Below are 144,179 nucleotides of genomic sequence, written 5' to 3'. Positions count from 1 at the left end.
ATGTTCTGTTTCTAAGCCTCTTGTAGTTAGAGTGGGTTCATCTACACTATGGGATTGGTCCTCTCCTGCTGTATCTGGGGATGGAGTCAAGCCCTCCGAAGAGATCGTTTTCTTCAAGGATTCCCACCTCATTGCCTCCATGCAGTGTTTAATCCCAGCCTCTGTGCGATGAATCAAGCCTTTGCAGAGAGTGGATCCACTGTCATCTGCCCATAACATTGAGGCCAATGTTGTGGCTTCCTCTGGAATTTGTGTGCCTTCTATTTCACTAGTCTCTAGGCATCCATCATTGATATCTTTTGTTTCTAATATTTCTGTAGTTGGGGAAGGTTCCTTTATATATTCTGTTGGTGGACTTTGGGTTTCATCTGTATATTGCATTGCCAAGCTCCCTGTAAGTGTAGATTGGTCTAAATATGTTATAGGTTCTTTAGTTATTTCTGGTTCATCTTTCTCCACATTCTCCATCTGTGGAATAGCAGTCATTGTTTCTAACCATTCTGCAGTGGCTGGAGGCTCTTTGTCTTCAATGCTTTCATCTATTATGTTGGGGATTCTTGAATATATCGCAGAGGCTAACGTCATCTCTTGGTCAAGGTCATTCATTGTTGTATCAGCATTCACTGTTTGTGGCTTCATGTTTTGTACTCCATCATCCTCTGATTCTCCATTTACACCTTGTCTCATCAGAAGAGGCTTCATCTCATGTTGTGGCTTACTAAGGAAATGTCTCTTCTCTCTCAATACGCCTATGAATTTATTGGCCTTAAACCCTTTGTTACCCTGAGTGGACACAGCTTTAAAACCATACATCTTCTGAACAATGCTACCGGGGAAAGAGGTTTCTGTTTGTGTGTCATCTGTGTAGGGACTCACATCCCTCTGCCTCTCTGGTATTGGAACCTTCTGTGTCATGTCAATTATCTCTCCAATTACCGCTAGCTCAACAGCTGGTGTTTTCGTTGATGAGTCCTCAGTATGGAGACTTTCTATTTGGAAAATGTCTTGTTCTTTGAATAAGCCATTGTCTAATGACTGGGTCCCAGCAAACTCCATCTGGACTGAAATATCCATCTCTTCATATATCTTCTTCTTAGAAAACATTGGTGAAGCCAGACTCAATATTTTCTCTCCTCCGTGAATCTGTTTGTGCGATCCAGGCTCTCCTTCCTTTAAGTGACTTGTCTTTTGTTCTTGTGGTTCACAACAACTTGAGAAAATGGTCACAGGCTCAGCAGTTGTGTATCTCTCAGCCAGCATCTCCTGCAGCTTAACCATGGTGTCCTGCACCCAGCCCTCGGCCCCTTGAGTCTCCTGCACTATCGCCCCCTGGAAGGTTTGTCCCGTGGAGGCAATATGGTGGTATGCGATCCAAGCTACGCCATGCTTGTGGGGATGGTGCTCCATGAAATCCATGGTATCCCAGGCCACTACCCCATCCTCGGCTGGGGCTACTCCACTCACAATATGTGTCACAGGATGGGAAAGGCCTGAGTTCTTCCCCCGAGGCAGGATGCTATTCTTCTTTCTGTGAAGCAGGGAAACTATAACCTGTATTGGGGAGAGACAGAGTTATAATATTTACAAAATAAAGGCACCCAGAGAAAACGGAGCAGTGCAGTAGTTAAGTTATGAAAACTAACAATCACATCCTTTCCTGTCTCAACCTAGCTAACATTCAAAGTTTCTCCTAAAAAGTATTGGATTTTATCATTCATATTAGGTCCTGTCATTGCAGAAATTGCCACATCCTATATGTGAGTACAGCATGTGCCCTAGCCTAGTGTAACTGTTTATTCCTGAAGAATAATTATCCCTGAAGAAGAATAATTGATCAGATTGTATGATTCATAATAGGTAATTCCTGTGTAGAAATTAAGAATGAAGAACTGATTAAGTATGTGCTTAGATTAGATTTGTGCAGAGACAGATGCTTTTGAAATCTGTTGATATATGTCTGTTGCATATGTTAATAACCAGAGACCGGTGGCGTAAACTCGTTGGAGGCCCTACTCTTCACACCCGAAGAAAAAGGACCTAAGTCATATGTTAATAACAACTGTGAACACATAAGCATTAATTAAACATTGGCACGTCATGAAACAGGATGAGGTCCTTCCATTTCAAGTGCTTATTGCCTCACGGGGCTCCAGCCACTTGTCTCTGCATTATCATTACCAGCTGTCTCCCAAGATTCTGGTCAGTTTCTACCGCTGCACCATCAAGAGCATCCTGACTAACTGCATAACAGTGTGGTATGGCAGCTGCTCTCTCTCTGACCAGAAGGCCCTGCAACGGGTGGTGAAAACCGCCCACTACATCATCGGTGCCCAACTCCCTGCCATCAAGGGCCTTCAGGAAAAGTGGTGTATGCGGAGGGCGCGAAGCATCATTGAAGACACCTCCGGACTGTTTGCCCTCCTCCCACACAGGAGGCTGTAGAGGAGTCTACGCTCCCACAAGAACAGCTTCTTTCCTGCAGCTGTCAAGCTACTGAACTCAACATCCCAGCAGTAGTCTTGCCCCCTATACCCTCCCCCCTCCCATAACTCTACCCCCTCCCCCAACAGGAGGATCATTGCACACGCAAAACAGCAAGGTTGAATTCCTGAGTGTTAAAGGGGTGTGTACCTCTTTAACACTCAGGACTTCAACCTTGCTGTTCTGCACACCGTACTTATTGTATTGATATCCAATGCCCTTGTTCTGTACATATCATAGTGCATATATCTTAACTGTACATATATCTGTCCATACTTTTATGGTTTTTGCACTATGCACTGGTCAGATGCCAAACTGTGTTTCGTTGTCTTTGTACTTGTCAGTGACAATTAAATTGTATCTCAATCTCAATCTGAATCATGGAGCTTTTAACAACGTTGCCATTACAACGCTTGAAAAAACACTCATTCACAGAGGGCAGCCAATGACAAGTTGTTTGTTCAAACCAATCGTATACATCGGTTAATCCGAGTGAAATCTACTTCTCACTCATACCAAGGGAAAACATTAGAAAAGTCAGAAACATGGAAGCATACCGATGATGGGATGTACCAGCGACTGATCTCATCCATTAAATCCTGGTACGAGAAATTGCGGCCATGGTCATCCTGGATTCTGTAAGCCCAATAGAGAGGAGAGAGTCTCTGTCTGTGCAGGACAGCCACATACACACACATGGTCCTGAAGCACCTGCAGACGTAGTCTGTTCGTCTCTGCGACGTCTCCAAACCATGTGGGGTATGACCATAGAGGAGAAGACCCCTACAACGACCCAGGTTGGTGTGCTGTGTTAGCCTGGCCCCCTCACCAGAGGGGTATGAGGCAAAGGCAACCAGACACACTGGTAGCCACCACGACCTCATTGCACCGTGGGTTAGTGCTCCAAGGCAGCTAAATGCTCAACCGAAGGGTGTACTATCTTCGTTTAATGTTCAACCTTTCAATTTGAATATTCAAACAATTTACAATATAAGGCTACCATTCTCCTGCCATAAAGGACGGCACGCATTTGTATCTCACAGTATTTTCAGAAACGCTTCTCCATTATACACAACAGACCTGCCTCCCAGAATGCATTTCGCACCGGCCGGTAGCAGGGATTTTTAAACCTCCATTGGCTAAAACCTGTAATTTGGGCTCTCAAGACATGTCATTTTATGACGTTTTCAGGCGAGAAAATAACCATATATATTCCCAAAATGTGTCCAGTTAATCAAAATAAACTTTATATATCTGATCTGGGGCCTCATTTATAAAAAAGTACTTGAACGTCATCTTTGACTTTCACGTAAGCACATTTTTCTAAACGGACGTAAGCATTATTTATAAAACGGGCTGCAATGGTTTAAAGTTGCGTACGTGCTTCCTTCTATAAATACCAACGCAGGTAAAAATGGACGCAGGTGAATAAGGTTTGTATTAACGCCCTGTGATAGCGGCTCAATTATAGCGTCTGAATTAAGACAAGTGCTATAATATGGGTAGGCGTTCATCTGGAAGCGGGAGAGGGCAGAGAAGGGTGGCTTCCCGGTAAGTTGCATTTGTAACGTTTGATCATGACAACTAACCAGGCACATGCTTAAATACTCAGTACTCAAGTTGTAAAAGAAAATCAGGGGAGGTGGTGGATTTGATCATATGAGGACAATTTTAGCATCCCCTCAGCGTCAGTGACTTCAGTGTCAGTAACTTGGTAAAAATGTCATTGCATGTGTGCGTGCTCCCAGGCACCTTGAAATAGCAGTAATAGAACGTTCATTGATAAAATGACATAACGTATGGAAAGAAGGGGACGAAAGAGGGGGACGATTTTGACTGTTTTTATTTCTGGGGGGATGCCATCCCTCAACTCGAGTGCTGCTTATACTGTAATAATATAATGGTCTTATTCTTATCAGGTGGTCTTATTCTTATATGGCTGCTCACTCCCTTTGCGAACTCCCAGACACCGGAGAAAATCCAGTATAATTTAGCGCGTGGCCGGGCAAGGTCCGTTGTGGAACGCACTAGGCATGTTGAAGGGGAGATAGACAGCTCCGGAGGGATATAAAGGAAGACTGAAATACAATCATAAACATCAGTTCCTTTTAAATCTTGAATTAAACTAATTTTCTCGGCTGATAACAACAATTACAGGCTCACATGCCTGTAATAACTCCGCTTAACCAGTAGGTAATGTGCGTACGCAAGGTCAATACTCGACGTAGAGCTACGATCGTTTCCACGGTCAAATTGACTCACGTTGAAATTGTATAAATCACTACGTTGACGTGGTTATCTACGTACGACACGGGTAAGATCAACATTTTATCTGAGTACTTTCTATAAATGAGGCCCCTGACGTTTTTTCCCCACGTCTGTTCGCTAGCTACATTACGTTGCTTCACTGCGGGGTTCGACAGAAACATCGTAACATAATAGCTAAACAAGTTGTAAAATGATTTGGGGGGCCAATATCTTTAGCTAGCTAAAATAACTATAAAATATTGTGGGCTTGCTACAGCAAGCACAATAACAACCAAATTGTTCTGTCTGAAGCTACAATACTGGGACCATTCGTGACTGGTCTACAGGCAGTCAAATACTAGGCGTGTGTAAGACACAAATAAACTTGGGTTTCATGCATTTCAAGTGGCATCTTTGTAATCATGACGACGTAGTCATGTCTAAGAATGCATTTCACCATGTAAATTCCCATTATAGTGAAAATAGCACCACTCATCTGTGATCAGACTTAGCTGGGGTGCTGCAACTAAAGAGTATCAAATAGAGTGCAAAAAAGCAGCATTTGCACACTCAAATCTGTGCAAAAAACTATGTTTATGTTTATGTTTAGCTTTCGGTCTCAAGGCTCTCGGACCGTTGTAAACATCAGCTGTATGACGCGTCACTTATCAATCAAACCAATCAACGGTCAGGAAGGGTAGCTAAAATCAATACGGGTACTACGGCCTGTTACGGGCCAGTTGGCAGTGGAGAAAGCAAAACAAAGCGGGCACACAGGTTCGGTACGGCCCTCTCAGTGGGAGCAATTTGGGGTTCAGTGTCTTGCCCAAGGACGAAATGTAGTCAGCGGGGGTTTGAACCACCGATGTGCCGACCTTGCGACCAACTCTACCTCCTGCGCCACAGCCACACTTTCCATGACGATGTTTACAATAGGATGTTGTCTTTTTTCTTTGTTTTACTCATGTCTTTGAAAAACCCTTAGCTGCTCTTTCTGCTGGTTTACAGCTTTCACTTTTCATGAATGCCACTCTTCTCCATCACACTATTTTCTAAAGGCCATTTTTGTTGGCATGACGATGGATACATACATTCATCATAATAATTTGTGAATCAAGACTAGTAGAGGCCCACATTATGTTTGATGCTATTGTGGTGCTTTATACCACTTTTTTCCTGTAATGTTAAATGGCATGGCTTGGTGTTCCTAGATCAACCAGGGACTGGTCATTTGGGCCCAGTAGTTCAAAACTAGGGATGCACCGAACATTCGGCCACCGAATGTATTCGGCCGAATATCGCAAAATAAAGCACATTCGGTATTCGGCCGAATGTGTGAAAACACCGAATGTTTACCACCGAATAGTGGCCGTGTTTTGATGACGCAATACAATTAAATATAACTCTCAACAGGCGCGCGGCGCGAGGCGACGCGCTTTCAAAACTGGCTGCGTTCGTAAATTCACTCAGGAAGTCCGATCAGCACTCGTGGAATGCCTCTCGTCCAATCAAATGACTCGGTTTCTCTATGACGTCGGGCCCAGTGTGCGCTCCAGCGCTCTCAGAGCGACTTTACGAACGCAACCTTACACTCATCTAGCTAGTTAGCTTAGCAGTCGTAGCGGAAGAAGCAGAGTTGTTGCCTTGTTGAAAACATATTCAGACTCCCAGCTGTTCTACACGAGTTTATGACATGCAGCTGTATCATGCGGTGGTTTCTATGCAAACCAGAGACTATAAAAACAAAAGATATTCATTCTGAAATAACATGAACTATTATCCTTACACTCAGGTGGACTCAATTCAACTTGTTGAATGACTTGTTGAAGACATTTAGCATTTGACCTAATTTTAAGAGTGACAAAGGGTCTGAATACTTATGTACATGAGGTATTTCTGTATTTACATTTTAATACATTTGCAAACATTAAAAAACGTTTTTACTTAGATTATATTACTGTGTGTGGATTGATGGCAAATCTATTCAAAAAAGTGAAAAAAGTGAAGGGGTCTAAATACTTTCTGAAGCCTATGTAGAGACAAATCATGAATATCATTAACTTGAACCCTGGAAAGCAGTAGAGATTAAATCCCACGATAATTAGTTATAATAAGTTATATATAAAAGTTCTTTTTTTTCAATCTCAATTTCTTTCTTTGAGAAGCATGAATAAAAAGCAAAATGTATTTAGTTTATGCAATGATAAAATTAAAAACTGCCGATACACATTCGGTATTCGGTATTCGGTATTCGGCCAAGTGTTTCCTTAAATTCGGCTTCGGCCTCGGCCAAGAATTTTCATTTCGGTGCATCCCTATTCAAAACCTTTAATCCCTATCTGATCGGGGGCCTCGTTTATAAAAAAGTACTTGAACGTCATCTTTGACTTTCACGTAAGCACATTTTTCTAAACGGACGTAAGCATTATTTATAAAACGGGCTGAGATGGTTTAAAGTTGCGTACGTGCTTCCTTCTATAAATACCAACGCAGGTAAAATGAACGCAGGTGAATGAGGCTTGTATTAACGCCCTGTGATAGCGGCTCAATTATAGCGGCTGAATTAAGACAAGTGCTATAATATAGGGTAGGCGTTCGTCTGGAAGTGGGAGAGGGCAGTGTAGGGTGGCTTCTCTGTAAGTTGCATTTGTAACGTTTGATCGTGACAACTAACCAGGCACATGCTTAAATACTCTACTCAAGTTGTAAAAGAAAATCAGGGGAGGTGGTGGATTTTATCATAAGAGGACAATTTTAGCATCCCCTCAGCGTCAGTGACTTCAGTGTCAGTAACTTGGTAAAAATGTAATTGCATGTGTGCGTGCCCCCTCGCACCTTGAAATACCAGTAATACCACGTTCATTGACAAAATGACATAAAGTATGGAAAGAGGGGGGCGATTTTGACTGTTTTTATTTCAGGGGGGATGCCATCCACCCTCAAGAGTGCTGCTTATACTGTAATAATATAATGGTCTTATTCTTATCAGGTGGTCTTATTCTTATATGGCTGCTCACTCCCTGACACCGGAGAAAATCCAGTATAATTTAGCGCATGGCCGGGCAAGGTCCGTTGTGGAACGCACTAGGCATGTTGAAGGGGAGATAGACAGCTACGGAGGGATATAAAGGAAGACTGAAATACAATCATAAACATCAGTTCCTTTTAAATCTTGAATTAAACTCATTTTCTCGGCTGATAACAACATCGTTAATTTTATTACGAGCCACTTGCATGAATTACACTAGGCAGTGCGGCTCACATGCCTGTAATAACTCAGCATAACCAGTAGGTAATGTGCGTAAGCAAGTTGAATACTCGACGTAGAGCTACGATCGTTTCCACGGTCAAATTGACTCACGTTGAAATTGTATAAATCACTACGTTGACGTGGTTTTCTACGTACGACACGGGTAAGATCAACATTTGTGACTGCTCCTGGTGTTTCTGGACACCTCTCGGAAATGAGAAAGACGTCAAATTCGTCTTTAAAGTTTTTTTTTTTTTTTTTTTTGATTTTCGTTTTTTTAGCTAACATTCAACTCGAAGATGTGAAGTACCCACTCGTTATTTTTCCGAACAGTTTTACGTTCATTAAATAAGTGTAATCTATAACACAATGACTTCGTTTCTTGTTGTTTGATGGGGATTCATTATCTTTGATGGGGATTTTCTGTGCTTAGTGATTTCCGGTGTAGCAACTTTCAAATACTCATGTCGTCTTCAATTTGTTTCCGATTTCAATGTATGATGCATCATTTGAAAGCTTACAATCTGTAGTTTAAGCACATGTAAAAGACTGAAAAATGATTTCGCCTACAGGTAGCCCTTTTCATTGGGCTGTGTCACATTTGATCTAAGTACGTTCTATAAATGAGGCCCCGGATCAGATTTGGATTTTGGGTAGTTCAAAACCCAAAAACAGGATTAGGATCACTTTGATATCCGATCAGATCAGGGGCCTCATTCATAACCAAATACTTGAACGTCATCTTTGACTTTCACGTAAGCACATTTTTCTAAACGGACGTGAGCATTATTTATAAAACGGGCTGAGATGGTTTAAAGTTGCGTACGTGCTTCCTTCTATAAATACCAAACACTTGGAATTGAACGCAGGTGAATGAGGTTTGTATTAACGCCCTGTGTGATAGCGGCTCAATTATAGCGGCTCAATTAAGTCAAGTGCTATAAATAGGCTTGATTGAGGTGTTGAGCAGAACCTTTGACGAGCAAGATGGCAGAAAGAACCAAAAAGAAAAATTATAGTGAGGAAGAGATTGATTGTCTATTATCAGAGATCGATGCCCTATATCAGACGCTGTTCGGCAGCCTCAATAGTGGCATCACTACAAAATCGAAAGCTGTTGCCTGGCAGTGTGTCACTGCCAGTGTGAATGAAGTTGGAGAAGGGGGGAGAACACTGGCGGAGTTGCGGAAAAAGTGGGCTGACATGAAGCTTAAGGCCAAGAATCGCATCGCGGACCACAAAGCGAGCGTGCTGGCAACAGGAGGAGGACCAGGCGCACCGGAGCTGTCTACAAGGGACCAGCTCATCGCCTCCATCCTGGGGCCATGTGCAACTGGTGGCATTTCATCACAAGGCGACACAGCAGAGCTTTTGGTGGATGATTACACCATACAATAGCCTAATGATGGCATATAAAGGAAGACTGAAATACAATTATAAACATCAGTTGCCTTTAAATATTGAATTTAACTCATTTTCTCGGCTGGTAACAACATCGTTAATTTTATGACGAGCCACTTAAACTTCGCATGAATTACAGTAGGCAACGTTTTTCCAGTGCGGCTCACATGCCTGTAATAACGCCGCATAACCAGTAGGTAATGTACGTAAGTGTGACGGGGTGTATCTTTTCATGAATCACTCTCAGCTGGATGGCTCACGTTCATTTATTCTGTAGAAAACAGTGCATCAATTTCTGGACACGGGACTTGCAGGGTCATCGAGCTACATTCGCATCAGTGGTTAAGAATGAACTGAGCGTACCGTAGTCACTCATACTACACAAATTATAACAATAATATGAAACAAAAATACAAAATGTGTAGACTACATAAATCTTCACTTGTGTGATCATATAGTGGTATTCTTTTAACAACAACAACAAGAAATCATAACATCCAAATGCATGGAAAAACCACGCACTTGGAATACGCATGCGCACCACGTGCAACAATGGCTACAACCTGACTGCTAGGTAAGCCGCGAGCGTGTTGCAAACTAGCGAGGTGGAAGACCCAACCTCATACAATACGGTCTACTAACAGAACAACAGACATATAATAACACAACAATAATAATATTACCTGTACAAAAACAGTGCGTCAATTTCTGGACACGGGACTTGCAGGGTCATCGAGCTACATTCTAAAATGATGTTACACACGGACATTCACGTTAGCGCCATCATTGTTAACAACAGAAAACTCACATTAACAAACTTGTGATATGTTCCAAACTAACATACTATGAATGGGAAACTCAAAACAGCTATCTTACTTATCAAACATTCAAATAAAACATAGGTACATTAATAATCTCTTAAATTATATGCGATCTCAGACCCTGCAGAAAACGTGACCTTACCGCATCAGTGGTTAAGAATGAACTGAGGGAGATCACGTTACGTCCCGTGCAATTGCACTGTCCAGCTATATTTACACAGCATCCGGGTCACGGACACAGCATCCGGGTCACGGACACAGCATCCGGGTCACGGACACACCCCGGGTATACCACGTCATTAAACCCCTAGAGGGCGCAGTTTATACCTATTTTAGCTATAATTGAACTTGACCTTTCTACTCCGTTACATACACCCCCCTTAAATTATACTAAAATGGGGCAACAGCATGAAAACCGGAGGACAGTAAAAAAAAACAGGAGCGAAAAAACAAACAAATGACAAAACAAAAAAACAACGTGGATCTCGAGCACTGATGTACCAAAACTCAACATTATAAATTCTTCCATAAGAAGTGTGTAAGGACAGATTGGTACCAAAACCCATACTTATCACAGAGGAGAAAGAGATGCCATCTACATCCCACAGTTGTACATAACTTTGCCCTTACAAGAGGATCTCATGACTCTAGGTCACGACTCAGACCGGAAGCAAAATAAATAAAGAAAAAAACTGGATGCACTACGCCCCTACATAGACACCGCAATGAAACTAAATGCAGAACTTATGAAAGGCTCAGTACTCCCTTTAAGCATCTGCCCTGACATCTCACAAATAAGCCTATTTGGGTTCCTAAAAAATAAGCCTATTTGGGTTCCTAACACTCCTCCCACATCTCGTGACAACTGATGGAACTTGAGCACTCTGTGAACGTGTGCAAACTACCTGCTCTGGCTCAACCTCAACTAGAATTGGAAGGTCACCATGGGCATCACATCTAGCTTCAGGTGAGTGTACTGTGTCACATACTGTGTCAGGGGGATAATCAGTGTGGCAGTCAGGTACAGAGTCATCAGGAACACTATCCAGCAACTCATCTGGTCGGTCTTCCTTCGAGGCACTCGGCACGGGCATAGTCCCTCCGTTGACTTCTTCCTCATGGATGCTCTCTGCCCCCGCGTGCTCAGGCGACTCCAAGACCCAGTCCCTGGTGCGCAACCGAGAGGCCTCTTCAACATCAGAGGTGACAGAGCCCTGAACACTGGCACAGGAAGCTATAGACTGCGACTCCTCTAGGGATGCCGGGTTCCCATCTTGTTCCGGAACTGTCAAGAAGTCAACCGGAAGCAGCATGTTCCTGTGTACAACCTTCTCTCTATTCGTGACAACATCTCTGATCCTGTACACGTTGATGTCCGATCTCACAGACACCACATCGAAAGGAGTTGATTCCCACCGGTCTGCGATCTTCCTCTTCCCTCTCTCACCTCGATTGGCAAGTAGCACTTTGTCACCAACACCCAACGGCAGTCCTCTGACCTTCCGGTTGTACAGTTTGGCGTGACGATCTTGTTCCCTGATGGCATTCCTTTGAGCGATCTGTGCTGCTTCAGAAAGATCTCTCCTCAGATGTTGCACAAACTCATGACGACTGACAACGGCATCATCCTCCAGCACATGATGAAACATGACATCCACGGGCAGCCGTGGGACCCGTCCGAACATCAGGTAGAATGGCGCGAAGCCCGTGGTCTCATGCACAGTGGAGTTGTAGCAGAAGGTCAGTGTCTGGAGCATCTGTGGCCACCTGGACTTGCTCAGTGGAGGGAGAGCCCTTATCATGCCCCCGAGGGTCCTGTTGAACCTCTCTGTGACGCCGTTGCCCATGGGGTGGTATGGAGTCGTATGGGACTTATGCACACCTGCCATCTCTAGTAGATCTTTTAGAAGCCGACTCTCAAAGTTAGCTCCCTGATCCGAATGGATTCTTTTGGGGAACCCATATATGCAAAAAAACTTGTCCCATAGACAGCGGGCAACTTGTTTCGCGGTCTGGTTCCGACAGGGGAAGGCAAGAGCTACTTTCGAAAAATGGTCCGTAACAACAAGAACATCAATGGTCTTCTTGTCGCTCTGCTCTGCGGTCCAAAAATCGATGCACACTAAGTCCATAGGAGCTGAAGTGCGGATGCTCTCAAGAGGTGCTCGGGCGTGTGGTTCAGGAGTCTTCCCCAAAATACATCTCTGACAGTGCTTCACGTGATTCTCAACATCCCTCTGCATGCCTGTCCAGAAGAATCGTTCACTGGCCAGAGAGGATGATCTTGAGCGACCCTGGTGGCCAGCAGCATCGTGGACTCCATGCAAGACTTGTCGCTTCAGAGCTTCTGGAGTGACGAACTGAAAGATCCTCTTGTCCCTGATGCGGTCTCTCTTCACACGGTAGAGGAGTCCACTACGCACTCTTAACTTCTTCCAGTGTTTCAACAGCCTGAGCACACAGCTAGACTCAGCTGTTCTCTCGTGTGCATTTGGTTTCCTATGTCGCTGCATATAAAAGAGAACCCTGCTCACTACAGCATCTTGTTGCTGGAGATTGTGTAATTGACTCTGTGGGATGGCGATGGAAGGGTCTTCCTCGGGCAATTGCAAATACTCCGGATTAATGTAGGGCAGCTGAGAAACACCCCCAGTACGATGGACGTCCATGACAGCAGACACCTCCTCAGCACTAATGGCACCTCCAGAAGACTCAGGACTCAGGACCTCATCTGTGTCGACATCAGTGTGCTGAACACCTTGACAGTTGGTAGTCAGCCGGAAAGCGTCCTGCACCGTACCAGCCACTACTCCATTCACCTGATCCAGCAAGGACAGGTAAGGCTCCCTCACCAGGCGATGGCTCACACAGGACTTAACAAATGGCTCACGGCTCAGCGCATCAGCGACTATGTTCCTAGGCCCTGGGATATAATTCAGATCAAAATCATATGCAGCAAGTTTGGCCACCCACCTCTGTTCGCATGCATCTAACTTGGGCTTCGTTAGGATGTAGGTCAAGGGGTTGTTATCCGACCACGCTGTGAAATGCACTCCCTTCAGCCAGTGGGAAAACTTCTCGCATACAGCCCACTTCAATGCCAGGAACTCAAGTCGGTGAGCTGGATAGTTCAACTGAGCATGTGACAGCGTCCTACTAGCGAAGGCAACTGGTCTTGCAACTTTATCACCAGGCTGGAGCTGAGAGATGACGGCGCCAATCCCATCGAATGAAGCATCCACTGCTAGGATAAATGGCTTTGCGAAATCAGGATGGGCCAGGGTTACAGAATGCAGGAGATCGCGCTTCAATGTCTCGAAAGCATCCCTACACTCGGGCGTCCAGTCAGCTGGTTTGAGCTTTACAAGATTGTGACATTTCTTCACTGGTTTTCTCCCTCTGCGTGCCTTTTCTCCAGCGTTCTGTCCAGAGAGAAGCTTGAATAGGGGTCTGGCCTTAGAGGAACAATCTTCAATGAAGTGCTGATAGTAAAGCATCATGCCCAAGAAGGACCTAATCTTCTTCTGTGAAGGAGACACCCCATCACTGTCCATCAGATCGGATACCTGTACTTGGCTAATGGCTTCAACCTTTCCAGGGTCCGTCTGCACTCCTGACTCATTGATGATATGGCCGAGAAACCGTACTGATTTCCGCAGAAGATAGCACTTCTTTGGAGCCAATTTGAGATTGTTGTACTTCAAACGAGAGAAAACCATCTCTAGACGCTCGAGTGCCAGCTGTTCTGTAGGAGCGAAGACCATAACATCGTCTAGGTAGCACAATAGACTGGTGAAATTCTGATCCCCAAAGATCGAGAGCATCATCCGCATGAACGTAGCCGGGCTGTTGGACAACCCTTGAGGCATCCGGTTATATTCATGCAGGCCAAAGGGAGAGGAGAACGCAGTGTATTTCTTGTGGTCCTCATGTAAAGGCACGTTGTAGAAACCAGAGGTAAGGTCCATTGTGGAGAAGTAGGCATTACCACCTAGTGCAGCCAGCGCGTCAGCCTGATGAGGCAGCGGATGTGCGTCTTTCGTTGTCCTCGCATTAAGTCATCTGAAGTCCGTACAGATGCGCAATCCTCCATCCTTCTTCCACACAAGAACCAAGGGCGAGGCATATTCGCTGTTGGACTTACGAATTATGCCCTTCTCCTCCATGTCGTTGATGGCAGACCTCAGCTTCTCGTAGTGGTTCGGTGGCACTCTGCGGTAGGGCAGGCGAAATGGCCTCTCGTCCACCAGATGTATCTTGTGCACGAAGTCAGACGCCTCACCACAGTCCAACTTGTGGCGTGAAAAGATTGACTCGTATTTCACAACAAGCTGACAAAGCTTCTCTCTCCACAGGTCAGAGACTTCACACGCGTCCAAGTCTAGGTCGCGTAGACCAAGTTCCTCCAGTGCCTTTCTGATGTCTTCTTTGGGCCTTGCTACAGACTCACCAGTCACGGATTGTGGGGAAGACTGAATGTGGTCGGGCGGGGACAGATCTTCAGCGGCAATGCAGGGGAACACGTCCGCCAATTTGGTGTTTCGCTTCAGCACTACCGGCTCACCGGTGGGATTCACAACCTTCATAGGCAGCCATCGGTCGCCCCACATCGGCGTAACAACTCTGCCAACCAGAACTTTATTCGGTCTGCATCTGGACTGAGTTGGTTCCACAACCACCGTACTGCCCTCTGATATAGGTGCCGACACAGGGAGTCTGCCCCATACAAGATGCTCACTGTTTGGCTGTAGCACCACACACTGTTGTAGCTTCAGTGTGCCAACCTTCTCAGGCACTGTCTCACCCCTCCATCTCTCTGTATTGGAAAGGAGAGAGAAGAAGTGATGACAGTCCCCATCACTGCCACCACCATGTTCAGATATCAGCCGCCAATAGCTGTCAGTCTTCCTCATCAACTCTAGGATTTTCTTGATGGCATTACTGCCTAGTATCATGTCATCGGTCTGTCCAGGCACCACAAGCATTGGGATGACCATCTTGCAGTCATACACCACCACATCGACATTGTATATTGCCTTAGGTACAACTCGGTGACCACCACATCCTATGATAATGACATCATCAGCGGGGCATCCTCTCAGATCAGGGTTACGCTGCAAGAGACGCGCCTCCGCAGCCTCGCTAAGCGTGCATGCCATAGAACCACTGTCTATCATCGCTCTAAGAGAGACATCTGCAGCGGAGACAGTGGTGTAGAATAAACTATCAGACCTTTGGACTCGGTGTAGACCTTGAAATACTACTGTTTTGTTCGAAGGCGCTCTGGAGATGAATGACTTGTATGTTGACTCACAATCAGCCATTTCATCATTGCGAGAGATATCAACAGGATCTGCACAGTCCTCCCTTGAATGCAGATCTATAAGTTTCCCTGCTGCGCCGACTGGGCACGCCCCTGCATCGGACACTTGGATCTGGGGTGTCCAGGCAAATGGCACTGGAAGCAGAGCCTCTGGTCACGGCAGTGAGTCCAAGCAGAGTGTCTAGCGTCGCCACACACAGCACACGGCAGGTTATTCAGACCCTCAATCCTGGGGGGGCTGGGTCTATACTGCTTGTTTGACATGTCCTTAGCAGGAGCAGACTTCTCCACTAGGACTTTCTCTAGCATTGAGATGATACGTTCAAAGGCCTCTGCCCCCTTGTCTGGGCGAGTATCCTGCTTTTCAGGTGAACACATATCAGTGCCTGACATCTCAACTCTGTTCACTAGCACACCCTCACTGGGCCTTTTACTCACGGCTGCGGCAACACCGTTCGAGCACACCTGAGTGTGGAACTCGTCAAGTACATCTTGGACCTCTACAGCAGTCCACTTATCGATCGTCTTTGATCTGAAAGTCATGGCAAGCTCTTTGGATGGACAGTTCCTGATGAACATACGTGTCACCTCCAGGAGAGGGCACTCAAGTGTTTTACCTTGTTCTTTGAGGCGATCAGTGGCAACATCTGCAGCTTGATTGAGGCGTAGCCAGTAGTCATACGCATCCTCAACACTCTTCGGCAGCGTGGTGTAGAAGTCGGCTAGGGGGATAGGTGAACAGGGAACAGCAGCAAAATGCTTACGTAGAAGACCATAGATGGCCTCTGGGTTTTCAGCGACATTAATGCCACTGCTCCTCGTCCCATACTTCACTACATCCTTAGCCCTGCCCCTGAGATGGGTGAATATTTCTTCCGCCTGCTCATCTGCTCTGATGTTCGCCTTTTTCACATAACTCCTCATTATGTCTTCCCACTCACGCACATTCACTGCGTCCTTATCATCCCCTCTGAACGTTGGAGGCTCCTTCACCCTCCTGTGAGGTACCAACTGGACTTGGGACAGGTCTAGACTCTGGGTGGATGTATCAGTGGGCGTGGTCTGTGCATGCGCAGTGCTAAGAGGAGGTAGCGTTGAGTCAAGGCGTGCAAGTATGCTATCTGCCAGCTGTAGACCAACATCTCTAATTATGTCACTCATCTGGCTCACTACATTAGGTAACTGGAAAGCAGAGATTGGGGATGGGGCATCACTGACCCGTGTGCTCGGTGCATGATCAATGTCGTGGCTCTGAGAAGGAACTGTGTCCCCACTAACTGAAAGGGCCCCAGCAGCATCCTGACTACCCACAACATGAACATCACCCCCCTGAACAGGACTATCATAACTCAACACTGGAATCCCCCTACCTCCACTGAGGAGGATCGCTCTACCCCTCCCAATGCTACTGCTTAGTGGCGTACTGAAACATCCTGGTCTGTGGCTCATGTTGAATTACAATTCAAGAAAACAGTACTATACAGACTAATCAGATAAAAGACCAGTAAAGAAAAATGTCACCAAAACAGCAATAAAACTAAAATAAATCACAGATCACATTCATTAATTCAACAATCCATTTGTGCATAACATCACCGAATGAACTGTGTGAAACCATACGCCGCCCACCAGACAGCACGCAGGAGCGGTCCAGCAGAGTGATCCAGCAGAGTGGTCCCGGGTCAAGGTGAAGAGTTGACTTCAGGTCCACAGGTCACGGCACCAATGTGACGGGGTGTATCTTTTCATGAATCACTCTCAGCTGGATGGCTCACGTTCATTTATTCTGTAGAAAACAGTGCATCAATTTCTGGACACGGGACTTGCAGGGTCATCGAGCTACATTCGCATCAGTGGTTAAGAATGAACTGAGCGTACAGAAGTCACTCATACTACACAAATTATAACAATAATATGAAACAAAAATACAAAATGTGTAGACTACATAAATCTTCACTTGTGTGATCATATAGTGGTATTCTTTTAACAACAACAACAAGAAATCATAACATCCAAATGCATGGAAAAACCACGCACTTGGAATACGCATGCGCACCACGTGCAACAATGGCTACAACCTGACTGCTAGGTAAGCCGCGAGCGTGTTGCAAACTAGCGAGGTGGAAGACCCAACCTCATACAATACGGTCTACTAACAGAACAACAGACATATAATAACACAACAATAATAATATTACCTGTACAAAAACAGTGCGTCAATTTCTGGACACGGGACTTGCAGGGTCATCGAGCTACATTCTAAAATGATGTTACACACGGACATTCACGTTAGCGCCATCATTGTTAACAACAGAAAACTCACATTAACAAACTTGTGATATGTTCCAAACTAACATACTATGAATGGGAAACTCAAAACAGCTATCTTACTTATCAAACATTCAAATAAAACATAGGTACATTAATAATCTCTTAAATTATATGCGATCTCAGACCCTGCAGAAAACGTGACCTTACCGCATCAGTGGTTAAGAATGAACTGAGGGAGATCACGTTACGTCCCGTGCAATTGCACTGTCCAGCTATATTTACACAGCATCCGGGTCACGGACACAGCATCCAGGTCACGGACACAGCATCCGGGTCACGGACACAGCATCCGGGTCACGGACACACCCCGGGTATACCACGTCATTAAACCCCTAGAGGGCGCAGTTTATACCTATTTTAGCTATAATTGAACTTGACCTTTCTACTCCGTTACATAAGCAAGTTGAATACTCGACGTCGAGCTACGATTGTTTCCACGTTAAAATCGACTCACGTTGAAATGTTATAAATCACTACGTTGACGTGGTTTTCTACGTACGACACGGGTAAGATCAAAATTTGATCTAAGCACGTGTTATGAATGAGGCCCCAGGAAATCGAATCCAAGCTTTAATCTAGATCAAATCTTCAAAGCGGGTAGTTCAAACCGACAACACAGGTGTTATGATCAGACAGAGAACCCAAGCGCAGACACAGAACATAGACAGTTATAAAGTAAAGAGCCCCAATGGGGTGTATTTATTTGAGGGAGTAGCAGAGGAAGGTCGTTAGGCAAGTGGGGGGGTCAGGCAGGAGAAGTAGTCGGCAGGCAGGCAGGAGTCTAGGCAGGGGGAGTAGTCGGCAGGCAGGCAGGGGTCTAGGCAGGGGAGTAGTCGGCAGGCAGACAGCAGTCAGGCTGGTAGGGCAGTCAGGCAGGGGAGCAGGTAGGAGGACTGGTGGGGCAGGCAGGCAGGGGGGCATGTAGGGCAGGCAGGCAGGAGGGCAGGCAACAGGAGTCAGGCTGAAAGGAAGTGGAACTGAAGCTACGATCTGGCAGAGTAGTGAAGGCTGGACCGGGTCTTTATGGAGGACTAAAGAGTTGAGATGTAGAGCAGCTGAGCCTGACTCCCGCACACCTGACAACACTCCTGCTGATTAGGGGGAAAGAGGGAGAAGGAGAGAGAGAGAGAGATCCACTGCCCGCTACCTCAGGTAGAGGGCGTGCAACAGGAATGGGATTAGTTTGATCCCAAAAAACTGGATTATCTTGATCCCACCAGAGGGGTGGATTTCCAGTGGATTACCAGAGCAAAATGTACTATACAATTTATTTACAAATATGTTTCAATAAAAATAAGATGACAAAGTGTGTTAACCCTTGTGTGGTGTTCGGGTCAACCTGACCCGTTTTCAATTTTTACTTAAAGAGAAATGGTACAAGAATACATTTTATCAATCTGAAACTCCATGGCCTTGGCTCATTTTATATGAAAAACAAAAAACAAAATTTTTTTTTTTTTACACACATCCTACAATACCCCAACACATTTATGTCCTTCATAAGGTGTTCGGGTCATTTTGACCCGGATACACAGAGACACAGAAACATACACACACTCACACTGACACTCACTCACTCACTCACACACCTCTGCTCTGTCTTTCCCGTGCCGAGAAGCCGTCTGCTCTCGCACTCTTTACCCTTTGAAATGCAACATTGTATAATAATAATAAAGAATAATTTTGTACTGGACTCCTCACACCTGCACAAGAAGCCGTCTGCTCTGGCTTTCCCGCGCCGAGAAGCTGTCTGCTCTCGCACTTTTTACCCTTTGAAGTGCAATGTTGTAAAAAAAATGTATAATAATATTGTACTGCACCTGCACATCATGGGAGGGATAAAAGAGAGAAATAGCTCTCCATCCCAGTGTATAGGTCATTTCAACTACAATCCTCCACCAGCAACATGAAGAAAAGATACAGTGTTCAGAGGGCCGTGGAGATAATATTAGAAGAGAGTGAGCAACATAGTGAAGTTGAAGGGGGGGAGGATGTTTCAGATGAGGATAATGTAGAAATTAATTCAGAGTATTCTGATTCTGAAAGTGAATTTGGAGATGAGTTTCACTCTGAGCATGCAGCAGAAGGATCCCCACAGCCAGCCACTGGAAGAGCCCCACAGCCAGCCACTGGAAGAGCCCCACAGCCAGCCACTGCAGGAGCCCCACAGCCAGCCACTGCAGGAGCCCCACAGCCAGCCACTGGAAGATCCCCGCAGCCAGCCACTGGAAGAGCCCCGCAGCCAGCCACTGGAAGAGCCCCACAGCCAGCCACTGGAAGAGCCCCACAGCCAGCCACTGGAAGAGCCCCACTGCCAGCCACTGGAAGAGCCCCACAGCCAGCCACTGGAAGAGCCCCACAGCCAGCCACTGGAAGAGCCCCACTGCCAGCCACTGGAAGAGCCCCACAGCCAGCCACTGGAAGAGCCCCGCAGCCAGCCACTGGAAGAGCCCCGCAGCCAGCCACTGCAGGAGCCCCACAGCCAGCCACTGCAGGAGCCCACACATATTTGTCCAAGAATGGCCAAATTGAATGGTCTTCATCCCCAATGAGAGAGCCCCCCCGCTCAGCTGCTAACATTATAAGGATGGTACCAGGGCCCACACGATTGGCAGTGACTCATGTTGATGATATCAAGTCATCCTTTGAGCTGCTGATTACTGATTCAATTCAGAAAATAATTCTTGATATGACCAACCTTGAGGGGAGACGTGTTTTCGGGGAGGAGTGGAAAGAAATGGACAACACACACTTACAGGCCTATTTTGGGATCCTCATCCTAGCAGGTGTCTATAGGTCAAGAGGGGAGTCGACTGAAAGTCTGTGGGATGTGGAGACAGGGAGAGCAATTTTTAGAGCCACAATGTCTCTGAAGAGCTTCAATATCTACTCGAGGGTCATCAGGTTTGATGACCGGGAATCAAGACCTGTTAGACGGCGTAGGGACAAGTTGGCTGCAATCCGCACGGTGTGGGACAAGTGGGTGGACCGGCTTCCACTTCTTTACAACCCTGGGCCCAATCTAACTGTGGATGAACGGCTTGTGGGGTTTAGAGGTCGTTGCCCCTTCAGGCAGTATATGCCCTCCAAACCAGCAAGGTACGGAATAAAAATCTGGGTTGCCTGTGATGCCGTTTCATCGTATGCATGGAACATGCAAATTTATACAGGGAAGCCAGAGGGAGGAGCCCCTGAAAGAAACCAGGGGACACGGGTGGTGTTGGATATGTCACAGGGCCTCAGTGGCCATAACATCACCTGTGATAATTTCTTTACATCCTACAGCCTGGGACAGGAACTTCTCAAACGAAAGGTGACAATGGTTGGAACAGTCCGAAAAAACAAGACGGAGCTCCCACCCCAGTTTCTAAATGTGAAGAACAGGCCAGTCCATTCCTTCAACTTTGTGTTTACAGCCAACACTACCCTGGTGTCTTACATACCAAAAAAGGGCAAGAATGTGATGCTCATGAGCACTCTACATAGGGATGGAAGAATCAGTGGCCGGGAGGACCGTAAGCCAGTGGTCATACTTGACTACAACGCCACCAAAGGTGGAATAGACAACCTGGACAAGCTGCTGGCCTGCTACAGCTGCCAAAGAAGAACTCTACGGTGGCCTCTCGTGATCTTCTTCAACATCCTGGATGTTTCAGCCTACAATGCATTTTCAATCTGGATGGCAGTCAACCCAGACTGGAACCAAAGGAAGCTCCAAAGACGACGTATTTTCCTTGAGGAGCTAGGTATGGCACTGGTGACACCGCATATCCAAAGGAGACAACATATGCCCAGGACGCGCTGCGAGGTGTGTGGACCCTCAAAGGACACAAAGACAGGGACCACATGCAGCAACTGCAAAAAGTACATTTGTGGTACACATACTGTCAAATGCTGTACTTCATGTGTTGTGTAGACAGACATGCCCATGCACACACAATTGTAACCAGTGTTATTTCAGTGACTAAAACAGTGTACATTCCACATGTTTTGTGTTTCAGCATTTGTAGCATTATTCTTGTTCATCGCCTGTATTTTTTACAGCTTTGATTATAATGCTTTGAAAATCAATTGAGAATATAAGTTCAAAATAATAAACATCAATAAAAACATTGTTTCATTTACATTTTTCCTAGATAAGTATGATTTATGACAACCAAGTCTTTATTATAGTGGATTTTGTTTAGTGGAAGTTAGGAGCATCATGTGCGTAAAAACGCCTCTACTCATCATGCTGCCGTTCGGCCCCACCTATTCCCAGGGGTCTGACACTTTGAGGGTTATAATTAGGCACCCTCTGCTCCAGCCCCTCCAAAGGGCAGCCCCCTAGGTCCACCAGAACAAAATATACACTTTTGAATGTGAACACAGTACCTATTGTGCATTAATGGGTACAGTACCTGTTTGTGCCCACAGGAGGCGCTCTTTAATATTATGGGCTATTTTGGGGCTATCTTGCACCCTGAGCATACTCCCTTGTACGGGTCACCATTGGGACTAGGAGCACCGTGTCAGGAAAAGTGCTTTCAAAACCCCATTGATGTCCCGGGTCAACTTGACCCGAAGAGTACGAAAGGGTCCAAAAAGTGAACACCACACAAGGGTTAACTGAAATAATACAAAATGTTTAGCCTTCATGGCAAATCAATTTTATTTGTAATTTTTTGGTCACGTTTGTGGTGGCCTATTTTGTTTTCAACCAAATGTTGATGACATAAATGTTTATGCTCATAAAAGTATCACAACAAAGATTGTCAATCACAAATGTAATTTAGATTAAAGAAAAAATATCTTTAAAAAAAAAAGTCCATCATCTGTCATCAGCTTTCAAAAGTAATTGCGGACAATAGCATCTCGCATTGCACCACCACTCAGTCTCTCATTTAGAGGGAAATCCATAGGTGGGCCTAAATCATCAGCAGGTGCAAGGAGCTCTGGGGGATCATCAATGTCAGAGAGGGGGACTCTGGGATGGACAGCAATATTGTGTAGCACAATACAAGCCAGTATTATGCGGCATGCTCGTTGGGGTTCCACTCTCAGAGAGTTGAGGCATGCAAAACGCCTCTTCAGTACTCTATTATGATTTTAAAATATAATTAGACATTATAGATGTCTGCAATGTGGTCTCTTGTCTTTCTTGTATTCTTTTTCATATCCACTAGATAGAGATCGGTAGGATCAAAGCACTGATATTCAAGATCTAGTAATCTTGAAAAGTCTGAATCTGGATCAGGGTGACCCTATCCTGAATTGCTTTGAAATACTGGGACAAAATCTGTCCGAGTTGTCTGATCCTGGATCACAAAAAATCTGATCGGATCTGATTGAGATTAAACGTTTTGAACTACTGGGCCTTGGTGTCTATCAGTGGTGATGTAACACTGAACATTCTGTATGTATGTAGCATTGTCTTAGACGAGTTTACACTGCCTACGACCATATGCCAAAGACTGATGCAGAGCAGACCTGTGCTCTTTACAGGGGAGTAAAATAATAGCTTAACCCTACTGCATGCATATGTTAAAGCATTTTGAGCTGCAACGTTTGAAGGAAAACTGCTATACTACAAATAAAGGTTATTATTATTATTATTATTATTATTATTGTTATTATATGCAAACATATTCATTAATGAATGCAGAACAGTTACGACCTTATCTTGGATTTACAGTCTACTGAGAGCTTGGGAATTAATTCTCAAGGACAGCACCTTTTGTCAAGTAGTACGACAGGGACAGTATATCATTGTGCATATTTAATGTGGATTTAGTTTATAGAAATAAATAAATAACCTAAGAATAAGAACATGTAAGCTGAAAAAATAGATAATGGCAAACAGCCCATTTAAAGGGATGGTTCAGGCTAGCAAAGTAGACCTGTTGTCTGACGTACCAGCCCTCTCCAATAGACTAGATTCCAACAGCACTTAAATTAGCATTATTGAAATGACATGTTTTTGTACAGGATTAACAAATACATTGCAACACAGTAAATACATAAATAGTGCAACAATATAAAACAATTAAAATAAAATAAAATAAAACGATGGATCAATCGAGGCAGGTGCAAATAGATACCGTATGCAATGGTCCATAGTCATTGCCTTGAATTGACCCATAAATGGGAGAAAGTCTATTTTAAAATTGCTTTGTAGGAGGTTTGTAGGAGGTCCTTTGTAGGAGCAGCAAATAAAAAGGCAGTCTTTTCATGTTCTGTACGCATACAGGGGACCTTTAGTGTAAGCCAGTTATTTGATCGGGTGAGGTAAGGGCCAATATTCTGACTTAAAAAGTGTTTGTAGGAGTAAGTAATGGTCTACTGTATCGAAAGCTTTAGATAGATCGACAAAAAGTACAGCACACTGCTTCTTTTCCGGTCTAAAGCAGATATAATGTCATTTGTAACCAGAGTGAGCAGCAGTGATTGTACTATGCTTAGCTCTAAAACCAGACTGAAGAGGACAACAAATTTAATAGTTTGAAGTTGAGTGTTCGCTAAGGTTTCTAAAACCTTTGCCAGATATGAAAGCTTGGAGATTGGACGATAATAACAGTGATGCCTCCTTTATGTAAGGGAGTCACATGGGCAGTCTTCGAGTCCCTAGGAAAACTACCAGGAGGTGACGGAAACAGCATGGAATTCGAAGGAGGATATGAACAGGTGTGACAGGGGACGGATATTATGTGACCACTTATGGCGCTTTTCCACTACAGGGCCAGCCCAGTTCTTTAGCTACCCTTCACGAGCAGGAACTACAGGGCCGAAAGGTACCTTTTTGCCAGGCTGCGTGTGACGTGTGACGCTGCACACCGTTGATTGGTCAATGGAAATCGTCATCCCATGTTCATAGATTTCTTCGCTAACCGCCATCTTTAAATACCACAACAGATTTCGCTCTCGGAAAATGTCACTTACTGTTTCTGTAATAAAGTATTAATAAAGATTAGGAAAATTATGATAACCATCGTATTATCTTAGTTTATTGTAATTTCAATGCATCATAGAACTTTTATTTACAACAAGCATAACAAAAAAAATCGCTATTATGGCGATGTCCTGTGCCTATGTTGTTCCTCAGTCCAGCAGCAGTCAAATGCCGGTAGATTCGCGTCTTGCTCCCTTTAACACATGTTGGCGTTTCCCTGGTTGCGAGATCGAAACTATTAGAACTGAAAGCGGCAGGTAACAGGCACGTAACATCCATATGCTGTATATATAAATAAATATATTTGACTACCAGCAAGACACCGGAGCACTCGTATCTATAACAAACGTCGGCTTGATTGTATGAGCCCCGCGTCAGTCAGCCTTTCCGTAGAAATACATCGCTCCATTATATATCTAACGTTTTATGGCTGATCTGTGCACGATAGTGCTGCATTTTGACATAATTCTTATCGCATTTCCCCTCGCTGATCTGTATAGCGGGGGGAATCTTATGACACGTAACTCCTCCTACAGTCCCGGGTCGTTCCTGTATAGTGGAAAACGTCTCGTACCCAGAACTGTTCAAAAGCGTGCTGAGGCGAGCCGAGCCGAGCCGAGCCGAGCCGGTCAATGGAAAAGCGCCATATGTGTCCTCCTGAGGGTCGAAATAACAGGAATGGGGAGAAAGCACATTGTAACATTAGTCCAGGCCTGGGGTGGCTAATCGGGAGGATCTGGAGTTTTCAGAGTATACACTTGACTTACATTTACACTTGACTTGTTAATGCGATTGTGTGAGCAAAATGGACAGAAAGAGAAAAGGCGGCGCCGAAAAGGCAAGAATTAAAAAAAGAAAAGCTCTTGAAGCTAATGCGGCCAAATGTGTAAAACTGAGCTCGCTCTTTGGTAAAAAAAAAAAGCTCCCAAAATAATGATGACGACGAGGCTAGTAAGCTAGCTGCTCTATGAAAAATGCCCTGAGATAATGATGCCAGATGATTCGGCTCTGTAAAAAGGGGAGATTTGTGCTGAAAATTATGGTAGTTTTCTCAGAAGCAGAGCCAGGACCAAGTGGTGTCCAGCAACAGCAAGGGCCTGCTATCACAGAAGGCACAGGTGAGCTGTTGTACCAGTGTAGGCACAATGAAGCAAACACAATCTGATTAGTTTCAATGCAACCACTTTTTATGACTAAATGTTACTTGTTGTGACCCATTATGCTTGTTATCATTAATTTAATAGTAGGATCATAATAAATATACAAAGCCCACAATTGAAAGGGAATATGATGGAAATAATATGAAATAAGCCAAATTTTGTTTTTTTCAGTCAAAACATGTTTTCCATGTCAAATTTGCTTGTCAAAAAGCTTTATACATTTTTATTGTCATTAATAACAGAGGCAACAGCTCAGCAGCATCCTGAACCACAGGCTAGCAACAAGCCAGATGAAGAGGAGTCTGTTGAAATTCATTTTGATTACTTTGCTCACCCTCAGTCACAGGACATAGATTTATTATTTTATTTTCATCTTCAACAAACCCCACATGTTCCTATTCCAAAGGTTTTCAGTAGTAAAGATGGAATCAACTGCAAGTGGCTTACTTACTGTGAAAAATACCTATCTCTGTACTGTTCTGTTTGTCTGGCCTTTGCACCTTTGGTTAGTGAGGGCCCTTTCATTAAGGGAGGCATGACAGACTGGAAACACGTTCACCAAGGAATAGAGGAACACGGAAAAAGTAAGACGCATAGAGATAGTGCAGATTTTCTTAATGTAAAAAAGGCAGATGTAAAAAGCCTGTTGACAGGCAACCAACTATCATTACTTGCCGAGCAAGTGAAAAAGAAACGTCAGGTGATGGAGCGCATCGTGGATGTGATTAAGGTCATAGGCAAATGTGGCCTTAGCTACAGGGGAGATGAAGAGGCAGGTTACAGCCTAGAAAACGTTGCTGTTAAATCATGGCAACGTCCTAGAGTTGATTCTACTCTTGAGTAAATATGACTTGTGCCTCCAACAGCATGTTAACACTTGCATAGAAAGCAGCAAGAAGCATCATGAAACTGGTGCAGTTTGGTGGTGCTCTAGTAACATTGCAGTTTGGAGGTGCTCTAGCAACCCTGCTATCAAAAGACACGATCAATAAAAGTATGGATGTCATCAGCCAGCTGATAAAGGTTACTATAGCCGAAGAAGTTAGACAAGCTGGCATGTTTTCAGTTCAGATTGACACAACACAGGACATCAGCTCCAAAGACCAGTGTTCCATCATATTAAGATAGGTGACAGATGTAGTTAATGAAAGACTGATTGCTGTGGTCGACTGTGAGTCATCTACAGGGCGGTACTTTACAGAGCTCCTGAAAGAAGTGCTACTGAAACTTAATATTGACATTGGCACATGTGTGGGCAACTCAACAGATAATATGCAGGGACAATATCGGGGGTTTTCTACACTCCTCTCTGAGCAGTCCCCCAATCAGATTCATATATGGTGTTATGCACATATTTTGAATCTTGTACTGGCAGACACAACAGGCAGTGTTGTGGAAAGTGAGTCCCTCTTTTCCCTGCTTAATGACATAGCAGTTTTCTTAAGAGAGTCATGGTGAAAAATAAATGTACTTAAGTATATTAAATCTTAGTATACTTTTGTGTACTTGCAGTCAGACTAATCATCAGTATACTTGAAGTATGTTCATGATTAGTTAACTTAAAGCGTGACTTTTTGGGACTACTATTTTTGTAATACGGTAAGTATATTTTAGTTGTAATTAAATTGTAATAAAGCACAATTAGAAATATATTTAGTGACTTGAAAATAAGTATACTTTTTATAAGTACATTACATTACCACTTAAAGTACTTGAAATTTAGTATACTTTTTAAAAGTACACTTACATACAACTTAAAATACACTGAAACTAAAGTACACTTTTTATAAGTATACTGAAATAGCACTTTAAGGATTGCACAATTAGTATATTTATTTTTAGTACACTTAAGTTGAACTTAATTAAACTATTTTGAAGCACACTTTTTAAAAGTACATGTTAAGTATACTTTAAATTAAGCACAAAAAGCAAAAGTATTTTAATAACTTTGGTCAATATAACGTATACTTTTAACACACTTAAGTATACTACTTTTTCACCTGCAGAAGTGGGAACAGACCAGTCAGGACAAGCATCACAGACGACTGTGTCCAATAGGGCAAACTAGGTGGTGGGCTAAGGATCAGGCACAAGGATCAGGCAAGTAAAGTGTTTGGCTGCTTCGGAAATCCTCAGGGAGCCTTGTTTTTTGAAGTGCTTATAACTTTACACACCATTTTAGATGATGATACACAAAAGCCAACTGTAAGGGCCAAGGCAAAGGGATTTATAGAAGGTCTTTTGAAGTATGAGACAGTGCTCACTGCTCAAATCTTCCTTCGTATCTTTGAGCATACGGCCCTCCTTTCAAAATACTTACAGACAAGGGGAATGGATATCATCACAGCTCAACGTCTGGAGGGAGATAGAGAGAGAGAGAGGGAGGGAGAGAGAGAGAGAGAGGGGGGGGGAGGGAGAGGGAGATAGAGAGAGAGAGGGAGGGAGAGAGAGGGGGAGGGAGAGAGAGAGGGGGGAGGGAGGGTCTCAGGAAGTGTACTAGGGACTTTGAAGGAGTTAAGCATGCAGTGGATGAGTTTGTGAAGTGGGCTAATTGAAAGTTGCAAGAGGATGAAGAGTGTGGGCTGGTAGTGCAGACTGCCCTTTCTGAAAGAAGGGTCAGAAAAAAGAAAAGAATGCCAGGAAAGCTTGCAGAAGATGAGCAGCTAGCTTCAGCTGATACTGACTTCAGGGTTAAAGTACACAATGTCATTGTAGACACAGTGACAGACAGTATCCATAGGAGGTTTTCTGCTAATGGAAAACTTGTATTGCTGGGATTTTTGCCTATCTAGATCCTAGGACCTTTGCGCATGTGAGGGAAAATGGACTACCCAGCGAGGCTATGAAAGAAATAAGCAAATGTCTACTTAGGTTTGATGATAGAGCTACAGTTGGCACCTTATGTGGTGAACTGGGCAGCCTTGCATCTCAGTGGGATAGACTGAAGTTGTCCCCTCTGGAGAGTTACACTGTCATGACAGCTAGTGAAATGCCACAAGGAAGTGAGGAGGATCCTTCCATTGAACTGCAGGATGTCGAACTAGAAAGCACAACTTGTTCCTCCTGTAAGAACTGTGCTATTTGTGTTCATCTCATCCTCTCTCAGTACAATCTTTTAACTGATGCCTACCATGTGATTGGACTAGCCTACAAGTTGCTAAATCAGTGGCGGCTGGCCGATAGAGGGCGCTGGGGCGCCGCCCCCACCTTCACTTCCTAGTTGCGATTTGTAAAAGTTTTTTTTTTAAATAAACATTGTTTATTCACAAAATGCGGCTGATATTCTGTCGGCGCCTATCAGCATTCATTAAAAATCCTCCAATACAATAAACATTTGATCTGTGTGTGTGTAGAATTCACTGTTAAAATACATAGGGGGAGGTGTCAGGGCGCCGGTCGAATGCAAGTCTATCGCAGGCCAAATACTTTTCGCTTACACGTGAGCTGTAGCAGCGCTCCAATTGGCTGTCTCCTATTTCTCGGCCGGGGCGCAAAAAATTGCGCCTTGAATATCCGGTTGTATAGCATGAAAATGCATAAGCTGAGGACTTCCGACTTCCGGGGCTTCCGGGACTGCTTCCTGGACTGCTCTCCTAACAAATTAAGTTTTTTACCATGTAAGGAGGATTTATTTCTGTAAACAAATTGAACAAATGGATTAGAAGGAGGCATCTTTTGTTCCCAACTTGAGGATATTGCAACTGGACCTATTACCGAAGTCAAACTTATCTCGTTTGGGGTCGCAATCTCCGCACCAGATGTTAGGCTGCTACTGTTGGTGTTTTGCGAAGCCAGAATACACAAACTCGACCTGAAGGTAAGAGAGTCAGCTAAGATAAAAGCTACTTCAAACATTTAGTAATATCGTCAGCATGGTACGTTTTCTAATGTCGTCTTTTCGCTTGTTTGTTTATGTATTCACCCAGCACACGCACACACACACACACACACACACACACACACACGCACACACACACGCACACACGCACACACACACACACACACACACACACACACACACACACACACTCACTCACACACACACACACACACACACTCACTCACACACACACACACACACACTCACACACACACAATAACATTGTGCAACAACAGCGTGTGAGATGGGAAATGTGTCACTTGTTGTTAGTCAAGTCCCAAGTCAAGCTCAGCTGATCACCTTAGCCGACATTTACATGATTTATTTGTTTACATGTTTGGCATTTTAGCAGACGCCTTTATCCAAAGAGACTTACAGTAGTGTAAGTAAGTGAATCGTCTGTCCTTCAGTCATGATAGGAAAACCAAATCGATGCTGGGAGAAGGAATGGCAGACTGTATTCTGATTGTATCTTCTATGCTCTTTGTATGTTTCTATGCTCTTTGTATGTGTCTTGGTGTAGGAGAAACGTAGGACCACGTTGGAAACAAGTGTTTCGGTACACGTCGACGTGTAGAAACTGTAGAGAGAAAATTGTAGAAATTGTAGAGAAAACTGGGGGGGTAGAGGTGATGAAGAGGTCTGTACAGGGGGGGTAGAGGGGATGAAGAGGTCTGTACAGGGGGGTAGAGGGGATGAAGAGGTCTGTACAGGGGATGAAGAGGTCTGTACAGGGGGTAGAGGGGATGAAGAGGTCTGTACAGGGGATGAAGAGGTCTGTACAGGGGGTAGAGGGGATGAAGAGGTCTGTACAGGGGATGAAGAGGTCTGTTCAGGGGGTAGAGGGGATGACGGGGTCTGTAGAGGTGGGTAGAGGGGATGACGGGGTCTGTACAGGGGGGTAGAGGGGATGAAGAGGTCTGTACAGGGGGTTAGAGGGGATGAAGAGGTCTGTACAGGGGGGTAGAGGGGATGAAGAGGTCTGTAGAGGAGGGTAGAGGGGATGGAGAGGTCTGTACAGGGGGGTAGAGGGGATGAAGCGGTCTGTACATGGGGTAGAGGGGATGAAGAGGTCTGTAGAGGAGGGTAGAGGGGATGGAGAGGTCTGTACAGGGGGGTAGAGGGGATGAAGAGGTCTGTACAGGGGGTAGAGGGGATGGAGAGGTCTGTAGAGGTGGGTAGAGGGGATGAAGAGGTCTGTAGAGGTGGGTAGAGGGGATGAAGAGGTCTGTACAGGGGGGTAGAGGGGATGAAGAGGTCTGTACAGGGGGGTAGAGGGGATGAAGAGGTCTGTAGAGGTGGGTAGAGGGGATGAAGAGGTCTGTACAGGGGACTAGAGGGGATGAAGAGGTCTGTACAGGGGGGTAGAGGGGATGGCGAGGTCTGTACAGGGGGGTAGAGCTATTCTCATGCTAAAATCGACTGTAAATCCAGATTTTAAAGTTGATATTCTTCCCCGTGGAGCATGCCCCCATAACCTGTGCCCCACCCAAAATGTTTAGCACCAGCCGCCACTGGTTGCTATTAACACTGTCCATCACACAAGTGGTCTCTGTGAGAGAAGCTTCTCAATGGTTAAATTAATAAAAAACAGACTCAGGAGCACTTTAATCCAGAAGAAACTAGAGGCATTCATGCTCATGTGCACTGAGAAAGAGATTCTCATGTCTTTGGACAATGATACTGTAATAAACAAAGTTGCGAGACCAGTGCATTGCTGAGACGCTTATTGATGTTTTAGGGTTCAAAATATAGATACTGATATTGCTGAAAAGGACTTTGTGTTGTTGAGAGAACAATGTTGGAGATGTGCACTTTAAGTTATTGTTATTATTATTGTTATTAAGTGTGCTTGCAGTAGTATTAGTATTGTACATATATATTTATTGTTATTGTTATTGTTATTAAGTGTGCTTTCAGTAGTATTAGTATTGTACATATATATTTATATTTATTGTTATTGTTCTAATAAATCTACATTGTGAAGCAGCAACATGTATTTGCACAGACATTTTGGTGTGTATGGATATTTTAGAACAAGCGCCAAGCGCATTAGAGACCATTGTGCTTTGGGGTCCTCTATAGGCCACTCACATGACATAGCATCCTGTGTATGTAGAGAAGACTGTAGAGAACAGTGAGTCCGCTATTACAGACTAAAATACCAAGGTTGTAATTACATGATTGTAATATAGGCTACTGTAATCGGTTGTGAACTAAAGTGGGCCGGTCTGACCATGAAACTCCAGAGCTGAAAATGAGTCCCACTCCGACCCTGCATTAGTCGGTAGAGAGATAGAGGGTTAATGGGCAAAAGTAGGTAGTGCTTAATGCAATCAAAGAAAAGCAAAAGCAAACAAACAATCAATCAAAATAGAATAAAAATGCTTTGTATTCTGGCCTTCCTCTCAGGCCTTCCTCGATGGACTCTCACAGAGAGACGCCCTCGTCTTATTGTCAGTAGTCTTCGTGTCAAGAGGCCTTTGCAGAGGCTGTCGCTCTTCAGGCTAGGGAAAAGATAGCTCCTCTCACATAGTCCAAAATGTATTAGGCTTCATTACACTTGTTCTCTGAAGTGTGAAAGAAGGTTTTAATTACAGAGACTCTGCAGGGTTAGATAGAACTAGAAGGTGTTGAAAATGTCATTCTTAATAGCTGATCTGAGTTTTCACAAATGCAGTGGAAGGAGAGAGGAGTGAGAGGTGTGGGAGCAGTGTGATGAGAACGTTGGCTACCCCTCCATGAATCAGTAGGGGCTGGTGGAGGTAGAAATCTGATGATTGCTAATTCAGTCATTGTGTAACTTTATGTGTTTGATACCATTCTTCATTCCATTTCACACATTACAATGAGCCCATCCTCCCATTTCTGCCTCCACAGCCTCCCCTAAAATGTATAGTCACAATATCATGAAGTGACATGTAGATCCCTGTCCCCTGGCTGGTGGTGACATCACTGTGGGAACAGTAGGGTCTGAGTACTGTACCTGGATCAGCATAGAAGCACACACACAGTACCTGTACAGCGTGACCCCATGTATTTGACCTCCATGGGTTGAGAGCAAATTTGCCAAAAAGGAATAATAATAGAACATAATATAGAGCCACAGAGGAGCACTTTGCTAATCTTTGTCAGAATGCATGTTATTGGGTGGCAGATTCGCCCAACGGTCGCTCAGTATTAGCATAATACATGATGGCCCAGTCAGTACATGATGGCCCAGTCAGTACATTGGTCCAGTCAGTCCTGCCGCCTCAGGAGGGTTATGATAATCCCAATCCCAGAGAAGTTACTTAGTTTACACAGGTTTGTCGAAAAACACAATCTTTGTTTGGTTCCTCCTGTTTGGCTGTGACTCTACAGGGCAGACAAGGCTAAGCTGCACAGTGCCATAGGTGTGTCCATATTTGCATGCCATCATGGATGTTGGACAGAGTAACCAGGCCAACATGATAGCCAAAGTATCTGACCAGTGCAATCACTCCTTTAATGTTCTTTGGCTTTTCAACACGTCTGCACGTACAACGAGCAACACAACACCCTGGTAAGTGTGACATCCCAGACTCTGAACTCAGACAGAATAAGACATGTAACCTACTGTATTTTATGTGCATGGTACGACAGTAAAGAGAAAGAAAGGATACAAAAGTTATATTTATTCTGCATAGTAAAGATCATCTGATCCTTACACAACATGGACATATGGAATGAAGGACTATATATGAAGAAACGTGAAAATAATAGTAAAATTGCAATTATCTGAGTTACCTCCTCAACACCTAGTCATTGTTTAGGTGTATTGTATGAGACATAACCTAGGAGCAGGATATTTATGCCATTTCAAAAGCTAAGATAATTCTGACATTTGTCTGAAGAGTGTACTTTATCTAAGCACAAGTGTTTCCGTACATTTATGGAAATAGACCCCCAAAAAAGCCTCCACCCTCGCTTCACGTAACAGTCACTATGCTGCTGTAACCACTGACAAAGGGTATTGACGTAGCCTTGAGAGTCCACTTATGTCCTGTATTTAGACATTTTCTGTCATCCTCAAATGCCCTGAGCAAACCTTTTCAGCGGTGCAGAGACACTGATACAATTGACGGGTCAATAATGGTAATGACAATAAGTACAATTGAGCCCCAAGAGCCCACTTAGTTCTCAGATGAGGGTCCGGTCCCTTTGTCTGGGCCATGGTGCGGTTTCCAGTCCATCTCCACCCCTCACACTGTGTACATTTGACAGAACTCTGCCATCTCATTTGTGGTTTATTGGAAATGTTTACCTTCTCACTCTTCATTTCACCAGACACAGATGCTTTGGTAAATGGACTGCACTTATATAGCGCCTTTATCCAAAGCACTTTACAACAGCCTCTCATTCACCCATTCACACACACATTCACACACCAATGGCGGCAAGCTACCATGCACGGCGCCGGCCTGCTCACTGGGAGCAATTTGGGGTTCAGGGTCTTGCCCAAGGACACTTCGACCAGGCCAGCCGGGGCTCGAACCACCGATCTGCCAACCTTATGATCATTAGACGACAGCTCTACCTCCTGCGCCACAGCCTCTCTAGATTCTAGATGGCAATCTCTCATAGGCTGTGACTCACTGACATTGTTTCAAGTTAGTGACACTGGGTTTTCACTGGGTTCCACCAAAGTTAAACGGAGAGGCCATTAGTATGGCTTTTGTGTTACCAGGATGTTCAATATTTAGAGAAGAGTCATTGTCTTTGTATTTCTTTGTAGAGTCATTGTTTTTGTATTTCTGAGGAGAAAAGACAGGTGTTTAAGGTATCAGTTTAACCTAATGTAAACTCCTCAAAAAAAGTTCGGAAATGTTATTTCGGTCGATTATTCCTCCCCTTTAATAATACCAATTGGTATTGTATTTTATATCGTTGGAAAGCCTGATTAGTCACCTTTACAACGAGGTACAACTTGTAAGGATCATGCATTCGTGGAATGAACAACACAGCTAAACGTGTAGTAGCGGCCCAAAAATATTTGCCAAAATCCCCTATATTCTTCTGCTGGTATTCACTCTCGTTTTGAGTTGCTTGGTGGATTGGATGATTGCACTCTCCCACAGTAATAAGGAAAAAACAACACATATTGGCCATTTTTATACTTTATTCATTTTACACTGTCAGGGACCTCAGTAGCGTGTGGAAGATCCATACGCAGTCACAACAGCTTGGCACCTCCTCCTCATGCGGGTCACCAGCCTGGTCACACACTGCTGTGGGATGGCATCCCATTCCTCAACCAGGATTTGCCGCAAGTCAGCCAACATGGTTGCGTTGGTCACTCTGGCACTTACAGCACACCCAAGCTGATCTCACAAGTGTTCAATTGGGTTGAAGTCTGGATTCACGGCAGGCCATTCCATCCTCTCCACTCCCAAATTCTGGAGGTACTCTGTGATGATCCTGGCTCTGTGGGGGCAAGCGTTATCCTGGAGGATGGAGTTAGGTCCCAGATTCTGGAGATATGGGATCGCCACTGGCCCCAGAATATCATTCCTGTCAATTAGGCGCCATTCAGGTGCCAGTCACACACCTGTGACTGACATACACCTGCCAGCACTTGAAGCTCAAAACTAGAGTGAATACCAACAGAAGAATATTGCAGGGGATTTTGGCACATTTTTTGGGCCACTACCCACACGTTTAGCTGTGTAACTCATTCCACGAATGCATGATCCTTACAAGTTGTACCTCGTTGTAAAGGTGACTAATCAGGCTTTCCAACTAAATAAAATACAATACCAATTGGTATTATTAAAGGGGAGGAAGAATCGACTGAAATAACGTTTCCAAACTTTTTTGAGGGGTTTATATCATTCTCTGTACCTGCATTACAGGCAGGAGCAACAGTTAGCCTCTCTCTCTCTCAAGCTTTTGTCTACTGTTCAGTAACACAACTCTCAACAGCAGAACCACAGCCAGAGGATGGGAAATACCAACCAGAAGAGCCGGCTGAGCAACCAAAGCAAGAGGAACGTCCGTGTGTTCTTCTCCGACACAGTGCTGGAGATCGATGCGTTCATCGTGAAAACCAACGAGGGTGGTGGTAATGACCAGCAGCAGCCACCTGGGGTTGAAAAGTTCAGCTTCAGGAAAGACCTGCGCTGTGTCCGAGTGCTGGCTTCCCAGAACCAAGAGCTGCCTTTGGAGGAGAATCAGTTTGTTTCCATCTTAGTTGAGGATGAGGATGATGAAGGAATCTGCTCCAAACAAATCGTACAGAGCATGGCCTTCCCATCTCCTGTTACAGTGATCCTGTATGACTTCTAGGTGGCGAATATTGTCCCATGAGATGTGCTAACAGTCTTATGTAGAGCATTTGTAGTCAACTGAAGAAAATGTAGAAGTGAGATAAAATGGCTGAATAGAAATGTCACAGCAATAGCAATGTCTTACAAACCTATTACAAGCAACAGAGTAACATACTGTACAAACACATTTAATAAACACTCATGTTATACCACCACCCCTGAACATTTTATTTTGGAAAGATTTTAAAGATATCTGAAGATAGTCCAACTCATCTTATTGTCCTTATTTTAAAGAATGTGATCTTATTGTCCTTCCAATAACACTGTTTCTTGACTTTACACTCTTTTGGAAACTCTTCAAAGGCATCAATGGACTGAACAGCGCTGTCAGTTGTTAGGTAGTGAGACTGCCCTTGTGTGGACATCTGGGATGTGAAGTGATTTGGAAGAAGATGTTGAAAATTGGTCAATATGACTCCACAGGCTAATCACAGATGTCCTTTGTTCTGCTGGTTTCATAACATTTTAAATGACGCCAATTGATGCTCCATCTTATTCAGCAAAGTCCGGGAGACTTTGAAATGAAAAGATGGAAATGATAATAATAATAATGATAATATATGCTGACATTTCATATAACACAGTACATTGATTGATTGATTGAGAATGTTTATTTTGGTCCCCTATACAATTCACAATACAGATATAAGAAAATGTACATAGTCACAATTTATAACATCAGGACCAAAAAGGTGTAGGCTGAAGCCGTGGCTTATTGCGCCTACCCTTGTTACATGTATGCATGTCCCCCCATGAATGCATAATCAAAACATTGAAACTTTTATAAACAAAATGTCACTTACGCATGTCAACAAAAAGTTCAAAAAATAAAATAAAAATACCAAACAAAAACTATATTTAAACCTCTGTTTTATACTTGTTAATCATCTTATTTTAAAATAATTTTTAAAATCCTTTTAATGTACTACACATTTTCATTTCCTTTTCAAAAGTATTCCATAAATTAACTCCTTTAACTGTTATACATCTTTGTTTTGCATTTGTTCTAATCTTTGTTTTCATAAACATACATATTCCTCTGAGTTCATAATTACTCTGTCTAACTTGAAATAGTCTCTGGATACAGTCTGGAAGCATCTTATTTTTTACTTTATACATGACTTGTGCCATTTTGAAGTCCACCAATTCTTTAAATTTGAGATCATAGGTGTTTATGAATAATTTGTTAGTTGGTTCTTGATAGGCAGCTCTGTTTATAATTCGTATAATTCGTACATATGATTATATATTGATTGCTCTGCCCTGATTTGAGGTGTAAGATAATCAGTATAACATGGTTGGTCTGATTCGGCCACACACACACACACACACACACACACACACACACACACACACCGTGTAGTTCAGACTGTTTGGTCACACACATCTCCAACTCAGTGATTAAATTCGCTGACGACACAACAGTGGCTGGCCTGATCAGATCACCGACGGCGATGAGAGGACAACAACAATCTCATGAACAGAACTTTAAGGGCAAGAAAACAACCTATCCTGAGCTGGAATGTAGTGGTATAGTATCTAGTAACAACCTATCCTGAGCTGGGATACAGTATATACTGACTATACTATACTGTACAGATAAAACGACTAGGGTTGTCATATTGCACATAGTGTTATTGCACATTCATTTAAAGTGTCGCAGTTTGCAGGCTTGAAATGTACACATTTGTGCCTCAGCACTACACCTGATTTTTTCAATCCAGCAGCTGCCATCAATCCGTCCAGACTGTCCAGGGCCCAGAACCTAGGTCTTTGCTGTGTTCAGGGCCTGGATGGCCCTGGGGTAGAAGCTGAGCTTCAGTCTGTTTGTCCTTGCGGCCATGGTCCTGTACCGCCTTTTCGAGGGCAGCCAGGCAAAGTGTTCGTACCCAGGGTGGGATGGGTCTCTGGAGATCTTGGAGGCCTTCCTGAGGCAGCGTGTGTTGTACAGCTCTTCCAGAGAGGGGAGGGGGGCGCCGGTGATCTTCTGGGCTGTTCACACGACTCTCTGTAGCGCATTTCTCTCTGCGGTTGTGCAGCTGGAGAACCAGTTGCAGATGCAGTAGGTGAGGATGCTCTCCACTGCGCAGTGGTAGAAGGCCACCAGTATCTCCTGCTTGTTGTGTTCCTTCCTGAGGACTCTCAGGAAGTAGAGCCGCTGTTGTGCCTTCTTGATGGTGGCTGCTGTGTTGTTCTTCCAGGACAGGTCATCCTGTATGTGCACCCCCAGGAATCGGAGGGTTGAGACTCTCTCCACGCTCTCTCCGTCGATGAGCAGGGGCTGGACCTCAGATTTTTTTCCTCCTGAAGTCCACGATGATTTCCTGGGTCTTTGACTGGTTCAGCAGCAGGTTGTTAACCTTGCACAGCTTGCTCAGCTGCTCTACCTCATCCCTGTACGCCGCCTCGTCCCCCCCCGAGATGCAGCCCACCACGGTGGTGTCGTCTGCAAACTTTACGATGGAGTTGCTGGGGTGGACGGGGGTGAAGTCGTAGGTGTAGAGGTTGTAGAGGATGGGGCTTAGCACGCAGCCCTGGGGGGACCCAGTGCTGAGTCTGAGGGCTGTGGAGGTGTGGGAGCCCACCCGCACCCTCTGGGGGCGGTCGGACAGGAAGTCCTTGATCCATGCACATATAGAGTGTGATAGTCCCAGGTCTAGTAGTTTGGTCATCCTTCCAGTGTGTGACCAACTGGAAGGATGGTGTTGAAGGCAGAGCTGAAGTCCACAAAGAGCAGTCTCGCGTAGCTGTTTCCCCTCTCCAGGTGGGATAGAGTGGCGTGGAGAGTCGTCGCGATGGCGTCCTCTGTGGACCTGTGGGCTCTGTAGGCGAACTGGTATGGATCCAGGCAACTAATATGCTATAAGGACAACATGACAAAACTAACACAATCATTATGTATGTGGTAATGGATTGTTGGGCTACCTGTACTGTTGAGATTGAATACAGTTTACAAATGTTGGAATCTATAATATCTGTATTTATTGAGAGTGATTCCCTAGTGGTCATAAATAGGTAATGCAAGTGGCTGATTGTAAATGACGAGTGATTGCTAGTTTTCATATCTTGTGGGCTGTCAGCAAAGTTACCATTACCATACCGGCGAGTCACGTGTGCATGTAACCAGGTATCACGTCATAAACCCTGCGTTTGACTGCTGAAATAAACCTACAGGGTCTGGGATCACTGGACGTAAATGTAGTCCCGGGTTTGAGTATAAAGATAAGAAGATAATTCAATGATTATTTCCTTACTTACGGCTGTGGGAATACTTAATTCGAATCAACCACCTGAAACAGAATTTTGCAAAAGAAGATATTATTATTCAATTCATAAATGTTAATAAAGAATGAACAAGAATGAAATGTACTACAATTTACCAATTCAATTGTAAATAGGTACAGTAGCTGTCCGCTTTCTGAAGTGAGACGACATCTCTGCTCCTCCGCCCTCTTGCGCCAATGCAGGGGGGCAAAAGTGTACTACAGTAGATTCAGCACCGACCTAAAACTACCATAGACAATGAATTGAGCAATGGAAGTGAACGGTAGATTTAGCTAACCACCCCCGCCGACTCCCGGTATTATCTACGCTAAACTGAAGAATGAAGGATTTGGATAATCATTACCTTTATAAGGGTTTGCTTTGCTGATTTCGCATGTGGAAGGGGATGTAGCTCAGTGGTAGAGCGCATGCTTTGCATGTATGAGGCCCCGGGTTCAATCCCCGGCATCTCCACAATTGTTTTTCAGAATTTTGTTTTGTTTGTCGGTTGTGCCAATGTCTCATCTGCCGGGGTAGGTTAGCTAACATTACATTGACATTGCATTGCCCCATTCATTGTCTATGGTATTGGTAGGTTTAGGTCGGTGCTGAATTTATCGCTCACTTCCATTGCCCCATGCATTGTGTAGGTATGGTTGTGTAGTGTATGTGTATGGTTTCAGGCCGGTGTCATATATCTTCGGCCACTGGTTGGTTTTGTGGCGCAGCGGTAAAAAGGTCAATCACTAACATTATCTGTGGAGTGAAGTACAGTAGATTATTACAGTAGATGCTACTTCGCAACAGCCAATGGGCATTTTTGCCAATGCCTAGCAGTCCCACAATGTTATCATTAATGTATAGGACAATTAAAGTGTAAATGTATACAGTTTATTTATTTACAAGTTTAGTTACAATGTATTTATACTCTGTACAGCACATGTGTGCATAGTAATTTTCATCAGATGAGACATATTCACAGGAGAGTAGACATACTGAGTCTTATTAATGTTCACATCAGTTTGACAGACAATAACATGTAATGACAGAATGTGGCTATAACCCGTTACAAGCATGATGAATAAGCCAGGCATTAGTGAGGGAGAGAATGGATCCACTTTATTACACATAACTTTATTTACATATGGACTTTATTGTTTAGATTGTTTTGTCTGGATTGTTTGAGTTAATACCAAAGTCTGGTGCAAATTTCACTTGAATAGGCTCATTGGAAATACATTTACTGGACAAAATGTTGATGTGTTCAATACTTATTTCCCTCACTGTAAGTGCTGTCTGTTTACCATTTACCATGCCTGTCGTGGTGGTGAACAACACCCCACAGTGTCACACGGGTGTGGTTGTGTTTCCATGGAGGCCCGGGTGTTCCTCCAGGACAGAAGGCTACTCTACCTTGTTGTAAGGCTCTTTGGATGAGAGCGTCTGCTGAAGGTCAAACATGTAACATGTAAATGGTCTCATCAGTCCAGCAGAGAGCAGCTTCATCCATCCATCCCTCAGGTCCAGCTCTTTCAGGTGTGACTTTGAGATGAGGCCAAATCCTCACAACATGTCTATGTCAGTAAACGTCCGTCCACCCTAAATGAGACATGAAAACACATGACAACATGCTGAGTACAAAGCAGACAAGAGACATCACAATAAGTCTCTGAAATCACAAAAGTACATTTTGACTTCAACAGGTTGTTTATCTGATACAAATACACATTCTGTGAAAAGAGTCAGTGCGAGCAGTGAACCTGTGGCTGAATGAAGTGTATAATGTTGTGTGACAGGTTTTATATGCAGTGTAAGAATGTATCTGAGGGCCTTTGAGATGGAAAAAGAATGTACTGTATCAGAACCTGCTCTTCGACTGACAATTACACCCTAGAAAACTGTCCAGGAATGTTTAATTCTTTGGGTTCTCATCATGTACACACCCTTCTAAAAGTACTGACCTCAGTGTCTGTAGTTTACAGTGTGGATCTCTCAGTGCAGCAGGGACACCACTCAGCCTGGAGTCACCGTCACCATACAGCCCAATGTCCCTCAGCTCCAGTTCTCTCAGAGGTGAGTCTGCTGATTGCAGAACAGAGGCCAGTGTCTCACAGTCCTCAGTGGTGAGTCTACAGTTATCCAGTCTGCAGAACAGAGAACATATCATTGATACAGAGTTTGATGTAGATTACTGTAGGTCAGGTACATATAACAGTTTGTACCATGGTGGAGGGTGTGCATAAATATGTTGACTCAGACTCTCTGTGACAGAAGGGGTTTGTACTCATACAATTATTCAGGGGCCTCATTTATAAAAAAGTGCTTGAACGTCATCTTTGACTTTTTCACATTTCACATTTACTTACGGACGTAAGCATTATTTATAAAACGGGCTGCGCTTGTTTCAAATTGCGTACGTACTAAAGTCTATACCAAATATACTTGAGAATGAGCTTTGTATTTATGCCCTGTGATAGCGGCTCAATTATAGCGGCTGAATTAAGCCAAGTGAGCGGTAGAGGGCAGAGAAGGGTGGCTTCTCGGTAAGTTGCATTTGTAACGTTTGATCATGACAACCAGTACTCAAGTTGTAAAAGAAAATCAGGGGGGATGGTGGAGTTTATCATATGGGTACAATTTTAGCATCCCCACAGCGTCAGTGACTTCAGTGTCAGTGACTTGGTAAAAATGTCATTGCATGTGTGCGTGCCCCCTCGCCCACAGTATTTTACTCAATATGCCCAAAACTAAATGTTGAAATAGCAGCAATACTACGTTCATTGATAAAATGACATAAGGGATGGAAAGGGGGGATGGCAGTTTTAGAAGGGGGATGATTTTTACAGTTTTTATTTCAGGGGGGATGCATGTTGAAGGGGAGATGGCGTTGCGTTGACAGCTCCGGAGGAATATAAAGGAAGACTGAAATACAATCATAAACATCAGTTCCCTTTAAATCTGGAATTAAACTCATTTTCTCGGCTGATAACAACATCGTTCATTTTATTACGAGCCACGTTCACTTCGCATGAATTACAGTATAGGCAGTGCGGCTCACATGCCTGTAATAACTCCGCACAACCAGTAGGTAATGTGCGTACGTAAAGTCAATACCTAATACGTAGAGCTACGATCGTTTCCACGGTCAAATCAACTCACGTTGAAATTGTATAAATCACTACTTTGACGTGGTTTTCTACGTAAGATCAGATTTGATCCAAAGTACTTTCTATAAATGAGGCCACTGGACTCAGGCATGGTCACTTGCATAGGCTTTAGTTTTTTTGTGGGCTAAGGTGTTGTGGGGAGGGAGAGTGGGAGGTAGAGAGAGGTAGAGAGAGGTAGAGGGAGGTAGAGAGGGAAGTAGAGAGGGAGGTAGAGAGAGGTAGAGTGAGGTAGAGAGGGAGGTAGAGAGAGAGGTAGAGTGTGTGTGTGAGGCTGTGAGCCTGTGCGCGCGTGCGTTTGTGAGTATGAGCCTGTGCGTGTGTGTGTGTCTGTGTGTGTGGGTGTACGTGTGTGAGCCTGTGTGTGTGAGTGTGTGTGTGAGCCTGTGCATGTGTGTGTGTGTGTGTGCCTTTGTGTGTGTGTGTGTGTGTGTGTGAGCCTGTGTGTGTGAGCCTGTGTGTGTGAGTGTGGTAGAGGGGGAGAGAGGGAGGTAGAGAGTGTGTTCGTGTGAGCCAGCGCGCATGTGTGTGTGTTTGTGTATGTACAGTATGTGCGTGTGTGTGAGCCTATGTGTGTGTGTGTGTGTGTGTGTGTGTGTGAATACAGAACACATTCATTGGGTCCAGTTAACTGTGACCTTTAACCCCTCTCTGATCCAGAGGCTGCCATGAGCAGACAGAAAAGGCTTCATTGTACAAGGGTTGATGTGGATTATAGGTGATCCAGTCACACACACAGCGCTGCATTGACAGAGGCTAATCCCCACTCAGCTCACTACCATATGGAGTCTGACCATTCTGGGGTTACGTGCAGTGCAAGCCCCCTTTGCGTACAGTCATGTTGTGGAGTAAAGAGTGAGAATGGGAGGGACAAGCAAGTTGTGAGTCGTGTCTCCAGCTTAGGGACACAATGTCGCTATTTGTTCCTTTTTCACAGACCACTCTGGAAGATATTGAGCTAATATTGAGCTACCCTCCCTCTCGCTGTCTTTGTCTGTTTCGTAGGGCATTGTTCGCATATGACAGCATCACAAAGAACTTCAAGCTGTCAGATTCGGGGGGGGGGGGGAGGTGTAGCCATGACAACCTGCTGTGGGTTTGTTTCACAGGGATGACCAATCATAACTTGTATAAACCACATACATGCATAAAGTACAGTATGACCAGAACCAGTGGCCAGGAGGGCCGCGAGACTCTGGGCCGCTCAGAATGTATTATATATTTTTTTTTAATACTGTATATATATATATTATTTGTAATTTTGTCTCTGGTGATTTTCATTGAAAATAACTTATTTCAGCAGACCGCGGCCCAAAACATATTATATCGGCCCTGGTCGTCCACGCAGTTTTGCGGAACCTAGGATGGTAGGGGATGGTAGAGCAATACCGCTACCTGATTGGTTGGCGAAGCACTCGTGAAGAGCCCCCTCATTGGCTGGCGAGTCTACCATCTAATTAGCCAGACTCCTTGCTATAAGCTAGCAATATTGGGCTAACGTAAACGTTATCCAATAATGCGTTGTCCATGTGTTGAATAGAAGTGATGATAGTTGAGTATGGTTGAAGTCTGCAGACTAGTTACTGCTCCTAAATAGTGTTACTTTATTAGATGACTCAGTGTTGCTTCTGAAGAGTCCGGAGGGAGCATGACTATGGGAAAGTGAAAGAGGGGAGCGGTGCACAGCAGAAAATGAACACACTCCCCTGAAGTTGCGTCAACACAGTAATATGGTTTGTGGGTATACAATGTGACAAATTGAATGTTAACAAGCTGGTTAATATCAGAATAAAACGTGCAGACTGCAGAATGAGTGTTTCTGGTTTATTTTATGAAGCTGGTTCACATGACCAAGGTCAGGCTAGTACTGTATTTACACTGTGTTGCCCAGTCAATAAACATGTTTCCTTATGACTTCTAACCTTTCTTGGTGTAGGTAGGGGCCCGAACAATGACTCAAGCCCAGGGGCCCCCACTAGGTAGGGGCTATGCTTGGGAAATGGAGTTCAATATAAGATCTAAAGAATTAGCCTACTTGTTGTGAGTTTGATTTCAGAATTTAGCAGTTGGCATTGTTTCTCATGTTTTGGTCTGGCCTATTTGTGTTGTGCCTCCTAATCTAACACGCCCCCGTGAGCCTCGTTCTGGCGCCCCCTCCCGGCCGGATTGAGTGGGCCGGATCTCTGGCTCTGTTTGCAGCAGGTGTGGGCTATTACGTTTCAGCCCAGCTGTCCCAATCACCACCGGGACAGCCGCCTACTTAACCCTGCTACAGACGGAGATCCAACGCTTGGATATAACTTTCTGTTTGGACCCCCTCTGACTTCTCTCATTTGGATTTCTCTCCCTGGCTCGACCCCTGGACTCCCCTCTGGACTACTCTCTCATGGATCACTCTCCCTGACCCGATAGGATCTCGGACTTTGCTCACTAGGGTAGTATCGCAGCACATAATACAACACCCCTGACCTCATACACGCACACACACATAGTATAATTACACACCCCATAACTATCGCCTGCATCACACCTTTTGTTTGTTTTTCCACTAGTTAGTGTAGGGCCTATTTCTTTGTTTATATTTTCCATAATAAATCATTATATATTCTCCTGGCCTCTGTCTCTGTTTCTCTGGGGTTCCACCACATTTGGCTTTCCAGTTTCTAGGTGTGCATAACAGTATATCCAAGCCATTATGAGCCAAGGTGGAACTCCAGAGAACAAGGGTGGTTCCCCGGGTATTGGGGTTCTCCCATTAGTCGTAGATTTACGCAGAGAGGTAAATAGCCATGCTATGCAACTTACCAGTCTGCAGGCCGAGCTCCAGAAGGCCTTCCCCACGGTCCAAGGCCAGATAGCCGTACTGGAGAATACCACCCGTGCCACCGTCGGGGTTGTAAATAGTCTCGAGACGAAGATGGACGCCCTGTCCGGGTCTCTCGCCTCCATCCAGCGTTCTCTGGACCTCATCGCCGCTGGCAGCAGACCACCCCCTGACACGAGTTCCATATCTGGGCAGATGACTAATCCCCCGGTCGATCCTGTGAACCCCGTTTCGCTCTATCCTCCTGTCGCTCACTGGGAACCCAGGTTAGTCAGCCCCGCTCCATTCCATGGTGACTTTGATTGTTGTCGGGGTTTTCTGACCCAGTGCGAATTAGTATTTACGCACCAGCCTTCCAAGTACTCCTCCGACGGGGCCAAGGTAGCGTTTATCATGTCTCTACTCGCTGACAAAGCGCTCAAATGGGCCATAGCCGCTGTCGGGAGCAGTTCAAGATACTCCACGGATTACCCCCTGTTTAAAGCGGAGTTCCGGTTCGTGTTCGACCACCCCCAGGACGGGCAGGATGTAACCGGCCGCTTGTTAGCCATCTCCCAGGGTTCCCGCTCTGTAGCCGAGTACATGGTCGAGTTCCGTACTCTAGCCACGGAGACAGGCTGGAATGACGGAGCCCTCCTCAGCCTTTTCCACAAGGGGTTACATGATTCCATCAAGGACCTGTTGGTGCGCGACGATCCCGGCACCCTTAATGAGCTGATTACCCTGGCCCTTAGGATGGATGCACGCCTCCAGGTACGACGCACCGACCGCGTCCAGCGAGCTGTCACGCGCCCCACTACCTATCACGCCGGAACGACCCCGCCCCCTTCTCTGCCCCTGCTGCCTCCTCCTCTCGTGGCTACTTCCGGGGCTGGGGAGCCCATGGAGATCGGACGCTCTCGGCTCTCGCGAGAGGAGCGGGAACGGAGGCTTCTCAACAAGCAGTGCCTGTACTGCGGCAAGGAGGGGCACATCATCCGGGCGTGTCCTGTCCGGCCAAAAGACCCAGCTCGCCAGTAGGGGGCATACTGGTGAGCAACACCTCTCTCTCTCAGCCCCAGGTCACCCCCAGTCGCCTATTCCCTGCCACTCTCACCTGGGGGAAGGACACCCTGTCTGTCAGCGCCCTCATCGACTCCGGGGCTGATGGTTGTCTAATCGATGAAAACTTAGTCCACCAGGCGGGCATTCCCCTAGTCCTTCTAGACCGCCCCATCATGCCTAGGGCCATTGATGGCCGTTCCCTAGGAACTATCACCCACACCACTGGGCTTATATCTCTTACGATCTCCGGGAATCATACAGAGGAGATCCGGTTCTTTGTCCTTCAGATCCCCACGTCTCCCCTGGTGCTGGGTAGACCCTGGCTCGAGAGACATGAACCTCACATCTCCTGGGCTTCGGGCCAGATCCTAGGCTGGAGAGGTACGTGTTACGCCTCCTGCCTTCGCTCCGCCCTGTCTCCCTCTAGCGACCCCAAGTCTAAGATCACTCCGCCTGACCTCACCGGGGTTCCTCACATCTACCACGACCTAGCCCAGGTGTTCAGCAAGGACGAGGCACTCTCCCTTCCACCCCATCGCCCGTATGACTGTCCTATAGACCTCCTGCCTGGTGCCACCCTTCCTAAAGGTAGACTTTACAGCCTCTCACTCCCTGAAAAGGAGGCGATGCGTAACTACATTACGGAGTCCATCAACTCTGGTATCATCCAGCCCTCCTCCTCTCCCCTCGCGGCTGGATTCTTCTTCGTATCCAAGAAGGACGGTGGGCTCAGACCTTGCATTGATTTTCGGGCTCTGAATGACATTTCTGTAAAGAACCGTTATCCCCTTCCCCTCATTAGCTCCACCTTCGAACCCCTCACCCATGCCAAGGTATTCACCAAGCTGGACCTACGTAACGCCTACCATCTAGTCCGCATCAGGGAGGGGGACGAGTGGAAGACCGGGTTTAACACCCACCTCGGCCATTTTGAATACCGCGTCATGCCTTTTGGTCTATCTAATGCCCCTGCTATTTTCCAGGCCCTGGTCAACGATGTCCTTCGGGACATGTTAAACATTTTTGTTGTGGTGTACCTTGACGACATTCTGATTTTTTCTCGGTCCGTGGAGGAGCACCACCAGCACGTCCGGCTAGTCCTGCAGAGGCTCCTGGAGAACCGCTTATTCGTGAAGGGGGAGAAGTGCGTTTTCCACACCAGCTCGGTCACCTACCTGGGTAATGTGGTGGAGGACGGACAGATGCGGGCGGACCCTGCCAAGGTCAAGGCCGTCGTGGAGTGGCCTCAGCCCACGGACCGGACACAACTTAGACGCTTCCTGGGGTTCGCGGGATTTGTGAGGCGGTTCATTAAAGGGTTCAGCCAGGTCGCAGCGCCGCTCACTGCGCTTACCTCCACCTCACGGCCTTTCTGCTGGACCGCCGCTGCTGAGACCGCTTTCGGCACACTAAAACACCTGTTCTCCTCCGCGCCAGTGCTGATCCACCCCGACCCCGAGAGACAGTTCATTGTAGAGGTAGATGCTTCGGACACGGGGATCGGGGGGGTCCTCTCTCAACGGTCGGGGGAGGACCAGAAGATACACCCTTGCGCCTACTTCTCTCGGCGCTACGAACCCGCGGCCCAAAATTACGACGTGGGCAACAAGGAGCTGCTGGCGGTTCACGAGGCCCTGAGGGAGTGGAGACACTGGCTGGAGGGAGCCAAACTACCGTTCCTGGTGTGGTCTGACCATAGGAACCTCACTTACCTTGGGTCCGCCAAGAGGCTCAACTCTCGACAAGCCCGCTGGGCTCTTTTTTTTAGTCGTTTCGACTTCACCCTTACCTACCGTCCCGGCTCCAAGAACGTCAAAGCTGATGCTCTCTCCCGCCAGTTCCCCAAGGCGGATTCGGGTGTCGCTGAGGGGGGAGATACCATCCTGTCCCCGTCCCGGGTGGTGGGGTTCGTAACCTGGCCCGTCGAGGCTTTGGTGAGACAGGCTCAGCGGGCCGAACCAGACCCTAGGACCGGACCCCCTAACCGTTTGTTTGTGCCTACAGCTGTCCGAGCCAGGGTGTTGGAGTGGGGCCACTCCAGCTGCTTCGCTTGCCACCCCGGCGAGCGGCGGACGGCGGCATTCATCGGGAGGAGGTTCTGGTGGCCCAATCTCAGGGGGGACACCAGGGAGTTTGTGGCCGCCTGTACGGTGTGCGCCCGTAGTAAGGCCTCCCATCGGCCTCCTGCGGGTCTCCTGCAGCCTCTCCCGGTGCCCAGCCGACCGTGGTCGCACATCGCCGTGGACTTTGTTACTGGGCTCCCTGTCTCCCAGGGGTGCGACACCATTCTCACCATCGTGGACCGGTTCTCCAAGGCGGTCCACTTCGTTCCCCTCCCGAAACTGCCCACAGCGGCCGAGACGGCGGACCTCCTAACTCTCCACGTCGTACGCCTCCACGGGATCCCCTCGGATGTGGTTTCTGACCGGGGCCCCCAGTTCGTCTCCAAGGTCTGGCGGGCCTTCTGCAGAGGCATTGGGGCCACCACCAGTCTCACCTCCGGGTACCACCCTCAGTCCAATGGGCAGGCCGAGCGGGCCAACCAGGCTCTGGAAGCCGCTCTCCGATGTGTCTCCGCCCACAATCCCTCCTCCTGGGCGAAATACCTGCCGTGGGTGGAGTACTCCCTCAACACTATGGAGAGCGCCGCCACTGGTATGTCCCCATTCGAATGTTCCCTGGGTTACCAACCCCCTCTGTTTCCCCAACAGGAGCTGGAGGTGGCGGTCCCAACCACCAGGGCCCATCTCCGCCGGTGTCGCAACGTGTGGAGGACCGCCAGGGCGGCGTTGCTCCGCGCCACCGAGCGCGCCCGGCGGAGCGCGAACCGGCGGAGGGTGCCGGCCCCTGACTACCAGCCAGGTCAGAGGGTTTGGCTGTTGGCCCGGGACCTGCCCCTCCAGACCTCCCAAACCTCCACCCGGAAACTCAACCCCCGGTACGTTGGTCCCTATCCCGTGGACCGTATCGTCAACCCCACGGCGGTACGTTTGACCCTTCCTCCCTCCCTCAAAATACACCCGGTGTTCCATGTCTCCCAGCTTAAACCTGTGGCCGCCAGCCCTTTGTCTTCCCCCAGCCCGGCTCCGCCGCCGCCCCGTGTCCTGGATGATGGGGACCCGGTATGGACGGTAAACAAACTACTGGAGGTCCGCCGCCGGGGTCGCGGGTTTCAATACCTAGTGGACTGGGTTGGCTACGGGCCCGAGGACCGGACTTGGGTGCCTGCGTCCTATCTCGCCGACCCGTCCTTATTGGAGGATTTCTACCGAGCCAACCCCGGGGCCCTGGGTCCGTCGTCCGGTGCCTCCCCTGAGGAAGGGGGTACTGTTGTGCCTCCTAATCTAACACGCCCCCGTGAGCCTCGTTCTGGCGCCCCCTCCCGGCCGGATTGAGTGGGCCGGATCTCTGGCTCTGTTTGCAGCAGGTGTGGGCTATTACGTTTCAGCCCAGCTGTCCCAATCACCACCGGGACAGCCGCCTACTTAACCCTGCTACAGACGGAGATCCAACGCTTGGATATAACTTTCTGTTTGGACCCCCTCTGACTTCTCTCATTTGGATTTCTCTCCCTGGCTCGACCCCTGGACTCCCCTCTGGACTACTCTCTCATGGATCACTCTCCCTGACCCGATAGGATCTCGGACTTTGCTCACTAGGGTAGTATCGCAGCACATAATACAACACCCCTGACCTCATACACGCACACACACATAGTATAATTACACACCCCATAACTATCGCCTGCATCACACCTTTTGTTTGTTTTTCCACTAGTTAGTGTAGGGCCTTTGTTTATATTTTCCATAATAAATCATTATATATTCTCCTGGCCTCTGTCTCTGTTTCTCTGGGGTTCCACCACATTTGGCTTTCCAGTTTCTAGGTGTGCATAACAATTTGTCCTGAATGTGCCTTATAGCATACTACTGGTTATACTATGCTCTCAATAACGTTGTGTGGATTGTTGTCGGCACTCTGAATTCATCAGCGATTGTAGTGTGTCAGTTGCGTGTGCATGTGTGTGTTACATTTGTGTTCCAAATGTCTACATTCGATTCTAGTCAGTCTGGTTATCTCAAGCTTTTTATGTTAACAATCCGTGTTGATGTTGCATTTGGAAATAGGGCTGTTGTGTCGCAAATGCCAGCGCTGCTTTTTGATCCCAGTCCGCCCCTGCCAGAAGCAGAAGCAGACTGTTCTGGGTCGAGGGCTGTGTCGTCTGACGTTGAGGTGCACTTCTGTTCTCAACCACTGGAGGGCTACATTGACCACCAAAACCCCATACACTCTGTCTGCCAAAATGAAACACATTTTGAATAATACAATCAATACTGTTTTATTATACGTCATTACATTGTATACAGGACATATTTTTCTCGTCACCAACTACAGAAGGACAATTGCTGCTGCAGAGAATCGTAAAAACCAACAGAGACTCCTGGGCACGTACATACAGTTACGTCCATATATATTTGGACTCTGACAGTATTTCTGTTATTCTAGCTGTATTGAAGTTACAGTTATATAATGAATATGGGCTTAAAGTGCAGACTCTCGGCTTTAATTTGAGGGTACTCAAATTGGAGGAAGGGTTTAGGAATTACAGCTCTTTAATATGTAGCCCCCTCTTTTTCAAGGGACCAAAAGTAATTAGACAATTGACTCAAAAGCTGTTTCATGGACAGGTATGGGCCATTCCTTTGTTATTTCTTTATCAATTAAGCAGGTAAATGGTCTGAGATTATTCCAAGTGTGGCATTTCCTTTTGGAAGCTGTTGCTGTGAATTTGTCTAATTAAATTTGAGCCCCTGAAAAGAGTGGACTGTGTATAAAAATTCTTGCAATTCCTAAACCTTTCATACAATATTTTTGTTCAACCCCTTAAATGAAAGCTGATAGTCTACTCTGCACTTCAATTGCATCTCTACTGTTTCATTTGTCTCCCTTTATCCGAAACTATGGTCTCCATTCAGTCAGACCTTCTTCCAACAACCTCACGTGTCTCTCTTCTCCCCAACCCCAGGAGTCCTTTGCCAGTCTCCAAGGGAATCTCTTGGTCGAGCCCCAGCTCCCCTCTCCAGAACCCTGTCTCCCTCCTGCCCTGCCCAGCCTGGCCTCTTTGCGACCCCCTCCCCCCTCCTGACCCCATCCCTGAGCTTCCTGGGACCCCCCCTGCAGGATGAGAGACTTGGAGACAGACACAGGTCAGTTCACAGGAATAGCCCTTGTCATCTCTGCAGTGGAGGACGAAGAGGAGGAGGACAATGAGAAGGAGGTGGGATTTGAGGGGAGGGAAGTGTGCAGTGGAGGAGGAGAGAGAGTGACAGGACGAGGAGGGAGAGCGGGAAAGGAGGAGGAGGAGGAGGAGGAGTGAGATATGGTAGACAGGAATGAAGTAGCATGAGAAATAAATGGTTGACGGGGATAGAGATAATGGTAAAGGGACAACAGACACAGACACCAACAACAACAACCAACAAATCTGCGCCTGAGCTAACCTGTGAGATTCTTGGTGAGAATTATGGAAGTGAACCTGTATTGCCAAATGAGATTATACATGTGGTTAGAGGAAGGTCACACCCTCCTTTCAGCCAACCAATGAGGAGGTCTTTGAGGGGGAATGGCAGGTACCTGAATTGCATCCAGTCAATTTCAGATTCAGATTCAGATAACGTTTATTGCCATTATGCTTGACACATATAGGAATTTGCTTTGGCATTACAGTAGGTGCGTTTATGCTTTTTTCACATGTATACATGAACAAAAACAAATGCAAAAAACAGGACAACACAGAACAGACAACAGTGCATTGGATAGTGCAATATATATAAAGTGCAGCCTGTGGCGGGCCTTTACTGTTTTAGGCAACCGCAACCTTCTTCCAGAGGGAAGCAGGGTGAGGAGGCCGTGGCCGGGGTGGGAGGGGTCGGCCATAATCTTCCTTGCCCTCCTCAGAGCCCTGGTGTCGTGCAGGGAGTTGAGGGAGGGCAAGGGACAGCCGATCACCCTCTCCGCTGCACGTATAACCCTCTGCAACTTGGCCTTGTCCTTGGCCGTTGCAGCAGGGAACCAGGTGATGATGGAGTGGGTGAGGATGGACTCTATGATGGCCGTGTAGAACTGGACCATCATGGACCTCGGCAGCCTGAATTTTGGGATGAGTGAGAATGGAACAATGTATATGGAAACAAATGGCTCAGGTATGGAATGCACTGTGAACCAGTGTAATTGACATGTGACACACAGGTGAGCAAACCAGGGAATAATGTGAATGTAAAGTAGACCTAAACTATTGCAGTAAGTCTATAAGACATTTTCTCTCCTCGCTCTTCCTCTGGGACCCCCAAGCACCATCTTTCAATAATTACCAAACAGGTTTGGCAATTGTCCTTTCCTTTGTATATGAATAGCCCTTTCAGCCTCACATCAAAAGGATGACCTACGATCCCCATCCTCAAAAAGCCTGGTCTGGAATCTGATGACCTTCACAACCACCGGCCGATCTCCAACCTTCCTTTCCTCAATAAAACTCTGCAAAGAGTAGCCGCAGGCCAACTCCATCAGCACATGTCCAACCATGAACTCTATGAGCCCCTCCAATCCGGCTTCAGATTACACCACAGCACGGAGACCGCCCTCATCAAGATCATCAATGATCTCTTCATCGCTGCTGACTCTGGCCGCATCAGCATCCTCATCCTCCTGGACCTGTCTGCAGTTTTCGACACTGTCTCCCACACCATCCTCCTCAACCGCCTATCCAACCTCCTAGGTGTCACTGACACATCGCCATCTCCTGGTTCCAATCCTACCTCTCCAACAGGGAACAGTTGGAACAGGGAACCCAGCCTCAGTCAACCATGGTGTGCCTCAAGGCTCTGTGCTTGGACCCCTCCTGTTCACCATCTACAACTACATGTTCCCCTCGGCCAGATCATCCGCCATCATAGCCTCAACTACCACTGCTATGCTGATGATACTCAAATCTATCTCAGCGCTACTCCATCCTCCCAGTTCCCCCCTCAGACCCTGGGCAACTGCCTGCACAAAATAAAAACGTGGATGTCATCACATTTTCTCAAACTGAACAGCAAGAGCTCATGGTTGTGGCACCCAAGGTTAGTGTTAAGTGTGGCAGCCCCCAACCTCTGGAACTCTCTCCCTGCGATGATCCGCAACATCCCCACCCTGGACGCCTTTGAAACGGCCCTCAAGTCCCACTTGTTCACCAAGGCCTTCAGCCTCTAGTTCTGTGGTTGTTTTTGTTTGTCTGACTGTTTTCTTTCCTGTATCTCTGTAAAGCGACCTACCCTGAAAGGCGCTATATAAATTCAAGTTATTATTATTAGTAGTAGTATTATCTATATATTCCATGTCCATGTCTGAAATTATTGTGTCCTACCCAGTTATGCTCTATGCTTACAGTGTGCCTTTGTTTTGCATTTCTATTCTGTATCACACCGCACAATGAAATTATTGTTTATTGTGACTCATCGCTTGGGTGAGTACAGATAAGGACAGGATTAGGGTCACCAGAGGTACATTGGTAAAGGTCCAGAGAGGGAACATACCTCAGAGTGCTGAGACACCCGCATACACGGCCCGCCCATACACGGCCCGCCCATACACCTTGTTTTATAATGGAGGTGAGAGGCAGCAGCTATTAACAGTTTGTTATGAAGAGCGTACCAGGGCGTACCACAGAAATCTATGATTTCTATCAAACTCCAATGGATGCCTATCATGCACTCCAAACACACACACAGGAAAACATTATTATACAGTTAGGCCCAATTAAATATAATTTTGTTGTATATTTGTTGTGGTCTTCTTTTTTAATTCAAACCGAGGAGGCCCAGTGAAATCTGTAACAATTGATTCTATAGCCCTACTGAATTATCATTGTAATCTACCTGGTATTCTATATTAAATGTATTGGTGGCAGTTGGTCCTTTCTCAATTACCTTTTCAAGAATTCAAAGTTGTAGCCTCGCCTTGATCTTGACTACTATTGCGGTATATACTATTATAATATATTGCCACACATGACAAGATTATGGAATCTGATGGTATTGCTTAACAGCTGTTTGCATAGAGTGAACACACAACACAACGTTTGCATGGATTAGTCATCATCATAATTTTTGTTGCATTAGTAAGCACTGGTTCTGATTTGGTTCCACTGTCATTTCTTACACAACTGGTATCATATTTGAGGGAAGACGCTGCCTTGAAATTACAGGTGTAATATAACCATACACCTGCTCAGTAGATGAACATTGAGGACAAACAGGTTTAGCGGTACACTTCAGTTCCGAGATAGTGACTGATGAGATTTTCCATCAGTGCAACATCCAGAACAATGAGACAATACGTTTCTCTATGCTGTCTGCCATGAGGAAAAAGCTACATGGAGCTTAACTGTCTGTGTCTGTGTCTGTGTCTCTGCACACCCTGACCTTCTGTCTATTCTACTCTCAGCTCACCTCCATCTCACTAGGAGGTGCTCACAGAATGGTCAATACACAGAATGGTAAATACACAGAATGGTAAACAATTGTTCTTGTGCACTCAAAAGAGACCATGCTTTATTTCTCTCGTATACACGGCAAAAAGTCAGCTCTCAAAAAGAAGAATAAGGGGAAATATTACTTAAAATAAGCAAAAATATCTGACAACAGAACAGGAACATTTTCACTTTTTCACAAACAAGATTTACAGGGGAAGCACATGAAGAGAAGACAGAGAAATAGACATGGGTGATGTGTTCCTTCAGGGATGTTGAAACTCTACATGCCAATTTGCATATTTGAAAGAAATGAAATCATATTAAATATTATATTTTTACAATAAATCAGAATATTGAGTGAGCAAATCCATGCAAACTACACACAGTCAACATTTTTTATTGTTTATTTTCTTCAAACTTGTTCACCACCCAATGACTACTAATGTATATGGTTTATAATCCCACCAGATTACAGAGGTTATTTGACTTCATCATTATTGCCCCTCTCCACCCCCTCCATCTGCACATGTCAGGTAGGCTGTCATTCCTCTACCTGGAAGGGTCCATCTGCTTTAGCCCTGCCCTGAGTGTGCTGCTGGTCTGCCTGCTGGGAGGCCAAGGGTGTGGAGAAGAACCTCTATTTATAACTCTGACAATATGTTTGTGTAATTCAAGTATTCCTACTCCTCCTATCCATATAATCTTATCACTTTAAAAAAAAAAAGACTATATACTATACCATGTTTTTCAATGGTATAGCTCAATTGTCCATTGTATAATTTCTCAATTGAGTTTATCTGAACATTATAGCCATATAGTAAAATATATTACAATATTGTTATTGTAAAATATATTAGTAAAGTATAATATATTAATTAAGTTTATTCAAATATTGAGACATTTGGATTCAAGTGCTTCCTTATAAGTGAATGTTAGGCTTCTTGTCTGTCTGTATCAAGTTCAAACTTCCAGTGAATCAAGTGAATCTCTTTAATTCTTTCCATTCTTTCCATTCTTTCCACTCTGACCAAAACAATCTCACCAGGATGCAATTGTTGTTTACACACCTGGCTGCCTCCTTACTGTCAGGTTACTCACATAGCTGTGACGTTGCAAAGGGGAGAACTTCTCTGTGGTCGGGTAATGGTATCAGTAACTGAATCCCTCTGGCTAACTAGATGTGGCATGGAGGAATGATTATTGATTACTAATCAATATCATATGGAATCTAGAAGGAAATGTGACACATTCTATTATTTCGTCCTCATGTCGGGATCTGATGTAATGATCTGACTTTTCTTTCGAAAAATGTGAATACATTTCCGTGTTGTTGAAAATCAATGACACATCGCCAGTCAACTAACACAGCTTGTATTGTGAGCCTGCTAACAATGTAAAGTAGTGTTCTAGTTAACTAGGTAGCAGTGGGGATTACTCACCGAATCCATTTCGAATCACCGAATCCATTTCGTTGCAGTATTTTGGCTTGACTAGCGTTTTTTTTTCTTCTTTCCTAGCACCAGGGGAGCCACCCCTCCCAAATTTCGTTGTTTGGTACCTGTACTATAGCAATGACAATAAAGACCATTCATTCATTCATTCATTCATTGTGTTGTGATTCTCAACACGTAGTTCTGTGTTTCGAAATAAAAGTCCGAACATTTTGATTGGTTGCCGACATGCGGACCAAATGATCAGACTGTGTCACTTAATGGCTTAACACTAGAAGAGCCCTGAGGGGTCACGGTGACCCCTGTGAGTAAAAACATTTTTATATCTTTGCACTCGATCATATTTCAGGACCCTCCTTTCATGACTTTTCTTAGATATGTGCGTTCTACTTACATTTTCAAAATCACTTCAGGATAAGATAGTATAAAGCTGTTTTGCAGTTTTTCTGTGTAGGAGGCAGGCTAAAAAAGAAGCACCCTCTAGTGATCTCTGTGTGTAAATAGCAGATTTACATTCTAAAAAGTGGGTCTATTTGACCCCCAAGGCGGCTCTACTAGTAGGTAAAATAGGCACGGCTGTTGTAGTGTTAAGAGTCTATTCGGGGATTTATTGTCTAATCATAAGACACATGAAAGAGTGAGTCTTGTGTTGAACTGCAAATATGAGGAAATAACTTTATTTCTCCCTACTCCCAGCCAAGCTCCATACTGTAGGCCTACTACCAATGATGACATGTTATGATTCAGTCAAAGACAAGTGCAATGATGGCCAGTGAGATCATGCAATCATATCAATCAAATATTTTTGCCATGGGAATGTAGATAAGTAATGTAGAGTAGATAAGGGTAGAAATGAAGCACATGCAAAGAGGCTGTGATCACTAATGAAAGTTAAAGACAGTACATCAATCAACACTGGCTTAAAACAATATAAGCAACTGCTCTTGTTGACATGTCAATGTGACACAGAATTCCTATTATCCACTCTGTCTGCTAGGAGGAAGTGCCTGTCTCCTCTCAGTCTCTTCAGTTAGAGACTGTAGACTGTAATGTGATAGCATGCAGGAATCCTTTTGACCCCATTTCACTCTCTGTTTTAATTCACGTATCATATTACATCATTTTTATTACATTCTACACATAAAACAAAAACTAGTATCCTACCTGACATTGGGAGGTCGTGAGTTCGATCCCCGGCCGAGTCATACCAAAGACTATAAAAAATGGTACCCGATGCCTATCCTGCTTGGCACTCAGCGTTAAGGGTTGGACTGGGGGTAAGACCCTGCGACATCCCAGCGTCATGTCCAGGTAGTGTACCGCCTCACACTACGGAAACAGGAGATAGGCTCCTGCCCTATGGGCCATTAGGCTTGAGAACCGTCAGTTCTCAAGGCTACTTACGATAAAGATTGATTAAAATGTAATTCAGAGACACACTTCCCCACTAAATTGTATGGTAAAATGTTAGACTTGTCTGGTTGCAATCAATCGAAAAAAAACTCTTTAAAGGCCAATTGGAAACTTTTTCCAGACAGAGACACTGCCGCACCCAAGACTAAGCCCTGTCACCACAGTGCCACTCTGCAGCTGTCACTCAGCATACACTGGGCCCAGCGCTGAGGGCCAAGAACGTTTACCGAAACACTCTGTTTGAAATATGAAATATGAAATATGAAATATGTTCCCTAAAGTTGGTTAGAGTAAAACAAGACACCTCAACTACACAATGAGACATTGGCTGGTCTGATCATAACATCGTCTGCATCATAACAACTTCTATTAATAACTGCTATGTCACTAAAGTTAATGACCAGGTTCCACAGCACATGAGGCACCGTCTCACCCCGGTCATCACAACAGTGTCCTTCTACACCTGTCACAAGATCGTTTCTGAAAGTTTATTTTGTGGCCAGGTCGGTTGACGGTTTCAACATTCCAAATACGCGAAAGGAAACTTGAAATGATGGCCTTACCGCCTTACTTGCCTGGTGTTTACATTTCAGCATCTGTAAACCTAAACAGAAGAACGGCATTTCAGTAAATAATAACTGCAATCAGTGGCAATAATACACAATTTATCTCAGGATTATGCTGCCTAATTATGTGGAATATGCCAATACCAAGCCTTTGGCATGCGCCCTTGAGCAGGTTGGACTGGTCTGACTTTAACCTCCCAGCAGGAAGAACTCTGGGGATACACCCCCAGGAGCAGTTGTTTGTGATATCACCCAGGTGCACAGGACAGGTGTGTGTGTGAGTGTGCGACAGAGGTGACACTGTCGTCTTGCTGTGACAAACAAACGGAGACTTGCGGAGAGCTGCCTGTACCACTCTGGAGGAAATACTGACCTGTAGACCCAGGATTGGCTTCTTATTAAACTGAGTGCCCTCCAGCCCCATCCTGTCACAGACAGACAAACCCAGGTGAGACGCAGCAGAAGTTGTTCCATTCCGTTCATATATAGTTTGGGAAATTGTCACTTTTTGTCTATACAGAGTGGGTTGTTGGATGGTTCAATGTGATCATAGTTCAACGTGATCTGTTATGATAGGGAAGTTCATGATGTACTGTGGTATGGGGAATATTGAATCCAATCCCAGTTAAACCCATCAAACCCAGTTCTAGTACTGGATAGAAGTACTTAGCCTAAAGGTGCAATCTGGGATTGGTACGTCCGTTTTTGGACTTTTAAATCAATGGTATTGTCATTGATTCTTGAAGAATATACGTAACTTATAAATGCCTCATGAGCTTAGTTCAACTGTCTGACATCATCAAAACCCCAAATATAAGCTTGTTTTACTCTATTGTTTGTAAACAAAGTAATTGTAAACAAACACTATGTAGGTTTACTAAGATGTTAATCTCATGGATGGTCAGTCCTTGCATCCATCACTCCGTCTGTGAGAAAAGAATACAGAAAGTGGCGGGGTAACTGCTCTGTTGTCGTTTGAAGATTGCCCCTTTATAGATCCTATTATCATCATTATATTATTCATTATTTGTTTGTTTCTCTACAACATTCTAAGGTGACAATGAGGTCAAGTGCTCGATTTGCCATGACTGTGCACCAAACAATGCGTAACTAACAACACAGATACAGTATGTCTTCCATTCTATCAAACATCAACCATACACATTATTACTGTGAGTAATATACTCGCTCCTAAGCGTTGACGTGTTGATATCCAGTTACCTGTTTATATTGCTGTTTGTGGTTTTATTCATAAACACAAAGACCAATGGAAAACTCTGTCAATCAGCAAAGAAAATCAAAAGCCTTTTCATTGTGTGGTGTGATGGAAATGCACTGCCGTGCTCATAAGTGAAGAGAAGAGAAACTTTATTTATATAGCGCCTTTCGTACATGAATGCAACTCAAAGCACTTTCATAAGAAAGCACATAGATGTCTCCACAGAAGCTCCTCAGTCTACTGCCATACAGAGGTAGATACTGCCATACAAAGGTAGATACTGCCAGCGTTGACATCAACTTTGAACTGATAAAACAGGTGCAGGAGTGAGTTTGGTTCAAATTGAAGAACACATTCATTTCGTTTTTTAAATTATACAATACTTTCACAGCATTGTAAACAATAAGTAGCTTATTAAGTAGATTAAGTCATTGACTAGATAGCTTGTTCAAGTGGTCTGTCCTCTCCAGCAGGACAGATTACAGCACAGCGACTCTGTATAACAGTAGAATAATAGCATTGGCTGCAGATAGACATCTAGAAAGGTGGTTCACTGGTAGAAAACACTGGTTGCATTGATTGAGTGAAGCTTATCAGCCCAGTGGCATGTTTGCTAATGTGACAGGGAGTTAACACCGGTGCCACTCTGACATGGACAAACATACAGTTTGAGTTTGAACATCGCTCATGCACACGGCCATGTTTGACCATCATCAGTCAACCACAGACTTTGCGTCATTGAACTGGTTTATGTTGTTCACCTGGTTTGTGTTGTGTAGTCACCACCAGTAAGATCTGTTTTGAGGACGGCAGTTCGATCAAGAGATGTGTGTGGTGATGGTTTAAAAAAAAAAAAAACAGTTCACCACGTCATTATATTTGGTCATCATCAGTCAAGCACATTGTTAGGTGTTCAGCCTCGAAAGGAGCCTCGAAAGAACGTTGCTGTGTACATTTAGCGGTAGAATGCTAGATGGTTAATTATGTAAGACGATGACGCACATGCACAAAGTGATGCTGTATGATAGTGATGCTGTATGATAGTGATGCTGTATGATAGTGATGCTGTATGATAGTGATGTTGTCTGATAGTGACGCTGTATGATAGTGATGTTGTAGGTGTGCTGGGTGTTTTGGCAGGTGGACATCATGGCCCATGGGGAGACACAGGAGGAGCGGTCCACTGAGAAGGAAGAGGAGATGGGAGAAGAGACCTTCCTCAAAGACCTCTACCTTTACATGAAGAAGAGAAATACACCCATCGAGAGAATCCCCCATCTGGGCTTTAAACAGAGTGAGTTAATCACCCCCCCCACTCCTCACACACACACGCACACGCGCACACACACACATGCACGCACGCACGCACGCACGCACGCACGCATGCATGCACACGCACACACACACACACACACACACACACACACACACACACACACACACACACTGTTCACTGATAGAAATACCTCAGACTGTTGCTGATACTCTGTTTCTCGCTTTGTATTTCTAGTTGACCTGTTTCTGATGTACAAGACTGTGAAAAGCTTGGGTGGCTACAACCAGGTAAAATGTCATGACTATATCCATAGGTTTTTACTAGCATAACTATCTGATGTATAACTGAATTGTTGCATCATGCAGTTGATTAAGAGGGACACTTTATAGCTATAAAGTTACAGTATGAGCAGGATATGAAATGTCTGTGACAGTAAACACAGGTTATTACAAGTTGGAAACATGATCTGATAATCCGTCTGTGTGTCAATAGTCAGTCATCAGACAGCTAATATTTCTTTCTCACGGAAGTTGCTGCTGTATATTGAAGAAAGTATATATCCAATATCTCTGGCAGCAACATGAGGAAATCATTAGTGTTATATGAATGGTACAGAAACCTGGTACAGTGTCTATGACATGAAAACGTGTGTGTGACCTGCATGCTAGCTTGATGCTCAACAAGACCTTTACATGAAGAAGATGATCAATTACAATGTCGGCACCTTCTTAAAATAATAATCATCTTTTATAAACCCCTCAAAAAAAGTTCTGAAACGTTATTTCGGTCGATTATTCCTCCCCTTTAATAATACCAATTGGTATTGTATTTTATATCGTTGGAAAGCCTGATTAGTCACCTTTACAACGAGGTACAACTTGTAAGGATCATGTATTCGTGGAATGAGCAACACAGCTAAACGTGTGGGTAGCGGCCCAAAAATATTTGCCAAAATCCCCTAGATTCTTCTGCTGGTATTCACCCTCGTTTGGAGTTGCTTGGTGGATTGGATGATTGCACTCTCCCACAGTAATAAGGAAAAAACAACACATATTGGACATTTTTACACTTTATTCATTTTACACTGTCAGGGACCTCAGTAGCGTGTGGAAGATCCATACGCAGTCACAACAGCTTGGCACCTCCTCCTCATGCGGGTCACCAGCCTGGTCACACACTGCTATGGGATGGCATCCCATTCCTCAACCAGGATTTGCCGCAAGTCAGCCAACACGGTTGCGTTGGTCACTCTGGCACGTACAGCACGCCCAAGCTGATCCCAGAAGTGTTCAATTGGGTTGAGGTCTGGACTCACAGCAGGCCATCCCATCCTCTCCACTCCCAAATTCTGGAGGTACTCTGTGATGATCCTGGCTCTGTGGGGGCGAGTATTGTTATCCTGGAGGATGGAGTTAGGTCCCAGATTCTGGAGATATGGGATGGCCACTGGCCTCAGAATATCATTCCTGTCAATTAGGTGCCATTCAGGTGCCAGTCACACACCTGTGACTGACATACACCTGCCAGCACTTGAAGCTCAAAACGAGAGTAAATACCAACAGAAGAATATTGCAGGGGATTTTGGCAAAACATTTTGGGCCGCTACCCACACGTTTAGCTGTATAACTCATTCCACGAATGCATGATCCTTACAAGTTGTACCTCGTTGTAAAGGTGACTAATCAGGCTTTCCAACGATATAAAATACAATACCAATTGGTATTATTAAAGGGGAGGAAGAACCGACTGAAATAACGTTTCCAAACTTTTTTTGAGGGGTTTATTTAATACTGTATTTTAAGTCAGATTTTATATTTTAAGTCATATTTTTTAAGTTTTGAGAAAAACAGAATAAACTGAACCAAAATGTGTATTTTTTTAATTTTAATTTTGTAATTTGTAAAATAAAAATATATTTAGGCTAAAGTCAAAAATGACAGCTTTTTTGAACATGTCATTTCTACCAGGTGACTTCCCAGCAGTTGTGGAAGCAGGTATACAACACTCTGGGAGGGAACCCTCGGAGCACCAGTGCAGCCACCTGCACCCGCAGACACTACGAGAAGTGAGTTGGAGAGTGTGAGTGTGTGAGAGACACAATAATGACCGGATAGTGTTGGGCGGTGACAGGTAAACTGGAGATTGTCAATAAAACGTTGCTTGTTTGTGTTGGCGAAGAATGACATGAATGTGGTTTGTGTCAAGTATGTTGTTCTCTAAAGCAGCTGTTTCCTCAGACTGCTGCTGCCATTTGAATGCCATTTGAAAGGCGGTGACTACACCGAGGTCATTCAACAACGTCAGCAGAAACGCCCATATTACATTAACAGTGAGGAGGAGGAGGACTGCCCAAAAGGAGCCAAGCGCAGCATGGCTTATAGACCTCACCAAACATCTCTGCACCAGGTACGTGCACAGACAGATACAAGCATGCACGCACGCATACACGCAAAGTTTATGCTCAACACTGACATCTCTCCAACTGACCTCTCTGGCTTTTCCCCATCAGAACTTCCTGACAGACCCGTGTATCAGGATCCTCCCTATGGCCACGCACTACCGTCAGTACTATCACCATGGTCACCACCCAGCTCTGCCCTCCTATGTCCCCTCCTGCCCCATATTGACCACCAATGGCCACTCCATCCACCACCCTGCCCCCCACCACCAGGTGCCTTACCTCCCCTCCTCTGAGGGGTCAACAGAGAGGGACAAACAGCCCCTGGAGCACCTGCGCTACCTGGCAGACCGCTTTAAGTCCTCCTCTGGCAGAGCAGAGCCTCTCAACCTCAGCTGCAAAGCCACTGGTCCAGAGTCAGCCAGCCACCCAGCCTCATCCTTCGCCCCACTTCCCTCCCAAAAAACTCCAAAGTTCCTGAACAAGGCCTCAACTCTGTACCCTGCTAAGGGGGTGACTAACAATGAGGGTTGTGAGACACTAGAAGGAGAGGCAACCCCGAGGATGCCCAGTCCAGCTCCAGCCTTCAACTACCCGCTGGTGGCCAGAGAGGGCCACGTCATCGACCTCACATCCTCATCCACATGGCCCTCCCGCAGCCCCACCCCTGCCCCTGCTCCGAAGACAGAGTCCCCCAGCCCTCCATGCCCGCACAGCCGAAGGGAAACCACCCCCGCCACGGTTCAAATTCCCAGAGCACTGAAAAGGGAGTACCCAGACTGGTCTAGGGAGGGGAGAGAGGAGGAGAATCCCAAAACCAGCCCGGCGCCTCTCAATCTCAGCCGCGCTCTGCCCAGTCCCTCCAGAGAGTCTGGGGGCCGGATGGAGATCCAGATCCCTCTGGCGCTGCTCCACGACTGGATCAAAGGAGGCTTGGTGAGTGGGCCTACAGCCTCCAGGCCAGGCCCTCTGTCCTTCCAGCACACCCCAGGTCCAACCCCAGGCAAAGAGCCAAGGGAGAGGGACAGGGCTATCTTAGACTCCGCCTTCTCCTCCAGGGATAACCTTGCCAGCCTGAACTTTCACAATCATCACAGAGGTCAGGACAGGAACGGCATAATGGTGGATCTGAGCACGAGAGAGAGGTCTTTAGAGAGGCACAGGAACCTGCCTAGTCCCACCATCACCACTATCAGTGATCTCCACCTAAAGTCTCCCTACCGCTACTCCAGCTGTAAGCCACTGCCAGCGACTAGCATCGGCCAACATGCGGACAGCAGAGGCGTGTATCCGTGGGAGGAGCAGGAGGCCAGGAGGTTTTACTACACAAGGTCCATGAATGGACAAGATCCACGAGACAGAGGCAGCAGCAGTGGCCAGGCTCTGCCTTTCCCCAAGATTCACTCTAGCCCCCAGTCTCTGGAGCTGGACAACATAGAACCCAAATCCCCAGCCTATAGTCCTGACATATCCCAGGGAAGGATGGAGAGGTCTGGGCTGGGAGCCCCTGCAGTGTTGATGTTGAACCCCTCTTCTCCCTCTCTGGTGCCCCTGACCACTGAAGAGTTCATGAAGTTAAAGAGGCTCATATCCAGCTCCTCATGAGTGAAGTGATGAACTTTCCTGCTCACTTGAAAGTGCATATTGTGCATTGATCCTGGACTAAAAGTATCTTTCTCATATTGATATTAGATACTTTGAAAGCACATATTGTACATAGAAAATTGTGTAAAGATTGAGAGATGTCCTGACACATACAGTAGATGTATACCTGTATGTACTGCCTCAGCCATGAGATATTGATCAACATTGTAGCACTTCTATTTACTAACATATGAACACATTTTTGCATCACTACATTTTATATTAGTATATATATTATATCACAAAAATTATTGTTGTTGTTTGTGCACTGAAGTTAGTTCATTTTCCTAAATTAAGCATTTTTCTCCTCAGGGTTTGTGTTGTAAAATGTTGTAGTAAAGCTGATAAAAATGTTTTTTTAAGTAGATTTCTTTTTTCATAACAGTGTGTAGTAAAACAAAATTTTAAGTAGATTTTTTTTCATAACAGTGTGTGTCAGGCATACATAATTCCAAAAATGTATGCAGAATGAAAAGTGGAGTTTTGTGAATGCTTAGAATTGTGTGAATTGAGATATACTTAATATTAACTTGTTTATTAAACATGTTTATTACTTAATTATAATTAATTAATCATTGTAAAACAAACTGAACACCAGGAGTCTACAAAGATGTTAGAGAACTTATACAAGAGAAGCTCAAATCTTATTTGTTTTTATTGTATGAATCTGTGATTGTAAAGATATTAAGAAATGCAGCATATTTTCCTCTTAGTGATATTGGATTCATTTAAACATGTTCATGTTAGTAAATATTGTTCAATTAAAAAATAAACATTCAGACATTTTTAAATTGATGGTACAGTATTTTATTCAAGTTATGCAGCGCCCTGCGTAAATAATGGAACAGTGAAGCAAAACTTTTTTTTTTTTTTTTTTATCAAACCATTACTATGAGGTAGGAGAGATTCTCTGCTTTTATTTGATGGTATTGTGTAAATGTTGGTTTCACCATTCGGAAAAATTAAAACAGTTATGCATAGTCCCCCTATTTCAGTACCCAAAGGTAATGGGACAATTGGTCTTGTCAGGTGTTTCTGGTAAGTCAGGTGTGTTCCGTCACATAAGAGACCTGTCAATGTGTCTTTTGGATTCTAGGCTTTGGATTTGCCTTTGGAGTTTGCTATTGTGTCTGTCAACATAAGGACCAAAGAGGTATCAACGAAAGTCAAGCTATTATAAGGCTGAAAATCAGAATAGAATGAACTTATCCAAAACCTGAGGCTTGCCAAAAACAATTTATCATTCTAGATAAACAAGAGCACCAGTGGTAAGAGGGGGATTTTACAGGAAATTCATAATTACATTGCTGATGTACACTGACACTTTGACACTTTTGACACTGACACTTTGTGAAAAGGCAGACAGATAATTACAGGTACCTGTCAGGTCATCGCTCTTAATTACAACCACATCTCATGTCTCATCTTAACCATACTAGTTGCGTTACTTGTTACACCAGTCAGTAATACAATATTGGTGGTTTCAACAGAGGAAAATGTCTGTCTGTTATTTTAAGTATAATCCTACACATGTAGCAGCCCCAGCTTAGCGGCTTGTTGTTGATCTACTCCAGGTAGATTGTTGGAGATTTCCAAAGCATCGTTAAAAAGAAAAAAGGCGTGAATGAACGACTACCATCGGTAGAATACATTACCAGCCACCCTACTGTACAGACGTTTCACTGCAAGGCGCAAAACATTAGTTATCCTCAAAAAGCATGGTCAGGTCAGGTTTGCTAAAACTTAAAAACTTAAAAAGCCTGCAGAGGTTTGGAAAAAGGTATTGTGGACAGATTTAATGAACATTATGGACCAGAATGATTGCAAGAGAAAAGTGAAGAGAAAAAAAGAAAAACAAATGTTTACAGCATACCACCTCATCTGAGAAACATGGTGGAGGGGCTGCTATGGTCTGGGCATGTATGTACTACTAGCTGCCACAAGAACTGGATAACTTGTCTTAATTGATGATTGTAACTGATGACGGCAGCAACAGAATGTATTCTGTTGTGTACAGAAATGTGTACAGAAATATTGGCCAAGGGTGTTCTAGGGGAGTGTACTCACTGTACTTTCCCCTTCAGAAAGTGTACAGAAATATTGCTCAAGTGTAAGCGAATGCCTCCAAATTCATTGGATGGTGCTACATTAATGACCCAAAACATACTGCTATAGCAACTAGGGAATTTTTCAGGGGAAACAATTGAAAAGGTCTTAAAATGTAGATCTAATTGAACATGCATTTAATTTCTTGATGATACAATTTTAGACAGGCAGAGAAGATACCAGGCATCTGGTTGGGTCAATAGGTCACAGACTTCAGGCAGTTATTGCATGCAAAGGATTGTCCACCAAATACTAAACACGAGTGCTTCATTTGAACATTTCAGAAGTCCGTAACCTGGGTGTCATCCTGGACTCCAACCTCTCCTTCCAGTCCCACATAAAATCCATCACCAAAATCCGCCTTTTTCCACCTCAGAAACATCGCCAGATTACGACCTTCCCTCACTGACTCCGTTGCCAAAACCCTCATCCACGCCTTCGTTACCTCCCGTCTGGACTATTGTAATGGAGTCCTGTTCGGGGTTCCCAACAAAGCCCTGGACAGGCTCCAGTACGTGCAGAACTCAGCTGCCAGGGTCCTCACCCACACCAAGCCCTGGCAGCACATCACCCCCACCCTCATTCGCCTCCACTGGCTTCCGGTCATGTCCCGCATCACATACAAAATCCTCCTCCTCACCTACAAATCCCTCCATGCCTGCGCCCCCCAGTACCTAATTGACCTCCTCTCCCAGCATACCCCTTCCCGGAACCTGCGGTCCGCAGACATGGGCCTGCTATCCACCCCCCACACCAACCTACGGACCATTGGGGACAGAGCCTTCAGCGTGGCTGCACCTACTCTCTGGAACTCCCTCCCCATAGTGATCCGCAACACCCACACCCTGGACTCCTTCAAATTAGCCCTCAAAACACATCTGTTCTCCAAGGCCTTTGGCCCCTAGTCAATGTTTCTGTTTTGCTTTGTTTGTTTTCTGTTTTGTCTGTCTGATCATTCCCTTAGAACTGTAAAGCGTCTTTGAGTTTTTTGAAAGGCGCTATATAAATTAAAGTTATTATTATTATTATTATTATTAGAACTCTGTCCCATTACGTTTGGGTACCCTGAAATGCATAATTATGCATAAAAAGTGATGTAATTTCTGGTGAAACCAATATACAAATACCTCATAATTAAGACACATGAAGCTCATATTAATTGTTTGATTTCAAATCCAAACCTTTGGAGTATAGGACCGGAAGAAGAGAAAATGCTTCACTTTCCCATTACTTATGCAGGGCACTGTATTAATGTACTGTCATGTACATCCTTTTCATCCTCATCAGACAACTGTGTAAACAAAATGCAAGTAATGCATAGCTGTGATATACATATTTGTAATACGTTAAAATATACATTTTTCATGCTGAGCACAGTGTGCAGCTGAGTGGGTGATATAGACACACCCAGACATCTTCTCATGTAAGACAACTGGCCTTGACTACCTGTTTACACTAACTTGTATATGTTTACCCTAACTTATACATATGTTGCTGTAAAATGGTGATGAAAACGAACACTATAAAATACATTCTGTCTCTTTACTATTGTTCATATTCACGTTGACACGTGATATTGTCAGTAGTAGGAGTAGGTAGAAGAGTGCTCTTCAGTCTCCACATCCACTCTGCCTCAGGATGCTGATTGTCTGGGGGTCAGGGGTCAAACCGTAGGCTACGTTTTATGAGGATGAGCACACTGGGAGTGGCCCTCGCTGCTCCGCCACCCCATGACCTGTCAACAACTAAAACAGAGAGACAAAGACAAAGAGACAAGGACAATGAGTGACTGCAACAAACAATCAGTATTTTTGGTTCATCATCACCTTACATCTCATTATCTGAATTGTATATTATCACGTCAGAGAGAACGAGAGGCCTCTAAGAGGGCAGCGGTAGCCTACAGGCTAGAGAGGCCAGCCAGCAATCAGAAGGTCGCTGGTTCGATCCCCGCCTCAGGAGGGAGCTTGCATGTGGCCTTGATCGAAGCACTTGACCCCTAATCGCTCCAGACACCGAATATGGCCGACCCGGTGCCTAGACCCTGTGCCTAGACCCTGTGCCTAGACCCTGTGCCTAGACCCTGTGTCTAGACCCTGTGCCTAGACCCTGTGCCTAGACCCTATGCCCAGACCCTGTGCCTAGACCCTATGCCTAGAGCTAAAATACCAAATTCCAACAATTGACTGACAAGTTGATTACATGGCAATAAATCAGAAAAATTATATGAGAGTATACGACTATAGGGGTATAGTAGTATAAATACAGTATTATCGCACTAGCGATAGCGAAGTGCAGCTCATATCTGCAGGTGGCAAATGTATTACCTTTATTGTCCGTATGAAAAGAATGACACTAACAATAGGGAGCATTCCTGTCTGACATTCGTCGACTGTCTGTAAACAGGGAATGCAGTAAGGCCTCTTCATCCTATTTTAAGTGAGGTAGCCGGGCCGTACACGCGTCACTTCAGTGAAGTGCGGTAGCTGGTTAGCTATGGTATGAGGACGGCTATGTCAAGACCCAGTTATATAACCAGAAGGATGATGGCAAAGTTCTACTGTAGCAGAACTGCAATCCAATCCACACCCCTCCGCTGGCATTAAGGAATGTATTGGCATGGAATATACTGGAATACAATTATTCAAGAAGCTGTGCGTCACATAATAATATATGCCATTTAGCTGACGCTTTTATCCAAAGAGACTTACATTGCAGTGTAATTGCATACATTGTTGCATACATTGTTCAGTACATGGTCCCAGCAGGAATCGAACTCACAACATAAGCATTGATAGTGTCATGCTCTACCACCTTTTAATTTTTATTTCTTTTTTTTTTTTAATCAAAAATGTACTCTGAAAAAAAAAAAAAAAACTATAACTCATTCATTATTAAATAATTCATTCAAAATCATAAAGGAACCCTCCATCCTCCCCCACAGCTATAAAGGTGCTCCCTTCCCCAAACACCTTCCCAAAAGGTCTCCTTCCCGTCATACATCCTTATCATACTCTACCAACTGAGCCACAGAGGACCACATCCTTTCTAATAATAATAATAATAATAATAATAATAATAATATACATCAATAATATAACCCTCCTGAAATGGACTTGCAGTGAATGACATCATTATGGGTGGTGATTCTGCATGTGTGTACGTTTTGAAGAGGCAGCTACTATTCTGAAGGGGCAAGTACAGTGAGTACACTCCTCTAGAACACCCTTGGCCAATTGTAACAAAATTGTAAACAACATTTCAAAAAAATTCTCAATTTTAGAAAGCGCTTTTCAGGGCCACTGCTGGAAGCACCTTTAGTGCCTATTTAACTGTGGCCACACACACAGTTCTACAGTGACATGTTCTACACAGTATCTCACATCTCTGTTTCCCTCCTTCTCCTTCAACCGTTACACACACGATACACGCCACATGCCACACCCCAACTCCCCTACCCCACACCCCAACTCCCCTACCCCCGCACCCCAACTCCCCTACCCCTACCCCCACAGCCAAACGGCTGTATCAACATGTTGCGCAACCAAGTGCAAAAACAACGACGTGCCAACCACAATGACCTGCCAGTCTAAGATTTCAGATCAACAGCATTCCTCAGTACTTTTCCCCATGGCAGAATCGTTATTCTGGTTAGAGCGATTACTGAGCTTGAGAGGCAGCCAAGCTGTCAGGGTCTGGATGGGATCATGAATAGGACATGATTGGTGCTCATCAAACACCTCACAATAGAAGACAAAGGCGCATTACAGACTGCATGATGAAATGTGAGAATAAAACAGTGTGTCGAGAGTGTCAACATAAAGGAATGAGGATCAAGTAACTATAGGAATGAGGATGACAGTGTACTTGGTTAAAATACCTTGGTTCTGAATATTCCTATCCAAACATCATTAGTGTATTTATAACTACTACCATATATTACACTACTGCTGTGCTAAAACAGTCAGTACAAACTGCATATACTGCAAACTGCATATAGTGTAAAGTAAACATTCATAATATGGGATCAAAGCGGAACTCAGTTTTCGCAGTTCGTGCAGGTGAGAATTATTAGAGCGTGACAGCCAGATTGACAGCCAGTGTGAAGGATAACAACCGAGGTTAAAAAAGAGAAATTCACTTGTTGCGTGTCAATTAGTTTTCATTCTCAATGCATCTCTTTTTTCTTTACAATGTCAGACTAAAGTTGTTGTTCTTTCAACTCAATGGGTATGTATATGATTAGTGTTGTTCCGATACCATTTTTTGATCCCGATACCGATACCGATACCTGACCGTGCAGTACTTGCCGATACCGAGTACCGATCCGATACCACGGCGTTTGAAAAAACAAAACAAAAAAACATGTTTTTTGAGCCGCATACTCACCTCGATGTAAAATTATTGCTAACACTTAGTCTGGCACTGCTCAAAACCTTTGTAAAACAGGAAAAAATACCAACAGAGAGTGAATACTATAGGTACTCAATCAATCAAACTTAGTTTTATTGTCTACCTGGTATGGTGACAAGAAAATCAACCCCTTATAAAACCTGAAATGTGGCTCTCACAGATGCCAATCAGTGCAATATCCATTTAAGATATAAAACAGTCGTAGTAGTAGTGCAACAGCAAGTGAACATTTACAAACAAAATAACTTTAGTACTTAAAAAAAAAAAAAAAAAAAAAACGGATTTTTTTTTGTTTGTTAGTACTCGCCGATACCGATACCAGCATTTTTGTGCGTATCGGTGGCCATGCCGATACTAGTATCGGTATCGGAACAACACTATATATGATGCAGTGGAGGCTCCTCCATAGAGGTGGAGGAGGCCTGGCCTCCCCAATAATTTGAGAGAAGAGAGAGAGACTTAAAAAAGCAATAATTATATTTATTTTAATTATTTATTTAACAAAAAACATGTTTTAATTTTGTTTATATTCATATTATTTCCGTTTTGTTCATAAATCTGAATGTTTCCATGGCTAAAACCCAATATTGCAATTGTAAAGCACCTACAGGCCAGAATCCCTATCCGTTTGTATTGAGGGAGGCCAGGCCTCCCCCAGGAAAGTGGTTTCTCATAGAAGTCAATGTAATGCAATTTTTTTCATGGCAATATGTGATTGGCCAAATCACTGAAAATGGGTGGGCAACGGAGGCCTGGCCTCACCATGCATTGAGTACAGGGCTGAAAGATTGACATTTTGTTCGTCCAATCACATGAAGCCATTTTGAGAATTCGCCAGTCACTTCAGTCAAAGAAACACTCGCCATAGTGGCTACGAGTGTCCTATCAACGTGTCCTTTGCAGTACACGTCTAGAACACCCATGGCTATTATCCCTGAAAATAATAGCTCATATGGCCAAATACTTTTGCTTAAAATGACCTCGGAAGTCGGCGAGATTCTGATGCGATTTATACATCGAATAGCAGTGGCGGGCGGTGCATTTCACACCTAGGCCTTCAGTGATGTCCGACACATTCCTACCTGAATTATTCTACCTCTTAATACCATCGTTATGACGCCATGGCTCTAGAAACTAGACAGAAACACAGTATAACCGGGCGTTGCATCACCTTAACATAGTCAGACAAGTACAACAGAGTTATATTAATATTTCCGAAGCATTTTTAATCAATAAATCCGCATTTACAATGAAGAGTGTTAAACTAACATCTTTAAGATCGCTACATTACCCACGTCTGTCGTCTCGTCCACCATAATAGCGACAAAGGGTGCCTTTTTAATCTCCATTTTGATCTCTTCTCCCATCACTTAAGCAATAGCAAAAATCAGGTCGTTTTGTATTTTGCCTGACGTCCCAGTAAACACTTTGTTTGTGGACAGGTGGTAATGTAAATCTGGGTTGTTTTCAGCCAGAAAAGAAATAAGCTCAACGTAGTTTCCTCTGTTTGTGGACTCGGTGCTTTCATCGTGTCCCCTAAATGATAGTTATTGTTTACCCAAAAACAGGACACAATCGATCAGTATTATCGATCAGTCAACGAAAGCTTTCGTTGTGATGCTCCGTTTCCCTGCGCACTTTCAAAAGTTTCACATCTACCGGCATATACGCATCTCAATAGTGAATATCAATAGTGCGTATCAATAGTGCGTATCAATAGTGCGTATCCAATCAAAAGACGTGCTGGGTGCTGACATCATTGAGCCTTCCAGCAGGCGCCGTTGTTGCTTTTGCTCGCATCTACGTAGGTTTACTAGGAACGCCACAGGTTTTCTCGTTCCAACGTTAAGTTACAGGTCGAATCCGCGGCACCGCTTAACGTGCAGGCAGGCAGATTTTGGAGCCCCCTAGCAACACATTTTGATTGGATAAAAGCTCTAACATAAAGGCCAGCCCTCCAAATCTCAATCGGAGACTGGAAGCAGCGCAACCAAGAGGAAAGCTATGAAATGAAGAGAATAGACTATGGGGAATCATTAATACATATTTGTGGAAAAAATATATTAAAATAAAATGTATATTCTGATGATGTTTAGGCCAGCAGAGAAGGCCTTGCTGGCCCTGACGGCACACCACTGTCGAATAGGCAGACAACATTTAGGATTTATTGAACAGTTTTATTTTTAATGTAGTCGATTTCGTTTTATTACAAGTCAATGTAATATTCTTCCATATCAAATTACTGCATTTTTTAACATAAGGCTAAGCTCTGCACAATGAATTCCATCAATCAGAACTTTCTGATTGTAGCTTACACTCCAAATAGTATCTATGCCTTTGGCCAGCACAAAGACAGATAAGAAGAACAGGGAACATTCCATCGCGAGTGAAGCGAGCAAGCGGAAAAAATTTGTCACCAGCCTCCACTGATATGATGTAATTTTACAAAAGCTTCTAAGGAATTCTTGAACGATTTTGTTAATAAATATTCCATGAGTAATATAGTTTATAATTTTATTTGGCATTGGTAAATAAAAATAAATGTCTACAGTGAGCGTGATAAGAGTGATAACACATAGTTATAGAATATATTTTGCGTGGATATGAATACAGGCGTGCCTTGAGATTTTGGCTTGCCCTTTGGTGTGCCTTGGGCACAAAAAGTTTGAGAACCTGTAAACAAAGGCATTCATTGTAACAACTGCACCCACTTATATTCCCATTCCATCGTGTATTAGCCGACACGCCAACGCAACCGGCTCTGTGAGACAACCTGTCTCATTAAACAGCCTGTAACAGCGTTTGACCCACCCCTGGCCCTGCTCTGTAAACACCCATCAATTTCACTCAGATATCTGTAGCATATGGCACTCTGACATGGAGTAAGGCCCTGGTGTATGTTAGCCACTTCTACTGTTTGCCATCTGGATAAGTCAAACACACAGCAGAACAGAGAGTATTTGATGATTCATACTCTCTTTGAAGAACAGTGTGTCTTTGAGTTTGTTAACAGTGTTAACAGTGTTAATAATGAGTGTGTTCACAGTGAGCTGTTTATCGGGTTTGGTTGAGATGACTCATGCAACCTGGTTCATTCTGACTGAAACCACCAGTGGTCTAATGGTCCGTCTATGGTTCATCTGGCCCATGACACTCTCTCTGAGTCCGTAGGCTATGTTCAGCTCTCTCTCTCTGGGACGAGGTTAGACAGAGGCCTCTGTTCACCTGTGTTCAGTAGTATTGTCTGCTGTCTCACCAAGGATGAGTAATCGGGATTAGTGGCATTAGGATCTGACAGTCTGACAGACAGGTTGGCGTCATTACCATCTGTTAATATCAATATTACATTGAATATCGCTGAGCCAATGGACTACTCCAATTAAGTTGCCATAATCTCACAATTCCACTTCCATATGGGTGCCAGCTATGCTATAATCTACACCAACATTGCTCAGCCTATGCTATTGGCTAATTTAGCACTACTATTACCTCCACTCATCAGGTACCTACATTCATCAGAGTGTTTGTGGGTGGGAGAGGGTGAGTGTATAAAGCTACTGTAGGTGAATGTGTGTAACAGAGAGCATTGTGCGGGGTGACAGGAGACTAATACTAGTGTGTATCTGTGCTGTCCTGGTACGGTGCAGCACTCTACCTGTTGTTGTAGTAGGACATGAGCAGAGTCCGGACCTCCGCAGATACTGACTTATCCTGGATCACCAGACCCTCACCTGGGTAAGAAGGGGTCACTGATGAGGAGGAGGGGAAGGAGGGATGAAGGCGGAGGCGGAAGAAGGACATGAAATGGAAGCATTACAAAAGCACAAAATTAAAAGAAAAAAGAAAGGAGGAAAGAGGGGGGGGGGGATAAAGGAGAAACAAATATTTGCATAAGTATGAGGAGGTAAAACATTCTAACATTTCCTCAAGTGACTCTTCATATTTTCATCACGTCCTCATCATTCATATCTCTTTATCAAATTCTCATTTTCAATCTCTCTCTCCTCTACTCTCTTGAAATGCTTGGAATGTTCTTCTTGACACAGTGCATGTCCACGTGATGAGTATTTATGTATTTCTGTTCCCCTTGGTTGCCTAGAGACATATTACAGAAGACTGGAGCTGAAAAGGCCCTGATCAGCCAGAGTCATTGAGGTGCAGAGAAGGTGTGGCAGATAATGCAGCCATTCACAGCAGCAGGACGATCTAGGGCTGTCTAAGGTCAGCCCTAGGAGGACATTAGCATTCTCTTCTTTGGATCCTGCTGTTTGCTCTGAAAACAGGTTCCTCCTCCATCACTCTTCCATTCAATCTTCCTCCAGAGAGGAGAAAAATGAAGCATCTTATTGTTTCTATCCTTCCTGTGTAAGTCATGAGACCCAGTATTACTAGTGAAATAGATTATGGTTACCTTTCTGAGATCTCAATACAGTGTGTGTGTGTGTGTGTGTGTGTGTGTGTGTGTGTGTGTGTGTGTGAGGTTGCACAGATTTGTAAGGTAATCACACTAACTACAGGGTTACTAACTAACCCTAACCCATAAAAAATGTAATTCAATGCAATAATTTGTTTAAACGTGTCCAATAATGTTATTGGTTATGGTTATCTGAAACACTGTCTGTAAGCTTGTCAGCAGACCCTGTGCTTGTGATGGTTGGAGTTGAGTTCTACGATATCAAGTCACCTATTTCGTGGTACAGAGAGCCCTGCTTCGCTGTGGTGAGAAGGGATTTCCTGGACAAAGGCTCTTCAATCTTCATCAGGTCATCACAACACTGCTTCCATTGACCTGTGAAGGTAGATCCATTTTGAATTTCACAATTATTTCAATTTTGGTATAACATACACACAGTACATTCATATTGACTGTTCCCCAAAGGTAAGCTACGGTAAAGGTAAATACACACATCACATGGTCTTTCTGTTTGTTGCTTTTTTTAACCAAGAGGATGTATAACATAAATCAAGGTATACATGGACATCAGTCCATGCATTATTAGGGTTCTCAAGTCTCACGCATTGGGCGTGAGACAAGGTGTGGCATGTGAGCGTGTGAACAGGTTGAAATGCGTGTGTCTCACGCCCAATGCGTGAGACTTGAGAGCTCTGCATTATGTATAGGCAGTAAACCAGTCTGTGTGTATCAGTCTGGTGGAATACAGTGCCCTGCATAAGTAATGGGACAGAGAATCTGTCCCCAGTCATTCTTATTTTAGCTCTACATTCCCAAAAATGTATTTGAATGAAACAATTACTACCTGCATGAGGTTAACGTAGAGATTATAATTGAGCTTTTATTTGATGGTGTTTGTGTACGTCCTTCACCTTTCAGAAATGACAATATTGTGTAATAGGGAAGAGGACAATTGGCTTGACAGGTGTTTCTGGTAAGTCAGGTGTATTCAGTCACATCATTAGTGCAGTCATCAATGTCTAGTATTGGTTCAAGGCTTTGCATTTGCCTCTGGAGTGTTCTATTGGTGTCGGTCAACATGAGGACCAAAGAGGTGTCAATAAAAGTCAAGTAAACCATTATAAAATAAATAAATGAGATAAATCAGAAAAACATAAACATAGCCACAACCTTAGGCTTGCCAAAATCAACAGTTTGGAACGTCAATAAAAAAAAAAGGACTGGTGAGCTCAGAATGTCGAAACAACAACTATCTCTTAGGAATGTCTTGTAAAAACACAACAGCCATTGTGAAGCTAGACAGATAAATTAAAGTCAAGGAAACCTTAGGCTTTCTAAAATCAACAGCTTGGAACATCGGTAGGCCAAGTGGAGGACATCTAAACTGTTTTGATTAAGAGCTTTTTTCTTCGCTATTTGGTTTGATGTGTACCAACAATCAAATAAGCATATCTTCTTGAACTATTTTCATGACATCTAAAAAAAGAAAAATGACCGTGCCCTACTTGGGGATCAAAACACCAGACCCTGTCACATATGTGAAACATGGTGTAGGGCAGGGGTGGCCAACCAGTCGGAGACTAAGAGCCACAAAAAATTGTTGGGGTACCAGAAAGAGCCACATCATACATGCGGGCTCACAAAAGCGCTCATTCACACACACGCAATACATTTCCAATAGTCTATGAGACCAGTGGTGTCATTTCAGCAAAAGCCAAGGTATGGCAAGGTCTGAGTGGATTTTTTTTTTCAAAACAGTTGTGCAATAGTCAATTTTGGTGAGTTGTTTCTATACAATTTACTTATGTGACATTAAGGTAATGAATAAAGGAGACAACTACAGTATGCAGGTAGTACATCTTTCCTAGCAGGCAGACTGGTTCAATCTCCTTAGAAACAAAACATAACAGATTTAGCTATTCTCAACTCTAAACGAACTGCACTGTTAAAACACTAGATTAGACCTCACCTGTGTCCCTGTCCCTGTCACCTGTTTAGACCTCACCTGTGTCCCTGTACTTGTCTCTGCTGCCCTTTGACCAAAAGAGGTCTTTATGTCCATTTTCCTTTTTTCCCCTGGCATATTTGTTTTACCAGCTCACCTAGTAAAAGTGAGACGATTGACAATATCAAAAACATGCTTGCACACACATATAACTTACTCACACACAAGTCAGTGTTACTGGCCCCAATTCGGTACAATTATTACTGAAATTATTGGGAATAGAGAAATTGTTGACATACGTAAACAAGCTGTTGTAATCTTTAATGTTCGCTAACTAGCGAACTGACTAAAATAACATTAGAACTACCAACAGTATGTAAATGGCATTTATACAGTTTGTTTAACACACCTGAATGAACGAGAATCGTGGACATGGTTTTAACATTAACGTTACTCATGGCTTGTTTATTGAGGAACCGATGTCCCGCTCCAGTGTTGCCAGATAGGCCTACTTTTGGTCACTCTGGACGGGTGGGATTCGGCAGCTTTTAGACTGGTTAGGCTTGAAATAGTCAATCCCGTCTGGCAACCCTGTGCTCCACTACAGCGCCTGGCTGGTGGGGTGAGATGGAGCCGGGAGGTTTTGAGTTACCGTTGTGTGTAGTGGATAAAATCACCAAAATGACTAAACGTGTTTCAGATTTTTAAAAAATGTAAACCAGGTATGGCGAGTGCCATGAATTGCCATACCAAAACGTCGCCTATTGAGACACAGAGAGCGAGCCACGTACTTTTAATGAATGGATTAAAGAGCCGCACAGAGACAGGCAAAGAGCCACATGCGGCTCGCGAGCCGCGGGTTGGCCACCCCTGGTGTAGGGTGTGCTAGGTTTGGATATGTATAGCTGCCACTAGAACTCACTAACTTGTCTTCATTAATGATTGTAACTGCTGATGGCAGTTGGACAGAAACAAGTGCAAGCAGATCTTTCCAAAGTCATTGGATGGTGCTTCATCACACAGTAAGACAATGACCCCAAACATACTGCCATAGCATAACGGGCCAAGTCAATCTTCAGATTGAAATCCAATTGAACATGCATTTCATTCCCTGGTGATAACATTTTAGGCAAAAAATACCTCAAAACAAACAAGTACTGAAGACGGTTGGAGTACAGGCCTGGCAAATCATCAGAGATTTGGACTGAGTGAAGTGAAGCTGAAGCCTCTAGCCTAGTAAATACATTGTATCTTCTTTAAATTGTCTGTGTTGTTGGCAGCTGTGTGCTGGTAGAATTTGTTGTTGAGGCCAGTTTCTGTTCTATTGAAAGCCGTCATGTTTGAAGGCAATCACAGTCAATGCGCAGTGCAAGATGTTCTAAATGTGTGCTAGCTATTTAATCCGTGGTCACCTGTGACAATCTCTAATACATTTGGACCTTAAACTAAGTTTGGTTAGACTGCAAACCATCTGAACCCCACATCCACCACCCCTAAACTACATTGGGGACAGTGACCAGTCAGTTTAAAAAATCATGTGTAGCCGTCACTTGAATTTGTTTTTGTCTGTTTAAATAACCATGAAATACTTGGTAGTTAGTGGACGCGAAGTCAAAATTCCATGAAACCTATGGCTGATACATACAGCATGTTACAAAAACGTAATTCTTCCATCATTATGACTGCCAATGGCCCCTGATCCTAGCATAGATTAGTTTTTCTTACTTCTTCTTGACTTATGGATAGATGATTCACTTACTGAGACAAAGGTATTTGTTGTAAGTTGCTTTGGATAAAGGCATCAAAAATGTAATGTAAATGTAGAAGATACCCAGCGTCTAGGGTCAACGGGTCGCAGACTTCAGGCCGTTATTACATGCAAATGATTGTCAACCAAATTCTAAACATGAGTTCTTATTTTGGATTTGTCCCATTATTTTTGAGTACACTGAAAAAGGGGGACTATGCATAAAAAGTGATGGTGAAACCAATATGTACACAAATACAATTTATTTAGCTGTGTACCGGTATATTCATTGACTTAATACCAATGTCTGGTCTAAATTTCATGTGAATAGCTGCAATGGAAATATGTTGAATTAAAAAATTGTTAATGTGTTGAAGACTTATTCGCCCTACTGTAAGTATGACAGAGAATCCCGTCTGCAATAACACACTACTGTCTCTGAGTCATCTACCTGCTGCCAGCATCTCCATGTCAATGTTGAAAACCTCAGTATCACAGCAGGCACACCTAACAGCACTTCTACAATTAGATCACTGTTAATTGACTTCATATTTCTGTAATGATGTGATGTGCAGGTGAATGAATGAATGAATGGTCTTTATTGTCATTGCTATAGTACAGGTACCAAACAACGAAATTTGGGAGGGGTGGCTCCCCTGGTGCTAGGAAAGAAAAAAAAAAAGAAAAAAAAGAAGGGAAAGGAGCTGGTTTACATAAATAAAGGCTATGTACACTATCCACTATACTATACTGTACAGATAGACGACTAGGGTTGTCATATTGCACATAGTGTTATTGCACATTCATTTAAAGTGTCGCAGTTTGCAGGCTTGAAATTTACATATTTGTGCCTCAGCACTACACCTGATTTTTTCAATCCAGCAGCTGCCATCAATCCGTCCAGACTGTCCAGGGCCCAGAACCTAGGTCTTTGCTGTGTTCAGGGCCTGGATGGCCCTGGGGTAGAAGCTGTGCTTCAGTCTGTTTGTCCTTGCGGCCATGGTCCTGTACCGCCTTTTCGAGGGCAGCCGGGCAAAGTGTTCGTACCCAGGGTGGGTTGGGTCTCTGGAGATCTTGGAGGCCTTCCTGAGACAGCGTGTGTTGTACAGCTCTTCCAGAGAGGGGAGGGGGGCGCCGGTGATCTTCTGGGCTGTTCTCACGACTCTCTGTAGCGCATTTCTCTCCGCGGTTGTGCAGCTGGAGAACCAGTTGCAGATGCCGTAGGTGAGGATGCTCTCCACTCCGCCGCGGTAGAAGGCCACCAGTATCTCCTGCTTGTTGTGTTCCTTCCTGAGGACTCTCAGGAAGTAGAGCCGCTGTTGTGCCTTCTTGATGGTGGCTGCTGTGTTGTTCTTCCAGGACAGGTCATTCTGTATGTGCACCCCCAGGAATCGGAGGGCTGAGACTCTCTCCACGCTCTCTCCGTCGATGAGCAGGGGCTGGACCTCAGATTTTTGTCTCCTGAAGTCCACGATGATTTCCTGGGTCTTTGACTTGTTCAGCAGCAGGTTGTTAACCTTGCACAGCTTGCCAGCTGCTCTACCTCATCCCTGTACGCCGCCTCGTCCCCCCCCGGGATGCAGCCCACCACGGTGGTGTCGTCTGCAAACTTTACGATGGAGTTGCTGGGGTGGACGGGGGTGAAGTCGTAGGTGTAGAGGTTGTAGAGGATGGGGCTTAGCACGCACCCCTGGGGGGACCCAGTGCTGAGTCTGAGGGCTGTGGAGGTGTGGGAGCCCACCCGCACCCTCTGGGGGCGGTCGGACAGGAAGTCCTTGATCCATGCACATATAGAGTGTGATAGTCCCAGGTCTAGTAGTTTGGTCACTAGCCTGTCTGGAAGGATGGTGTTGAAGGCAGAGCTGAAGTCCACAAAGAGCAGTCTTGCGTAGCTGTTTCCCCTCTCCAGGTGGGATAGAGTGGCGTGGAGAGTCGTGGGCTCTGTAGGCGAACTGGTATGGATCCAGGTTGGGCGGGAGGCATGTGAGTATGTGGGCCCGGACTAGTTTCTCGAAGCACTTCATGATGATTGGTGTGAGTGCCACCGGGCGGTAGTCGTTTAGGCAGCTCACCGTGCTTTTCTTCGGGACTGGGATGATAGTTGAGGTTTTCAGGCAGGGTGGGATGGTGGCCTGGGACAGGGACTGGTTGAAGATGTTGGTGAAAACCCAGGCCAGCTGGTCGGCGCAGTCCCTCAGCACCCAGCTCCCTCAGGTGTGAGGTGTGGTGTAGGTGCGAGGTGTGGTGCAGGTGTGTGTGTGTGTGTGTGTGTGTGTGTGTGTGTGTGTGTGTGTGTGTGTGTGTGTGTGCGTGCGTGTGCGTGTATGTGTGTTTGTCTTCATAAGACATAATATATAATGTGTCCTCAGAAATAAATACCTCTGACATGTTAGAACACACACCAACTCATACATAGCATAGTTAGCCTAGAACACACACCAACACATACATAGCATAGTTAGCCTGAACTCCTCAGAGGTCTCATGCCGGCACTGCTGCAATTTTCCTCCTTTTATTGGAATGTAACTCTGGCTAAGCTCCAACCCATGACTTGTAAGGAAAACAAAAGATCTCCTTCAGAAAGAATGCAGAGAAGAAACAAAGACCCAGTCAATAAAGCAGCTTTGAGGTAAAGACTCCAGCATAGAGCTGCTGCTGCCATGAGCTTGTCTCTCGCCTGGTGTCCAGCTATTGTTATCCTCCAGTCTCCTAAAGCAGCCTTTCACCTGATAGACATCAGTCATAATCAAAACAACCACTTCAGTGTCAGTCAATGACGTCAAATATCTGATGTCTGACGTTCCTCCAAGACAGACACACCCAACAATACCTGCAGTCCCGCACACACACACCTGCATATTAACCACTAATTGCTCCAGGGGCGCCGAATATGGCTTACCCTGTGCCTAGACCCTGTGCCTAGAGCAAGAAAAAATACTGAATTCCAACAATTGACTGACAAGTTGACTTGTCAAAAAAAGACAAATCTATCTATGCTCACAATACCTTGTCTTAAGTTGTGCAACATACAGTACCATATATACCAATACCATTGTGGTATTGTATTACCATTATCCCTCGACTTTAAGGTACACACGTTATTAAATGTCGCTTTTCTAAAGGCTAAGAGTTAATCTGACAGTTTGAGTAACACAGAGTATAATTTTGCACTGAAGAGTCCATGCACTGCACCTGCAATACCAGATCTTAATCTCCTTTAACACACACCAGTATCCAATGACATTCACACACAGGCATGCACACACCCACATGTGCACACACACACACACACACACACACACACACACACACACTGAGCGAGGTCTACTGTGTGACACAGAGAGCAGGTTCACAGTGGTCTAACCACATCCTTCCACAAGCTTAGTCTGCAATCAAAATTCAATGTCATGAATTTCAAATATGTATAACAGAGCCACAAATATTCCGAATGATAATCCAAATTACGCTGGAAAGCATAAACAATGGTCAACATATCAAAAAATGTGATGTATTTAGCATATTATGGGTTTTAAAATAAGCACTAATGGTGTAACAGATGTTACCCAGAGAAGCGGAGTGGAAGACAATGCATGGCGTTGAATGAGGAACGGTATCAAACACGTGTGTTGGAGGTTTGTTCCAGCCCTGATGCTGAGTTGTCTGACTATTAACAGAACTTGCCTTTCAGACATGGCTACAGGGAGGGCATTTTTGTAATTATTTTAGCCAGACTGTGGTAATTAGTACTACGCCCAAATCTTTTAACTGCCCTGAAGTCATTCAACTGCCCTGACTGATTTTTTTTTTTTAAACATGCAAAGAGAAATCACATGCTCAGGTTGTTCTACATCCTCACAGGTAGGAGGGGGGGGGGGGGGGTTACATCGAATCGGACAGCTGACACACATGTTCTGCAATGCTGGGGTAGACAAATACACCTCAAATATGTAAGAGTGATGTGACGATGAAGGAATTGAGTTGACAAGGACCATAGGGTTCTGTTATCTGCAGCTGTTAGATTTGAAATCCAGACTATTCAGTGATATTTCATCCCAATGTAGGATATTAAACTGTCAAATTTATTCCATCAATCAAATCTCAACTCGCCAAAGCCAAAAATGTGAAAGACATCAAGATATCAGCAACGTGAGGAATACTGAGCTGTTACAGTTGAGGAGAATTATTTGGTTCCACAAAGTGATACTTATCGTGTCTCTCTTTGCACAACAATTGTGCGACGTGCTGTAAGGGTTTCATGTATGACTTCACCCTGAGACCTCTAGTGTGGGTAAGGGCTAGGTGAGGCGTATCAACAATGAAGTTGAAAAAATGCAAACATCAGTTGTTCTAAAGTTCCCCTATGAGTGGTTGACTTGACTCACTACCGGAGGATTAATCTGTGTGGTCGTGACAGGATAGGCCTGTTGAGCTGGAATGGGCAGGCTGACCTGTAGAGGGAAGTGTGTGTTCCGATCAAATAGATATTCTCTGTTTACCTCAGTATTGAGAGGCTCTGAGTAGCAACTTCACTAAGCAGCAAACAAAAGGTTAAAGCAACAGCCTTTACATTTCTCACTGCTCGTTGACTAACACGTTAAAGCTAGTCTTATGGAGACAAAGGAATTGGGCAGAGCCAGCCTAAAGCATGCCACACTACCGGACTTACAACAGCTCTCTCTCTCTCTCTCTCCAATTGAAACGCAACCGAGGGGATGTCAGTTAGTAAACAGCACTAACACTAATGGATTCCAGGGGTAAAAGAGTTGTTAAAAACAAGTTTTGCTACTGTCTGAGAGAAATCACCTTTTTTAGGTTATTTCGCTCAGACAGTAGCAAAACTTGTTTTTAACAACTCGTGACGTTAGAATTATAAGGTTCTATCTCCATTTTTGTCAAAATTGAGTTTTTTACATAATCTGATCCATTAGGTGTTTATTAATGCCTGTGTGGTGTTATTTTTTAAAATGTTGACATTTTTGAGTTAGTAATTCATCAAATACAAAGGTTCCATCTCACAAAACATAATGGAATGTAAAGACTTTTGACGCTCAATATCTCTGAACTACCCTAAACGGAGATAGAACCGTATAATTCTAAGCTCACGAACTCTCTTAAAAAAGATGTATTCCCTCACTAGGACCTATGGGCATTAGTAATTAGAATACTACAGTTATTCAGCTGATTCAAAGGGACGTGAGCAAACATACATATTCATGATGTGATCGTTCAGGAATCAAAACCACAAGTTCCAACTTTCAAGGCCACCCAAAGGTTCTCACCGCATTGTGTAAAAACTACATTTGAAAGATAGTAGTGATGTTGCTTGAGGCGCCAGGTCTATATATCATAGTCCATGCCAGGTTCGAACCAGACAAAGGTGACAGCAGCAGCATGGGAGCCAGCCAGAGAACTGTCAGCGAAGCCACCAGGTGATGACACCAACCTCCTGCTAGCTAAGGTCACACAGCATCGATTGTTGAGCATGGGTAACAAAGCCAACATATACAGCCAGAAATACAGAGCAAAGATTTAAGAATGGCTACTGTATTAGAGAAGACATGCTGAAGAAGAGCAGAATGACCGTACACATAGAAGATACTGGAACTTGTGTAACACGATGTGTTATACTCACAGGAGACAACTGAGGCCTGGCAACCTGAACTAGACTTCTAGTCAGAGGTCAGGGACCTGAGAGAGAGAGAGATGACAACCCTGGGAGGAAGCTAGGAAGGGAGGGATGGATGGACAGAGGAGAGGGAGGGAGTGGTACAACCCTGGGAGAGAAAGAGGTTTTTATTTTCCTCTCCACATCCCAACATAAAAGGGAAAAAGTGATACTTTCTCTTTTTGTATGCATACCCTATGTATGAAGTATGAAATGAAATCAATGCTCATATCTTTGTGTTACTGTATCTAAGAAGGCCTTTCACGTTGGATCACGTGCCCGGTAAACATGTAAAGTCCTCTTGTGTCCTTGGTAAACATTCAGCAGAGTCTTTTTCCTCAGCTTTTGATCAAAGCGCTGTGCAGTCCTCACAAGCTGATGTAAACTCTCTGGTCAGCGCCTTTAATTCACATTGCTCGTCCATATTGGACAAAGTGGCTGCAATAAAAACTCGCCTGGTTCCATTAGTAAACCCATCTCCCTGGTTAAATGACACCATTCGTTGTTTTAGGCGTACATGTTGTTGGAAGGTGGAGCGGTTATGGAAATCCACAAAACTCCAAGTCCACCGCCTCCACCGCCTATTACAAGGAACTGATAAGCAACTTTAACAACATGGTTAAAGATGCAAGAGCTTCCTACTTTGCCAATCTAATCAAAACTAGTAAACGGAACCCCAAAATCTTATTTGACACCATCTCCAATATTGTCACCCCCGCCCCCCCCGGTTGTACCCGTGTTTTCAAACAAGGACTGTAGTGATTTTCTCTCCTTCTTTGTAAACAAGGTTAACCAGGTTAGGGCTAGCATTAGGGCTCCCATCCTAAATTTCGTTGTTTGGTACCTGTACTGTAACAATGACAAATAAAGTCTATCTATTATCCCCTCCCCTACCCCCTCTCCCATCCCCCCTCCCACCCATCAATTCTTAATGAATTCTCTCCCATCTCCTTGAAGGACCTTATAAAATGTGTGGGCTCTATGAAAATCTCCTCTAGCCCATTACACATCATACCGACATGTATGCTTAAAAACGTAGACCTACTCACTTCCATTGGTCCATGTCTGGTTTCCATTATAAACTGCTCCCTTCAAACAGGTTGTGTCCCACTATACTTTAAACAAGCAGTTGTTCAGCCTCTCTTAAAGAAGCTGAACCTTGATCCCTCCCTCCCCCAAAATTACAGGCCCATATCGAAATTAGCTTTCATCTCAAAAGTTACAGAAAAGGTTGTTGTCTCTCAATTCACTGCCTCTCTGAATGCACACTCCATTTTCGATCAATTCCAATCTGGTTTCCGTCAGAAGCACTCCACCGAAACAGCTCTCCTCAGAGTCTCAAATGACATCTTGAGATCATCTGATGAGGGAAAATGTTCTGTTCTGGTGCTATTAGATCTAAGTGCAGCCTTTGACACGGTTGATCACTGCATTCTGATCGATAGGCTGAGGCAGTGGGCTGGTATCACTGGAAGCGCCCTGGATTGGTTCTCCTATCTTCAGGATAAGAGTTTTTCTGTGTCTGTTGGCCCTTTCACATCCGAATCTGCTGCTTTGTCCTGTGGTGTGCCCCAGGGTTCTGTTCTGGGACCTATTTTGTTTGCACTTTACATGCTTCCTCTAGGAATGATCATTAGCAAATTCAAAGAGGTCTCTTACCACTGTTATGCAGACGATATTCAACTGTACACCTCATTTAAGCCAGATCAAACCGACAAATTGTCTGCTCTATTTGACTGTCTGACTGCTGTGAAGGATTGGATGGCAAACAACTTCCTCCAACTAAACGCAGATAAAACAGAGGTTCTTATTATAGGTTCAGATAAAGTCACAAAAAAATTGCTACATGCCTGGGGACCCTCTCAACAACAGTGAGGTCTAAGCTTAGAAACCTTGGTGTTATTTTTGACCAGCAAATGCACTTTGACCACCACATCAGATCACAGACACGTACCTGTTTTTTCCATCTGCGCAATATTGCTAAGCTCCGGTCTGTGGTATCCCACGCAGAGTTGGAAATGATCATTCACGCCTTTGTATCATCCCGATTGGACTATTGTAATTCCCTTTTCACCTGCCTCGACACATCCACCCTGGGCCGGCTACAAATGGTCCAACATGCAGCTGCAAGGCTGTTGACTAGGTCCAGAAAATCATGTCATATCACCCCCATCTTAGCATCCCTACACTGGCTCCCCATCAAATATGAAATTAATTTCAAGGTTCTGGTCATCACCTACAGAGCCCTCCATGGTCAGGCACCTGCTTACATCTGTGACCTACTGCATCCTTACAACCCCAGTAGGTCTCTCAGGTCCTCTGACCAGGGTTTGGCACTGGTTGTCCCCCGTGCCAGATTGAAGACCAAGGGTGATAAGGCATTCCAAACCGTGGCTCCAAGGCTTTGGAATGCTCTTCCCTTGGATCTTAGATCAGCTGGCTCGGTTGAGGTTTTTAAAAAACAGCTAAAGACTGTCTTGTATAGACAGGCTTTTGGATAGCCCCAAGGGCCTGTCTTTCTGTGTCCTGTTGATGTTGTTGTACACCTGTTGTCTGTCACTTGTATTTATTGTCACTTGTTTGCCTGTTTTAACCTGCTGTGGCTTTCGCTCTTGTATTATGTTTTATTGTGTTTCTTCCTTGTTATGTAAAGCACTTTGTGACCCTTGGTCTGGGAAATGTGCTGTATAAATAAATGTTACTTACTTACTTACTTACTTTCCATCTAGTTATTGTTATTGTTATTGAAGCAATGTAAAGATGCTGTGCATTCTAAGGGGAAAACCCACAAAACAATAGAAATACTTGGTCACAAAATACAAATTATTATAAATGAACTCACTCATGTCATAGAAGTGCTGCCAGAAGGCCTCCATCCAGCGGTGTGTGTCCTGGGCGGTGTGTGTGGCCAGTGTGTGTGTGACAGCCTTCCCTTGCCAGTGTGTACGGATGCAGATACTCTGGGTCTGGCAGAGAGGGCTCGTCTCTAAACTGATATGGGTGTCCTAACAGAGAGAAACATGGTGGACAGAGGGAGGGAAGGAGGGATTGATGGTTAGATGGATGGATGGATGGATGGATGGTAAGAATCAGTGTGAAGACGAACTGGATTCCATTCTTGTTCTTCACTACATACAATTCCAGGGTTTGTCTTGGGAAGTATTGTCTTTCAATATTCCAACAGTGCCCTCTAGTGGTTGAAGCATGCAACCATCCATGGGGTCATTCTGTGACTGGATGGGTGAAAGCTATCATTTATGTAACCATGCCTACTAAACACTTTCTTTTTAAATCAAAGAAATTTAGACCCGTCTCAACACTAATACAGGTGTCTGTAGGGGGTAGATGACAGTCCCAGTATATGACTTGTCTTCTGAGTGGAATGATTAACCCACTTTGTTGATAGTAATGGTAAACAACGGCTCCTCCTCAGCCTCCATCTCCTCTTGACTGCGGTAGCAGATGAGATTTGTCCCTCTGAGGACACCGTGGATGTCGGTCCAGCACTGAGGGTCCTCTCCCAGCTGAAGTGAGCGAATGTGGAGGTGAGGGTGATTATGATGATGATGCTGATGCTGACAATGATGATGATGATGATGATGATGATATAACTCTCACCTTGACCTTGAGGGTGCTGCTGATGACCTGCTGGGTCATGCAGATAGGCTGAGCAGCTAGGCGACAGCACACACTGCCATAGAGAGGCAGCCAGTAAGGACTGGCCTCTGGAACACATGGGGTTAACGAATCATGACTAACCTCGTCCCCAGGCTATTGCACACAGTGCATAATACGCCTGGAACAACAACCACACAAACCTGAAATGTACAGAGTAATATATATCTGTCATTATAGGATTTGATTCTCAGGACTGTAAACCAAGCTCCGAATCTGAAAGGTGTGGTGTGAAAGCAGTGGGGGGGAAACGTGAGGTGTGAAAGCAGTGGGGGGGATCCTGTGGGAGATGATTGATGTGAGGGAAGGCCATTGGCTATGTGTCGGCAGTTTTTCCCGGTGTTGTGGGATTTAATTGATTCTTAATAGATTTAGTAGAATAAAGCACAAAGAGCACAAAGAGCTTAGATCAATTGTCTCCAATGAGGCCTTTTATTAGGCAAAGTTACATGAGCGCATAGAGAAATGAGCAGACCAATAAGCAAGAAGCAAAAGCCCAAAAGCAAGAAGCCCCCAACGATGGGTGGGACTCATATTTATAGAACTGTCCTTGGTCATGAGGTCACTATTCTTGGGAACCAATCATATTATACAAATCTGTGATTACACAAGTTATGGGCCCTGTCCATAGTCAGAATTATTCACTGCGCCACAGATCTTGGCCAATCCCTTACAGGAAGGAAATGGCCCTTCCTTGAGTGCTGCTAGATTCGCCAAACTGTAGAGATGACAGAGAGATTTCTCAGTATACAATGATATAAAACTACATCACCGGTCTTTGTATTGGGTAAACAAAGGTTTGACACGTTGATCCATCAGACCTTCCGAGCATACTGGGCGGAAGTGTCTGGGAACGTCATTGCCTCTAGAAAAGGACTGGAGTATGGAGGATGGGAGAGGAGAGGAGAGGACAGGAGAGGAAATGTGAGGAGAAGAGAAGAGAAGAGAGCGTTGGAATGTTGCTCACCAGTAGCTGATATGGACAGGTCGTGTGTTCTGAAGCTGTTCTGCACATGCTCCAGTTTCAGTGTGGTGTGGGCCAACAGGCGATATTTAGGCCCCCTACAGACAAGGAACATATACAATCAATATGAAATATTGTATGTCAAATCAGAAAGCGTGTGTGTGTGTGTGCGTGCGTGTGTGGGTGAGTGTGTGTGTGGTTGTGTGTGTGTGTGTCAGTATTAAGAAGTACTATTATGTTTAGGGATGGGAATTGCTAAGATGTTATCGATACCGATGCCATTATCGATTCTGCTTAACGATCCGATTCTTTATGGATTCCTGGTAAATTTTCTGTGTGGAAATAAAGTAGGCCTACACAGGTTTTCAGCGTCAACGCAGCTGTTTTATTATCTCTTGAGTATTAATCTCTGAACACAGTGTAGAGTGTCTGCCTAATAACATGTTAAAATGAATTACAATGCTCCTTTTCTTAAAAGGATATAACTTTATATAAAACAAATCTAAAACTGACTGGTAAAATAAACAATTCTTCTTTAGAAAGATAGGCATGCATGTCTAGTAACATTTGAATAAATTACAATACTCCTTTTCAAAAGGGAATAAGCTTGAACCAAATATAAAATGTAACTGGCACATAAAATAAACTATTCTAAAACAAGACTGATGTCTGTCCTCTTTATAAAAAAGGCTACAGTGCAGCCAGCTGTATTCATTATGCTATACATACTGAAAAACTATGAATTTTACTTATTAACATATATTTTCAGATGTCTCATTATTTGGAAGAGTAACTTAATAATAGAATTACCAAATTACCTTATAATAAACCAAAGGAACATTTACATACAACTTCAAGTGAGATACTATAGAACAAGAAATGTTAACACATGGGCGTGTTATTATTCAGTGGCAGCGACGTGCAGCTACCATTTAGAATCCACAATGTTGCATTTCCTTTGACATTGTTTGTCACATTTTAAACAGATGAACATGCTACTTTATCAGCTTTCTCAAACAAAGTTTACGAACAGATACGAGGTGTTGTGGCATAGCCTGAGCGCTTGAACACTGTCCTTGTTGCAACAAAATAAAGCTTTGCACTCCCATACTACACCGCAGAGTTTGACGTCATGACGCATGAGTTTTTGCAACGCGCAATTGTCCGAAAAACATGCCGCCATCGATAAAAGGAATCGATAACCTTGGAGGCGTACGATTCCGATGGATGGAACTCGAATTTTGGTACCGGTTCTCAATTGGAACCGGTTCTCGATTCCCATCCCTAATTATGTTCCAACACTCACTGTGCAGACACGGCAGGTAGAGAAGGAGGTGACCACCCTCCTCCTCCTCCTCCTCCTCCTCCTCCTCCTTCTCCGCTACTGATGGCTCCACAGACAGCTGCAGCCTCCAGGGCTGCGCGGATCTTCCTCCCAGAGGAGCAGCTCAGTCCCCTGGGCCCTGGCGTCCCTGGAGAGAAGTCCTCCGTCACACAGCTACTGTATAGCTCCACACGCAGCTCGAAGCCAGGGCCCACCTCCTCACTGCACACAAAACTTAAGAGTATGAACACATCCATCCATGCATGCATGTACACACACGCACACACACACACGTGTGCACGCGCACGCGCACACACACACACACACACACACACAAATATACCCACAATAACTAACACATTGATATCAACAGTCACAACAGACACAGACTACCAATAGAGAAATGTATCATGAAAGGAGGTGTGTATGACCCACAACAAGATGGTGTCCTCAAAGCAGATGTCCGTCAACGTCCTGTCCACCATCACCAGGTCTGAGTCGTAGATCTCTCCACCACACTGGAGGAGACAGAACACAGCACAACGATGCAGCTCTGAGAGAGAGAGAGAGAGAGAGAGAGAGAGAGAGAGAGAGAGAGAGAGAGAGAGAGAGAGAGAGAGAGAAAAGGGGGCAGAGCAGATAGCAGGAAAAAGTAAGGTGGGTTGAGTGAGTGAATGCCAGTGAATGCACCTTTACACCTTAAAACTGGTCAAACTCAACTCCAAATCAGCCTTCAAGAACATGGCCACTTTTAACGACACATGCAATTGCTTCTAAACTAGGACCCGTCCCCTGCTCGCCTGCTGTTGTTTGTTTGTTGGTCTGATTTGTCCTTGGCTTGTAACTGTTCTTGTTCTCTGCTCTGTTTTGTCTTGTCATGTTTAAAAAAAAAAAAATTTACTTTTGTATTTCTTTTACCCCCTACCCCCCACCCCTCAAAAGGCTGGGTCTTTTGCCAGGTCGGCATTGCAAATAAGAATCTGTTCTTAATTGTCTTACCTGGTTAAATAAAGGTAAAAAATAAAATAAAACAAACTTTAAACTGGTTCCTCACAACCTGTGTCTGACACGAGTACAGCACATAGTCCTCTGAGGGGCTCGAACACGTGTTTTACAGGTGGTTTAGAACACGCACTGACACCCACACCCACGTGTATGTGTCGTGTCATCTAGAAGGATGAGCCATGTACCTGGTTGAAATGTGTTTATGGAGGTGGGAGATTGACTTCATTCATCAGTGGCATGTTCTGTATTCACTCAGGCTAAACTGGGAGTGGTGGAGAGAGCTGAGACTAACGGTATATACAGAGAGTCAGATCAACTGAGCTTCCAATATGGAAGACGGGATCAGGCATAGCCCCGGAGAGGTTCCCTGTGTGGGACTCACCTCCTTTGTTCTTGAAGTACTCAGAGTCTTTCCACATGAGAGGCACACGCAGGTCTGCACCAAATGGAAAGGGAGATGGAGAGAGAGGGGGGGGATGCTTCTAAAGTTAAATAAGGCAATGGGTATCTGTCTTTCACAGGACAACTGTACCCTGTGTGCGTGTGTGTGTGTGTGTGTGTGTGTGTGTGTGTGAATGTTACTGGGTGTGTGGTTGTGTCTTCTCTCACCTGAGATGGCCACTTTACCCATAGAAGGCCGTCTCTCATCCAATGACCCGCCGTCAGATGACCTGCAGCAGAACATAGAGGGTCAAATCCAGACCTCCATCCTTCCATCTAACCAGGAATCCCTCTTTCCCTCCCTCACTCCCTCTGTCCATCATTCACTCCTTCCTCTCTTATTTTTTCTTTTCTCTCTCTCTCTCTCTCTCTCTCTCTCTCTCTCTCTCTCTCTGACCTTCGGCCTACTCTCTGCAGGACCTGGGCCTCCCTCATCCTCTGGAGCTTGCTGAGGAGTGCCAGGACGCGGGCGTTGCAGGTCAGCACGCTCTTGGAGGCCTCCAGGGCCTGGTCTCTCTGGGAGCAGGCAGCTAGGAGCCTGCTGGCCCCCTCCATCATCCGCACCTCCCGCTTGATCTGCCTATGCAACTCACCGTCCTGAGAGATAAGAGATTATAGTTACTTTTTTTGTGTAGAAAAAATGAAATTGGTGTACTGTAAGGATTACGTGTGAGGAGGCTAGGCTAACAGAGTCACTGTTCTAGCGAGATCTCTATGGTCCTACCTATCAGTGCCTCTCATAACAGCTCCCAACACTTAACAACCATCAAAGGAGGAAGGCTGGATCTGGACAGGTGCCAGTCAAAGGACTAAGGAGGGGGATCACACTGGTTAGGATCAGTTTCGCTAACGAGAATGCCAATGCCAACGAGCAGCTGAAGGGCTTACACACACGCACACAGCAGGGCGTTGGCTCTGGTACAGAAGACCCCGTGGCTTCCAGGAACCTTGAGGGCAGACTGAGGCCAGACTGATGCCAGACTGAGGGCAGACTGATGCCAGACTGAGGGCAGACTGAAGCCAGACTGAGGGCAGACTGAGGGCAGACTGAGGGCAGACTGAGGGCAGACTGAGGGCAGACTGAGGCCAGACTGAGGGCAGACTGAGGGCAGACTGAGGGCAGACTGAGGGCAGACTGAGGGCAGACTGATGCCAGACTGAGGGCAGACTGAGGCCAGACTGAGGCCAGACTGATGCCAGACTGAGGGCAGACTGAGGGAAGACTGATGCCAGACTGAGGGCAGACTGAGCCCAGACACTGAGCTGACACGCTCTCATCCTGTGCCGGAGGAAGTGACGGCCTTGTACAGTACACAGGCCTTGTATGAGCGAGAAACCAAGACTTAACAAGATCATCCAACTCTGAGCTAAGGCGACAAGCAAACTCAATGGGATGACATTTAGGCGGTGGGCCGAAGCTGTCTATCTGCTTTCGTTTGTGAAATGATCGATCTACAACTACAGACTAGTTGATTTTTTCATATACCGGTAAGCTAAATATTTTTTTTTTTAACATGTTTCCGTCTGTTGGCAGACGATTTTCGATCGGCGTTTTATGAAAAGTAAACTTACGATCCATAAGTTAATAAGGAGAATGCTTGGGGCTACTATGCCGCTAACCAATCAAAACCTGTTAAAGCGTCACCTGACTTGACGTCTGCCAATGATATTCCTTCAAAATACGGAACTAGACGTAAACAACGTATTATCTGGAAAGACGAGAAGACTGAGTTGTTTCGGATAACTTTACTGTCAAGTAATGTTTCAGGTAAGATGTGCATGTCATACTAATTCATATCACATATTAATGAACAAGTCCATGTCATGTTGTGTCAATACAAACATGTTCTAATATGCTATTTTAGTGAAAAATCCGACCTATCGTCACCCGCGATTGTGAAGCTAATTAATTAACAAGCTAGTTATCTAACTTTAAAGGGTACAATAGCTAAGTTACCAATGTCAACTATGTCTATTCTCAATTATGTCAATAATAATTGTGCCAAATTGGGACCAGTAACATTAACTTGTGTGTGAGTATGTTATATGTGTGTGCAAGCATGTTTTTGATATTGTCAATCGTCTCACTTTTACGAGGTGAGCTGGTAAGACAAAACCCAAGACTAAGGGCCGGTTTCACAGACAAGGCTTAAGCCTAGTCCTGGACTAAATCACACTTTCAATGTAAAATCTCCATTGAAGATGCTTTTTAGTCCAGGATTAGGCTTAAGCCTTGTCTGTGAAACTGGCCCTAAGTGTATCTTCACTTGCCTTGCCTATAATTGACGAGACTAGACAAAGATTCAAGTGTTAGAGAACATTTATAACACTAGTGTGTTTTCGCAGTGCAAACACAGACACATGTCTGTACATGGTAGGTTGTTAGATTTGCATGTGCATCTCCCTTTCACACATTTTGTTTTTTTGCAGGAGCAGTATACAAGCTCTAAAACTGCGACTGGGGCTGGGGGAAGGGACATCCAGTCAATCTCAAAGAAATCTCCCTCTATCTTCCAGCCATGGCTCATTGGCGGAGGGATGTCTGGCTGGCTCTTAAGGGACCTCCTGTATATGGCTGCCTGGTAGTTTGCCCGCTGACTATGTTTGTGCAAGGCATCCTTATTTAGTGGTAGACTTCGGTCATTGCACGTCCCACTCTTAAACATTTGACACCTAGCTAAATGTACATCCCTACAGCCTTTGTGGTCGTAGAGGTCGCATGTAAATGCCTCAATTTCCTCATAAAGCTCTGTTGGCAGTTGAAAAGCTGTTCCCAACTTTTGGAAAGTAGCACAATGCTCTTTGTTGGACAGGAGTGTTTTTACGGCCTTCACTTTTCCATTGCCGTGCAGTGCACTCACTGTATCACAGCCGGTGAAACAGTGAAATCCAATGAGCGCATCAGAGACTTCATCACCAAGATGGCTGTGTATTCTCTGTACGTGTATGGTGTTTGTTTGTCCCTTTCCCTGTGTGGAAGTACAGGTTTGCTCCTATTTCCTTACAGAAAGCGATAGCCAGTACAAACACATCTGTGTCAGGACTGCTGATCACAACATGTAAGCTATACTGTGAGGCATGTTCACAGTGAAGCAACAGCAGGGTGTCTGCCTCCTCCTGTATTGAGAACAGTGTGAGCAGTGGTAAAACCTCAAGTTCTGTGCCACTGCTGTTGACTCTGATCACATGACACTCAGACCCATGTCCAACAATCAAAGTGATGTCTTGAATTTGGTTTTTCCTGGACTTGGACCATGTCTCAAAAAGAAACTGTTGTAGGTTTTCTTTGTTTTGGCCACAAGCCAAGAACTTGGACCAAAGTCTTCTGGTCAGCTGAATATATTGTTGTCAACTGCGCAATGTGCAATATTCGAAAACACCACTTGAAGGGTTATGTGCAATATATATTTATACCAAATGATGCCATGTCCAGGTGGAAACTGCTGCCAATGTCACTCAATGTTTGTTGCTGTCCTGTTGTTTACTTTGCCCACTGTATGTTGTATGTATCGTCTCTGTTGCACTTGAAGCATGAAAGTACCATGCCCAAGACAAGTTTCCCCTCGGGGACAATAAAGTATAATCAATCAATCAATCAATCAATCAACTGACATCCTTTTGTTGCTCGTCGACCTCGTTCTGCATTCTTTATACTCAGTGTTTTGTAGGTGTCAGGGACAAAATGCACCACTTTAGATTTACTCACTTTGGCTGCATTGATCAGGTACATTAGTGCACTGTTGGCAAATCTTCCAAATGTATCTTGGGGTTTCATAGCCTGTACTAGTGCCATTGCATCCCACACCCAGGTTGAGCCATCAGGGATTTCTACGGTGGCTGGTGGATTTACTGATCCTTCTAGAAAGTGCATTAATTTGGCTTTGTTTTCACAAGAGAGCCATCTATGTTCGCAATTGCTGCAGGAAAGGGTCCCAGACTATAGACCAGCATTTCCCCTATGTCTATCTTCCTCACTGTTCCCACAACAATAGTAAAAGTAGTAAAGCTTCCAAAGTTATAGCCTAGTTTATTTAAAACTCTCCTAATCTGTTTACCAAGGTAACCCCAGATGCTCAGCCCTGGACTGCACTGCACATCTTCTGGACCTGACCTGGCAGGGCTGACCCTGACCCATTGATGCCTTGTTCATATCTTGTTCATGTCATATCTTAGCTTGTTTATATCATATTGTTAATAATGTCCATGTCATATCTTAGCTTGTTTATATCATCTTGTTCTTATAAATAACTTATATTGCTATAAAAAACCTGCAGCCTCCTGTAGGCCTACTGATTTTTCCCTTCTCTTGTGGGCTCTTTCAATGTTTCGTATGTTGGCATACTGCATATACATTAGGGATGCAACCTCAGCAAATATGTTCAAGTCAAGACTAAAAACCCATCTTTTTAATATTGCCTTTAAATGACTAAATAATTAAATTAAGATTATAAAAACTCATGCTTTTAATATTGCATTTAAGTTACAAAATAACTAAATTAAGATTATATAATGATTAAAGCACTTTGAGCTGCAACGTTTGCAGGAAAAGCGCTATACAAATAAAGTTATTATTATTATTATTATTATTATTATTATTATATAGCATTGTCTATGGTAGCCAATATTACCGTAGCTGGCACATCTGGAATGTAACTGTCTACTAGGTTATATTTTTTTACAGCCCTTTCTGCAATTTGGCTTTCTGCAGTGTGAAGATTCACCCACTGTAGAGAACAATGTACAAATTTGGTCCAACTTGCATCTGAAAATGCAATAATATTGTCCGTTCGGTTTGTTAAATGCATACAACACTCCATAATTCATCACATCTCGTTATTTTCCCGTGGTTGCTAGGGTTAACATCCAGTCAGTTGCTAGGGTTAACAGCCAGTGTTTACATTTCGGGGTCCTAATGAAGCCGTACTCGAATTCTGATTGGTTTATCAACTAGAGCGACCAGCGATGTCCCTGAGCAGACAGACGATTAAAAAACTAGTTTGTGAAAATCTCAGACATAAATACAGCTGCCAACAAATTGTTATAGACTAAAGATAATTACTTAATATCGTATGTAAGAGATTGTTTACTCTGTAGATGGAAAAAGATAAACTTCGCGATAAACGCGTTCGGCCCACCACCTAATTGTCCCACGGAAGGGCAGAACGTGACATCAGCAGTCAGCATGGCAGTCTGGGAGCAGCCTGTGAAGTCTCTGGCTGTAGCCAACTAACCTTTACACTCTGTGCTGGCTATTGCTACTAAAAGCCAGCGATGGAATTGGCTAGAGTAGACTGATCTAGTTGGATGCGTAAACTCAATACAGACGACCTATGTATGTGACTTCCATCACTCCTGTTGTTTGAAGTTACTGCTTAACTGCTTAACAGGCAAAGCTGTAAGGAGTGGAGAGGCTTTACATGTTTTCTACTGTACTATACTGCTGGATCATTCAGTTCTTCTGACCATAAGCCACACTGGCATGTTGTGTTTGTGTAAGCATGAATAATCCCTTTAAGGCATGTGGCTAAAGTACTTTGATTCAGTTCAGTTCAGTGAAGGTTCATTTGGTCTTGCTCAAAGTAAACCCTTGGTTACATATTGTCAGCAAGAAAATGAAACAATATTAATATATATTCATAAATATGTATTTTATATCTTTCATATGTGGCATCTCCTCTTCCATTCATGTTCAACAATCACCAGCCAGTAACCATAGAAATCAGGATGTGCACCTTGTGTTGCACATATCTTCATAACTCTTCTCCAGATGCAAATATGACTCCTAATGTGTTATATTTCAGTTTCATACACTACAAGATGTGCAGTAACTCTGCGTGATCCGTATCATCCTTCACTCACCTGGCCTTTATCAAAGACGTTCATCTTCCTCAGTGTTAGAGCTGAGCTCCACTCTCTGTGTTGGTCACCACAGTATTGTTATCCAGTGTACTCTAGACAGCGTACGGACTAGTCTGATCATTCATCGGCTTAAAGTGTACAGTAAGTGTGAGTGTATGGGAATAGAGGAGGTGCTGTTAGCGTACGGCTTACTGACCCAACTAAGAGATCAAAAGGGGATTGAGCCCTAGGAGGGAGTGATGGGAGAGCTTTTCTGTGTGCATTAGCATCGGATTCCAACGAAGACCTGTTGCATAATATTGATCTAAGCACTCATTAGGCAGCGGTCATTGAATACCATAGTAACCCTGTAACATTCTCAGTGTGTCAGTCTGTGTCGACCCCGACATAAACTATAATATACAACAATCTAGTTGAAGGGTGCTCACATTGGTTTACATTGTATGGGAAGAAACCCACCGCATCCACAATCATAGTCATCGTGTCCGCTAAACAAAGGTTATTAAGCTCTAGATTTGAACAATGATGTGGTATGAAGAGAGAGGGAGAGAGAGGGTAAGGTATGAAGAGAGAGGGAGGGAGGGAGAGGGTAAGGTATGAAGAGAGAGGGAGGGAGAGGGAGGAGGGAGGGTGAGGGTAAGGTAAGCGAGAGAGGGAGGAGGGAGGGAGGGATAAGGTAAGGTAAGAAGAGAGAGGGAGGGAGGGAGAGGGTAAGGTAAGGTAAGAAGAGAGAGGGAGGGAGGGAGAGGGTAAGGTAAGAAGGGAGAGGGAGGAGGGAGGGAGAGGGTAAGGTAAGAAGGGAGAGGGTAAGGTAAGAAGGGAGAGGGAGGAGGGAGGGAGAGGGTAAGGTAAGAAGGGAGAGGGTAAGGTAAGGTAAGAAGAGAGAGGGTAAGGTAAGGTAAGAAGAGAGAGGGAGGGAGGGAGAGGGTAAGGTAAGAAGGGAGAGGGTAAGGTAAGGTAAGAAGAGAGAGGGTAAGGTAAGGTAAGAAGAGAGAGGGAGGGAGGGAGAGGGTAAGGTATGAAGAGAGAGGGAGGGAGAGGGAGGAGGGAGGGTGAGGGTAAGGTAAGCGAGAGAGGGAGGAGGGAGGGAGAGGGTAAGGTAAGAAGGGAGAGGGTAAGGTAAGAAGGGAGAGGGAGGGAGGGAGAGGGTAAGGTAAGAAGGGAGAGGTAAGGTAAGAAGGGAGAGGGAGGGAGAGGGTAAGGTAAGAAGGGAGAGGGAGGGAGAGGGTAAGGTTAGAAGGGAGAGGGAGGGAGGGAGAGGGTAAGGTTAGAAGGGAGAGGGAGGGAGGGGGTAAGGTTAGAAGGGAGAGGGAGGGAGGGAGAGGGTAAGGTAAGAAGGGAGAGGTAAGGTAAGAAGGGAGAGGGCGGGAGAGGGTAAGGTAAGAAGGGAGAGGGAGGGAGGGAGAGGGTAAGGTAAGAAGAGAGAGGGAGGGAGAGGGTAAGGTAAGAAGGGAGAGGGAGGGAGGGAGAGGGTAAGGTAAGAAGAGAGAGGGAGGGAGAGGGTAAGGTAAGAAGGGAGAGGGAGGGAGGGAGAGGGTAAGGTAAGAAGAGAGAGGGAGGGAGGGAGAGGGTAAGGTAAGAAGGGAGAGGGAGGGAGGGAGAGGGTAAGGTAAGAAGAGAGAGGGAGGGAGGGAGAGGGTAAGGTAAGAAGGGAGAGGGAGGGAGAGGGTAAGGTTAGAAGGGAGAGGGAGGGAGAGGGTAAGGTTAGAAGAGAGAGAGGAGGGAGGGAGAGGGTAAGGTAAGAAGGGATATTGGCATTGCAGCAGAACACAAAATCAATAATAAAATAAAGCAGGATATACAATCAACTAAATCAACAATAGCAGCAATAATAGCAATAGCAGCAGAATACAAACAACAATATAATAAAGTAAATGAGTAAGGTGACAATAGAAACAAGTAGGATGAGGTGACAAGGTGATAGTAATTGTACTACAGCAGGACCAGTCATGCTGCTGTAGAACAGTAATGCAAAATGATGTGCAGGTTACAATGACATGAAATGCAATATCATACAGTATGCATTATGCAATAATATAGTTCAGATATGATACATTACAGGAAGTCCAAGTAGTAGTCAGACAGTTGACAGGAATTGGTCATTTAATCCGATTTATTTTTTTATCAACGCATTTTCCTGAATGAATTGGTTCTATTGGTCTATGTTCTCACGTATCTTGTATTTTAACGGGCATTGTAGGCCTACTGTCGATTCCAATTGGAGACAATAATTGGTCATTATTAGGCAACGACGAGTCAAAACAAAATATAAAATAAGATATATTATGACTACCTGCACACTACCTGAGTACTACTTGACTTCCTGTACTGTATCATATCTGTATTATACTGCATTGTATGATATATTGCGTTTCATCATATTGTAATCTGTACAGCACTTTTCACTAGGCTACTGTTTCTACTGCAGTACGACTGGTCCCGCTGTAGTACGACTACCATCGCTTTATTACCTTACTCTACTTTATTAATAACTTTACTTTATTCTGTTATTGTTGACTTTGTATTCCGCTGCAATACCAATAAAAAAGCAATTATTATTCTTGCCAATTTTACCTGTACCGGGTCCAAGACAGCACTGGTTGTGAAATGCCCCCGCCGTATTTCCATCTCTAGTGCCGATCCTCGAGGGACAGTAGCTCTCGACGGTTGATTTCGGTAAAACATTGGACTATATATACGAACTATACCAGTTACCAACAGTAAACTATACCAGATAGGCCTACCTGTATCCACTGACAACACGACGGAAGGACTGAAAATAACTCAGTAGGCTACATGTCAAAGTCCAAGACGAGAATGAGTCGTCCTGTATTGAATTGTGTTTTGTTTTGCCTAGCGCCACCCATCATGGCCACAGTCCCATAATGAAACACTATCAGATCAAGGTCAATATCAGATAGGTCAATCGAAAGGTGTTTTTCCAATCCATCCTACGAAAAAATCATCAACAGTCCTTGATGTTACAGACTAGTTGCAATCAAAATGATTCAACCTCCATTGCATATTAGGCTTATTGGCAAAATGTACAAATGTTCAGCTGTTTGCAATAAACAAAGTAGATAAGAACAGTTTAAATAGTTCAATAAAACTAATATTACCATGGTTTTTATCCAAATTCAACACAAAATGCTACTTTTAATAACTAATGCAGTCTCAAAAGTATTCAACCCCCTGTTTGAGCACACCTGGTGCAACTAATCAAGGGCTTCATTAGTTCAGGTGTGCTTGAGATAGAACACATTAATACCTGGAGGTTTGTTAAGAGTGACGTTTGATTGCGTGTTAGAAATATGGCTCAAGTCAAAAGAATTCAAGATCATTGCCTTGCACAAACAAGGAAAAGGATACAAAAAGATAGCAAAAGCACTGAATGTTCTTAGAGATACAGTTGGAAGCATAGTTCACAACTTCAAAGTTAAAGGAACAGTGGCTACACTACCTGGAAGTGGCAGAAAGAGGAAGCTATCAGCGGTGGCCACCAGATTCCTGAGGAGGCAAGTGGTCAAAAACCCTCTAGTGACTGCAAAACACCTGCAGCAAGACATGGTGGCAGCAGGCACTGAGGTTTCAGTTTGCACAGTAAGGCGCATACTACACACTGAAGGGCTCCATGCCCGGAATCCAAGACGTACACCACTACACTACTGACCCAAAAGCACAAGAAAAGTCGGCTCCAATATGCTCAAAACCATATAAATAAGCCACAAGTTTTGGAACTCTGTTCTGTGGAGCGATGAAACAAAACTGGAACTTTTCGGGCCTATGGGGTCAGCGGTATGTCTGGAGGAAGAAGAATGAAGCATATGCTGAAAAGAACACCCTGCCTCCAGTGAAGCATGGCGGTGGCTCAGTGATGCTCTGGAGCTGCCCCTGGACACCTGCAGCGTGTAGTAGGAACCTACTCAGGAAATCTTGATTTAAAAAAGTGTCATGCCGTCTGTGAGGAAGCTGAAGCTTGGGCGTCATTGGACCTTCCAACAGGACAATGATCCCAAGCATACCTCAAAGCCCACCAAGGTCTCGTTTCAGAAGAAGAAATTGAAGATTCTAGAGTGGCCATCACAGTCGCCAGAGAAAATCTCTGGTGGGATTTGAAGAAGGTTGCAAAAACCAAACCCAAGAATATTACTAACAGGACGCCAAGATTCCTCAGGAACGCTGTCAGAAGCTGGTGTCTGGTTATGCATCACGTTTGCAGCAGGTCATAACAGCAAAAGGGTTCTCTACTTAAGTACTGAAGATGCTTGTCATGAAGGGGTTGAATCTTTTTAAGACTGCAGTTGTCATTAAAAATAGCATTTTGTGTTGAATTTGGATAAAAACGTAGTAATATTAGTTTCATTGAACTACTTAAACAGTTCTTGTGTAATTTGTTTATTGCAAACAGCTGAGAAATTGTATATTTTGACAATAAACCTAATGTGAAATGGGGGTGGAATAATTTTGATTGCAATTGTATCACTGAAGAGGACAAAAGACAGGCATAGGTTTCAAGACCACTCATCTGAGAGTATATTAACCATGCCTTCAATTCACGTTCACAGAACACAGGAATACATTAACATATAAAACTTTATTAAATATTTATTCACATATTTTACATTATGGTAAATCCAGAGCGGTACACAGTGAGTGAAACGCTATTTTAGGAATATTCACACCCACTATATCTGTCCCTCAGGCTAAAAAATATGGGACTTATTGACTCACAATAAGAATGAAAAAACTAAATATTGCTTATCTGAACATAAGTGTAACACACTGTTCAGTTTACAATGGTTTCCAATGTAAATATGAACATCAATAATGCTAATATTAAACTGTGAAATTTGACCAAACAGCAACACTTCAAGCAGTAACAGTTACAGTAGTAACTTCCTGAGCCAACTGCCAAACTGTACAATAGACGTAACTCTGACTTCAAGTATTCGGATGAAATTTATAGTTTAAGGAGAAACATGACCATGTTTGCTTACTGTGAAATAAACAATTTCAAAATGACATTTATGCACAGACCCTGTCATTGATCTGGTATGCTAAAAATACATTTTTTTAAGCTGTGTGTTGTTCATGCCCTATGGTCAAGTCACAATCAAACTGAGTGCCAATTAGCCACGGATAATTATTCTTGCTATGTTTCCTGTTGCTGTCCTTTGATGAAATCTGTTAAATGAAACTTCAAGCGTCATTCAAGTGCTACAAAACAGCCGTTTCTTTCTGAAGCGCAATCTTCAAGTGCTTCCCCAACGTCTTGTCCTATTTTCTGAATCAGAGAGCCCGTGGAGAGACATAACCAATTCCAATCTATTAAGACTGCCTTATGATTCCTCCTCTTCGTCTTCCTCTTTTCTGACCCCCCCCCCCCTCTCACCCCTCGCTCTCATTCACTTCGGTGAAGATGTCACTGAAGAAGTACTGGGACACGTTGAGGGGTCCCTCGTCTGTTGAGCTGGGGTCTCCGCAGGGAATCTGGACCTTCTGGGCAGATGACTCCTGTTATAAAGACGAGGGAGAGAGATCAGAGACAAGGGATGGTAAGGGACTGTAAAATGGAACTACTAGGTAGGTAGGGGTTTGCGTGTGCAGGTAATCTCTTTACCTTATTAGTAGTTGAGCACTGAGAGGTACTAGGCTCTGGGTCGACATCATGGCACTCCATGGCTACTGCTACTGGCGGTTCTGGGGTTCTGGAGGTGGAGGGTGCTACGGGCGGTTCTGGGGTTCTGGAGGTGGAGGGTGCAGGAGCAGGCCGTTTCCTCCCTGTGCGCAAGGCGCTGACTTGGGGCCTTGGAGTGGCAGCCTTGGCCCCGCGGGGGCCTCCGGGGGGGGCAGGGTTACTCTTATCAGAGATGAAGGACCGGAGTCCCCGGGGTCTCCTACCAGGCATGGAAGGAACACAAACACAAGCATTTCATAGAGTTATCCCCACTTAAACTGGTAAAATAATGATAACACAATTGGTCAAATGGAGACTTGAGTCAATCATTAATTAGACAATAAAGAGTCATGGAAGCTTTTTCAGGTCGTCTCCTCTCAATAGGAAGCGACGTTTAGGAATAGATTGGCAGACTGAAACGGGTTGGGCAGTAGGGACAGACGAACACTTCTCCCTCTCACCTGCTCAAAGCACTAGAGGTCTCCAGCGGCGTCAAACGATGGCCAGCCTGAGACTCCGCCTCTGAACTACTGGCCTCCATCTCGTCCCCTCCAGCGGGTGTACTCTTTGTTGCCTCTGGGGGGTCCAGGCGTCCTACAATCCCCATATGTGGCTGTTCAGTGGCCAGCTCTCCTGACGCGTCTGCTGTGTCCGAGGATTCCGGGTGGGGAGAGTCTGGGCCTGAGGTAGAGGTCCACACAGCCTTAGCAGGGCCGCTGTGGCTAGGCTGTTTCCTCACTGCAGTGTTGGGCTTCGACTGCCGTTTGGCTGCATAGAATCGAGACGGGCATCCATGATAAGTAAATGATCCAATACCATGTATGAGCAGATGTTTTAAGATTTGCGCCCTAGATGTTCGGTACTGAGGATCTGCAGCACTTACCTCTCCTGCTCCTCTCCGGCAGTTTCCTCTTCTTATGGGGAGGGTCCTCCTCATCGCTGGTCCTCTCAGTCACCAGGTCCTGGCTGGTCCTCTCAGTCACCAGGTCCTGGCCGGTCCTCTCAGTCACCAGGTCCTCCATGGTCCTTTCAGTCACCAGGTGCTCCGATGGTTTGGTTGTCCCTACCTCTGTGACTGACAAACACGACACTGACACACACACACAATGAACATGGTGCCAAACAAGAGACTGCAACACAAACACATAGTATTCCTCTTGTTTGCACTGTGTACCGTCACTATAATGGACCAGTGACTTCATTTATTTTAAAAAGGAGATCGACAGAAATCGTACCATGTGGATCCGCTGGGCCGACCTGGCTCTGAGTCTGTAGTGAAAAGACCGTAGAACGTTAAAGAACAAACATCCAGGCCCATAACATTCTGGCCATCCGTTGGCAAATAAATACTGTTCAGACTTCACTTTACCGTGTCAGCGGTCGAGCCTGGCTCCACATCCTTGATACCGGGGAAACCTCCTCCTCCTCCATCATCTCCTTCCATCTCCTCCTCCACTGACATGGGCACGACAGGGAAGACAGAGTACTCATCGTTCCCCACAGCCAAGCTGTCTCCAGCGGCAGGACTATCACTACTGAGAGGAGACAGGCAGAAATCACATTCTGTATCCTACACAACTTAAACAAAAAAAACAAAAAAGGAATGTTACCGAATGTCAATTTCATAACAGTTCTGGAAAAAATCTAAACATTGGTAATTTACCGGGAATTTGGGGAATTATCAATGCGTCGTCAATACATTAAATTAGGATTTTTCATCAATGTTCTATTCTACACAGTCTACTAGATACTCTCAATGGGAAAGAAAAAACGTCCCCTTTGGTTTGGCACATCCGAGTACAATAATAATAGTTCACCCGATTTCAGAATAGCTAGCAATCTGGCTTAAAGTGCATGTTTCTCCATAACAAACTGAGAGACAGTCAGTGGCTGACCTCGGTAGTGTAGAGAAGGTATAGGAGAAGGGCTCGGAGACACACCCAAACTCCTCTCCCATCGGCACTATGGGAATCTCAGTGAGTGACAGGATAAAGATGGGCTCGTCAGGGTCTGTGAGGGCTGGATCTGACAACACAGGACAGGGAAGGGAAGGGGAGAGGGACAGAGAGACATATTTATTTATTTATTACCATACAATCAACTTGTCAGTCAATTGTTGGAATTTGGAATTTTTGCTCTGGGCGCCCCTGGAGCAATTAGGGGTTAAGTGCCTTGCTTAAGGGCACATGCAGCTGCCTCCTGAGGCGGGGATCGAACCAGCAACCTTCCGATTGCTAGCCGGCCTCTCTAACCTCTAGTCTAGGCTAACTGCCACCCCCAATTTCTATGAACAAATGAGAAATCAAATCTTAAATGCTAAAAGACACAAACTTTTAAGTGAATGTCCGGATAAACAGATGATTTGTAATTCGTCACACATACCTTCTGAGTGCTGAGGGATGATGGGCTCGTTTTGGCTTTCCTCTGCGCAGGGCGCTGCATATAGCTGTGAAGGACGCATCACGCACACACACATTAGACACTCACCCAAAGGTACACACACATTTTTCTCTGAACGTGCCATCATTCCATATAGAGGTGGGGGAATTTATAAAGTAGACTCACACAACTAAAAGCTAAAGAAAGGTAGAATTGTGAATAGCATCCTCTTCCTATTCCTAAGTGTCTGACAGTTGTGCTGTTTATATTGCAGACTTACCAGGGAGGCATCATCAAATGTGTGTGTTATGTTGATTGGAGGGGGGCTCCTGTTGCTACTCAGCCTCTCATTGTGAGTGAGTTGTCTTTCTATGTGAACGTCAGCGCCCCCTTGTGGTCCACTGTCCTCAGTGACGGTACTGATATCTGCTTTCTGGACTGCAGAGTCCTCCAGAGATTCCGTATTGGCAACTGTGGAATGAAAGGTAAAGAGTAAACCCATTACTGACAACTTAAATATCACTTGGCATCTTCTGTCAGGTCGTATGAAACAGGTCGTTCTGCATGATCAGGACAAATCATATCATTTGTTTTGAATCTCAACGACTGCAAGTCCTACGATCCATTTATTCCATCAATAAATCTCACAAGACTGAAAAATCCAGAGTTATTTTGACAAGTCTCGTAAGTCTCTTTAGCGACGTTGATAGGTACCCACCTGGTTCTGGTTGTGTAGTGGTCTGGCCTGACTGGGACCTTGAGGCTCGAGGTACACGGCCTAGTTTGGGTTTGGGTTTTGGGAAGCGCATCCTGCGGGTCTGAGGAGTGGTCTTTGCGGGCTGGTCTAAGACTGATGGGCCTGAGTGAGAATCTCCAGCACTGGAAGAAGAGAAAAATGCAACCCTCAGTTCCAATACCGCAACTGATTACTATCAGAAGTTGAAAATAAATTCTTACATGATAGTAAAATGTCTAACCGTTTCTCATCTTCCGATTTCTCCACCCTGTCAGATTCCTCTCTTTCTTTCTCTTCAGAGCCATCGTGACCTTTCACCTCCTCTGATGACCTCAGAGACACAGAGGCTGATGTGAGGGCAGCAGCAGCAGCAGTCTTCAAGAGACTTGGCTGCTCTTTGTTCTGGACAGACTGTGGTGGTTCTGGCTGTGTGGTGGTACTCTCAAAGGTTTGAGGCTCTGACTGCATGTCGGTATTGTCTGTAGGTTGTGGTTCTGCCTGTGTGATGGTGTCATCAGTGGGTTGTGGTTCTGCCTGTGTGATGGTGTCATCAGTGGGTTGTGGTTTTGACTGTGTGGTTCTGGTGGCCCGTCCCAGGTTGGGTTTGCAGATCCGGGTCCTGCGGGGTTGAAGAGCCGTCTTTGTGGGCTGGTCTGAGTCTGATGGGCCAGACTGGGAATCTCCAGCCCTGAGGAGGAGGAGGAGGAGGAGGAGGAGGAGAAGGAGAAGGCGAAGGAGAAGGAGAAGAAGGAGAAGGAGAAGAAGAAAAAGAAGAGGAAGAGGAAGAAGGTTTTATTTACCATGCAATCAACTTGTCAGTCAATTGTTGGAATTTGGTGTTTTTTTCTCTAGGCACAAGGTCAGCCATTGTCAGTGGGGATTTAACCCTATATAGCAAGACAATTACCTCAAACATACAGTGATAGCAACTATGGAGATATTCTGGGGGCCAAATTCAATTGACATGTGTTTCATTTGCTGAAGATGACTTGAGGCAAAAAGACCTCAAAACAAACAACAGAAGATGGCTACAGCACAGGCCTGGCAGAGCATCACCAGAGAAGATACTCAGCATCTGGTGGGGTCAATGGATCGCAAACTTCAGGTACTTATTGCATGCAAAAATCTGCGCCCAAATAGTGCCATAGTATGTCTTACCATTTTTCTTCTGATTTCTCTACCATGTCAGATTCCTCTCTTTCTTTCTCTTCAGAGCCATCGTGACCTTTCACCTCCTCTGATGACCTCAGAGACACAGAGGCTGATGTGAGGGCGGCAGCAGCAGCAGCAGTCTTCAACGGACTTGGCTGCTCTTTGTTCTGGACAGACTGTGGTGGTTCTGCCTGTGTGGTGGTACTCTCAACGGTTTGAGGCTCTGACAGCAGGTCGGTATCGTCTGTAGGTTGTGGTTCTGCCTGTGTGATGGTGTCATCAGTGGGTGGTGGTTCTGCCTGTGTGATGGTGTCATCAGTGGGTTGTGGTTCTGTCTGTGTGATGGTGTCATCAGTGGGTTGTGGTTTTGACTGTATGGTTCTGGTGGCCCGTTCCAGGTTGGGTTTGGGTTTGCAGATCCGGGCCTTGCGGGTTCGAAGAGCCGTCTTTGTGGGCTGGTTTGAGTCTGATGGGCCAGACTGGGAATCTCCAGCCCTGAGGAGAGGAGGAGGAGAAGAAGGCACAGGGTCAGCCATTGTCAGTGGGGTTTTAACCATATATAGCAAGACAATTGCCTCAAACATACAGTGATAGCAACTATGGAGATTTTTGGGGGGTCCAAATTCAATTGACATGCGTTTAATTTGCTGAAGATGACTTGAGGCAAAAAGACCTCAAAACAAACAACTGAAGATGGCTACAGCACAGGCCTGGCAGAGCATCACCAGAGAAGATACCCAGCATCTGGTGGGGTCAATGGATCGCAAACTTCAGGCTTTCATTGCATGCAAAACATCTGCGACCAAATAGTGCCATAGTATGTCTTACAATTTTTCGTCTGATGTTTCCACCATGTCAGATTCCTCTCTTTCTTTCTCTTCAGAGCCATCGTGACCTTTCACCTCCTCTGATGACCTCAGAGACACTGAGGCTGATGTGAAGGCAGCAGCAGCAGCAGCAGCAGCAGTCTTCAACGGACTTGGCTGCTCTTTGTTCTGGACAGACTGTGGTGGTTCTGCCTGTGTGGTGGTACTCTCAAAGGTTTGAGGCTCTGACTGCAGGTCGGTATCGTCTGTAGGTTGTGGTTCTGCCTGTGTGATGGTGTCATCAGTGGGTTGTGGTTTTGACTGTGTGGTTCTGGTGGCCCGTCCCAGGTTGGGTTTGGGTTTGCAGATCCGGGTCCTGCGGGGTTGAAGAGCCGTCTTTGTGGGCTGGTCTGAGTCTGATGGGCCAGACTGGGAATCTCCAGCCCTGAGGAGGAGGAGGAGGAGGAGGAGGAGGAGGAGGAGAAGGAGAAGGAGAAGGAGAAGGAGAAGGAGAAGGAGAAGGAGAAGGAGAAGGAGAAGGAGAAGGAGAAGGAGAAGGAGAAGGAGAAGGAGAAGGAGAAGGAGAAGGAGAAGGAGAAGGAGAAGGAGAAGGAGAAGGAGAAGGAGAAGGAGAAGGAGAAGGAGAAGGAGAAGGAGAAGAAGAAGAAGGAGGAGGAGGAGGAGGAGGAGGAGGAGGAGGAGGAGGAGGAGAAGGAGAAGGAGAAGGAGAAGGAGAAGGAGAAGGAGAAGGAGAAGGAGAAGGAGAAGAAGAAGAAGGAGGAGGAGGAGGAGGAGGAGGAGAAGAAGAAGAAGAAGAAGAAGAAGAAGAAGAAGGAGGAGGAGGAGGAGGAGGGAGGAGGAGAAGAAGAAGAAGAAGAAGAAGAAGAAGAAGAAAAAGAAGGTTTTATTTACCATGCAATCAACTTGTCAGTCAATTGTTGGAATTTGTGTTTTTTTCTCTAGGCACGGGGTCAGCCATTGTCAGTGGGGTTTTAACCCTATATAGAAAGACAATTACCTCAAACATACAGTGATAGCAACTATGGAGATATTTTGGGGGCCAAATTCAATTGACATGTGTTTCATTTGCTGAAGATGACTTGAGGCAAAAAGACCTCAAAACAAACAACTGAAGATGGCTACAGCACAGGCCTGGCAGAGCATCACCAGAGAAGATACCCAGCATCTGGTGGGGTCAATGGATCGCAAACTTCAGGTACTTATTGCATGCAAAACATTTGCGACCAAATAGTGCCATAGTATGTCTTACAATTTTTTGTCTGATTTCTCCAACCTGTCAGATTCCTCTCTTTCTTTCTCTTCAGAGCCATCGTGACCTTTCACCTCCTCTGATGACCTCAGAGACACAGAGGCTGATGTGAGGGCAGCAGCAGCAGCAGCAGTCTTCAACGGACTTGGCTGCTCTTTGTTCTGGACAGACTGTGGTGGTTCTGGCTGTGTGGTGGTACTCTCAAAGGTTTGAGGCTCTGACTGCAGGTCGGTATCGTCTGTAGGTTGTGGTTCTGCCTGTGTGATGGTGTCATCAGTGGGTTGTGGTTCTGCCTGTGTGATGGTGTCATCAGTGGGTTGTGGTTTTGACTGTGTGGTTCTGGTGGCCCGTTCCAGGTTGGGTTTGGGTTTGCAGATCCGGGCCTTGCGGGTTCGAAGAGCCGTCTTTGTGGGCCGGTCTGAGTCCGATGGGCCAGACTGGGAATCTCCAGCCCTGAGGAGAAGAAGAAGAAGAAGAAGAAGAAGAAGAAGAAAAAAAAGAAGAAGATTTTATTTACCATGCAATCAACTTGTCAGTCAATTGTTCGAATTTTGTGTTTTTTGCTCTAGGCAACTATGGAGATATTTTGGGGGCCAAATTCAATTGACATGTGTTTCATTTGCTGAAGATGACTGGAGGCAAAAAGACCTCAAAACAAACAACTGAAGATGGCTAGAGCACAGGCCTGGCAGAGCATCACCAGAGAAGATAGATAGCATCTGGTGGGGTCAATGGATCGCAAATTTCAGGCTTTCATGTCATGCAAAACATCTGCGACCAAATAGTGCCATAGTATGTCTTACAATTTTTTGTCTGATGTTTCCACCATGTCAGATTCCTCTCTTTCTTTCTCTTCAGAGCCATCGTGACCTTTCACCTCCTCTGATGACCTCAGAGACACTGAGGCTGATGTGAGGGCAGCAGCAGCAGCAGCAGTCTTCAAGAGACTTGGCTGCTCTTTGTTCTGGACAGACTGTGGTGGTTCTGGCTGTGTGGTGGTACTCTCAAAGGTTTGAGGCTCTGACAGCATGTCGGTATCGTCTGTAGGTTGTGGTTCTGCCTGTGTGATGGTGTCATCAGTGGGTTGTGGTTCTGCCTGTGTGATGGTGTCATCAGTGGGTTGTGGTTCTGCCTGTGTGATGGTGTCATCAGTGGGTTGTGGTTTTGATTGTGTGGTTCTGGTGGCCCGTCCCAGGTTGGGTTTGGGTTTGCAGATCCGGGTTCTGCGGGGTTGAAGAGCCGTCTTTGTGGGCTGGTCTGAGTCTGATGGGCCAGACTGGGAATCTCCAGCCCTGAGGAGGAGGAGAAGAAGAAGAAGAAGGAGTTCAGGTCAACACTGCAATTGACTATGATTAAAAGATCAATTAGAATGACGAAGAATGATGAAGTTCTCCATTATATATACACATTAGAACAGTGGTTTTCAACCCTCTCCTCAGGGACCACCAGCCATTCCACATATTTGATCTGTTCCACCACCAGCACACCTGATTCCGCTAATCAAGTGCAAAGCAATTATGATTTGTACTTGATTAGTTGAATCAGGTGTGCTGGTGGTGGAACAGATCAAATATGTGGAACGGCTAGTGGTCCCCGAGGAGAGGGTTGAAAACCACTGCGTTAGAACATCTTACCGTTTCTCATCTTCTGATTTCTGTACCTCCTTGACCGACTCCTCCCTTTCTCTCTCTTTCGACAAGTGTTCCTCAGAGCCGTCGTGACCTCTCACTTCCTCTGAAGACCATAGAGACTGCGGGGCTAACGCAGGGGGGGCAGCAGCAGACTTCGATGGACTCGGCAGCTTGTCCTTCTGGGCAGACTGTGGCGGTTCTGTTCGTGCGACGGTCCTATCCGTAGGCTGTGGTTCCAGCTGTGTGACCGAACTCTCTGGGGGTTGTGGGGTCATTGACTGAGCATTGGATGTGGTGGCCCGCTCTAGGTTGGGATTGGGTTTGGGGAAGTGGCTCTTCCTGGTCTGTGGAACAGCCAGCTCTGAACCTTCTGAGCCTGGTTGCTCCTGACTGACCGCTAGAACACCAGTCGTCTTCTCCTCCTGACTGGTAGAGCACTCCTCTGTGGGTGAGAGATCAGTCGTGGATAAGTCACTAGTCTGAGGTACTGGGACAGAGTCTGTCACCGTGACTGACTCTTCATAGGGCTGTGTTGCCTCTAAGACAACAGGGTCAAAGTTCATAGTGTCAGGAAGAGCGGTGCTGTCTTGTGATTGGTCAGTGAGCTGTGAAGCAGTCTGTGCCAGTTGTTCTTGGTAGAACGGTTCTTGGTCGATGATGACGTGTGCTTCTGCAATGAGAGGGTGAAGGTACAACCATCAGGTGATTCGTACTATGACCTTCATACGTCTCTGTTTATCTCAAAATTAACTACTAAGACACAGACTTGCCACTCAGTTGGTGAACCCTGGCTCGGGAGGTGGATGTTTGGTTGTTTCTTACCTGAGCTGTAATCCTGTGTGGACTGGGACAGGTGTGCAAGGTTGCCAATGGCCAGAAGGGTTCTTGCTGCCTCGGTGTAGCTCTCCTCAGACACTAAATACCCAAAAAAAAAAAAACATGGGGAGAAGGAAAAAGAAGGAAACATGTTGACGTTTTACTTGAGTAAAAAAAAATACGATTTCAATGACGAATGAAGATTTAGCCTAAGTGGTATTTAGGATATCCTCAACCCACCTTCCATGTGCTCGGGGGACAGGAAGTCGATCACATCCTACGACAAAGACAACAGACAAGTTAGCCCTTTCACATTGACGGATAAAACATAGAAATGTAACACACAGAGCAAAACCATATATGGAAACACAGTGTCCACACACAGGATGACACCACATGGTCAGGACGCAACACTCACTACCAGGAGGTCCAGCTGATGTTCGCAAGGCACTGTGCCCGCCTCTCCTAGTGCATGCTCGCACGAGGCGTCAGGGCAGGGAACATGATGGGAGATGCCCAGGACATCAGGCACGTTGACTGAGATATCGAGCTGTGCATGGGAACGGAGGGCAGGACGGAGTGGTGGGGGTGGGGTGGGGGTTACCATATGGAAAACCATGCATAACAAAACAAAAATAGCAAATAAAAAAAACACAGGCCGAGAGTAGTTTTCTATTGACACAGTGCTGGGTGTGTTTATGTTTTTATATTGTCAGTGGCCTAGCAGGCCATTAGCAGAGGAGTTAATTATTGAGCTACTGTGAATAGAAAGTACTCTAGATGGTAGACGGGTAACTGATAGGATGTACCGTATTGTATAAACATAAATGAAACTGCAAAAAAAACATATAATAAATAAAATAAATAAACATGTTTGTATATAGTCTCTCTCTCTCTCTCTCTCTCACCTCCTCCATGGTCTCTTCCACCTCAAAGGCGACAGGTTGTGGTGAGCGCAGGCTCATTGGCACAAATGCAGGAGCCTGGTTCTCTTCCTCAGGGCTGGAGGAGTGGTAGTGCTCCTCCTCAGCCTGGGCCTCCTCCCTCTCCTCTTCATCGTCCTCTTCCTCCGACTGAGAGGCCCTGAGGGTGACCAGCTTGGCCTTCTCAGGCAGGGCAGGGCCAGGCTTGTGTTTGACTCTCCTGGCTGAAGGTTTAGGCTTGGGTTTTGGTTTGGTGGAGGAGGAGGATGAGGGGGGGGGCCCTTCTGGGAGGTCAGACGCGGAGGCAGGGGGAGAGCCGTCCTCCTTGGCAGGGTAATTCAGATGCTGGATGGGTTTAGGTACTCTGCCATACCTAGCATGCACAAACGCACAATAAGTCACCAACTGCAATCGATGGCCAATATCGTCTTGACAAAAACAAGGTAACCATGGGTAAAGGTTACTGCAAGTGAGTCATAATATGTCATTGGACTCTATTATTTGAACTCTGTTTGAGTTCTGTGTAAATTCAGCAGTTTGTGAGAGCCTGTGTGTAGGGTTCAGTGTACCTAGTTGGTTTGACAGGTGCAACGCTGGGCTCGTCTTCTTCCTCTGAGGAGATGACATCAGCAGTTTGCTTCTTATCCTTCGGTGACTTTGAAGGTGACTCATCCGTGGCAACCTGCAAGTAAATCAAATATGCGGTTAGACGACAACACTCGTGTCCAAATGAACGCACGCGCACACGGAATATGAGCTCCATCTTTTTTTCCAAGGACCCACCTGTTCCTTGCAGACCCCCTCTTCAGTGCTGTCCTCCCCTGTCTTTCTAGTCCCGTCTCTTGGCTTGTGGAAGGGCTGGGGCCCCTTCTGCCCAAACCTCCTGCCCACGTTAGGAATGTGCATTGGGACTCTCCCCCGTGAGAGTTTGGCTGGTTTGATCACAGGCCCCTTGGCCGTCTTGACAGAGCAGTCAGTCTTCTCAGACCTGACGGACATACAGACGTATTAAGAACTGAACAGTTGCAATACATGTACATTACATATACTACTACAAACCATCATGATGGCTTAAGACTGCAAGTATTACCCGTCCACAGAAGTCTGGTCTTCGAGCGAGACAGCCTCGGAGTCAGCAGGGACACCGGCCTCATCTGAGGAAGCACCTTGTTCACTTGTTTGTTTGTTGTTATTATTGTTGTTGCTCTTCTTCTTCCTCTGCTTCTTCTTGTCAGGGGAGGACTCCTCTCCATCGCCATCCTTCTTCCTGCGTTTCCCTTTGGGGGTGGCAGAAGGGTTTGCTCCCTCGTTAGACAAGTCCTCGTTCTCCTTCTCTCCCTCCACCTCTTCACGGTCCAACTCAGCAACATCATCATCGTCCTCCTCCAGTTCCTCCTCCTCCAGTTCCTCCTCCTCCTCCACATCACTCAGCTTCTTGGCTGACTTCTTATCTGAAGACGGACACAGAGAGGAATGAGAGAGTGAGTGCTTTCTTAGGGGTATTCAATTAAAGCCGACTCAGGAAGGAAATCAGCTCACTGACATACTGACGAAACGTACAGTAGCTAAGTCAAGCAGGTTACCTTTGGGTTTCCTCTTGCGTTTCGTGGCCGCCGTCTTCTCATTGGGGGATTTGTTTTTCTTCCTCTTCTTCTTCTCTATGTCCAGTATCTTCTCCAGCAGCTTGGTGAAGAACTCCAGGTCCAGCCGGCGCTTCTCCTCTGTAGAGGACAGAACCACAAGAAGAATCACACCCATCCCACCTCCTCATCAACCCACAAAGAACCAATGTTCAACTGTCAGGACAGGAGAAGGCTTTTCTGAGGTGAATTGTCACACCACTGAGGAGGAGAGCTGTCTGGTCAAATGCACTGTTATGTCCACGTGTGTGTCCTTGTTATGTTTCCCTCCCTTCTGTTCTCCGCTCTATCATTCTAATCCAGGTGTCGTCAATTGTCCAATTATTCCCATCAATAATCATTCCCATCCCGCCCAATCAGAGGGCTGCCCTTCCACCAATTGGAGGGCTGTCCGTCTGTTTAAATGTTCCTCATTGTCCCTCGTTGTTAGTCAACTGTTTTGGGGTTTTGTTTGTTGTCGACTCTTAGTTTTAGGTTCTTTGTGTTATCTAGTACGTACATTTATTTCAGTAATTCCTTTTGGTTTAGTAAACTTGGTTTATCTATTCATTTTCTTGTTTTACATTGAACATAGTTTTGTCGTTGTTTTTGTCACACTAGCCATAAGAAACAGGTGTGTAGGTGAGATACCCTGGGGTATACATTTCCTCATTCGTCACGGATGACGTAGGTATTAGGATTGTAAATAGACACTTGGTAGGGTTTTCACTTTATTTTTAGATTTCTCTGGGTTGGCACCGCTCATAGTCTACCTGTTTTCCTGTGGCTTGTGTATTGTTATCATCACAACCATTTTCGTTAATAAATCATTGCACTTTAGTTCTATTGGTTCATTATTAGTTTTCCCCCCACAGTAAGCTGGGGTACATACACCTTTTTGTTCGGCTCCCCCGGCAACCCCTAGACATAGTGCCATAACAGCTGGGAGTCGCACATTGACGCTTACTGAATGCTTTGTCTATTCTCCAGGCGTTGGCTCGCTCCTCTTTCTTGAACTTGTTCTAGAAGATTAGAAATAAGCGCAACAATGAGTAACAACCATAACAATTATTTGACCTTTTCAATATACTCACTACTACATTAGTGAGGCTATTCAGTGATAGCTAAAGAGGCTCCTACGATGACTATCTGGGTTACCTTGATCTCTGTGCGAGCTCGGTGAGGAAACAGCTGACCAATCATAGAGAAGTCTGTGCCGACCATGCTGATGGCCAAGAAGAACATATCCGTTTCTAGTAAATGGGGAAAAAAACAAAATCGAAGAATCAGACAAAGAGAGTAGTCACACTAACTAATAGAAATGTACTAAAGATGATATAAGGAATAGAGCAGGGTGAGTTCTGATAGGGCAAAAAGATCAACCTATTGTTCACACATTCAAGAGAAATTGCAGTTGTGTTTGTGAGACCTTGGGTGGTCCAGTGCTTGGTGTAGGTCCCTTTCCTAAAGCTGGAATACGTGGTGGTGGAGCCACGCTCAAAGATGGGGTCTCCGTCATCAGCGGGGTTCGGCCCTTTCGCCCTCAGGACCTCCACCGTCAAACTGGGAAAGTTAGGTAACACAACGACGGCAATTTGTATGTTTTTGAAAATTCATCTGTGTATCCGTCTGGCTGTGAGATCAGATGGATCACAAATTATGTGAATGGTACGCAGTTGCCCGCAAGAGGAACTGTGGGGAACGTTACCGACCTCTCCTCGTCGATGATCAGCGAGCCATCCTCTGCTACCTTCACCCTGGGGACCATCATCTCATCATCCTGGGCTGTGTCTCCATCCCCTTCGTCACCCTCTGCCACCGCCTCCTCCTCCTCTTCCTCCCTCTGAGTCACTGGCTCACTCACCTCTGGCTCTTGAGCTCTCTCAGGAGATCTGTGGGGGGGGGCGAGTGTGTTGTTTGTATATCGGGGTAAGTACAGTTAACTTGGCTACTAGACATCAACAACCAAAGTGATAGTTATGTTACTACTAACAGTCTTAAGCCCACACTCAGCTGCTGTCTAAGCACTCAGGCCTCTTGCATCTTTCACACTCTGCATTGCTTCCGCAAAAGGAATTTGAGTAGAATGGCAAATAAAAAATAAAGAAATCATACTCTTCTCTTGGTGGTGTGGGTGGGACCACAATCTCCATCTCTCTGCGCTCCTCTTCCAGGTAAGAGGCCATTGGGTTGGAATCAGGCAGGTAATAGATGAGGTCTCTCATGGTCATCTTAGAGTGATCCACTGTGTACTCCTTCATGGCCATCTTGGCCTTTTTGAGTTTCTGCATATTCAAAACATAAAACCATTACTCAATAGATTTTAATATATATAATTTTTAAAAAGGGGGGTTTTGAGATAACGAAATCAAGCCCGTCTCTGTGAAAAAGGTAGGGGACTGAAGTGAGCTTACCCTCTCCTTGTTCATCTCCTGTTTGAGCAGTTCTCTGAGTTTGCGAGCCTTAGCCAGTCTCTGCAGGTCCTTGGGGTCATTTAGCAATCTGCTTAAGCGGGACTTCCCTGGCGCCAGTGACAGCCCACTCATCCCAGCCCTTGAGGCAAGAGTCTTGGCTCTCTCTGATATCTCTGAGGCCTCTTTCGCTATCAGGGAGGGCTGGACTTTCTCTAATGCAGCGGGAGGAGTCTCTTTGATTTGTGGCTGTTTGGAAGTGACTAACGTGGGATCTGATTGGAGGCTGCCTTTGTCTAATTTGGTGAACTGTGACGATGTCATCTGTTGGTCTGCTGACTCCGGGGCCGGTTGTGAGGGGCATGAGTCCTCAGTCACTTCTGTCTCCAGAGGGGCTGTCGCAGAGGCTGGTGATGACGGGTACAGGTGGCTAGGTTTGGATTGCGCTCTGGGCTGCTTGCCCCCCCCGGAGGGCCTCCGTCGGCTTGGGGACCGGAGTCCTTGTGGGACAGTGGTGTCAGTCTGTCTGGGGGCGTCTGGATCTTCTGGGGGTAGGGTTGGGGTCTCTGAGACTGCTTTGACAGGGGACCTGGCTGTCCGGGAAGAGGACCGGGTGAGTGTTGGTGCTGCCCGAGGCTTGGCGAGGTTTGGCATGGCAGAGAACCGCTTCCTCCTCTGGGGTCCAGCTGTGGAGGTGGTGCCACTAGAGGAGGCCTCACCATTTTGGTCCTCCCCATCCCTACACCCCAAAACAATAGGAAAGCAGAAACTGTAGGTGCAACGATGACATACTGTTGTTGTTGTTGTTGTTGTTGTAGAAAGGGCACAAGTAAGCTGTGCCTTGCATAACCTACCTTGATTGATAAAAATTTAATGTGGGTAGACCACAATGTAATAATTTAGTAATTTTATACCCTGCTAGTATTGTGACCAGCGTCCACGAAGCACAACTTTTTGTAAACATCAAACACCATAGCAAGGAAGGACCATCAAACCAGTCCCTTAATCAGTTGTTCTGACAAATTCTAAAACAAAGAACGATCCATTCAAAGGAATAAACCTTAATAATAAGACTGACAGTGAAAACTGGTCAGTGTCCGCGTTGACTTACTCTCTGGGTGTTTCACTCGGCTTCTCTGCCTCAGGAGGAGTGTCGCTATTCTTCACCTCCGTCTGGTCTGGGTCAACGGAGGTCTGGGGGTCCGTGGCTGGGGACTCCTGGGTTGGCTCAGGGGCGTCCTGAGACGAGGGAAGGCTTCTGCCAGCTGGTCTGACATTGGGTCGAACACTTATCCTGGATCTGCGGAGCATTTTGTCCTACATAAAGAGAAGAGGACGTGATAATAACAACCATCTCCGGTCCGTGGTCAATAGGCACGTGAGAGTCAACAGAATGCATTCAATCTCCAGTTGCCAGTGCAGTACAAAAGCTACAAACTGTATAAAGGAAATCATGGCAGTGATTCCCACAGCATGTTAATACTTTGGAAAGTATAATTTGTGCTCAGTGAGTAAGTTTTATCATGTTCTTTGTTGGTTTGTGAGGATGTTCATACACACTTGGTAAGATGTGTGTGTGAAAGAAGACCACAAAAAACAGCAGTGACTACTCTCAGCTGTTTAACACTTAAAGACCTAGACACCATCACCAGTTGTAGGTTGTCTGAAGTGCAGTGTTACTATGAAAATTCACTAGAATGCAGGAATTGAGAAAAAAAATCTCAACATTTTTCACTTTACTACTTTAACTAGTAGTATGACAGCTGAGCTGTATTTAACTAGTAGTATGACAGCTGATCTGTATTTAACTAGTAGTATGACAGCTGAGCTGGCTGTATTTAACTAGTAGTAAGACAGCTGAGCTGTATTTATTAACTAGTATGACAGCTGATCTGTATTTAACTAGTAGTATGACAGCTGAGCTGTATTTAACTAGTAGTATGACAGCTGATCTGTATTTAACTAGTAGTATGATTGACAGCTGATCTGTATTTAACTAGTAGTATGACAGCTGATCTGTATTTAACTAGTAGTATGACAGCTGAGCTGTATTTAACTAGTAGTATGACAGCTGAGCTGTGACATTCTGTAATACTACTAGTAGCATACGAGTACGACGTTATCGTAGTTAAGTTCACGTGCTAAATGGCATAGGCCTATATTATATATTATTATTACCTAGTAATATAAAAATATAATATATGCATAACACCATACATGAATAATACAAGTTGAAGCTGCATAATATTCTACGGAACACTTTCATAACACAGCATGTGGGTATTCGCTTGATAGATAGCTAAAAGTTGCAGCTAGCTAGCTAGCATAATTGAGCATCTACTTACAGTAGCACGGCCGCACTATCCGGTTTTCCTTTTGACACCAAGAAAAGTTGAGCTGTATTATATCCTATCTCCAAATGTATGTCACGATAAATGGAAAACATACCCTTGATCAGACAATTTGAGACAGTGTATAAGTGTAAAGCTATTTAGCACTCATCCACACACTAGTCGGCCATGATGTTTTTCGGTGACGTTTCTTTTGCTGGTAAAAGGGATTGTGGGAATAGTAGTTTTACGGTCAATGCCAAGTTGAATCAGAATCTAAATCTGAATGTGTGGTATTGGTATCACATAATAATAATAATAATAATAATAATAATAACATTATTATTGTTAATATTAATAATAATAACAATAATAATAACAATAGCGATAATAATAATCACAACAATAATAATACTAATGATACCAATAATACTAATAATAATATAGTAGTATTAATAATAATATAAAACACTAGCCAACTATGTTCATTAGTGTTTAACATAAGTGAAACAGCCCAATGAATTTAGGAATTATTTTTGATGGAGCGAACCAGGGCCCTATTCCACAAAGCTCGATAAAGTTCTAAGCCTCGATAAAGTTCTAAGCCTCGAAAATGTTAGCTTGCGTTCGGTGCCATCAATGTGGCTCAAATAATTCGCTGCTTGGTTGAGCTCCTTCTGAGTCAGATATAACTAGCCTGGTCCCGACCAGGCTAAAACACAGGCTATAGTCATCCGTGCGTCAAAAAAGGCTCACAGGCGGAAACTAAACCCTGAACGAAAGTTCCTCATGTGTCTTTTAGGAAATATTAGTTCCCACTTCACATGAGATAGATAGATTAGATAGTTTGATTAGATAGTTTGACTGTGTGATAGATAGATAATTTGATATTTTGAAAGTGTGATCGATCGATAGATAGTTTGATTGTGTGATAGATAACTTGATATTTTGAAAGTGTGATAGATAGATCGATAGATCAATAAAGAAAAGTGTAAAAAAAAAAAAGAAGTAATTGTCTCAACTTGCATTACTGTTATCACAGCGGTCTGGCTGGCGTAGTGGTTAAGGCTGCGGACTTGAGTACCAATGGTTGTGAGTTCGAGACTTGACTAAGTCATTCATTTTTTTTTTTTTTACATTTAACCGAAGATTTCATGCAAAGGTTTCAAACACCATTGTAATCGTGTCAGTTCTTATAAATTAGCCTGCACCATAATTTTATAGCCTACAATACTTTTTTAGATAAGATTTTAGATTAGATTCAGACAACGAAATGCAGTAAAAAGTGCGTCTGAAGAGGGATTCGAACCACTGATATAAAATGACGAATAAATCCTATGGCAGCAGTCAATACCACTAGGCCATTGTGGCGATATGACGGTTTGTAGCCTGCTGCGGATATCACCACAGTAGTAATATTCATTTATTAAAATATGAACATATAACAATAACTGGGGCTAGTATGACCTACGCATTTAATCGGTCAGCAATTTCTTGCCAAACCATTTCCCTCGCCTTGTTAATTGCGGCAGTATTGCACTATTTTACATCTTGTTTTTCCGTCTTCATAAAAATCAATAATTCGGAATGCTGCGCAAATGTAGTACCCCTGCAGAGTGGAGTATCTTCATTTCGACAGATCGACACTTCAGGGCTTTTTATGTCTGCGTGCACGCGCCCATATCGAAGATTTGTAAGCCTGTCTTCTGTGAACACTGATGACGCAAGGCTGATCCTCGTTCGAGGAATCACCTGAGGCTTGAATTCCAATCTCGAGTTGCCTGAGCGCCGCATTTATTTATAGCGCAGCTAAACTGATCCACCTTTAGTGGAATGACCCCCTGCCTGCCTGCCTGCCCTGCCTACCCTCCTGCCTGCCTATCGACTACTCCTCCTGCCTAAGCCCCTGCCTGCCTAACGACTACTCCTCCTGCCGAAGCCCCTGCCTGCCTAACGACTACTCCTCCTGCCTAAGCCCCTGCCTGCCTGCCGACTACCCCCTCCTGCCTAAAGCCCCTGCCTGCCTGCCGACTACCCCCTCCTGCCTAAGTACCCCTGCTTACCTGCCGACTACTCCCCCCTGCCTGACCCCCGCTTGTCCTACGACCATTCTCTGCCTAGCCCCTTTTAATAAATACTATTATTATTACCCTAGTCTCTGTGTCTGTCTGTTCTGGGGTACTGCCACATTTGACCACTTGATTCAGGCCGTAACAGATTGATCAAGCCAAAATGAGTCAAGGCGGTACCCCAGGGCAGGCGGACGGCCATACCGGTGTTTTAGAGCCCAAGTCTATTCCCCTCCCCTTAGTTAAATTAGTTTTAGACCACTCATCCCAGCTAGCCTCCCTTCAGGGCGAGTTAGCCAAAGCCTTCCCCTCGGTCCAAGGAAACATCGCCGAGCTCCAGGGCTCATCCACCGCCACCTCCGCTGTTCTCGCATCCCTCGCCGCCCAGATGAACACCCTGGTGGCAGCAGTGACCGCTATCCAACTGAGGCTGGACGTGCTCCCCGGTGGGACTGCGGCTCCCGTTCCCCCTGGTGCTCAACCCGAAGTTCCAGCTCCCCCTGAACTAGCTCCCTCCCGACCCGAGCCCAACCTCGTTACCCCTAGGGCATTTGGAGGGGAGTTTAACCTAAGTAGGGGGTTCCTTGCCCAGTGCGAGCTCCTTTTTAGATTCCAACCCTCCAGATATGGTTCGGGGGAGGCCACGGTTGCCTTTATTATGTCTCTCCTGCTAGACAAGGCACTCAGTTGGGCCATAGCAGTCGTTGGCCGAGAACCCCAGCTAGCTCTACTGTAGACTATGAGGCTTTCCGTCAGGAATTCTTTTTTGTTTTTGACCACCCCACGGACGGCGAGGACGCAGCCAGTAGGCTACTAGGACTCCTGCAGGGTCCCAGGTCCGTTGCAGAGTACACCCTCGAGTTCCGGGTCCTCGCCGCGAACAACGGATGGGGAGACGTGGCGCTCCGTTGCGCCTACCGGCGTGGGCTGAGCGAGGCGATTAAGGACCTTATTGTCCGGGACCGTCCGCACTCGCTCCACGATCTAGTCACCCTGGCCCTGCTCATGGATGAGCGACTGCGGGAGCGCCACCGAGAGCGCAACCCACGCTCCATGGTTCCCCTTCATCCTGGTTCCAGCCGTACGCCCACTATCCCCAGCTCTGCGGTAACCCGCTCTGCACTGCCCCTTCGTGTCCCCATGCTGCCCCCAGCTCCTTTCTCCTCCGGGTCGGGGGAGGAGCCTATGCAGATCGGCCGGTCTCGTCTGTCTCAGGAGGAGAGAGAGCAGAGGATGCGGGATCACCTGTGCCTATACTGTGGGAAGCCCGGACATGTTCTCCGGACGTGCCCGGCTCGCCCAAAAGACCCGGCTCACTAATTGGGGGATTATTAGTGAGCCGTGCCTCGTTCCCCCAGCCCAACGGAGACCTCAACCGCCTGTTCCCAGCCACCCTTTCCTGGGGTAAGGAGTCCCTGTCCGTCAGCGCTCTCATTGACTCTGGGGCTGACGAATGCCTTATGGACATTACTCTGGCTCGTCAGGCTGGTATTCCACTCGTTCCCCTTGACAGAGCCTTGTCTCCCCAGGCTATTGACGGGCGTTCCCTTGGTCAAATTACTCACAGCACTGAATCCCTCACCCTCACTCTGTCTGGTAATCACGTGGAGACAGCACGCTTCCTTGTTTTGCACGCACCCACTGCACCCCTAGTGTTAGGTAAGCCGTGGTTGGAGAGACACGATCCGCACATCTCCTGGACCACTGGGCGGATTTTGGGCTGGAGCATTGCTTGTCATGCCAACTGTCTGCGCTCCGCCCATTCTCCGTCCAGCGGTCCCAGGCCCATAGTCTCTCCCCCGGATCTCACCGGTGTCCCCTCCGTTTATCACGACGTTGCCCTGGTGTTTAGTAAGGACCGAGCCCTTTCACTTCCCCCTCACCGGCCATATGATTGTCCCATCGATCTCCTTCCCGGGGCAGCCCTTCCCACGGGTCGTCTCTACAACCTCTCGGTCCCGGAGAAGGAGGTGATGCGTAATTCGAGTCCCTAGCCTCAGGTGTAATTAGACCATCGTCTTCCCCCCTAGCGGCGGGCTTCTTCTTTGTGGCGAAGAAGGATGGTAGCCTGAGGCCCTGTATTGATTTTCGTAAATTGAATGATATCACCATTAAAAATAAGTACCCACTCCCCCTTATGAGTTCCACTTTCGAGCCACTCACTCACGCCCGGGTGTTCACCAAGCTTGACCTTCGGAACGCCTATCACTTAGTTAGGGTCAAGAAGGGGGACGAGTGGAAGACCGGTTTCAACACCCACCTGGGTCACTTTGAATACCTTGTGATGCCCTTCGGCCTATCCAACGCACCCGGGGTTTTCCAGGAGTTGGTTAACGATGTGCTGAGGGATATGATCAACATCTTCGTTGTGGCCGCCACATTTGACCACTTGATTCATCATTCAGGCCGTAACATGCTGCCCATAGTGAAGTATTACAGCTTCCATCATTTTCACTCCTCCACCCTTGAAGATGCAGACTTTGACAACAAACCCATGGTGCTGGTGATGGGTCAGTATTCAACAGGAAAGACTTCTTTCATCAGGTAACGAACACTGTTATTTACACTAATCAGTAGCTCAAGCCTGGCAAAGAAACATGCCTTGCATAAGTATCTGCTAGATGTGATTGACTTTTTACTGTATGTGTGTGTGTGTGTGTGTGTGTGTGTGTGTGTGTGTGTGTGTGTGTGTGTGTGTGTGTGCGTGCGTGCGTAAGGTATCTCTTAGACCAAGAGTTTCCAGGGAGTCGAGTTGGACCAGAACCCACTACAGACTGCTTCACTGCCATCATGCATGGGGAGGTGGAGGGAATAATCCCAGGAAATGCCCTTACTGTAGATCCAAATAAACCGTTTCGCAAACTCAACCCTTTTGGAAACACCTTCCTCAACAGGTAATGAGATAAAGAGGCAATGTTGATTAAAAATTCTAAATCAAAATCAACAATGCAGAATGCAGACCAGGATAACAGACTAGAAAACTCTGAGTGAACTAGTACTATTGAAAGGAGAAAAAACATGTCAATGTACATAATATTGTTGTTAAGCTTTAGTTCTTTTTCCCAAGGTCCCACTGTGCCCAGCTGCCAAATCAGGTCCTAGAGAGTATTAGCATTATCGATACACAAGGCATCTTAACTGGGACAAAAAGGAGATTGAGTCGAGGTGAGATGCATGAGAGCAAAATTGAATGGATGATGGGAGGGAACCCTAATGTTTGTCTGAAGGGAATTGAGCATTAAATAACACAATATATTTAATCTAAATCAGTTAAAACCAGTTGTTTGAACAGAAACAATGATGACAGTATTGCATGTGTATCCTGCTGGTCATTTCCCCTAGAAGAGGAAGGCCTGATGCAGAAGATTGAGTGAGATCATAGTCATGAAACAGAAATAAGAGGCGTGGTCATATGTTGTATGCCTGTGGAGATGTGGCTGGTGCTGGACCCTGCCTCTCAAACAAAAGGAATGTTGAGGATGACAAGGAAAAGACATTTAAGCAATATCACACGAGAGGGAGTGCTGTTATACTGAATATCAGCACAGCTGTGATTCGATTCAGTGTAACAGCACGACCTTGAGTGTGATATTGCTTTTATTCAACAGTTCTACAGTGCCATTTATTAGTTAACAATAATAAGCGACAACAGATTATGATTTCTTTGTTTAATCATAAAAATAAACAAAAAATTGTTCCGCAACTGAACTTCAAATGGACTGTTGCCTAGTAACCTGAACACAAACAATGTAGTCTAATTAATGGTCATTTAGTAGAACATCTGTGCGGTGGAGTAGTTAAAAGTTAAAAGTTTCATGTAGTTAAAAGTCCCAGTGCTGTTATACTGTATATCGGCACTCATGGAATGCCTCTTGTCCAATCAAATTACTTAGTCGGAACTAATTGTTGTATAAGTTGACATATTACACTTCTTCTATATATTTTGTAGCAGTGGCACAGAGTGGCAGACATGACTGGTTTTTATTCAGCAGCCAATAAACCACAATAGTATTTCTATAATCATGCCAATATGCATAACGTGTATTTCTTAATGTGTTAATAAAACAGCTGTCCTCTCCTTCCTCAGGATATGACTTCCCTGCGGTGCTGCGCTGGTTTGCAGAGCGCGTAGATCGCATCATCCTCCTGTTTGATGCTCATAAACTGGAGTTCTCTGATGAGCTCACTCGTGCCTTTGGGGCCCTGCGTGGCAATGAAGACAAGCTGCACGTGGTCCTGAATAAGGCAGACACGGTTGACTCCGGGTGTACATCAGCTCCTTATGGTCGGAGCCACGCCTGCTGTCTGACCATCATCAGCTGCTGGAGTTTGAGGAGGAGGATCTTCTTGCAGACATCAGGAGCTTGCCCTGCAACGCTGCCATACGGAAACTCAATGATCTAGTTAAGAGGGCACGCTTAGTTAGGGTGAGGCACACTTATGGACCTTGTTCTTTGAATTAGATCTGAATTAACTTCATTAATAACTTTCAAGGGTCATCAAAGCATTTACATGTATGTGACCTTATTTTGGAGAGCTGCATTTACTTACGATACATTGTTTTTAGATGTGGTGGCCACAAATGCTAGACGCTGTAGACTCTGATGTACAGCTAAGACATGATTTCTCTCCATCTCTGTCCACATCCTAGGCTCATGCACATATCATCAGCTATCTGAAGCAGGAGATGCCTACAATCTTCTGCAAGGAGAACAAGAAACATAAACTGATATACGAGCTTCTGTAACGATGGTCAAACAGCCAAACTTCTTTCATTCAATTCTTTTATTTGACCTGCAGAGAAGACATATAAAACACAATTCTTCTCTGTTCTGCAACTCTTGTGAATCCATGAAGATGGCGGCCATGTTCTAGTCCCACCGTCTATGTATATTTCACGTCAGGATAATTTGTTTACAGAACGAACACAAATTTCCCTCAAACATTACAAATAACAATTACAAACAACATGTGAAGCAACATACCTGCAGAGAAGACATATAAAACACAATTCTTCTCTGTTCTGCAACTCTTGTGAATCTGCGCGTTCAAAATAACATACAATAAATGTTCTGTTTCACATCATCACAATACATGTAAAAACAAACAGCACAGTACTACACCAACATTTTCACCCTACATTACAAGATTCTCCATACAAACAACAAAACACGAGGAGCATTTTACATAGCGCACATACCCATGAAGATGGCGGCCATGTTCTAGTACCACCGTAAGTACGGCAACAAGAGAAGGACAAAAGAACGCGCAGACCTGCAGTACACCCAAACTCCAAAGGGGGGCTCCAACAACAACCAGGGCTGCTCAAGCACGGCGAAACTCATCTACATTCACCACAACTAAACATACATTCCCAACTCTGTTACACCCACCTCCCCTGAATTTCGCCAACCTTGAGCAGCAACTATACATTTAAACACTACTTTTTACTTTTTACACTATTACATAGGGCCGCCAAAGGACAGGACAGCCAACTTGAAAAGTATCCTATAAGGATGAAGTGGAAAGAGAGGTAACCTATCTCTCCAACCAACTACTGGCGGTAGGATGCGTTCTACACCCCACAAGACCCTTTTTTTTTTTCACTGTGTATTACTAGCCTTCAAGAGGCCACAACCTCTTATGAAACAATCAGAATAACGAACAAACCTATATGTCATAGGATGTCAGTGTGCACAGTGTATACATGCACTGAACTGAGCTTCGGCTTATCTAACTGTGGAAAGCCTGAAACACTGACCTACAAACAGCTCGAATGTTTGACTTAGTGTCTTGGATAATGTCTTGTCCTGACATAGTATAAATCAATCTGTCAACTGGTTTGATAAGGCGACCAAACTTGGACTTGACCTGTGTGACTGTACTAGGATGTTCACACTGTGTAACAGAAGCTAGAGTGTCAGTACGCTGTGTGTCACTAGCATCATCTATCTGATTCGTGTTACCAGAAACATCAGTACAATCATCAGCGCTAACCACAAATCTAGAATCAGAGTTAATGGACTGATCTACCATTTGCTCCTCAGCCATCTGCTCGGGGACCCTCTGAGGGGCAAACGAGACTGAAGACACTACAGTGTTAGTAGCCTCTGTCCGTGAGTGGTCAGGGAATGGTAACTGGGTGACCCACTCTAGGGTTCTTCCCTTGGGATCCTTGGGCTCTGGAACAGTCAAGGGAACATCCCTCTCCCGAACAGCTCTTCCCCCATACTCCATGTCTTCAACCTCCCCTCCCTCACTCCCAGGACAGGAATCCACTCTCTCCGACTCGAACGCGGTTCCTCTACTCACTTCCCCAGGCAAGGAATCCTGTTCCACTTCCGACACGGACATGTCACTTGGCTCATTTGATGTATGAACAGCAGACAGGGATGAAACTGGGTCAGAGATCACACTCGTATCATACACCGGCAGAAAGTTCACCAACAACAATAGATTACGGTGGACTACCTTCTCTCGTCCAGTGACAGTGTCTTGTATCCTATATGTGTGAGTCTCAGAGTTCCTATCCACCACAGTGTATACAGTAGACTCCCAACGGTCAGCCACCTTTCTCTTTCCTCTCTCTCTCTTGTTCGCCAACAGCACACGGTCTCCGACATCAATGGTGGGCCCTTTCACTCGTCTGTTGTAGAGCTCTGTGTGACGGTGCTGTTCTTTTATGACATGTTCCTGGGCTATGACCATAGCTTCTCTCAGATCCTTCGTGAGAGACATCACATACTTGTCGTAGCTGACCACAGCTGGATCATTCAGGACTGTCCGGAAGAGTATATCGACAGGGAGACGAGGAGTACGCCCGAACATCAGATAGAAAGGTGCATAGCCAGTTGACTCATGCGCTGTGCTATTGTACATGAACGTCAGAGTTTGCAAACGCCTCGGCCAGTTGATTTTTGCCTCTGGTTCAAGCGCTCGGATCATGTTACCGAGAGTTCTATTGAAACGTTCCACACTACCGTTACCCATCGGGTGATACGGGGTTGTATGCGACTTTCTGACACCGGAGACTCTGAGCAGCTCACTCACTAGTTGACTCTCGAAGCTAGCTCCCTGGTCGCTGTGGATACGTTCTGGGAACCCAAAGACGCAGAAGAACTTGTCCCATAGAACTCTCGCCACCTGTTTGGCTGACTGATCTTTGCAGGGGAATGCCTGGGCCATTCTTGTAAAATGGTCAGTAACAACTAACACATCAACTGACTTGTTCCTTGAGTCCTCCGCTGACCAGAAATCAATGCAAACCAGCTGAAGTGGCCTGGTTGATGTGATACTCTGCAAAGGCGCCCTCGCAGCAGGTTCAACAGTCTTACTGACAATACACCGCTGGCAGTTACGGACGTAGTCTCTTACGTCTCTGTCGAGGTTGAGCCAGAAGAACCTCTGTCTGGCCAAGCCAAGACTCCTGAACTGACCTTGATGGCCGGCATGGTCATGAACACCTCTCAGAACTTCAACTTTCTTAGACTCAGGAACCACATACTGGCGGCGTTTTGACTTCACGACTTGATCCCTCGAGACTCTGTAGAGTATCCCATTGCTCACAACAAGTTTCTCCCAGTGCTTCAGGTACCTCATGACTGTGACTGATTCCTTATCTCTCTCTCTCCTGGAGGGTCTCCGATGTCTCTCCACATAGTACAAGACTCGAGAGAGAGTTCTGTCTCTGAGCTGTTCATCCCGGAGTTCCTTCTCACTGTAAGCAGGAAGTGAGTCCTGACCACCTGGGACTAACTGAGGCAAATGGTGCAAGACTGCTACAGCACGCGTTCTTGCTCCGACCTCCCACAGATCGTCATATGACTGTAGAACAACATACACTTCATCCATCTCCATAGACTGAGCGTGGACATGCAGAGGTGATGGGACACTTTGAGCGTAACTCTCTGCCTGGCGTGGAGTGTCACCACTATCATTGGACGACCGGAAGGCGTCCTGTATAGAAGCACTCGACACATCCTGGACTTCGGAGAGGAGATTCTTGTAGGGCTCTTCAAGTAATCTGTGACTGACTCTCTGCTTGACGAAAGGCACACGACTCAAGGCATCAGCGACAACATTCTGTGGGCCTGGCACGTACTTGATGTCGAAGTTATAGCTCGCTAACTTAGCCACCCATCGTTGCTCGCAGCAGTCCAGCTTGGGCTTCGTCATGATATGAGTCAATGGATTATTGTCCGTCCAAACAGTGAAATCATGCCCCTTCAACCAATGGCTAAACTTGTCACAGACACTCCACTTCAAGGCTAGGAATTCCAACCGATGGGCTGGGTAGTTTCTCTGAGACTGAGAGAGGGACTTGCTGGCGAATGCGATTGGCCTCGCTCGGTCTTCACCCTCTTGGATCTGCGACAGGACAGCACCGATGCCATCAAGGGACGCGTCCGTTGACAGCATGAAGGGACGGCTGAAATCAGGGTGAGCCAGGACAGCCGTCTCAACCAGCGCCGTTTTCAGCTTCTGGAAAGCCTGCTCCGTTTCGGGGGTCCAGTCAGTAACCTTCAACTTCCTGCTTTGTGACCTTTGTTTGGACTGTTTCACCTTCCCTTTTCTCTTCTGGCCCGTCAACAGAGAGAAGAGAGGCTTTGCAATAGCGGAGAAGCTAGGCACAAAGTGCTGGTAATAATTGATCATCCCCAAGAAAGATCTGATTCGTTTCTGTGAGGGGGTTACACCGTCCGCTTCCATCAGGTCAGCACTTGTCATCTTTGCGATGCTCTCAACTTTGCTGGGATCAGTCAACACACCGTTGTCATTAATTATGTGGCCGAGGAATTTGACGGATTTCCAGAGAAAAAAACACTTCTTGGGGGCCAATTTCAGGTTATGACCACGCAGTCTACTGAACACCATCTCCAAGCGTTCCAGAGCTGTCCTCTCATCAGGGGCGTACACCAATAAATCATCCAGATAAACCAGTAAGCTCAGATAGTTCTGGTCTCCGAAAATGCTAGTCATCATACGCATGAAGCTCCCAGGACTATTACAGAGGCCCTGCGGGAGGCGATTATACTCATACAAGCCCATAGGTGTTGTAAAGGCAGAGTACTTTCTGTCATCCTCGTGTAGTGGCATGTTATAAAACCCTGAGGTTAGATCCATAGTACTAAACAAGGAGTTACCTCCAAGTGCAGCTAAGCAGTCGGCCTGGTGAGGGAGAGGGTGAGCATCCTTCAGGGTCCTCTTGTTCAGCCAGCGAAAGTCTGTACAGATACGGAGATCTCCGTTCTTTTTCCATACAAGAACCAACGGAGATGCATATTCACTGGTTGACTTCCTGATTATATCTTTCTCCTCCATCTCACTCAGTACTTGGCGCAACTTCTGATACTGACTGGGGGGCACTCGTCTGAATGGGAGCCGGAATGGCCTGTGATCTGAGAGGTGAATGCGATGTATGAAGCCCTTTGCCTCTCCACAATCCAGGTGATGGCGTGAGAAGATGTCCTTGTAGCGCACAACCAGGTCAGCCATCTTGCTTCTACACTGTTCAGACACGTCACAGGAGTGTATGTCGAGCCCACTCAATCCCATGTACTTCAGTTCCTCATCAACAGTGCGGGCCGCATTTTCACTGGACGGGGTTACTTGACAGCAACTGAGTAGTGGGACCTCAGCAGGTCCGGTCTCATCCATGTCCTCGAGCGCAATGCAGGAGAAGACGTCGGCCAATTTAGCATTGCGTCTTACCAAGACGGGCCTGTCGGACGAGTTGATCAGCTTCAATGGAACCCATCCGTCTCCCCACAAAGGAGTAACAACTCTGGCCACCAGAACCCCTCTTGGAGCTGAGCGACACGATGTGGGCTCTGTCATCACAGCGCTACCAGGAGACACAATAGTGGACTTGGGTAGCTTGCCCCACATCAGGTACTCCCGACCAGGCTCAAGACACACGGCTGAGTTGCACCTGACTGTGCCTATCTTGTCAGGTATGACGTCACCTCGCCAACGGTTCAGACCAGCGAGCATCGAGAGAAACTGTTCAGATTCTGGATCGCCAGCAGGACAGGGCGTAGACACAGCCTTCCAGTAGCCATCACATTGCTTATACTGCCGGAGGATATATTTAATAACATTGGTGCCTAGTATCAACTCATCATGCTGGCCTTCAACTACCAGAGTGGGAACCATAATCCTACAGCCATACACCTCCATTTCCACGTTGAAAGCTGACTCAGGCTTGACACGGCGACCACCACAGCCAACAAGCACCACATTTGAACTGAACTGGTTATGCTCTGTAGCAACTCCAACCTCTCTAAGCTTTCCCTCTGCCGTCTTACTCATTGTACAAGCCATAGACCCACTGTCTAGCATAGCATTTAGAGTCACTGTATTACCAACTGTCACAGGTGTGTAGAAAAGGCTGTCACTACCACTAATTGTATGCGTATTCTGATAAACAATATCTTCAGAGTTATCACTTGAGCTTTTGAGAGCTATATACACTGTCTCAGCACTAGATTCGTCCTCACAATGGGAGTTTACTTGGCGACCTATACTTTCTCCCTCTGAATACAGGCCACCTAGTTTCCCTGAGGCTGAGGTGCTCGGGACGACCTGGTGGGACACTCAACTTTTGTGTGACCTGGGGCTAAACAGACAAAGCACAGCCTCTCTGACATGCAGTGTGAGATGGTAGTGTGTCTACTGTCATCACAGACTCGGCAGGCCTTCTCACGGGCGCCACCCTGGTATCTTCCGCCACGAGGAGCACTGTCACGCTGCTGCACTTTCCCCATCATCTGCTCCAGCCTCTCCATAATGCGAGCAAGAATCCTGTCTTCAGATTGCTGAGTGTTCTGGGCCACAGCAGTCGCGGAGGAGGGGCACGGAAGCTGGCCTAAAGCATGGTCCTGGGAAGGAATGAGGGTAGAAGGCAGACACTGTGTGTGGTACACTGGACTATGGGCAGGAGCAGGGGGGTACTGGGTGGAACACTGCTCAGACACAGACTGAATCGAAGGCTCTGGATGAGACTGCACAGTGTGGAGGGCGGTGGCATGGCTCTTCAATGGCACAGAACTACCGGTCCTGCCAGAGGCTCTCAGCTCTCTCTGGTAATTATCAATCTTCAACTGTATGTCTCGTGAGCTCCACTCCTCAATAGCCTTGCATTCCAGAATACGGGATAGTCCAGAGTCCGAGCAATGCCTGACAAACATCCGTGCTACCTCTTCACCTATGTTCTCCATCCTCCTACCTTGTCTGCGAAGGCCCTCACCAGCTACATCAGCTGCTTTGTTGATCCTCAACCAGTAGTCTACAGGGTTCTCATTGGGTCTGGGTAGAGTGGCATAGAAATCTGACAACGGGAGGCATGATGACACATCACTGAAGTACTTGAGAAGGATATCATAGATGAGATCAGGGTTCTGCTTCACATCAAGTGTCTGATCGCTACGCAAACCAACCCTCACGACATCCTTTGCCTTACCCATCAGCCTTGCCAGTATCTCCTCAGCCTGTTCATGCATTGGACATTTCTGCTTTCTCAGATAAGCTTTAGACATGTCAATCCAGTCCTGGACTGAACACTTATCAGAACTATCACCTCGGAACATTGGTGGTTCCCTGTCTGATTTTACATTCACAGTAACGCGCGGAACCTCCTGTCTAACAACATTAGGATCAGTTACAGGATCTGGAGGCGATGTGCAGTTGAGGTGTGCACTGCTCATACTACTTGAGTGAACTACACCAGCTGAAATTAACTTGGTTACAATGGACTCGCCAATCTGAGCACCTAGCTGACCCATCATGTCTGAAAGGTGATGAAGAGCTTCAGTGTCATTAACACTGGGTGTGGATGTGGGAGGAGCCTCCCCTGTAAACTGTCCGACAGCAGCACAACCTGGGTCCTGACCTGACCCTGTGCCTCTACCACTGTCAGTAAACAACTGGGAACACCCCACCTCCCTACTATTGACAGCACTGTCAATGTCAATGTCACTGTCACTGTCAATGTCTATGACAGCACTGTCTGCTCTGCTCTGACATGCCCCCCATGCACCCCTCCCCATAGGCAACACTGGACTGGCAAAAATCTCATCATTAAAACCTGGCCTCTGAGCCATAGTGGTACAGACTTGCGTTGTGTAATATTACTGAATGAAAAAAATAATAATAATAATAATGTTTAAAAAAATATATAAAGTTACAGCAGGACATAAAAACCAAAACAATCAAAGCACTTTTTAAACTGATATAATCACAGACCTCAGACTGAATGACCATTTACTATAATACTCTGACCACACTTGATCTATCACACTAAGACCTGGCATCCACGCAGCATCCACGGAGATCGGCGTTCAGCTGATCTTGAGATCGACGTGTCACGGCACCAGTGTAACGATGGTCAAACAGCCAAACTTCTTTCATTCAATTCTTTTATTTGACCTGCAGAGAAGACATATAAAACACAATTCTTCTCTGTTCTGCAACTCTTGTGAATCCATGAAGATGGCGGCCATGTTCTAGTCCCACCGTCTATGTATATTTCACGTCAGGATAATTTGTTTACAGAACGAACACAAATTTCCCTCAAACATTACAAATAACAATTACAAACAACATGTGAAGCAACATACCTGCAGAGAAGACATATAAAACACAATTCTTCTCTGTTCTGCAACTCTTGTGAATCTGCGCGTTCAAAATAACATACAATAAATGTTCTGTTTCACATCATCACAATACATGTAAAAACAAACAGCACAGTACTACACCAACATTTTCACCCTACATTACAAGATTCTCCATACAAACAACAAAACACGAGGAGCATTTTACATAGCGCACATACCCATGAAGATGGCGGCCATGTTCTAGTACCACCATAAGTACGGCAACAAGAGAAGGACAAAAGAACGCGCAGACCTGCAGTACACCCAAACTCCAAAGGGGGGCTCCAACAACAACCAGGGCTGCTCAAGCACGGCGAAACTCATCTACATTCACCACAACTAAACATACATTCCCAACTCTGTTACACTTCCTCATCTTCTCCAAGATCTAACAGCAGATCTGACAACGCTTAAAAGCAGTCAAGTTTGTGCAATGCTCAGCCATGGTTAAACAGTCTGACGCCATTGGTTGTGAGAGTTATACTTGTTGGTCATCTCACCCACCGCCCCAGCCTCCACCCGTTAGGTCGCCCTGTATTTAACCTACCTACAGGGGGGTTGATAAGACACGGGCTCCCTGCCATAGTGATATTCTGTTGTTGTTAAACGTCAGGCAGGCGGCTATACAGAGGGGAGCCATCCAATTACGCAAAACTTAAATGTATTATCATTTTCATTCAAATAATGACTAAACCGACGTAAGTGTCCTGCCGGACTGAATATATCTCATTTACAGTAATATTTGATCCTGAATTCTAAACTTTCCAACTTTTATTAATTTCTCAGCAACGGCTAATGGGTCAAGACTTCGCTAAGTTCAAGGCTCTCAAGCCCAGCCTGATGGCCTCCCTGGACAAGCTGCTGACCACTGACATCGCCAGGCTGACGCCCCTACTACACCAGAAGGATCTGAAGGGGGGTTCCCTGCCCCTGCCAGGGGTGCTGGACGGGGCCTTTCTGGGAACTTTCAGGCCTGTCTACAAGAAGGACCCCTTTATGGATGTTACAGAAAACGATGAAAGCTGTGAACAAGGCAGTGAGTGGGTGGTGGGGAAAGATAAACCAAAATGTGACGAGATATTCTACAATCTCTGTCCTGTTAAGGGCAAGCTGAGTGGCACCAAGGCCAAAGAGTGGATGCTCAGCTCCCACCTGCCAAACTCGGTGCTGGGTCACATCTGGAGGCTGTCTGACGTGGACTGTGATGGCATGCTGGATGAGGAGGAGTTCGCCTTAGCGATCCACCTCATTGAAGGCAAGCTGGGGGGCCACAGACTCCCTCAAAAGCTGCCTGCCCACCTGGTGCCCCCGTCCAAACGTCTACAGAAACGCTCTGAAGATGTTTAGACATCAAACACCTCTATCCTTTTTGCTGTCTAGCTGTTTCCCACTCATAGCCTCCCTCCTCCAGTTCCTTTCATTATTTGCTAGACATAATGAACTGAATTCTCTCTTTATTCTGTAGTATATCTAATAGTTACTAATACAATGGTTATGGTAGACCTCCAACTTTCTGAATCGTATTTGAGATATTAATCTGAACTGTTTTACAAAAATCTAATAAAAAATAAAAATCACTATCATTACAACCAAAGTGTTATCTCCTTTGGAAGGTTAACAATGTTATGTGCATTCAATTGTTATATAGGCCTACCATTTTACAACAGGCTCAATAGTGTTTTCTCCTCCACACACACACACACACTATGAAAACATATGTCTTTGCTTTCAGTTACCACCATACTAATCAGCGTCTTTGAATTTGAATTTTGAATGAATGAATTTGAATGAATTTGAATTGTAATGGTCTTTATTGTCATTGCTATAGTACAGGTACCAAACAACGACATTTAGGAGGGGTGGCTCCCCTGGTGTTAGGAAAGAAAAAAAAACTTTAAAAAAAACACAAGAAGGGAAGGAGCTGGTTTACATGAATAAAGGCTATGTACACTATCCACTATACTATACTGTACAGATAGACGACTAGGGTTGTCATATTGCACATAGTGTTATTGCACATTTATTTAAAGTGTCGCAGTTTGCAGGCTTGAAATGTACATATTTGTGCCTCAGCACTACACCTGATTTTTTCAGTCCAGCAGCTGCCATCAATCCGTCCAGACTGTCCAGGGCCCAGAACCTAGGTCTTTGCTGTGTTCAGGGCCTGGATGGCCCTGGGGTAGAAGCTGTTCTTCAGTCTGTTTGTCCTTGCGGCCATGGTCCTGTACCGCCTTTTCGAGGGCAGCCGGGTAAAGTGTTCGTACCCAGGGTGGGTTGGGTCCCTGGAGATCTTGGAGGCCTTCCTGAGACAGCGTGTGTTGTACAGCTCTTCCAGAGAGGGGAGGGGGGCGCCGGTGATCTTCTGGGCTGTTCTCACGACTCTCTGTAGTGCATTTCTCTCCGCGGTTGTGCAGCTGGAGAACCAGTTGCAGATGCCGTAGGTGAGGATGCTCTCCACTGCGCCGCGGTAGAAGGTCACCAGTATCTCCTGCTTGCTGTGTTCCTTCCTGAGGACTCTCAGGATGTAGAGCCGCTGTTGTGCCTTCTTGATGGTGGCTGTTGTGTTGTCCTTCCAGGACAGGTCATCCTGCATGTGCACCCCCAGGAATCGGAGGGTTGAGACTCTCTCCACGCTCTCTCCGTCGATGAGCAGGGGCTGGATCTCTGACTTTTTCCTCCTGAAGTCTACGATGATTTCCTGGGTCTTTGACTTGTTCAGCAGCAGGTTGTTAACCTTGCACAGCTTGCTCAGTTGCTCTACCTCATCCCTGTACGCCGCCTCGTCCCCCCCCGAGATACAGCCCACCACGGTGGTGTCGTCTGCAAACTTTACGATGGAGTTGCTGGGGTGGACGGGGGTGAAGTCGTAGGTGTAGAGGTTGTAGAGGATGGGGCTTAGCACGCAGCCCTGGGGGGACCCAGTGCTGAGTCTGAGGGCTGTGGAGGTGTGAGCCTCGGAAAAGCGCTATATACATTTTATGAATTATTATTATTATTAATCTACCAGTGTAACAACTGTATGGCATATTTCATAATTGATGTTCAAATATTGACTCTGTACTAATTACTCTACGTAAAGGTTGTATTGTTCCGCTAGCAGTCATGTGGGAATTGTTATACTTGTTTGCTAACAGTCAAAATTCTCTCAAGGGTCTGTCACCTCGATCGATCATTCTCACGACCTCGATCGATCTCTCAACAGATGTCTCTAGGGGTAGCCAACACAGTGCCCGCGGGCACCAGGTCGCCCGCAGAGACCACGCGAGTCGCCCGTAGGGCAAGTTCTAAAATTAGCACTATTTACCATGAAGGTCCCTTTAAAACATGGGTCTCCAACACGTCGCTCGCGACCTACCTGTAAAACAGATGCAGCCTTCCCCCAAAAAAATCACCCTGGAAACCTTTTCCAATTTCAATCCCTTACTAATGTCCCACCCCCTCCAACACAAAAAAATGATATCAGCTGTCAATCAAATTGCTACCGTCTGTCAACACGTCGTCACATCACTGTCCCAGCGCTGGAGAATAATTTGTTTTTTTGCAAGTGTGCGTGCGCGAGACGCAAGAGTTTTTGCAGGGTGAGATGTCTGCAGATGAAAGTAAGCAAGTTGAAAACGTTAGCAAATATACTTGCTGAGTGTTCTGACAGTGGTGGTCTAGTGGTGATCTAGTGGATAGTGAGTTGGACTTGTGATCGGAAGGTTGTGAGTTGGACTTGTGATCGGAAGGTTGTGAGTTCAAATCCCGCCTGAAACCACACCACTACTAGTGTGCCCTTGAGTAAGGCACTTAGCCCTCAGTTACTCCAGGGGGAATGTCCCTGTAATTCGTAATTGTAAATCGCTTTGGATTAAAAGCGTCTGCTAAATGGCAAAATTATTATTATTAATTAGAAAGGTTGTTATTATTGTGACTAGTGTCTGATTATAGTTCCATGGTGTCAAAGAACTAGCTAGCTAGCTAGCTCAGAGGTGATGAGATGAGCTAGTCTGCTGCACACTTGCCAGCTAAAGAGCTAACTGGAGGCACTTTATTATTTTACTTAAAGTAGATAAATCTTTCTTATTCTGCTAGAATTGGGCTTCATGGTAATACCATAATGGTATATTTACAGTACATGGACAGTGGATTGAAGCATTGGCACAACCCTCACTCATTGGAAATGTCTGTTTTCTATAGATGGATATACAATTTATTTTTCAGCAACCCAATATTCAATTCGAATTATGTTATGAATTGATATGGATCAATTTATACCTCTTATTAAATTATAAATACTCTGGTTGTTATGTTTGCCTTTTGGTTGACAGCAAAAGAGGAGGATAGAGAAGGAGCGATGGAGAGAGAGCAGGATGGTGTCAGCACACCAAAGAGAGAGAGCAAGAACCAGGTGAGAAAGTGGACAGGTAGTCAAGACCACATATGCCACAGTCCATGCCACCCCCTCCCCAAGGCAGCAAACCTAGGGGAAACACTGAGAGCAGATAGCTGAACTGTTCAGTGTCAAGCCTGGAGAAATGGAGATGGAGGTTATAAAGCTCCAGAATAATGTCCAGCTACAATCGCAACAACATTCACAACATTTCTGGAGCCTGGTAGACCCAGAAAACTATAAGAATATTCACCAAGCAGCCCTGAAAGTATTTGTTTTATTTGGCTCTACATACCTTTGAGAATCAGATTTTTCTGATATGAATGTAATGAAATACTACTACTACTTCTGAACAAGACTGACAGATGAGCATTTAAATTACTCTATAAGAGTGAACCTAAGTGGATACACTCCAGCATACACAACTCTTGTAGACTCCATGCAGTGACATTCATCTCAAGTGTAGGAATGAGTGAATGCATTATTACACACATGCACACATTTTTTTGAAAGAGACAAAAGAAGAAAAAAATACTAATGTTTTCTGACTGAAAAAACTAGAAAAGGTGAATGCACTTATTACACACATGTGGACCATACAATTATAAGCTTTTGATATGTAAATGGAGGTGATGTGATACATTGATATATGGATACAGAATATACTGCTACTACTAGTGAGCTTACACATTGACATTTGAAACAGAGCATGCTAGTGAAGAATTTCAGAGTGTTTTGATACGTTATGTGAATGAATGTAAGTAATAAGATATGAGTAGCTCTCGGCCACTTACATTTTTTCAAAGTAGCTCTCGGATGAAAAAAGGTTGGAGACCCCTGCTCTGGGACATCCTACCCCTGGGACATCCCACCCCACCCCAGAGCCCTCTTCTCATCACGTGACGGTTGAAGTGACGTAACTGGAAGATCGAATTTCTCAACCAAACCATTTGATTCGAGCTATTAGGGGGTGGACAGATTGATTAATGCATTTAGCAATTGTTTCTTTCTTGTGTTGAAATCACATTTCTATATACATCAATATGTTACGCTTGAACGTTTGAGCATTCTTGCTCCGTGTTCTTGTTCCCACAGAAGGCATGTCTGCAGAGAATCAAGTCGCCCCTCCTCCCCTCTCCTATAGGCTAGAATAACACGTGTGTGTAACGGGACCTCATTAAAATGCTCCGTAGCTCGCTCCGCCTTATTTCTTTCGTAACAACATCTAATTTTAAGGAAATAACTTCAAAACGTGTTCCGACATTGTCGGCAAATCTTATACTAAATAAGACCTCTTGCAACCACTACCTCTCTCAGAGCAGGGCCGCTGCAACCTGCGACATGGCCGTCAAAATCCACATCACTTACTGGTAGGTGACTTCTGTGTTTAGTCATGTCAAGCTACCCAGCTGGGTTTCTAATGTATGTTGCACCGCTCAGTAAGCTGCTTACCGTACACCCTAAATGTCAGATTACTATGTTTATGATGTCTGATTTAACACAATGCACTGCCTGTAGTAGAGCATTAGCCTACTGTGATTTCAAAACAGATTTGACTTTTACTGACATACAGCAATGTTCTCTTTGTCTTTAGTGGTGGATGAGGGTACAAGCCCAAGGTAAGTGGCCACACAGTCACGATTCTCTCGCCTTACCCTGAAGTATCATTCAGAATAGAATCAGAATCAGAATTATTTGTATTGTCAAGTAGCCTATATTCGCACATACAGGACATTTTGTGGTTGGTACATTAGAAAAAGACACGAGCTATTCGAGCTAATGCCATCGGGGTGTTAACAGTACCGAAGCCATGGGGCTAAAACCCAGAGGCTGACAGCTTGTTTGCACTGTTGGAGCCACTGCTAAACCATCACTTTCATTGCTCAAAAGCAATTCTGATTTTGATCTGATTGAATTCCCGTAAGTTAAATTCCTGTAAGTTTGGGAAACTTTCCGATAATGTCCAAAGTTCACATATGGAAACCTTGGAAATTATAAGAAAGTTTCCCAAACTTATGGGAATTTTGCAACCCTAGACGTGATGACCCTAATCAATGGCCCTATAAACCGAATCACACTATAGAGCCTTACTGAGCATTCACAATAGTTGCTGAAACAGTGCTGGGACAGTATGGTGCTTTACTGGTTCAGCCCAACCATACTGGGCTGGCTCTGATGTGTTTTGCCCTATTGTCCTTTTGGCTGGATGTGTAACCTGGCCAGGCCATTACATCTCAGCTGTGTAATTAGGGTATAACTGAGTTACTGTGCTGTCTTCTCTCCAGTTCACCAAACTCAAGATGCTGCTTGAGGATGAATTTCCTGGTGACCTTGAGATTGTGAGTATCTGAAGCAAGTCCACAGAATTTGCACATGTGTATGTAACCTGATCTGTTGCGTTAACAACTTGAAGGTGTTTCATGTTAGGTGAAATATGCCTGGTAATGTGTTCTTTCTCTCTCTCTCTCTCGCACACACTTACTCATTCAACAGACTGGTGAGAGCACACCCTCAACTACTGGGTGCTTTGAAGTAGAGGTGAATGGCAAGTTGGTCCACTCCAAGCAGGTATCAGTTGAAATATTAAGTCTTCTTACCTCATTTAGTTGCTCTCAAAATGCAAGCACAGGTTGATGAATAAATAGTTTGAAAAGCATAGAAACACTTGTGTCTTCGTCTTTCAGGAGGGGTCAGGCTTTGTGGACAACGACGAGAAAATGACAGCATTAGTGGATGCCATTGAAAAGGTGTTAGGAAAATAAGCCAATGCTGACCATGGGAGGTGGGAATTTTTCATTTTTTTAACATTACCGTTGCCTATTTATTCTGTGTTTCATGTGGTTATCAGTCTCAGTTAATAATCCTTACCCTTTCTGTCTTTCCACAGTCAGTTCATCAGTTTGTCATCTCCCTGACAAGGCAAATAATGATGGTGGTACCCCAAGTGTCAATAACACGGGTGCTGCTTGAAGAACCCTGCCCTGCCATGGAGGCGTCAGACAGAGACCTCCCATAGTACCACTGTGAATTGTGAATACGAACGGAGAACAGTTACACCTTGTCTATAAGTGTACCCATTCTCATATAATATTTGTTAAGAATCTAAGTTATTATTACATACAATTCTAGAATAGTATGAATGAAATGTAATGTTGATTAAATTACAAGAAAAAAAACGATATCATGATGGAACTGTGTTTTATTAATGTTGCATGTGTATGTACCAGGAGGTGAGGAGGTGTTTGTGTCAGGTTTTGGGCTTATGATTTAAGATGTCAGTTTGGGAGGAGGACTAGTGACTCTACCTGCACACACCTGGCAGGTGTACAGCTGCTGTCTCCAGTCAGGACAACCTTCTCTTACTCATCGAATTTCTCAACCAAACCATTTGATTCAAGCTATTAGGGGTGGACAAAACAAGGTGTTACCAAGAGCTTATCTCTAATTATATCATGTAACTGCCCAGTGAAAGCTGAAACTTTCAAAAGGAGAGGAAGGAAGGAAGTAGAACACAGTACAACATTTATGGGTACACAAATAAGGAATGAAGGTCCTTCTATTTTATTTTTTTCCATATGTATCCACCCCACCCATCAACCAAACACCTATTGCCAATGGAAATATATATATATATATATATTTGTATATATATAAATGACAGGAGTTAAATAAAATAAAAGCATCAGGCTATATCAAATGCCCCCATAGCTCTGAACTAACATCCACAAGGGATGCATAAAGTCCTCTTATACTGTCATCAAAGGGTACTTATTCACATAACAGCCACACATAATAACAAGTAAACAGAATATTCCAGTTGCTACAGCGCGTGTAAACACCTTATTCTGAATATTACAATGACCCGAATATTGACCTTAATCTGAATATGTGCATGTAAACGCAATCAATGTCACATGATCTGTTTGAGGGAAATAAACATAAATAAACAGCCCATCATGAACATTTAAAGTAGCCTACTTCATAAAGACTTGTTGTAACAAAAATTGTAATCAGTGGGACGGGACCTTACAAAAGCAATCTTCAATAATATATATTAAAAAATGATGTGGCTAAAATATTAACATTAACAAGTCAATGTTATTTCTAATAGTGAAATTAGACCATTTTATTGTGTGCCATGGAAACTCATGGAAGTAGAGCTGGAGGTTTGTCATTGAACCTTATAGCAGGCCTCTTATCTGACTCTGAGCGTTTAACAGTTTAACAGTTTAACAGTGCTCCCCCTGATTGAGACCATCTGATCTGTATTTGATGTGTTTGGATGTTGTGTAGACATGCTTAGGTACATTGGTTTATATATTTGTTTGTATATGTATGAATGTAACTTGTTATTATGTGTGGCTGTTATGTGAATAAGTATCCTTTGATTACAAGATGACTTGCATCCCTTGTGGATGTTAGTTCATAAGAGTTTGTGATTTTTAGTGAGGGAAAAAGTAAGTAATGAGTTGCTGTGATAATAATCATTTAGAATGTTAACCATATTGCATTGCGAGGGTGAAGAATAGGACTTATTGACTATGTAAATGTATTATTATTATTTTTAAAGAAAAACATTGACAAAATGTATTTGTATAACATTTTTGGATAGCTAAATGTGATGTTGTAATATTGACACAAGGGGGTCTTACAGGTTTAAAACACCAAAGGTTCTTCTGGTTATCTTGGGGACACTTGTGAAAACAAATTCAACTTCACACGACAGATCACACGTCTAGACGGCAAGGGCTACCTGCAGCCCTAACCCGAACCCTGAGGAGACAACATGAAGGTGAGGATGCCAAGAGGGCCGTTGATGAGATGAACGGCGAG

At 45.0% G+C, this 144,179-nt stretch overlaps 2 protein-coding genes and 1 pseudogene across 3 annotated transcripts; 1 reads left to right on the top strand and 2 right to left on the bottom strand.

Annotated features, from left to right (window-relative positions):
* Positions 1 to 68,241: 68,241 nt before the first annotated feature.
* On the bottom strand, positions 68,242 to 101,187 carry LOC308156036 (rhotekin-like; the record flags this gene model as incomplete). The annotated part of the gene is made up of 13 exons (XM_080529397.1): positions 68,242 to 68,795; positions 75,119 to 75,212; positions 76,148 to 76,252; positions 88,077 to 88,239; positions 88,630 to 88,758; positions 88,859 to 88,959; positions 89,877 to 89,971; positions 91,180 to 91,419; positions 91,633 to 91,750; positions 92,585 to 92,638; positions 92,812 to 92,873; positions 93,041 to 93,240; positions 101,077 to 101,187. 13 exons carry the CDS (start codon positions 101,185 to 101,187, stop codon positions 68,789 to 68,791), a joined length of 1,479 nt encoding a protein of 492 aa, XP_080385523.1. The 3' UTR covers positions 68,242 to 68,788.
* Positions 101,188 to 103,148: 1,961 nt separating this feature from the next.
* LOC308154976 (uncharacterized protein) lies at positions 103,149 to 107,832 on the bottom strand. The gene is made up of 11 exons (XM_080528201.1): positions 107,536 to 107,832; positions 107,277 to 107,437; positions 106,839 to 107,029; positions 106,562 to 106,625; positions 106,075 to 106,204; positions 105,549 to 105,714; positions 105,415 to 105,448; positions 105,063 to 105,269; positions 104,641 to 104,947; positions 104,123 to 104,399; positions 103,149 to 104,016 (listed from the first exon to the last, which is right to left on the bottom strand). The coding sequence occupies exons 1-11, from the start codon at positions 107,760 to 107,762 to the stop codon at positions 103,891 to 103,893; spliced, it is 1,890 nt and encodes a 629-aa protein (XP_080384327.1). The 5' UTR covers positions 107,763 to 107,832; the 3' UTR covers positions 103,149 to 103,890.
* Positions 107,833 to 122,484: 14,652 nt separating this feature from the next.
* LOC308156035 (EH domain-containing protein 2-like) lies at positions 122,485 to 136,321 on the top strand (annotated as a pseudogene). Its single transcript has 10 exons — positions 122,485 to 122,767; positions 123,169 to 123,428; positions 123,680 to 123,809; positions 124,352 to 124,865; positions 125,039 to 125,215; positions 125,389 to 125,486; positions 126,409 to 126,748; positions 126,973 to 127,064; positions 135,487 to 135,508; positions 135,761 to 136,321. The product of its transcript is annotated as an EH domain-containing protein 2-like (transcript).
* Positions 136,322 to 144,179: the final 7,858 nt, after the last annotated feature.

This window comes from Nansenia antarctica (genome assembly GCF_963989245.1).
Source record: "Nansenia antarctica genome assembly, chromosome: 4".
NCBI classification, from domain to species: Eukaryota; Metazoa; Chordata; class Actinopteri; order Argentiniformes; family Microstomatidae; genus Nansenia; species Nansenia antarctica.
This window is presented reverse-complemented; position numbering and strand designations above follow the sequence as displayed.

Coding starts and splice junctions, on each gene's coding strand:
- LOC308154976 (XM_080528201.1), bottom strand. CDS start 107,762: ATGCAGTCAGAGCCTCAAACCTTTGAGAGTACCACCACACAGCCAGAA. Junction 107,438..107,535: donor AAATCGGAAGATGAGAAACG/GTTAGACATTTT, acceptor CTCTTCTTCCAG/TGCTGGAGATTCTCACTCAG. Junction 106,205..106,561: donor CATCCCTCAGCACTCAGAAG/GTATGTGTGACG, acceptor CTGTGTTGTCAG/ATCCAGCCCTCACAGACCCT.